The sequence below is a fragment of the Lolium perenne genome, chromosome 2, assembly GCF_019359855.2.
Source record: "Lolium perenne isolate Kyuss_39 chromosome 2, Kyuss_2.0, whole genome shotgun sequence".
NCBI lineage: Eukaryota > Viridiplantae > Streptophyta > Magnoliopsida > Poales > Poaceae > Lolium > Lolium perenne.
In genome coordinates this window covers 92,271,927-92,393,741 of record NC_067245.2, presented here as the reverse complement: position 1 = coordinate 92,393,741, position 121,815 = coordinate 92,271,927, and the positions used below count along the sequence as shown (strand labels likewise).

The following is a 121,815-nucleotide window of genomic DNA, read 5'->3' as shown; positions in this document are numbered from 1 at the left end:
GCCTCGCAGAGGAGTTGAGACCACGCGCATTCCAAATGGCAATACAAACATCGGGGAAATCCATTATTACAACTCAGAAGGAAACAAGGTGAAACTCCAAATGCGGGCTAGAAGTTTTACAAGGCATGAGACAGGACATCACGTCAGGCAGTCCACCGGTGCATCGACGAGGGGCTGTAGGTCTTCAGCAGACCATCCGAAGAGGCGCAGAACCACGTCCAGATGCTGCGGACGGAAAGGTCTAGTGAAGAGGTCGAGGTAGGCATTGAGGGCCTCATCTCCAATGATCTCCCCCTCTCGTGCAATACCCAGCTGGACCATCAGGGCACGCTGCTGCTGTCGGATAGGCGTCTTGTCAGTGTAGCGCCCCCGGATCCTCCTACTGCGCCTCACCGGCCCAGAGAAGACACGCTTCTTGCGACACCTCCTAGCTGGCCGACTGAGCACCGGGGAGACGGGCTTTCTGCATGCTCCTCGAAAGCGTGCGAGATCAGGTACCCCTCCATCGCAGCTGGGGTCCACGGCCTCAGGGCCCACAACGTTTGAAGGAGAGATAGTGACAGGGAAGAAATCCAACTTTGTTGCCGGGTATTCACCATGCTTGGGCAGGACTGAGTCTGGGGATGGCCAGGAAACACCGTCGCTGGTTGGGGAGGGGAGCAGCCCCGAACCGGACATCTGGCAGTTGCTGCGCCTGGCATGCGCGCCCTTCAGGCCTGGACCCACACCGGAGGCGGCAGCAGACAGAGCCTCGGTTGCGCGAAACTCGCCATCCTCCCAATCAGAAGCTTCCTCGCACGGCAGAGATAGGACCGACGCGCCGCGGACCAGCTTTTGACCGATGGAATCCTCCCCATTGGCCTGTCTTTCAGAGGTGGGGCCCATTGGAGGGGATCTCCCAGGAATATCCGGCCCAGATGCCCCACGCGGCACCCCAGGAGTGGCCCAAATCGAACTGGCATGCATACGCGTGCGAAGGAACGGCGCGACGTACGTCTCCACGCGATCAGGCGCACGCAGCCTTGGACTGCTTTCCGGCCTGCCAGCCGTCTCCCTGACAGGACTCTCCACGTCAGCTTCGTCTTCAACCTCCGGCCAAGGGGAGACCTCCCTCGCCGTGTTTGTCGCCACGCGGCGGCTTCCGCCCCAGCCGCCAGGAGGGCGGCGGCGCAGGGCATCTTCGCGTCGGCCGCGCGAGCGACGATCATCACCGTCACGCTCGCCATCACGACCGCGGCGGTCCCCTTCGTCTCGCGCTCCACGATGACTGCGGTCATCACGCCGCCCATGGTCATGGCCTCTGTCGTCGCCCCGGCGCCTATGGTCACGATCTCTGCCACGGTCCTCCTGGCCCTTGCTGGGGCCAAAGCCGCGGTCACGCCGCTGATCATCGCCGGCGCCGCCAGGGCCCCCTACGTCACCGTCGCTCTCATCTTCGGACGGCAACATGTCCTCAGCGTGCACAAGCCGAATGTTGATCAGATACCTGAGCATGTTCTTCTCCAGAGGAATTAGGGCCTCACCGGGGAGCACGAGGCCTTCATCCTCTTCCATACGATCGTCCGGCTCCTCAATGAGCAGATGCTTCTCCTTTGGGAAGACACGAACGTCGTTCGTCCACGCCACCACTTGGAACCGCCCCAAGTCCTCGCGGTTGGCAGTCGCCGCGCCCAAGCTCTCGACCCATGCATCCGAGGAGAGCACAGCCGTGGCAGTGGAGCGATTCCAGGCGTGGGCGGGCACCCCCGTGAGCTCGAAATGCGCGCGGAACCTCATGCGAGAGTGCATCGCTTGAAGCTGGCGGTTCCAAGGCATGAAGCGAAGCGAGAAGTCGCGTCCATGGGCGGCGTCCGCAGCCAGCACTTCGTCTCGCACACGCCGGCTGCCGCACACGAACAGGAAGTCCCCCGGCCCACCACGGTGAACGGTGAAGTTGTCCTCCGCCCGCGGCACCCTCTCCACCAACGCAGCGCCCGCCTCAGCAAGGGTGATGTACGCCCGCTTGCCGGAGGCGAAGACAACGACGGCGTACCGGAGGGCAGCTTCCGCCTTGTCGACCTCGGCCGTGCGTGGTACATGCACCGACTCAGGCACGCGCGCACGGGGCCACGCCTCCCTCACCGGGCTTGGGCTGGCGCGCTCCAGCCTCGGCACGTCCCTGCCCCTGGCACCTGGCGGCGCGCCGGATCTCGCCGCGGATGGAGAGCGCGCTGGACGACGACAGCTCCCCGCAGAAGGTGACCGCGCAGGCCGGCGGCCGCGCTCAGGGTCTGCAGACACCCGCCTTCCACCGTTCGCCTGCCAGGACGAAGAACCCGCCACCACCTCTTGCACCGGCGGAGGCGGCGGCCGCTCCTGGCCGTTCTCCCCAAGACGCTGACGCGCCGGGACGCGAGCCTCCACAGGCGGCGAAGGAAACCGCGCCCGCTGCGCATCCAGGCCGACCCTCTGGTGCGCCGGGATACGATATCTGTCTGGCTCCGGCGCCGGCGCCGGCGCCTGTGACGAGGAACCTGCCTCCACGCGCGGCACCCCTGCTGGAGCACCCGCACCTTCATCTGCACGTCCACGCAGCCCAAGCCGCTGATGCGCAGGAACCCCCGGGCCTGCTCCACGCCCATCTCGCCGGTCACCTCCGGCACGACGGTCCTGCGAGCACTCACGGGCGTGATGTCCCTCCTCACCGCAGCGCAAGCATACGGTTTCGTAGGTGCAATCAGCCGAAATGTGGCACGTCCGCGTGCAGTTAAAACACGCTCCGGCGAGGTTGGTGGGGATGCCGGAGCGGACCGTCCACGCCGGCAGCGCCGCCGGCTGGTTGCGCGCTCTTTTGCGGCCACGCGCAGCCGTCCACGGCCTCGCAGCGGGGCCCTCGCCACCGGAGCAGCTGCTCGCGCCGGAGCCATGACGAGCGACGCGAGGCGGCGCGTGCTGTCGTCCACAGCCCATCGGCCACCAGCGACGGCCGCACCCGCCGCACCATCCACGCCACAGGGGGCCGCCGCAGGCCTCTCTCCACTCGCCAACGAAGAAGGCGACGAAGCTCGAGCCACACCGGCTCCGGCGACCGGCGGCGTTCCACTTCGGAGGACCTCGCAGTAGGAGCGTTGGGAAACCTCCTCCTCCTCGTCATCAGTGTAGTCGGCCCACCTCCGGGACTGGGAGGAAGACGACGGGGTTCCCATGGCGAAGGAAGCCGCCGGAGAGGGGGGGGGAGGAGCTCGTCGGCGCCGGAGGCGGCGGGGTAGGGTGGTGGGGGTGGGCGCGCTAGGCTAGGGTTTCAGCATCGTTCCGCCCGGAACCATAAGAATGACATCATCTTTGAGGGGGAAGCCGAGGTACAATCTCATTAAAAATTGATATTATTCAGCAAAACAAGCTGCTGCTGAACCGTAGGCTATGATGATGTGTGGTAAGTGGATAAGAAAGAATCAACTGCCTTTTCTCAGATAGAACACCACATAACCACATCGTTGTTAGATTGAGATCATACCGAGCACCTAATGAAGAGTCCCGGAAGAGGTCACCAACATTGTTACCAATTGGTTATTACTCACATGGCACAATCACACCTGTCTGCATTGGGCGCAGTGGTAGCGCTCAGTTTGTGGACTAATTAATATCTGCAGCTTATCTACAGCGTTTCTGAATAATGCTCCCAATGCAAGACAGGGGTTTATCAGTGGCAAAATCATGGTCATCTCTTGCATTTGTTGGTCGTCTATGGCCAGACAGTTCACTTCACAAAACTATAAACCAGTTGTGTTGAAAGAGAATGGACAGTGACAACACATTTTACCCCAAGAACTCCAGAATTCAAGACTGTGTTTACCAATGCATGGAAAAATGGGAGTGCACGCTCCACCATTATAAAGAGTATATGCTCCTCAATCTCAAATCGACAAGGTTTTTTCATCTTCTCTGAACAACGTCGCTCTTTCTGATTGCATTAAACATGCTCCTTCTTGTCTTGATCTTACGTAGCCTCTAATAATCATGTAGAAGATCAGGGTGCTCGTTTTCAGATCACCTGATCATGCATTTGGACACGCAGGCCTGGAGAGATAACAATTATCCTTTTATATTTATTTTGACCAAGAAGAGCGTTCTTTCACATACATATATTGGCCTACTCTTGATCTATCGTTTTTTGTTTGTTCTGCAGTTAATAAACTGAATAAAAGATCATCACTACAAACTGCAGTCGAGTGTTGAAGAATGTGGCAGTGTATGAAAGTGTTCATGTCTGTTGCGAAATTCAATTATATAAATGGTTTTTTGTCCATCCCCACTCACCTGACCTATCAGGTATGTTGCTTAAAACAGTGGTTGTCATGGTATCTCAAGTTATTCATTTCATTTAAGAAAAATACGTCTTACATGTCGTCTTATACATTTTCAACCTTGAATTATCCCCGCAATGCGCAGGGTATCATCTATTTGTTATTAATTACCAAAACTATGCATGGGGTGCACTTTCACAATGTATGCATGTGGTGTTAATAATGAACACATGGAAATATAGATGAAGGGTTATGTACAATTGTACCACATGGAAATGTATGTGTACTCTCACTCTTCACACACTCCTGATAGGAATTTCTATACTCTTCTAATCACTTTGTAAGTTTGTATACTACTACATTAATACATGAATATCTAATGGTTCAATGATTCAGACTTATAGGGCATATAGATAAGAAGTGATAGGAAGAAGTCCAAACTCATAGGTATGCACTATTGCGGAAACTGTACATAATTTGCATAGATAGGATACAGTATGATGACAATACATAACTAACACATATGTTTACATATAAGTTGATAAGAAAAAAAATAGATATCTATTTTCATCCCCTTTTCACCAAACAAGAGGCTTGGAAATATGTCCCCGTATAACTTGTTATCTTTCTTACACTTAGAAGCCTTAACCCGGATGTTCAGAATCACACTTCCATGAACTAGAAGAAGTTCAGATGAACAGAACTCCTGAACCAGTTGCTCAAAATGAAACCCCTTTGGTCTTGATGGCCCTCGCTCGGCTAAAAAATAACCCATATCTATTCTTGGATGTTCTTCTCGAATTCTCTAGAAAAAGGCCGACCTTCGCAAAGATCCGAAAGTCTCTCCGCATGCGACACGTGGCGCGTGGTGTGGTCACTCTCCATCATCATGAGTGAGTAGTTCTCTGTAGGCCTAAGAGGTAGATGGGATTTGGATGAGATTGATCATGTAGTCATCCATATGTATCGAGATTTGAGGTGTTTGTCTTGACGATATTCATGTATGAGTGTTGATACACCTTTGCTATGTTTAATGCTTGTTACTAGGGCCAGAGTGACATGATTTTTTGAGGTTAAATAGTGGGTTTCCCCACTGTGTATTTTTTTTATATATATAAAGAGAGTACAAAAAAGTCTAGATTACAGATATAGAGGTGCTAGAGAAAAGCACCTCAAAACCCAGAAAAAAGCAGAAGAACTAACTGAGCCAAAATCCCACTGCAATCTTAGATGAACAGCTTCACCCAATCTGCAAGCCCTGCATAGGACTTCCTTTTTGCCTTGTAAACTAGGAGAGCCAACTCCTCCTTGAATAATTTCTTGCATCTGTATAAATTGGGGGTGATGTCCTTGAATAGGAAATCGTTTCGAATTTTCCAAATGGCCCAGCAACCAAGGACAACAATATCTAAAGAGAAAGGCCTCCCAATAACAGCCAAGAGTGAGTCAATGACTTCTACATGAAAAGCTTGCTGCCCCGAATCCATAGGAATTGACCAGCCTAGACAAATATATTGCCAACACATGAGGGCAAAAGGGCATGTGAAGAACAAGTGAGTTCTTGATTCCAGCTGCAAGGAGCCACACATAGCACAAGTATAGTCAGGCAGGAAAAAATTATTCCTCTGCAATAGCTGCCTTATATTCAATCTATCTTGCAGAAGTAGCCAGAAGAAAACTTTGTGCTTAGAGTGACAGCATGTTTTCCAGAGCTTCTTGATAACAGGGCCCAACAAAGTTCTTGTATGCCTTAGAGACTCTGAAGTTTGTATTGCTCCCAAAAACCTCCCATGAATCAGAATCAGCACTATCAGGAAGACTCAACAAGAGAGCTTGAAGATCTTGAAACTGAACAAAAGCTTCATTGGATAAAGGCAGATGGAACAAATCTGAAAGGTGCTCTAAGGATTTTGCTTGATGGAGAGAAACAACTTCATTAACTGTAAATGAATATAGATGTGGAGACTGCAAATTTAAAGGCACAGTACTCCAAGAATCTGTCCACAGTAGAACTGAAGAACCTGTTCCAATAGAACAATTAGCCAGACCTTTATAATCTGATAAACTCTTCAAGCAATCTCTCTCCACCAAAAGGAAGTATCTCTTGATCTAGACGGAGGCAGAGCATTGGCATAGTAGACCTCCCATAGCAACTTCACCCAAGGCAGATTGGCTTTATTGTAAAACTTGTGCAGATGCTTCATAATCAAACATTTATTTTGAATGTTTAAATTCAGCACACCTAGGCCTCCTTGATCCTTGGGCTTACATACCATCTCCCATGCAGCCGGGGGTGGCCATGCTCCTCCAAATCTTTCCTTCTCCAAAGACAATGTCTTCTGTATTTATCAAATTCCTTAATTACCCATTGGTATAATCTGAGAGTACTCATATAGAATGTTGGCAGAGAGGACAAGACAGAATTAACCAATCTTAGCTTATCTCCATAGCTGAGATACATTGAGCAGGCAGAAAGTCTCCTCTGAGCACTCTGAAGGATAGGCATGAAGAATTCCTTTGCAGGTTTTGTTGTACTTAAGGGCAGCCCAAGATATGTGAAAGGCAAAGAACCTTTTTGACACTGAAGGGTCTGCAAGAGCACCTGTAACCTCTCCTCGGTAATGTTGATTGGAATTAAATTTGATTTATCATAGTTGACCTTCAGCCCTGTGGCATTACCAAAATCAATCAACAGATTCTTCAGAAACAACAGCTGATCCTCATCAGCAGACAGGATAAGGAGAGTGTCATCAGCATACTGAATAATGGGGAAGTCTGCTGAAGAGGTCAAAGGCAGGGGCTGGTGAGAAACCCATCTCTCATAGCCTTATTAACAACTGTCTGAAGGAAATTAGCAGCTAACACAAAGAGCAGAGGAGAAAGGGGATCCCCTTGCCTAACCCCTCTTTTACAATGAAATACATAACCAGGAACTCCATTGAGAAGAACTGCAGAGGTAGTCGAATTAAGAATCAATCTGATGCACTAACACCATTTTCGCCCAAAACCCTTGTGCTCAAGAACCTTCATAATGAAATTGTGCTCCACCTTATCAAAAGCTTTCTCAAAATCCAACTTGAGAATAACCAACTCTTTCTTAGACTTGTGGCATTGATGCAAATATTCATAAGCCCAAGAAAGACAGTCTTGGATTGTTCTAGATTTAATAAATCCATACTGGTTTTCATGGATAAGTTGCATGATCACTCTCTGTAATCTATTTGCTAGAAGCTTGGTCAATAGCTTGAGAGTGCAATTAAGAAGAGAAATTGGTCTATAGTCATTGGTGGTGGCAGCATCTTGCTTTTTAGGCACAAGGGTGATAAAACAATTATTGATGCTCTCTAGGCAAAGATCACCCTGATAGAATTGATTGCAAAGGTCATAAAAGTCTTTTTTAATCACTGGCCAACATTTCCTTAAAAATTCAGCATTAAAGCCATCAGGACCACGAGACTTGTTACAAGGAAATTCTTTGACCACATCATCTATTTCCTGAGGTGAAAAAGGCTCTTCCAGGAAAGACAGATCCACAGAAGAAGCAAGCAAACTAGCCATATCAAAGGAATTTGAGGTTGGAGTAGTTTGGCCCAGTCTCTCTTTATAAGAATCCAACAGCAGCCTTGCTTTGCTCTCATGAGTAGAAGCAGGCGACGAGGAATATGATTCTTATGGCTTTCCATCAGAAAGAGAGAGAGTTGCAATATGATTCTTTCTCTTTTGAACAGTAGCTATAGAGTGGAAAAACTTAGAGTTTGAATCTCCCAAAGTGACCCATTTGATCTTTCCTCTCTGTTTCCAATATGCCAATTGCTGCTTTAGGAGCTTTGCAAGATGATCCTTAAGAGATATCCTAAGATTAACCTCTGAAGGAATCAAAGATCTGCAATTTTCTACTGAGTCCAAGAGAGCAATGACAAAATTACAATCCTCAATTTCAACCTTGAGAGAGGAGAGGGATTTAGCCCAGTGCTTCAAAACCTTCCTTAGAACCTTAAACTTGGATGTGATCCTTTTAGCAGCATCAGCATAATGAACTGAATGTGTCCAAGCCTTTTCAACAAGTGGCAGAAAGCCATCCAGCTGCAACCATCTGTTTTCAAATCTAAAAATCTGAGACTTTGGAATAGTGGTTTGGAAGGATATGACACAGGGAATGTGGTCAAAGGTTGTCATGGCAAGAGGCATAGCTATAGTATTTGGGTATGAAGTAGTCCAAGAAAGGGATGTAAAAAACCAATCCAGTCTCTGCAAAAGAGGGGCAGCCTGCATATTACTCCAAGTGAACTTTTTTCCCTTTAATGGAATTTCAATCAAACCCAAATTACTAATGGCTTCATTAAAAAGGAGCATCTCATTAATATTGCCACCAGGTTTATTTCTATCATTAGGTGACCTAATCAAATTAAAATCACCCACAATTAGCCAGTCAACATCATCAGCCACCTGGATATTGTGAAACCAGGAAAGAAAAGCCAATTGTTGTGCATCTTGACAGGGTGCATAAATATTGGTGAGAGTCCAAGCACCATCATCTTTTGCTGATTTAAAATCAAATGAAAAAGCATAAGAGTTCTGAAACACACAGTCACCAGAAAGTACAACACTTTCCCAAACAGTCAAGATACCACCAGACCTACCAACAGAGGGCTGAAAAGCAAAACCATCAAATCTCCTCGGGCAAAATTTTCGAACAAAGTCCAAATCAATGCTTTCTTTCTTTGTCTCTTGGAAGCAGATAATATGACAACCACTTTCCTGAATTTTATCATAAAGAATGGTCCATTTATCCTTATCATTCAAGCCTCTTATGTTCCAATTCAAAAATTTCCAACTTAACTTTGTATGATGTGTACTCATGGATACAATACAGGGGATAAACAGCCATGCATATTTCCAACAACATGCAAGATACTATAAAGGCAGCAGCCTGAGAAAGACCAGGCTGAACTCCACAAAGCAGTGTAAAAACCACCTGAGATGGACCAGGTGCAACAGAGACACATACACATGCAGTAACCTGAGAGGGACCAGGTCACCAAAAGCATCATACACATCCACATATCTTCAGACAACCATAACACATACCATAATATAAGAGGACCACACATAGGGTTCAGAGTTTGACAGCAACTAAGACAAGCATGGCTAAAAAACAAGATAGCCCAAAATAAAGGGACCAATCTTTCCCAAAAGCAGGTGATGTAAATCCTGAGTTTACTCATCACTATCATCAGAAGCAAAGTCTTCATCATCAGGGGTGGAGACACCAACATCTTCCCCAGTCACTTCATCTTTGTCCTTGTCTGTGAGACCAAACTTGCTGTAGAGATTATTCACAATTTTGCTTTTGAGGACAGGAATAGGAGGAGCACAAGCCAAACAATTTTTATCAAAGCAGGTTTTCTTCCTGTATCCTTTAGACTGAGCCTGAATTCTTCCACTCCTTCTAACTTCAGAGATAACCAGAGGACCTCTTTTTTTTTATTACAATGGATCTTAGAGGTAGAGGGAGGAGCACAGAGCTTGGAGGATTTCCTAGGAACCCGAGGTGTAGAGAAACCAGTCATGACTTCCTTGCAAGCTTCTTGAATGGCACAAACAGGTGGGGATCTAGCGGGACAAGATGATGGCAGCAAAAAATTCATAGTGTCATGATCAGAGTTTCTGGTAATGATATCCCACACCTTTGATTGCATAAGAGAAGAAGTCCACTTATAATCCTCTGGAGTCATAAGCTTACACATAAGAAATTCCACCCAATCAATTGGGACAGAAATAGTGCTATGGCAAGCAGAAACAGAGGATGGCTTAAAGAACTTCCTCCAGGCAGATGCTCCTTCTCTAGATAGAAACCCAGGATCACCTTGGATCTCTGGCACCATGGCCAAACCAATCTGAAGATTATTAGGTGGCCCAACAAAACCTCCATTGACTGAACCACCAGAGCCTTGTGAAGCAGAAGGATCAGAGCTGATAGTCAGGGTGAGTGAGCTATCCCCAGGAGCTGCATGATCAATATCCATCTGCTGTAATTCATCCTGATTTTGTGGGGCAGGATTAACCAGATCATTGAGCTCAATAAAAGCTTCACCAGGCACAACATTGAGATCAAAACCAGCAGGTGGCACATTAATGTTCAGAGCTGCATTGTCAGGAAACTGAAAATCTCTATTCTGCTGAATATTAACATTTTGCATCATATTGTTTTGTTGAACATTGATATTGTCTTGCAGATTAAGAGTGACATGATATCAGTACTGAACCTTATTGTTTTATCATATATATGAGGTTGGCATTTATTTGCAAGGTGTATTCCATATTATTATGTTGACTCTGCGAATCCCTAAGGTAACAGATAGGAAAAAACAAGAGAAATATGTGATAGATCAAGGATATTGTGTGCTCATGAAACTAAATGCTTTGTTCCGGGCTATTCGAAATGATAGACCTTAATTGCTTGTAGTTCCAAATTGGCCCCGGTAAAATAGGTAAGCATGATAAAAGATGTTATGCAAATTCTCTTTGTTAGTATGCATAGCTATATTTGGATCGTACACCTATACACAACTGAATTAGAGATGGACGCTATGTTAGTTGGATTACATTATATGATCAATATTATTCATACAACACGCCACTACTACCTCATGCCTACGCGTTTTAGCCACTGAAAGTTACTTAATACTACTTCTAATGAAAACTGGAAATTTGTTGATGGTGCTTACTATCAACTGCTATAAAATCACCACTTGTTTTGTGAGTTTATTGACATACATGTGTGGTTGAGAGTGACGTCTCAATTGCTAAAATCTTATTGGTATTCTTATATTCCCTTGAGTCAAACTATAAATTTAGGTAATACTTTTCATCGAAGATTTCAGCGATCCCCTATACTTGTGGGCATCACCCAGAAACCGGGAAGAGATATCCCCCGTATAATCAATTTGTTCATCCACATATTCGACCAATACAGGTCAGAAATGCAGGAGTTGGATAGTTAGCCTCCGGGCCGCCTGAACCTGAGTAAACTTCTTGAGTTTGTGCATGTTGTCTCAGATCCCGAACGCACTTGCCGCCTTCGCCGAATCTCCAAAAGGTTGTATCAAGACCTCTGGCATCCGTGTTCCCTCACACGATATATACAATTAGAAACTAGTTTTTTTTTCCTACAGCCCGAATCATTATGAGTTTTCCACTGACACTTCGCATGGATATACGAACAATGTATACATGTTTCGGAAAGATATTTATTTTTATAAAACTCAAAAGTACGAATTTCAAATTTTCTGAAAGAAGGGCACACGGGGTGCAACAAAATCCACGTCCAAAGTTGGAAAATTTAAAAATTTACGCAACCAAAAGTAATATAACTATTGGTACTAAATATTAGCAATAGTTATGTCGGTGGGATAAAGCCAACGATCTATAAATAGAAGGCCAACCATTGCGTCTCCTTGTCACGGCCACGATGACAACACGGCGCATTATTTTATTTGCCCACCTCCCTTGTGTTCTTCTCCGGCCGATCCATGGTGGAAGGGGGCGGGCCGTCGTTTGTGGTTGCAGCATGCAGACCATCTGACCATATTGGCGGCCATCGCTGATGCACCAGTCAGCAGCAACACCACCTTCCGGATACACGGCAAACACGTCAAGGCTGGCCACTATGTGGAGACAACCTTGACGTGTATCCGGAAGGTGGTGTTGCTGGCAACTACGTGGAGAACATCGGCGTGCCCAAGGAGAAGATGAACATCGCCGTATCCGGCGACGAGAAGGACTCCACATTCGTCCACGGCGACTAGTGGCGTAGCTATAAAGGATTCGGAGGGGGGGGGCACCGCCCCTCCAGCCCACATAAATTTCTTGAAGGATCCATGGGAATTTGGCCCGTTTGCCTCCCCAACTATGGCCCAAAATGTTGAATTTTTTTCCTATAGAGTACAACAACATGGGCAACAAGTGGCTGACTCAGAGAGGCATGCATCACCTAGGACTCAAAGAGGCATGTGTTACGCTCTCCTGCTTGTAAATAAGTGTGTTTAGGCCTAGGGAATGCGCGGTCAGGTTTTCTTCCCATGGATTAGCCCAAGGGTTTGTTGGCTTAGTGGTACATTCCCCTCTCTCTTTCTTTCTTCTTTTCATCTGTCTTCTCTTTGTGGTGTGTTTGTTTGCATGTCTGTGTGTCCCTAATCTTATGTGTTACATCAAAATCCTCGTCCAAAGTCGAAAAAGTTTAAAATTTACGCAACCAAAAGCAATATAACCATCGGTACTAAATATTAGCAACAATTATGTCGGTGGGAGAAAGCCAACGATGTATAAATAAGCCAACAGTTGCGACTCCTTGTTACCTACACTCGGTTAGTTCACAACACTACTTCACATTTCATGGTCACGATGACAACACGCCACATTATTTAATTTTCTCGCCTCCCTTGTGTGCTTTTGCAGCCGATCCATGATGGGAGGGGGCGGGCCTTCGTTTGCTAGCAGGAGATGCCACGTTTGTGGTTGCAGCATGCAGATGGCTCTGGCACACATCTGACCATATCGGCGGCCGTCGCTGCTGCACCAGTCGACAGCAACACCACCTTCCGGATACACGTCAAGGCTTTCTACACGTAGTGGCCAACCTTGACATGTATTCGGAAAGCCTTAATGTGTATCCGGAAGGTTGTGTTGCTCGCAACTACATGGAGAACATCGTAGTGCCCAAGGAGAAGATGAACATCGCTATGTTTGGCGATGGGAAGGACTCCACATTTGTCCACGGCGACCAGTGTAGTAGCTATGAAGGATTCGGGGGGGGGGGGGGGGGGGTGGGGGGGACCGCCCCCAGGCCACATACATTTCTTGAAGGATCCAAGGAAATTTGGCCCATTTGCCTCCCCAACTATAGCCCAAAATGTTGATTTTTTTCCTACAGAGTACAACAACGTGGGCAACAGGTGGTTGCCTCAGAGAGGCATGCCTCACCTACGATGGATAGAGTGTATTGTATGCTCTCCTGCTTGTAAATAAGTGTGTTTAGGCCTGAGGAATGCGCCATCAGATTTTCTTCCCAGGGATTAGCCCAAGGGTTTTCTGGCTCTTATTTTTTAGATTCTTATACAGAGAGAAAAACGCGAATTCGTGACAGCTAACAAATCTGTTTCTGCGCAGAAATCTAAATCTAGTATCAACCTTTTATTAGAGACTTTACTTGGCACAACAATGCATGAAAATAAAGATACAAAGGTAATGCTACAGTAGTAACAAGCACCTTGACTCAAATATAAAACAAAAATTGCAGAAATAAAACAATGGGTTGTCTCCCATAAGCGCTTTTCTTTAACGCCTTTCAGCTAGGCGCAGAAAGTGCAAATCAAGTAATATCAAGAGAAGAAGCATCAATAGAGGTGTTTGGAGTTTTCTCAACTATGCATTGTATCTTATCTATGTAAGAAACTCCTTTTTCATTACCTTTAGGCTTACTATCCTCCTCAAATAAATTTTCAGGAACAATCCAATCAAAATTCTTTTCTAATGCCTCATGCATTCCTATGAGTTTATAAGGTATTGGTATTTTAATCTCCCCCTCACAATTGGCTTTATTAGTGTATCTTAGCCTATCTTTTTCCCTCCTTTCAAGGATATTTGCAAAATTGGTACAAAAGCCTAGCATCTTATGTCGAATAAAGACTTTCCTAGCTTCTCTAGCTACATCACCAAATTCTCTAAGAAGGGTTTCTAAAACAAAATCTTTCTTTTCTCCTTCTTCCATATCACCGAGTGTAAGAAACATATGTTGCATTATTGGATTAAGATTAACAAATCTAGCTTCCAACATGTGCACTAAAGAGGCAGTAGCAATTTCATAATTAGGAGCAAGTTCTACCAAGGATTTATCTTCAAAATCTTTAACCCTACTAACATGAGTGAAAAATTCTTCTATATTATCTTTTCCAATGATAGACCCACTTCCTACCGGTATATCTCTCAAAGTAAACTTAGGGGGAGGCATGATGAAATAAACAAAAGTAAATTGATAAATAAAGTAAATGCAAGTAATTAATTTTTTTGTGTTTTTGATATAAAGCAAACAAGACAGAAAATAAAATAAAGCAAGACAATAAACAAAGTAAAGAGATTGGATGTGAGAGACTCCCCTTGCAGCGTGTCTTGATCTCCCCGGCAACGGCGCCAGAAAACGTCTTGATGGCGCGTGATGCACACGTCCGTTGGGAACCCCAAGAGGAAGGTATGATGAGCACAACAACAAGTTTTCCCTCAGTAAGAAACCAAGGTTTATCGAACCAGTAGGAGATGAAGGCCACGTGAAGGTTGTTGGTGGAGGAGTGTAGTGCGGCGCAACACCAATGATTCCGGCACCAACGTGGAACCTGCACAACACAATCAAACTACTTTGCCCCAACTTAACAGTGAGGTTGTCAATCTCACCGGCTTGCTGAAAACAAAGGATTAAACGTATGGTGTGGAGAATTATGTTTGCTTGCAGAAAACAACAGAGAACAATGATTGCAGTAGATTGTATTTCAGATGTAAAAGAATGGACCGGGGTCCACAGTTCACTAGTGGTGTCTCTCCAATAAGATAAATAGCATGTTGGGTGAACAAATTACAGTTGGGCAATTGACAGAATAGAGATTCATATACATATCATGATGACTACTATGAGATTTACTTAGGGCATTACGACAAAGAACATAGACCGCCATCCAACATGCATCTATGCCTAAAAAGTCCACCTTCAGGTTAGCATCCGCACCCCCTCCAGTATTAAGTTGCAAACAACAGATAATCGCATTAAGTATGGTGCGTAATGTAATCAACACAAATATCCTTAGACAAAGCATTGATGTTTTATCCCTAGTGGCAACATCACATCCACAACCTTAGGGGTTGCTGTCACTCCCCCAGATTCAATGGAGACATGAACCCACTATCTAGCATAAATACTCCCTGTTGGAGTCACACGTATCAACTTGGCCAGAGCCTCTACTAGCAACAGAGAGCATGCAAGAACATAAATAGCACATGTATGATAGATCAATAATCAACTTGACATAGTATTCAATATTCATCGGATCCCAACAAACACAACATGTAGCATTACAAATAGATGATCCTGATCATGATAGGCAGCTCACAAGATCTAAACATGATAGCACAAGAGGAGAAGACAACCATCTAGCTACTGCTATGGACCCGTAGTCCAAGGATGAAGTACTCACTCATCAGTCTGGAGGCGGGCATGGTGATGTAGAGCCCTCCGGTGATGATTCCCCTGTCCGGCAGGGTGCCGGAGGCGATCTTCTGAACCCCCCGAGATGGGGTTGACGGCGGCGGCGTCTCTGGAACTTTTTCCGTATCGTGGCTCTCTGTACTAGGGTTTTCGCGACGGAGGGAATAAATAGGCGAAGGGGCAGCGCAGGGGGCACCCGAGGGGCCCACACCATATGGCGGCGCGGCCAGAGGTGGGGCCACGCCGCCCTATGGGGTGGCCGCCTCGTGGCCGTTCTCCGTCTCCTCTTCCGTGTTCTGGAACCCTCCGTGGAAAATAAGACCGTGGGCTTTTGTTTCGTCCAATTCCTAGAATATTTGTAAACTAACTTTTCTGAAACCAAAAACAGCAGAAAATAGGAACTGGCACTGCGGCATCTTGTTAATAGATTAGTCTCGGAAAATGCATAAAAACATTATAAAGTATGACTAAAACATGTTGGTATTGTCATAAAACTAGCATGGAATATAAGAAATTATAGATACGTTGGAGACGTATCATGATGACATGATGCCACGGCATGGTGATCATTTGATCAAAATGGTACTTGGCACACTGGTGGAAAGGTCTTGGCTTGGTCCAGGGGGTTGAGGAGAGGATGTGTGCTGACTTAGGCATGATAGTTTAGGCTAAAACATGTTGGATAATAGAGTGTGTTGAGTTGGCAGGTTTGTGCACACCAGGTGCTCGACACAATGGCCGCATGAGATGAAATTTTAATTTTTTTCCAAACTTTTGCATGGGTGTGATTCACAATAATGTTTGGCACATAGTGGTGGTGTTGGTTTGCAAAATGGACAAGGTTTGGTGAAATCCAAAATGGGTATGATCTTATTTTTGTTTCAAAGTTGCAACTTTGCTTGATCAAAATAAGAATTTGAAAAAGAACCAGCAGGGTTGGTCAACACAAAAAGTGTTCACCTAGATGAGGTCTTGGATGAGGAGATAAGAGTTGGGAGAGTTTAGTTTAGAGATTGCTTAATACCAGGGCTCAAAGTAGGTAACATGTTAAAAGTGGCAGATTTGACCACTATCACATGTCACTTGGTTTTGCTATTTCTTTTGATTTGATTTGTGTTTCTTTGACTCAAAAGTGATTATTATGAGTTTGTTAATGTTTCCAAACCATTTACACAAAGTAAAGATGGCTTAGGCCAAGATTGCAAAATGGCTATTTGCTCTCATATGCCTTTTTCTTTTATTTTACTTTTCTTGTGCTTTGTTTCTTTTTGACTCTAAAGAGCAAGGTTTAGGGTTCATTTAGTGTTAGGTTGAGTTCAAACATTTTTCACATCCATTTTGGTAAAGTAGATAAGGCATAGACCTATATTTGCAACTATGGCCATATGCCCATATATGCTTCACCTTTTTATTTGTTTTCCTTTTCTTGGTTTCTCTTTGATTTTGAAAAGAGGTAGGGTTTAGGGTTTAGCACATGTTCAACCACTTTAAATAAACAATCATGGCAAAAATCACCATACATGCATGAGCACTATGCATTTAAGGTAATGTAAATTCAAAAATTTTGTTGGCTCCAAATTTTGGAAAAAGGAAATTTGCATTTCTTCTTTGTTTTTAAATTTGGGATGTTACAATGATCTAGCGGCATCAAGGTGGCTTCCGTCACTTTGTTTCCATCATCACTTTTGTCATTTGGCCAAGTACACGGATTGGTGTGCAGTAGACAAGGAAGATCAAAGGGGAAACATCGCGGGATTCGCGACGCAAGGCGTGTCAAGGAAATGTGCAAATCTGGGACGACATAGGACATACGGGACATGCACATTGGGCCGGATAGAGAATAGATTACCTCAAGAATGTGATCCATTATCTCCGACCAGTCGCGGACACGGTTGGCTCCCCCGTCGCCGTCCATGGTCGACCAGCCGCATATAATGGGGTTTGTGGCCCGGTCAGCTGAGGGAGGTGAGGCTTGCCTAGAGCCGGTAGCGCCGCTGCGAGCTCAAAGGCTGCGGAGATGTTGCGGGACGCGTACGAGCGGCGCCGCGAGTTTGAACCTTGGATAGATAGCTAGACCGATGAGGTGAAGACGGCGGAGCAGCGTGCGAGCGGAACACCAAACGGCGGGGGTAAGCCGGAGAGAGGCTACTGGGCGGTTAATGCAAAAAAAAGGGAAAATACTTAGAACATCTTAAGATTTTGTTCTCTATTCTCTCTATGCACGAGGCAGAAGCAAATAACTGACAGAGGGCGGCTTCTTTGTCGATCGGCAGCGGATGATACGACGGGCCAATCCACTGTTTACTAGGGCTTGACAGGCATTGACACGTCGAGTCAAGTCTATGCTCACTAGAGTACTCCATTGCGACCTGCGTTCTGTAGCGGACTACGAGGAAATTTAGTTTTACTTACCATTTTTATATGCCGTAGTACCATTGGTAAAAAAATCTCCTCCTTTTACATCTACCGTGCCGCGTGCAAATGGTCGCGCGCGGGTAAAAGAAATCTCCTCCTTTTACATCTGTCGTGTCGCGTGCAAATGGTCAAACACTCCGCAAATTGGTAGTAACTTTTGACGTTTTTTATGTTCGCACTTACCAGTTTTCGAAAAATTTAAAATAAAACCATGCATGGGCCTAGATACTGTTATACTCCTATATAATATCTTGTGTGCCTGTGAAGTTTCATCCGAAAATATGACAATAGACGACCTACACACAAAAAATGATTTTTTAATAGTATAGGACACTAAATATTCACTTATGTATTCTCTTTTGTTTGCATGTGCCAAAGTTCATGGAACCCTCATGTGTGGTTTTCGTAATATATTACTTAAAAGTAATTAATGTAAGCTTCCAAAAAAAATAGATATGAATATATTCCAAAAAAGTGAACCTCCAAAATAAGATAATCTCCAAAAATGAAGCAATCTTGCACATAAAATTAAGTGAACTTGGAAAAAATATAATGAAATTCCACAAAAGTGAACTTCCAAAAATTGATGTTTAACTTTTTTTTTTAAAGAACTTCCAAAAAAATAGTGAAGTTTAAAAAATGTAGTGAACTTCGAACAAATGAAGTTAACTTCCCAAAAAATTGAAGAACTTCCAAAAAATTGAAGTGAACTTCCAAAAATATTAAGTTAACTTCAAAAAAGAAAAAAAAGTGAACTTCCAAAAAAAAAAGTGAACTTCAAAAACATGGACAACACAATCAGAAAATGAAAAGTGAAATTCAGATAAAATGAAGTGAACTTCCAAAACAGTGAAGTGAACTTCCCAAAAATGAAGGGAAATTTCAAAAAAAAGTGAACTTCCTAAAACTGAATGAATTAACTTCCAGAAAGTTGGTGTGTCGGGTTGACGGAAGGTGGGGTGGAACAGAGAGAGTTGAGGTGGTGTGGGGTCTCCATGCATGGAATGTGTGGCATGGTATATGGGGTTGGTAGGTGAGGTGTGTGGTGGGATTTAATTTGTGTCGGTGGGTGGGGTCCAACTATACCGGAGTCTGCAAAACATGTATGTGTCCACGAAAGGCAAGTTGGGTGGGGTTAGCGGGAGATATATGGGATATGTGGTGGTCGGCGGGAGGTAGGGTACGTGGGGTTAACGGAAGGTGAGATGGTTGGGGTCGACGGGGTGGCCGAGGTAGGGTGTGTGGGGTCTATGGTAGGTGGGTGGTCTAGGGTCGTGGAAGGTTGAATGGTGTCACCGGGAGGTGGGCAGGTCGGTGTGCGAGGAAGGGTTTGTGGTGGGTTTAGCGAAATGTGGTGTTGGGGTTGGGTTAGCACAAGAGGTACGTACGTGGGCCAGGGTGGGGTCGTGGCGGGAGGTGTGGTAGGTTACCTGTGGGGTCAAAATGCAGTAGTGGGATGTGTGGGTCGGCGGAAAGTAGGGTGGGTGAGGTTGGCAGGAGGCAGACTGCGGTGGGTGTGGGGTATCGATGAGGATAGTTATTTATTACTAGCGGAGGTGGGTTTAATTAGCAGTTGAGTGGGTGAGTCGGGTTTAGAATTTCTTTAATTAGCGAGGGGTTTGTATAATTAATAGCTATTATACAACCTCTTAATTAAGGGGTTGTAGTATAGTCCCACCGTATATAGAGAGATAATTAATATCTATTATATAACCTCCTGGTTTATTATTAGGGTTTAGGGTTAGGGTTAACTAGGGTTTATGGTTTAGGGTTAGGGTTTAGGGTTTAGGGAGGATCATTTTTTGCATATCGCACCATCATACGCACACACGTGCGTGGATGTTATTCTTTTAGGAGGAAAGAAATATTTACTTTTAGCATCGTGTTGCTAATTAAGGATTTCAACCAGTGTTTGATTTTCTAGTTTGATACCATGTGGAATTTTTATTGCATGGCATGATCTAGATGGTATGTAAGATTCAACCAACATATCAATATGTGATTGGAAGAAATGAGGAAATTTTATATATTAATACAACGTAAATTTATAAAGTTAATAGGTCACACCGCTAGTCAAAATCTTGTATAAAACATGGGTACGTAGTCACGGGTCAGTGGAAGGTCGAATGCGTGTCAGCGGGAGGTGGGTTGGGTTGGTGGGAGGAAGGGTTTGTGGTGGGTTTATCGGAATGTGGTGTTGGGGTTGGGTTATCACAAGAGGTATGTGGGTCGAGGTAGGGTCGGCGGGAGGCGTGGTAGGGTACGTGTGGGGTCAGAATGTGGTGGGGGTTGTGCGGGTCGACGGAAAGCGGGGTGGGTGAGGTTGGCAGGAGGCAGGCTACGGTGGGTGTGGGGTATATGTAGGATGAGTGTAGTTTAGTATTGGCAGAGGTGGCTTTATCAGTTGATGAGCTGAGTGGGTGTGATTCGGGTTTAGAATGTCTTTAGCGAGGGGTTTGTAGAATTAATAGATGTTATACATCCTCTTAGGGGGTTGTAGTATATAGTCCCACTATATATAGAAACAGAATTAATATCTATTATATATAACCTCTTGGTTTATTATTAGGGTTTAGGGTTAGGGTTAACTAGGGTTTATGATTTAGGGTTAGGGTTTAGGGAGGATGATTTTTTACATATCGGAACGTCATACACACATGCGTGGATGATATTCTTTTAGGGAGGAAAGAAATATTTACTTTTAATTAGTATGGTGTTGCTAAGGATTTGAACTAGTGTTTGGCTTTCAAGTCTCATACCACGTGGAATTGTTATTGCATGCATGATCTAGATGGTATGTAAGATTCAACCAACATATCAATATGTGAGTGGAAGAAACAAGGAATTTTTTATATATTAATAATGCAACGTAAATTTACCAAATAGGACACACCGCTAGTCGGAATCTTGTATAAAATTTGGTAGTCTGGGGTCGGTGGAAGGTCGAATGGTGTCAGCGCGAGGTGGGCGGGGGCGGTGGGAGGAAGGGTTTGTGGTGGGTTTTGGCGGAATGTGGTGTTGGGGTTGGGGTTAGCACAGGAGGTACGTGTGTCGGGGTGGGGTCGGCAAGAGGCGTGTGGTAGGGTATGTGTGTGTGGCGGAAAGTGGAGTGGGTGAGGTTGGCAGGAGGGCAGGCTGCGGTGGGTGCGAGGAATGTAGGTTGAGGGTAGTTTAGTATTGGCGGAGGTGGGTTTATAGGTTGAGTGGATGAGTCGGGTTTAGAATGTATTTAAGGAGGGGTTTGTAGAATTAAAGCTATTATACAACCTCTTAGGGGCTGTAGTATAGTCCCACTATACATAGAGAGAGAGAGTGAATTAATATCTATTATATAGCCTCTTGGTTTATTATTAGGGTTTAGGGTTAGGGTTAACTAGGGTTTATGGTTATGGGTTAGGGTTTAGGGAGGATAATTTTTTACATATTGCAGCATCATACAAACGTGCGGGGATGATATTATTTTAGGGAGGAAATCAATATTTACTTTTACTATCGTGTTGGTAACGATTTGAACCAGTGTTTGATTTTCAAGTCTGATACCACGTGGAATTGTTATTGCATGCATGCTCTAGATGGTATGTAAGATTCAACCAACCGTGAGTGAAAGAAATAAGGAAATTTTATATATTAATGCAACATAAATTTACGAAACAGGACACACCGCTAGTCGAAAACCTGGGTTGTATGTGCATATCTCTATGCACAAGGCAGAAACAATAACATACATAGGGCAACTTCTTTGTCGGGCGGCAACGGGCCATTCAACTGTTCACTTGGGCATGACAGACATTAATCAGACAAGTCAAGTCTATGCTCACTAGAGTACTCCATTGCAGCATCCGTTCTGTGTAGGGGACTAGGAGGAAAATTTACTTACCATTTGTATATGCCGTACTACCATTGGTAAAAAAATCTCCTCCTTTGTACATTTGCCGTGCCGCGTGCAAATGGTCAAACACCCCGCTGTTCGAAAAAAATCTGACATCCTCCACTTATAACTTTCACTCGTACGCTACAGCTTGGGCTGCCCGGTTGATATTCAAAAAAAAATTAGGTCCAGCGGAGATGGGTGACGATAGCCCCGGCCGGAAATTCGCCATGGAGGACAAGGCTGACGCCATCCCGGACGAACTTCTTGGGCTCGAGTTCGTGCGCCTCATCAAGCCTGTGGACCTAGTCCGCGCCGCTGTGACCTGCAGACGCTGGCACCACATCATCGTGGCCGAGAGCTTCCGCGTCCTCTGCGCTCTCCACGGCGCGCCGTCCACCAAAGTCGTCGGTAGCTACCTCGTCGATGAGCGCTCACACGTCTTGCGTATGCCTGGCCGTCATCCCGTCTTCTTTCCCTCTGCCCGGCCACCTTGGACGGGGGCCGCCGCAAGGAATCTGGCGCTTGACTTCCTCCCTCGGACGAAATACGGCGAGCTCATATGGGAGCTCGCCGATGTTCGGGGCGGCAGCCTCACCGTGGTGGAGGCGTGGGCGTTATACCGCGCAGGATATCCCGTCCCGCCGGGCATGCGCCTGCCAAGCAACGGCGGGTGGAGGATGGCCGTCAACGGCGTTGGCGTCCAGCCGCCGCTGTCGCCGGGCACACCGTGCTGGAGGGACGCGATCAGGGCCAGGCGGGCTTGCCTCACCGCCGAGGAGGACGTACTCGTCCTCCTCCAACTCTTCCTCGCCAGGGCTGGCGCGATCGGCGCCTTCCTCGTCGCATCGCGCCGCGCCCTACACCATGCCCAAGCATGAGGTGAAGGAGGAGCCGGAGTTCGTGACGCCGCCCGTCAATCCTAGGCGCGGCGGCAACAACGTTAGCTGGCAGCAGCATAGGCGTGCCGGCGGCGCCCTCCTCATCCCGAAGCCGGATGTGAAGGAGGAGCAGGACGACGAAGCAGCCGGGAAGGCGGCGCTGCTGGCGGAGTACGAGCAGCAACAACGACGGCCGCGAGGACTGCCTAGGGCTGCACGCGGCGTTCGCGGCGTCGCTGAATGACAAGGACGCCTGGAGGGGCGACCTTGATAGGGCGATCGCCATGTTCATCTGCGACACCGGGAAGCCACTCGTCGACCTCACCGACAACGGCGAGGCTTGACCAAGTTTGTTGGAAAAACCAATCAAATTTTTTTTTTTTTTTTTTTGAAGCGTGAAAATTTATTTCACTAACCTTGGTGCGTAGCCAAATCGCTAGCAACCAAACCAATTACAAAGTCTGGCTCATCATCCAGCCAAAGCAAGTTTTGCACGCCTAAAGTTTTGCCATGCTGAGCTATTGCATGAGCAACCTTATTACAAGATCTGCGGCAAAACCTGAACTCAAAAGCATCAAAAGCTAAGACACAAAGGCTTCTAGCTTCACGGAAAAGCACACCTATGTCAGACAGATCAGCATCTCCAGTCTTCAGGGCATTCACCAGGCTCAGTGAGTCGGATTCAAAGATCACCCGAAAAGAGCCTAAGTTGCTCATACTCTCGATAGCTGCCACGAAAGCCGAGGCCTCCGCGTGAAGGGCACTGGACAAATGGTTCATGGTCCCCGTTCCAGCCGCTATGAAGCTTCCATCATTACCACGAGCAATGAAGCCCCAGGCACCCAGGCGTGATTCCTGACAGAATGCAGCATCGACATTCACTTTGATGAAGTTTGCGTCAGGCAATTCCCATTTATCCTCCACAGCTTGCGCCTCCTGGACATGCTCCTCCTTAGGACAGAACTCCGCAAGGTGCTTCCGAACTTTCGAACAGACCTCATCTGCCGAGAGGAGTTTCTCCCCAGCGTTCGCTTTATTTCTCGCCGTCCACCAATTCCATAGGAGGATGATCACTGTCGATCTTTTTTCCAAAGGCAGCGACAGAATCAGATCCGTCACTTGTCGTGCATTAGCACATTCGCACAGCGATAGACGTAGGTCCTCGCAGTCCAGGGCGCGCCAGACTTGCTTGACAGCTTTGCACCGGAGGAAAATATGGCCACCGTCCTCATCAAGTCGCCAGCACACCGGGCACCGTGTGTCGAGCTCCACTTTTTTCCTCTTTATATTGAGTTTGGTTGGGAGACTGTTGTGAGTGAATCTCCACAAAAAAATGAGAACCCTCCCCGGCAACTTCTGATTCCAAATGCTCTTCCATGTCTGGCTCTGACTCGGGGTGCTCGACGATGAACTTGCATTACGGCTGAGCCCCTCATCGCGTAAACTGACCCCCAGTTGATACGCAGATTTTACTGACAAGACCCCTTTTTTCTCATAGTGCCAGGCGATCTCATCCTGCATCTCCGGCCTGATAGGGATCATAAGGATATCTTGCACGTCCTCCACGCTAAAATGATCACGGAGGAGGTCTTCGTCCCATTGTTCCGTCACTGGATTTATCAAATCACTAACTGTTGTGAGAATTGACTGGCCTCGTGGAGTGCTAGGCCTCCTTGTTGTGCCCCTCGGAATCCAGGGGTCATTCCAAATGGCGATGGATTCCCCATTCCCCACTCTCCATACGAGTCCCTCCTTCATCAACTGACAGCCTTTCAAGATGCTTCGCCACGTATACGACATCCCTTGTTTCGGTGTCGCCTCCAAGATGGAGCACTGCGGGAAATACTTTGCTTTTAGGATAGTTGCACACAGCGAGTCCGGGCATTTGAGCAGGCGCCAACTCTGTCTCGCCAACATAGCGAGGTTAAAAATGTGTAGGTCACGGAATCCGAGTCCCCCGGTACTCTTGTTGCTCGACAGCTTCTCCCAACTCAGCCAATGACACTTGTTCTGTCCCTCCTGCTGATCCCACCAGTAGCGGCAGATCATTGTGCTGATCTCCTCACATAGCGCCTTGGTCAAGTCGAAACATGACATTGCATAGGTGGGAATGGCATGTGCGACCGCCTTGATGAGTATCTCTTTTCCTGCTCTGGAGAGCAGCTTCTCCTTCCAGCCTTGGATGCGTCTCCATATTTTCTCTTTTATGTACTCAAATTCCTTCTTCTTCGATGCTCCAAGGTGTACAGGTAGGCCAAGGTATCTTTGGTTTTGTGATTCCCGTGATATGCCCAGTACATTCAAGACTGCCCTCTTCGTGCGATGTCTAGTGCCCTTACTGAAAAACGCTGAGCTCTTTTCCTTGTTTATCATCTGCCCCGATTGTGCCTCATAAAGTGCTAGAATCTGCTGCAATTTCTGCGCACATGCCGTGGTGGCCTTCATGACAATGAGCGAGTCATCCGCAAAGAAAAGGTGGTTTACCCTCGGCGCCGCTGGACAGAGTTGAATACCTTCCAAAGTGCCATTCACCTCCGCATGTTGGAGCATAGCGGAGAACGCCTCGGCACAGAGGATGAACAGATACGGCGACAGAGGGTCCCCTTGACGAAGACCTCGCTCAGGTTTGAAAGCATCAGTCAGTTTCCCATTGATCTTGACCCGATAGGAGACAGATTGCACACACTTCATGATTAATTTCACCCAATCAATTATATTCTAAAAGAAATATATAACTGAAAAACATAGTGCGGGCTAGAAATTACAACAAGAAGACAAACATTGAGCGGTTGTGGACCATCTCATAAATATTAGATACTCTGATGCATTCTACTTCTCGCTAATATGAATGTATCTAGAAGGCTGATCATAGTGCATAGTACCATATACTAGCATCATGCATATGATGTTTGTTTATGATACTCTATAGTGAGTGGTATTATAGAGTAGTATTATAAGCTTCTAAATTTATTGTTTTGTAGAATCCCAATGTAAATCTATGTATAAGATCTATTTGGCATTTACTTTTCTCGTAACGTGCGCTATGATACAGTACTCTAATCCTATCCTTCCTCCTTAATTAGATGCCACATAATCATTTTGTGGACCTATAATGCACGATACTACCTATGATACTAGCACTATGATCAGCCGAATAGAGGGAGTATTTTTTCAGACTGGGAGAAAGCTCCGGCCTTCATTAACGTATTGATCATAGTATTTATTACAGCTCACATATCACCCAATGTTGCTGCATGGATCAGCCACTTACGATAATATAGCCATAGACTCAAACATAATCAAAAATCAATTAGACTAACGGCCCACCACCCAAAATGGTTGCACAAATCCTGAGCTACCATTTCCAAAAGGTTGTACCCAGTATTCTTCCTTTGCTCCTCCTGTTGGAGACAAGACCACGTACGGATTCCAGTGCATAGCCATAGGGATAGCATGTAAGAAATAAGAAGCATTTAGCTTGTTAAAAAATGTGATTATTCCTCTTGTTCCACATTTCCATAATAAAGCACGAGCTCCCACTCGAATATGACCTTTATATTTCTCATTCACCCCATGCAACCAATGCCCCAACAAATTTGGTATAGTCAATATTAAAAATCATATGAACAATACGCCAAACAATTTGTATGAGAGGACAACCAATGAATAAATGTTGTATTGCTTCATCTTTATCGCGAAAACAACATCTCATATTACCCTGTCAATTTCTTATTACAAAATTTTCTTTTGGTAAAATGACATTACAATGCAAAACACCACATGAAATCTTAATTTTCAAAGGGACTTTCATCTTCCAAATGTTGTTATATTGATATAACCATGCCTCAACACATCCTTTTATTTAGGTCTTATAAACACCAACTATTCGTGATCAAACCAAACCATCTTTACATTAGTGTTCGATCTCCCTCTGTTTCATCACTCTTCGATTGTACTGCACGCTCGCTTCTTCTCGCCTATAGGTATATAATTTTCCCATTTTTTCTTCATCTTGCCTCGCTAGTATCCTTTCGTTCATTCTATATTGAGCCTAAGTTGCTATACTAATTTCACCGAAAATAAACACAGATCAATGCATGTATATTCTGGTGTCTTATTTCATGCTCTCAGAGCGCTTGCTCCGTTTATTTCACAAAATTTAAAAACTGAGTTAAAAAACATCCAGAATTTTGTGTGTGTAGGTATTAGAATTATTCTCGTGCTAGAAAGTTTTCGGGGAACAACTTATTGATCTGTGGTCTAGTTAAAAGTTCACTAATCAAAATGCATTTCTCATACGAATATGTGCATCAGATATTTGGCCACTCCGTTCAGAGAACATGGCTAGCACCCCTGGCCACCATACTCAACAGCTGCTCGACACTACTGTCCATGTAATCTCGTATGAATGGATAGAGGTCAACGGCAATTTCGCCTGCATCCTTCTCTTTGGCTGGAGAACTCATGTTTGCATGCATGGCCATGGTGATCTAGGCAGTGAGTTGTTCTATCTTGTGGAGGGTAGTTTGGTCTAGTGTGCAATTGAATATATCTACTGTCTTGTGGTAGGTTGATGTGTCTAGCAAGCCATTGTTGGGATTTATAGCAACTCCAACATGTAATTTAATTTACCCCAACATGGCCATGTGTGGAGCTGGAGCAGAACTACTGAATAACGACTAAGTTCAGCCACTGCAGTCATGCAAAACATGTCAAGAAAGATCCAAAATAACTTGAAATAAATAAAGAACCATCTACTCACAGTTGTCCATTTAAATATTCGTATAAACATAGCCTTAATCACTCCAAGCTCATCCTATATCCTATATAACTAAATAGTTCATCCCCACTAACTTATTTCTCTTAACATGCAGCCTATCCACATCAGCAAACATCTCATTGGTCCATGTCATGTAACCATCAACGTTTAGTGATGCCACGTCGTCCTTTTTTTTTAGCCAGGCGTCCAGTCCGTGCGAAGCTTTCTGTTCGTCTCATCTTCCCCGCATAGTCGGATTTTTCTTTAACTACCCCAATTACTCCCCCAATTATCGATTTCCATTGGGCTGTGCTCCGGTGTCCCCCCCTGGCGAACGACGTTCAGGTGGTAAACGTGTGTTTGGTTCGTGACCATAAAATATGGATGATCCCATCCCAAAAGCCGAATATTTCTGAGAAAGACTGGACCATATGATCCGTGAATTTCATGATTAATCTCACTAGCCGCCTGAGAATCCATGGCCGTCGACGCGACTCCGACACCTGCCACCGTCGTATGTGTGGCTCCCCAGCTCAGCGGCGGCCACCATGTCACGGCGAGCGGTGGGCTTGCTTTTCCGCGTGGCTCCCCAGCTCGACATCGGCGGCCTCCAGGGCGCGGTAAGCGGCGGGCTTGATTTTCAACGTGGATCCCTAGCTCGGCGGCGGCGGCCTCCATGGCGTGGCGAGCAACGAGCTTGCTACGTCTGCGCCACACCCAGTCGACAGAAACGGCCTCGCTAAATATGTGCGGGTAGTGACCTTGCTAGGCACGGGTAGGCGGCCGCCCGCTAGGTCCGGCCTCCACCACAAAGGGAAAAGGACCCGTTAATTACATATTAACCGGTGCGTTAATGGCATATTTATCCTTTTCTATTAATCGTTAATTAAACATATTTTATCTCATCCCATCCCGTACATGTTTGCCCATGAACCAAACACACATGTTAAGTCAACCCACGAAGGGGTATCAGCAGATCCTAGCCGTCTAAATAGAACGTCGTTCGTCAGGGGGGGACACCGGAGCAATAGCCATTTCCATTTCCCTTTTCGGCTTCTACACCACGAAATCCTCTGGTGCGCACTATTACAAAAGAAACTGAGAGGTCGTTTGGAAGTCAGACTTTCATTTCGTTTGTAGCATTTTAAAATGAATACATGTATTCATTTCATTTACATTGTAATTTCAGAAATATACACTTGTTTGGTTGTCACAGGAATTGCAAATGACAGCAGAATTCAATATTGAATCTGTAGAGGCTTCCACAGAGAATTGCAAATGACAGGTTTCAGCTTGGAATCATGTTTACCCATGGAGTCATTTTGCTAGAATTCCTAAATGAAATGACGACAAAGATTTCGCTCAAGAACCAAAACAGACCTATGGAATTCCAAAATGAATTCCAGGATTCCAGGTCCAAATGATGGATACCAAACGACCTCTGATGGATTTCCCATCTCCTTCGTCTTCCCCATCGGAGAACTGCAGCAGTAATTAGTGAAGAGTCTCTCTTGAAATACTGTTGCGGATCCGTTCCCATCCTCCCCACAACCCATGCTCGCTCCATGTTCAAGAGCTGCTCCTTTTTTGTCCTCCGCTGGTCGAGATTTCACTGCCCGCGCTTATTCAGATCCAGTAGATTTGGCCTCGGGACACCACCATTCTTGATTGGATGAATTTGAAGTCCCGCCATTGCTCATCGCCTGCTGGTACAGACTTGCTGGGCAGGAAGCATCTGCAGCGTTGCTGTCCCCTGCGACCAGTTTCAGTCCACTACTAGGTTCTTACTGATTCCGCATTTCCGTTCTATTTGTATGGCATTTTGTGCACTTAAGAATGCAATCTGAATCGTAATGTTTTGCCTATGTGTGTGCTTTCTGCAGCTGCACACTCAGTACGTGTCAGGCTAATCGAGCTTATCATGGAGCACCGCCCAACCTATTTTGCCGATATCTACAAGGTTTGTCTATCTTCCCAGAGATTGATGCCCATATTATGTCCAATAATCCAATTTACCATTAAAAAACTCCAATTTAGAGATGGCATCACAATATGCATGCCATTTTTTTATACTGGCTCATATGCAATAATGTTGGAATTACTCCTTCAGATAGTGCAGAAGATGATAAATCCTTTCAAAAAGCAGAAACAAGACATGGTGGGCATGCTCACTCACTACCTGCACATGTGCGAATCCTCGGTTGGGTCATTGTTTTCTATCGTTATTGACTCATCATGGCCCATACATAAAGGTGATTATTTGGCAATATTTGTAACAACTGTAATTTCCTTTTGGTTACATATTCTTTTCTGGCCATCTGAAGTTCTTCATGTGTTTTCTTCAGGGTTTTTTAATGCAGGGTTGACTGATTGGAAGTGTACTGCCATGTATTTGTATTCTCTCAACCGATATCGACGTCCTGTACTAACCCCAAGCCCTCTCAGAATTTTTCATCTGTGGAATTGCTTCAAAATTCTTAATTTGTGAATTGCTTGATGGATCTTTTATATGCATGGCAGTGTGATTCCTCTTTCTCCTTTGATTTTTGTCCTACTTTTGGTGTTGTTTCCAGGTTATTGTTGCACGCAACATCTTTTAAGTGATATCACAGAGATTTTTGATCTTTATTGGTGATTAGAAAGGAATCAACAACCTAGATCTTTATAAGATCTGCCCTTTTGCATAAGATATAGATGCATTTTACCTTGCCTTCAAACTTAGTAACAACAATTGTTTGGGGTCTATACAGATCTTCAATATGTTCCTTTGCCTAATATGTATTATCTTTTTTCCTTTCATCTTACTGTGGATGGGACAAATATTGTTTTGGACTAAAGTTTTTTAAATGCCATGGTTGTTCAGTCAGACTAGGTATGCTCTATTCACTTGCTCTCTGTATGTTTTTTTATTTTCTCTTGCAATTATGAAAGAATAAGACCAGATTAGAAAAGAAATATATTCTATGTGCATTTGCATCTAAGTGAAGACGGTTAATGTGTTGAGCTTCAACTTTATTCTAGCACGGTCTCTGTCAATAGTCTGAAAGAGTATTTCTGTACAAGAGGATTCATTAATGTAATATAAAGGTTGTTTACTGCATTTTCGAACTACCAACCATCAAAGTGAATCTAAAATAAACCGTTGCAGTTGTGATGCTCCCTGCTCTGTAGGCCTCTAGGAGTGCTCACGACCATTTAAGATCACCGAAGCTACTGCAAATGTCTCATAAGCTCAGGAGCAAATGAAACAGAACGCAGACACAGGCCACCATTCTGCAGCAGCACAAGCACATGTCTTCAAATCTAGCACTACCTACATGTCTAGCACAGCTCCAACTCGACCTGGTCCTGGAGCGAAAGATCAATTTTCAGTTTAAGTTTTGCACTTATCTCTTTCGGAGAGTTAAGTTGTGTCTGTATATACACAAACTTGCTGACTTGATGTCAATGCGTCTTGGTGCATGTGTGGTAGACTGGTAGCTCCAATCTATACTCATAGCTTACAAGTGTTATCTCACAAAATTTATTATTATTGGCTGCAAAGACATGTTTGGGTCTATATCTGAGGAAAGGAGTGCTGTATGTAAATGATACACAATGGTTTATATATATTACCAATTCTCAACTCCTCTTTGTTGGTATATTTTCTTAATTTTATTCATGATTTTTTTAGAGTCATTTCTACTTCCGCTGTGTTATCTTTTCACCAGCAATGTCCAAATTACTCTATATTAGCAGCACATTTATCGTTGATGGACTAAATCAATTTTATTAGGAACCATATTTTTTCCGCAGCAACGCGCGGGAAATTATCTAGTTAGGCAAGCTTGACCGACCATGTGTTATTTCATACTATTGTTCCATGTGCTTTAATAACTAAGCACATACTTGAAAAAATGCGGGTAACAATTTTCTGTATTACCCCTGAAATAGTTTGTCTGTTAATAATTTCTTCTTTACCAATACTTCCTCTTAAGTTTGCCTAGAGTTAATGTTTCACAAAAACAAGTTTCTCAACAGATGTCTCAAACAAATTTGTCCAGAGATGTCAATCAACGCAAAAGTTTGTCTGTGCATGCATGTGGATTGTGGAATACAGGCATGCACAGACAAACTTTTGCGTGGCTTCCGGCGGTCGTCAAATAAAAACGAGCAGTAGTTGCACCTGCTTCAGTGGTGGACATTCTTTTTTTGCTGGTTCATTGTATTTTTCTTGCATTTTCTTATCTCATTCGCACTATGACTGATGACCCATCAATGATGGTCTTTAATCACATAGGTATTTCTTGATGATTACCTATTTGGAAGTTTGTTGAAGAAAACCAATCAATTATTTTCTCAAATAAATAAATGAGTGTGGATTTTGTACACCCACACATGGGTGTGGGTGTATTCTGTACCGTTGGTTGCATCCTCGAGATTCGTGCTTGGTCATGTCAGTTGAACATTTTGCTCCACGTCCGGCAATTTATCCATCACGTCAGTCTCTCCTTTTCCCGTGGTTTTACTCCGCACGACCCGGGGATGAGCTTAGGCTCTGTCGATGTCGGGACCTAGCCTCTAGGTAGAGATGTTGCCGCTGACTCTGTCCAAAAAAGAATAGGGTCCGGTGCTCCATTTTCCCCTCCCTATCGGGCTTTCGCCACTGGAAAAGATTCGAGCTTTTCCCCCCCGCTGGCTATCTTCCCCGGGCGTGGCGACTGCTTCGTCGTGCTGCCTCGCCGTAGTACCTCCGGTCTTCTCCACCGGGCCGCCGGGAGGCCTTGCTTTGAGTCATCTCCACCGTGCCGCCGATGCTCAGGCCTAGGTAGAGTACGCCTGCGCCATCTGAGGAATCCAATCTGTTCTCTCTCCCCTGTCTTTGTCTTTGCTTATGTACTGACGGGCGACTTGCCGACTTGTGCTGTGTGCAGGCAATGGCCGCCGGTCAAGTCCAGAACAGATATTTTCCCAGAGTTTGGAAGGGGCGCGAATCGGCGATTTGTTCTCCCATGTCCCCGAGTACCTCGCTGATCCCTCCTCCCGGCGCTTCGCAAGGGGGCCAATCCAGCGCCTGCGGTACCAGCGACGTCGACGAAGTTCACATGGCGCGTGCCAGCTCGGCCTCAAGCTGTTTCTGTGGCGATGGAGCTCCACCAACGACGCCATGCCTACCTCGGTTCAACTCGTGCTGTATCCATGACCTGAACCCGTTGTGAGAAAGATGCCAGACCTGAACCCGTGGTGAGAAAGATGACAGGTCATCTCGCTCGATCCTGTATCCCAAAAAGTCAGGAACTACATCCATGGAGGTCCTATAGTTGCGTCATTTGCGAGAGTCGACGGATCTAGCATCTCCCACCAACACAGCGTCCGGCGACGAACCAGAGCCAGCTCAGATGCCACCGTCGTGGACCGGCGTTGTGTCATGTGAGAAACAAATTTGCGTCGAGCAGTTTTGGTCATATGTAACCTGCGCCAATGTCTTTCTAATTGTGAATTACTAGTAATACTCTACGAACCAAGGGATAAATAGTCCCACTTACGAACACACGGTACAGCAGGGCTTGCATTGGTACAGAATCAAACATATCTATCGCCATTTGGCTTTGCGTTTTATCCCGCTGTGATACAGGAAGATTGCTCTGAATTCTGAAACAAACAAAGTCCATTACGGCTAATACATCTAACAAAATTAAGTTCCCTTAAGCAGGGCAGTCCTCGTTGTTCTGGTCCTTGTGGCATGAGTAAACAACAATTCTGAGCGGGACGCTGGCATCAACGAAGACGTGAGCACCTCGTCAAAGGCGCGACGGGCTTGGAGGTGCCCTTCACCGCCATGGCTATGCTCTCGCGCGACGGTCATGGCCTCCCTGACCAGAGCGTGGAGGCCGAACGGCACGCGGCTCATCATCACTATCTAGCGTCCACGTCGTTCACCATCGCTAGCGAGAGCGCGCTCGTCCAGGCGATGGCGTCGACGGCGAGCACTGCTCGGCGCGCATGCTATGCTTGGCGGCGGCATGCCGCAGCCTAGCGACGGAGTGCATCTTCCTCTGCATGGCGCTGCACATGGCACAGTAGACGGAGTGGGTGGCCTTGTTCGCCGTCGCCGCCCCATGCTTCGCATACAGAAGGTCGTCGTGCTGCTCGAAGAGCCTATCGCGGAGTGACTGCGACCCCTCCGGGTGGCTCCATGCTATATGGAGACCACGGATCCGGGTGGCTCCATGCCCCCGTTGCTCGCCGTCGCGAGAGCCGAGCTCATCCCGAGCACCTTGGCGGCCTCGCTGGACATTACGTCGAGCACGTCGGGGTCATCAGCGGGTATAGAGACCTGCGAGCCAAGGACAACAACGGGCTTGTCTCTCAGGCTCAGCTAGTGCCCCAGCCGGAGGGCATCACTGTCGGCGTCGGCGTCGGCGTCGGGGTCGGGCACCAGTCGGCACAGCTGTGGAGAGAGAGAGAGAGCGCGCCCGCGAGGTGGATCATGGACCATGGTGGTGTGGAGCATAACGTGTATGGAGCGGGGAGGCGTGGATGTGGTGCGTGAGCATGTGCAGAACACGGGAGCAGCTGGCGTCGACGCGGCTGCGGATGAGGCCGAGCTCGCGCGCGCCTTGGCGCAGAGGAGAAGAGAAGATGAGAGTAACGAATGGGTTGGTGTTCCAGAGGTGAGAGCCGATTTGCGTGTCAGGAGAGAGGAAGAAAAGGAGGAGCACTGGCACGCTATGTCTCTTCGCTCCGGGATTCCTGCGTGGCAAAGCCGTGTCGGCTGGCTTTAACACTATTTTGCTAGGACCCACATGCTTTGCATAAATGGAGAAAATGGCTTAAAAGTATTCTCCCTCGTCTGCTATGTTTTCGAATCTCAAAGAAATGAATGGCTATGACAACACCCACACCCATGCTTGTAAGCACAAATGTATTCCTATAAATATAAAACTGAAAAACATAGGGGTGTGTTAGAAATTACAAGAAAAAGACAAATATTGAGTGGTTGTGGACCATCTCGTAAAATATTATACCCTAGTACTCCCTCTGATCCATTCTACTTGTCTCTAATATAGATGTATCGAGAACCGAGGGAGTAATTTTTCAGAATGGGGAAAAGCTCTCCAGCATCAATTGATGCATATGACCTTCATTAACGTATTGATCATAGCACCCAATGATTGCTGCATGGATCAACCACTTAAACACTGATAACATAGCCATAGACTCAAACAGAATAAAAACTCAATTATACTAATAGCCCGCCATCCAAACCAACTGCACAAATCTCGAGCTACCATTTCCAACATGTTTCACCCAGAATCCATGTTATTCCTTAATTTGCTCCTCGTGCTAGAGACAATACCACATACGGATCCAGTGCGCAGCCACCGAAATAACATGTAAGAAAGAAGAAGCATCTAACTTGTTACGAATGTGATCATTCCTATTGTTCCATATTTCCCACAATAAAGCATGGGCTCCCACTCGAATATGAGCTTTATCCTTCTTATTCACCCATGCAACAAATGCCCGATCTAATTTGGTATAGTCAATATAAAAAGTCATATGAACAATACGCCAAACAATTTGTACAAGAGGACAACCAATGAATAAATGTCGTATTTTTTCATCTTTATCACGAAAACAACATCTCATATTACCCTTCCAATTTCTTATTACAAGGTTGTCTTTTGTTAAAATGACCTTACAGTGCAAAAAACCACATGAAAATCTTATTTTTTAAAGGGACTTTCATCTTCCAAATGTTGTTATATTGATATAACCGTGCCTCAACATATCTTATATTTAGATCTTATAAATACTAACTCTTTGTGACCAAAACAAACAATCTTTAGATCAGTTTTCTCCCTTTGTCTATCACTCTTCGATTTGTACTGCACGCTCGCTTGTTCTCGCCTATAGGTATATAAAATTATATATTGAGCCTAAGTTGTTATATTATTCTTACCGAAAATAGACACAGATCCTTACTCAACCCTCTTAATGCATGTATATTCTGGTGTCTTATTTCATGCTCTCGAAGCGCCTGCTCCCTTTATTTCAAAAAACTCAAAAACTGAGTTAAGAAAACATCAAGGAACAAAGTCTATGTAGGTATTAGAATTATTCTCGTGCTAACAAGTTTTTGTGGAAAAAATTATTGGTTTGTGGTCTAGGTAAAAGTTCATTAATTAAAATGCATTTCTCATCCGAATATGTTCAACAGCTATTTGGCCACTCCGTTGAGAGAACGTGGGAAGTACCCCTGGCCACCATATATACTCAGCAGCTGCTCGACACAACCGTCCCTGTAATATTGTATGAATGGATAGAGGTCGACGACAATGTTGCTTGTATCCTTCTCTTTGGCTGGAGAACACATGTTTGCATGCATGGCCATGGTGATCTAGGCAGCAAGCTATACTATCTTCTGGAGGGTGGTTTGGTTTACTATACATGAGTATGTGTTATCACCAGAATTTGACCAAGTCAGAGGTGGGCCGCGATCAAGAGGAACTTGAAGATATACATATAGAGGAGATATGTGAATCGGCCTTGTTTACCAAGTTTGGGCTAGTTAGCCCGTGTATCTTTATAGTAGGTTACGTAGAAGTTAGAGTTTATCTCGTGCACGGTTTGGTGCACGCCCACGTTAGAAAGTCCGCTGGACTATAAATATGTATCTAGGGTTTATGGAATAAACAACAACCAACGTTCACCACAAACCAATCTCGGCGCATCGCCAACCCCTTCGTCTCGAGGGTTTCTCCGGTAAGCACCATGCTGCCTAGATCGCATCTTGCGATCTAGGCAGCACGAGCCTGCCTACGTTGTTCATGCGTTGCTCGTACTGAACCCTTTTTTATGGCGAGCAACGTAGTTATCATAGATGTGTTAGGGTTAGCATTGTTCTTAGTATCATATGCTGTCGTAGTGCAACCCTTGCGCATCTAGCCGTCCTTGTACCTCATCATGGGTGCAGGGGCGGCACCCCGCTTGATCGTTATTTAGTAGATCTGATCCGTTACGGTTGCTCCTTGATTCATCAAGGATTAGTTTCATATCTGCAATAGTTAGGCCTTACAAAGGGTTGGAGGATCCAGCGGCGCGTGGGGTGTAGTTTGCTGGTCCTAGACAGGATGTTCCGAGGATCAACCTCGTGTTGGTTTTTAGGCCTTGTCTAGGTTTGGCTTACGATCACCGTACGCGAGCGCGAGGCCCAATCGTGAGTAGGATGATCCGATTATGCGGTGAAAACCCCAAATCGTCGTGGATCTCATATGCTTTATCTTGATCAAGCAGGACCACCATATATTCGGCCACCTTGGACGAATCATGGGTGGATCGGCTCCATGAGCCGATTCACAGGATAACCTGAGAGCCGATCGAGGCTCGTATTTAACGTGTACGTGTGTGCCCTGCAGGAAACTAAGCGAGGCATCATCCACACCTTCCTGACCAGGTATAGGTCAGGTGGCACGCCCTTGCAATTTGCATCGGCGCGCGGCCAGGAGGCTTTGCGGGCCATCGCTCTGAGGGACTGGGGCCAGCCGCAGCCCTAGTTGTTCCCGGCTCTACGGTGTTGACCAGTCACTGCCCGCCGGTGGGTTTCTGACGTCAACAGTATGCAGTTCAATCTGTCTGGTGTCTTGTGGTGGGCTGGTGTGTCTAGCAAGCCATTGCTGGGTTTTATATATAGCAACTCACACATGTAATTTATTTTAATTCAACATGGCCATGTGTGGAGCTGGAGCAGAGCTACTTAATAACGACTGAGTTCAGCCACTCCAGTCAGGTCAAACGTGTGAAGAAAGATCCAAAATAACTTGAAATAAATAAAGAACCATCTACTCACTGTTGTTCATTTAAACATTCGTATAAACATAGCCTTAATCACTCAAACTGATCATCTGGCAAGCTTGACCGACCATGTGTTATTTCATACTATTGTTCCATGTGCTTTAATAATTAAGCATACAATTGAAAAAAAATGCGGGTAACAATTTTCTTTATTACCCCCTCAAATAGTTTATATGGTACCATTTCTTCTTTGCCAATAGTTCCTTTCACAAACATAAGTTCATCAACAGATGTCTCAAACAAATTTGTCCAAAGATGTCAATCAACACAAAAGTTTGTCTCTTCATATTTATGGATTGTGGAATACGGTCACGTTGACGTGGCTGCCTGCAGCGGTCAAATAAAAATGAGCAGTAGTTGCACCTGCTTCAGTGGTGAACATTCTTTTTTTTTCTTGGTAATTCTATTTTTCCTGCATTTTCTTATCTCGTTCACACTATGACCGATAACCCATCAATGATGGTCTTTAATCACATAGGTATTTCTTGATGATTACTTATGTTAGTCTTTTATTTTATTTCTTTTTTGCTCCACTTGTTGTGGTTGTGTGTATTTGAGTTATGTAGAGACCGGATGTAAGGTTAAACCTTTTAAGTAATAAAATATCCTTTATAGAAAAGCCAGATGCCATGTACCATGCCTAGCCACACCTAGACCCAGTGGCGGAGCGTGAACAAAATGCAAGAGGGGGCGAATTTCACAGAAAACTACAAATAAGCAAAAAAAAAAAGGGGCAAGTGACAGATCATAAGTAACATATTATCAGATGGCAATGGCATGATGATATATATGACTATATGAGTATTTTGTTCACACAAATACTACAGACATGACTATTTAGAATATAACCTGGACATTGTGGCAAGAATTTTTGATGATCCAAAAGTAAAGACCGTGTATACTGAGCAAAAGACAACTAAACATGGCTGCATATACTAACCAAAAGGACACATATACTGACCGAAAGACAACTAGCTAGAGAAATGCTCTTCGGTTCTTCTTGGCTTTGAAATCAGCAATTATATCTTCATATGGAATTTTTGAAGCAATTTCCCGTTCTATTTGTAGCAGCATGCTATCTGCAAGAAAATCGTCTTCCATTCGGTTGCGCAGCCTTGATTTGATAATCTTCAAGCTAGAGAAAGCGCGCTCAGCGCTTGCTGTAGAAACCGGGAGAGTAACAAGCAATCGAAGCAACCGGTCAAGCCAATTATAGATTCTATCCCGTCCCGTCTCAACAAGGCATCGACATAAAGATGTAATGGTTGCAGGCTTCCTCAATTCTTCACTGTTTTTAGCATCCACAACAAATCGGTTCAATTGAAGCTCTAAACCATACCTCTCTTGTTGTGTAAAGTCAGCGGGATAATATTTCTCCACCATTTTACATAATTCTTTAGCACTGAAAGATGTAAATCCATGTCTAGGTATGAGTGTGACACTAATGGATAAAAGATCCATCACTTTCTCATTGAACCTGAGATTCAATTCAGTGAGTTGGCTGTCAATTGTTGCTCGATATATCTCGACTCGGAAATACCTTTCAGTAGTAAAATGATCAGGTTGACGACGGGCACGCCCACCACGCAAAATGTATGTTGCCTCCATGTCTGGAATATCCATGTCATGCTCCGCACAGAACTCAATAACCTTCAGAATAAAAACTTCCCATCCTTCATCTGATCTCATATCTTCTAGAAGAACTTTTGTGGAATGAACTAGACGAACTGCATTTACTATGTCTTGTGTTTTCTTCTGTAAAGCCTTTCCAAGATCTTCACTGGTTTCCAGTATTTCTCTCATCATGTATAGGATAAATACAAACTCAAAGGAGGTTAAGTAGGTGAAAGCGGTGTCTCCATCAGCCCGGTTTGCTCCTGCCGTTGAATCTGCAGCTAGTTTTTCTAAAACAAGTTTGACTGGATTAAACAAGTGCATAAGACTAGAAACAGAACCTAAATGGGAACCCCATCTAGTCTCTCCTGGTCGCTTCAATGAGCGAATCTGATTAGCTCCTTGACCTGTCTCAATCTGATCAATAGCTAGCAAACGTGCAATCTCATCCACTTGGGCATCATGCAACTCGTCATGTCGCTTTGAAGAGGAGTCAACTGTGTTTATAATAAAGAGAAGCTTCTGGAAAAACTGAGTGACAGGAACCACATCCTTTGCTGCACCAACAAGGGCAAGTTGTAATCGATGCGCATAGCAATGAACATAATATGCATAGGGGCAATCTTTAATAAAAAGAGCCTGCAACCCATTCAACTCCCCCTTCATATTGCTGGCCCCGTCGTACCCTTGGCCTCGCATATTCTGTACATCAAATCCATGCTTGGATAGTACTGAAGACAACTCCCTTTTTAGTGTATGTGATTTTGTGTTGGCCACATGTATGACATGAAAGAACCTTTCCTGTGAATAACCATCTTTATCAACAAACCTGAAAACTAGTGCCATCTGCTCTCTTTTGGAGACGTCACATGTTTCATCCACAAGAATAGAGTACTTGGAGTCTCCAATTTCTGCTCTAATATGCTCCCTGACTTTCATAGCATAAATTCCCAAGATCTCATTTTGTATTTCATGAGAATTGTACTTGCAAACTTGTGGAGCATTCCCATCGATTACAGCTGCAATATCAGGACAAAATTCTGCAAGAAGTTTCTGCATTTCAAGAAAGTTTCCTCTATTTCTTGACTCCGGTCTCTCATCATGGCCTCTTAAAGCACAAGACTGAAATGTGAGCCACTTAACACAAGCAATCGTCGTTTTCAGTCTTAAACGGTCCTTTTGTTTCCCCTCTTTGCTCTTCACCTCTAAAATATTTGCTAAATGATTTGGTTGATTCAATAAAGCTTGGCAATCTCTCACTGCATTGTTGTGTTGTGAGCAAGGATTTGATCCCATGTGAGTTAAAAATGCACACTTCTTTCCATCATGAACTTTCTTCCACCTATCAAAACCTTGTGTTGTGAAGACATCAAAGCCACCTCTCTTCTTTATATTTTTGCTGAAAATGAAGCAAAACAGACAATATGCACAGCCACTACTCTCTGAATACTCTAGCCATGATGGGAAATGACTGAAATAGCTGTACTGAAAACGCCTTTTTTGCCCTTGTATTCCGGTAGCTTTATATTTCTTGAGTTTAGGCTGCATAGGACCCAACCTCAAGTATGCTCTCCGCACATCATCTCTCTGGTTCGGAGGGTATTGCCAGATTTGTGGACGCAATGCGGGATCTCTCTCCAGAAAATCAATTCCGCGAAATATCACTTGTCCGGTTGCTTGTTGCTCTTCTTCTTCTTGACTACTAGGATTTTCTTGCTCTTCTTCATCTTGCATCGCTTCTTCATCTTGCATCTGATTTTGTTGTCCATCTTCACCTTGTGTTTGATTTACAAACACCACCAATGCCAGATCATTAGGAGCTGCTGTATGTTCTTCAACTTCTTCATCTCGTTTTCTTTTAAAAAACGATTGCATTTTCTGTTGCTTCCCCATTGCTACATAAATAAGAAATTTCATTGAATCAATTTTTCCATCAAGTAGTCAAACAAGTTCAGTGTAATGGACATCTAAATTTACCAGTCATAATAGTACTGAAAGATCAGAATACTCAAAATTCAGAAATCGCAAACACTTATATCAATTGCCTACAGGGCTACAGATTACAGAAATAATTGTAATTTAGAAACATTAGAACGGGATGATCTTAACCTGGGCGTGGGAGGCAGGGTGCTGGCCGAGTGGCCGGTGGAGAAGAGACTGGACGGCCGCCGGCCGCCGGTTGCCGATCGGAGTGGGGCGCCGTCCCGCCGGGCGGAGCAGCAGCCGCATCAGGGTCGTGGAGAAGGCCAGAAGGAGAAGGGCACGGACGGATTGAAGAGGAGTGTCGTCGGGCGAAAATTGAGGCAATCGAATCAAACCGTGAGACCTATCGATCTGCTGCCAAGGTCGCCATGAAGACTGCACGATCGCAGGAGACCAGAGGCGTACGCGAGAGAGACGGAGGTTCCTGGGACTTGCGACTGGGGGAGAAAAGGAAGGCTGCGACTTGGGCTGATCTGTTCTTGGGCTGGGCCAAAGTGCTAACTAATACATAGTAAAAAAAATTGCAGTTCGTAAAGGGGGGGTCGTAGCCCAGTTTCATCTCTACGATGCTCCGCCCGTGCCTAGACCGGCGGTTGTTACTATTCTAGGATACCTAGACTAGTTTCGTGGGTCAACGCTATTGTATATACAACACACTTTATCCTCACTATGCACCTCCGGGGCCAACTTTCCGATTGGTCACCCACCCTCAAATTACATTAGGCCAAACAAGCTTAGTATACAGGTTCTTTGGAGATGAGCTCCCTGCAAGAAGATACATCTTATTGAAACGAGTATTCTATCAATCTTATTAAATTCTAAGTTAGGATATCACATACCGGAACGAGGGAAGACCTAGTATGGCACTGGATCGATGCGTTGTCATGGCACAATAGATAGTGCCTCCTTATCCCACGTCACCTAGTTGGGTACTAGCGAATGGACCCCGGCCAACCATTGGTTCCTCGGTTTTTTCCACACTACTGACATGCTTTGTCATCTCATTGATATTACGTAAATCCTTTGTCAATAAAATACATATTGTAGCAAAGGATTTCATATGAGATGCACGATGTTTGTCATGACTCCTCCAGCCTCGGCCATGTGTGTCACATGCTCCGTTTCCGAGATTCTGCAGAATTAGTATTAGGAGTTAGATTACGCCAGTAACGTGATTGATGTGTGCTTTGTGTGAGAGATAGTTGACTTCATTAGGGAGTAGATCGGAGGGCAAGTCCTGGCGGTGTGTACGCGTTCTTCCGTCGGTATGTCTGCGCCCATCTGCTAGTCTACTCCGCTCGGCATCTCCGTCCTTATAAATACTAACTCTTGGTGTCTCCCAAACAATCCATCTTACACCATTCTTCTCCTTCTATTCCATCGCTCTTCCATTGTACCGCGCTCGCTTCTTCTCGCCTATAGGTATATATTTTTCCATTTTGTCTTCGTCTTGCCTCGCTAGTATCCTTTCTTTGATTCTATATTGAGACTAATGCATGTATACTCTGGTCCATTAATTTCACTGAAAATTGATACAGATTCTTACTGGACCCTCTTAATGCATGTATACTTTGGTCTCTTATTCCGTGCTCCTTTATTTCAGAAAATTCAAAAACTGAGTTAAAAAACATTCAAATTTCCGTTAAAAATGTTAGGTGCAGATTAAAATCTGAAAACAAACTTGAGCCATTTGTGTGAGAGGTCGTTTTGGATTCTTTTAGTCTAAATACGGGACTCGCATGCTTTTGTATGTGTTTAGTGGTGCAAATGAGCTGATTGCTATTTGCATTATGTTTGTTCTATCTCTACTACATTTCTCATCCGTCTATGTTGAGCAGCTATTCCGTCACTCCGTTCAGAGACCATGGCAAGCACCCTGGCCACCATGGGCGAGATCAGGCGTCTGCAGCGCGCAGACGGGCCTGCGGCCGTGCTAGCCATCGGCACAGCGAATCCGCCGAACTGCGTGTCCCAGGACGAGTACCCGGACTTCTACTTCCGAGTCACCAAGAGCGAACACCTCACGGACCTCAAACACAAACTTAAGACAATGTGTAAGCACAGAGCTCGCAAACATGCTAATTTCAATACCCAATTGCCTATATGATGATGTGATCTAATATACTCGATCGGGATGTGTGTGTGTATCCTCATCAGGCCAAAATACCAGCACGGAGAAGCGTTTCTTTCATCACACCGAGGAGCTGCTCAACGCCCATCCCCACTTCCTCGATCGCGGACAGCCGTCCCTCGACGATCGGTTGGAGATTGCAGCTGCCGCTGCTCCAGAGCTCGCCGCATCAGCTGCGGCGAAGGCCATAGCAGAGTGGGGCCGCCCGGCCACCGACATCACCCACCTCATCGTCAGCACCAACTCTGGCGCGCACGCCCCGGGCGCCGACCTCCGCCTAGCTTCTCTCCTCGGTCTCCGCGCGTCCGTCCAGCGCACGATGCTCCACCTCAACGGCTGCTCCGCCGGCTCGGCTTCGCTGCGCCTCGCCAAGGACCTCGCGGAGAACAACCGTGGCGCGCGCGTCCTGGTGGCCTGCGTCGAGCTCACCATCGTCGCCTTCCGTGGCCCGGAGGACGCCTGCCCCCACACCCTTATCGGCCAGGCGACGTTTGGCGACGGCGCAGGCGCGGTCGTCGTCGGCGCTGATGCCGTGGAACCCGTCGAACGTCCGCTCTTCGAGATGGTATCCGCTTCGCAGACTGTGGTTCCAGGCACCGACCATGTCCTCACCATGCGGCTCACGGAAGGGGGCCTCGACGGGCACCTCCTCACCAGGGAGCTGATACCCATAGCGGCTGAAAACATCGAGCTGTGCCTGTCGGGCGCGTTCGGGCAGATTGGAGTTGGCGTTGAATGGAACGACCTCTTCTGGGCGGTCCACCCCGGCATGCGTGCAATCCTGGACCACATCGACAGGGCTCTTGCGTTGGAACCGGGGAAGCTGGCAGCGAGCAGGACTGTGCTAAGAGAGTACGGCAACATGCTTGGCGCCACGCTGATCTTCGTGCTCGATGAGCAACGGCGCCGAATGGAGGAGGACGGAGAAGGGGGCGAGTGGGGTGTCATGATGGGATTTGGACTGGGGTTCACTATTGAGACCATGGTGCTGCATGCTACTAGCAACCTCAAGAAAAATTAACGCTTGTTTCAGATATACAAAGCTACTCCTTTCAAACTTAATTTGAAAAATATGTAATAAGGTATAGTTAATCACGAGCCTGTGTCCGCCTTAGGTCTCTTCAGTCCATTTGCAGTGGTGTTTCAGAACAACTGAGATGCCAAACTCGGATACGAATACTTTGTTCCGTTGAAGATTTTACATTGTCATCCAAAGTTCTCTTCTTTTTGGATAAGAGGTCATGCGCCTCGATGTTAAATTAATAATGTATGCAACGGCGAAGAAGATACAAGGAGCTAAACATAGCTTACAAAATAGAACTACACCGAACAGGTATAACGTACAAAGAGTTACAATAGAAAGTGCGAAGCCGATAAAAACTACTCAGAAAAAAGAGCAAACGCTCCCGAGAGCACAGGAGAACCGACGAACACTGCGTGCAAATCGAGACGACTCCACCGGTGCGGACAACGCCGCCACTAGAGGCCGACCACCACCAAGAACCGATCACCGCCATCCACTTCTTCGCAGTCATATGCTCATGGGCTATGTGATGGCTCCATCATCTGCCCTGATCCCCACATCGCCGTCACCCCTGCTGGCGGGATGCAACATCAGCCAAATCCGACGCATCAGCACTGGACACAACATGACCAGGCCATCCTATCCGGCTTCGTTTCCACGATGACTGAAAGTTTCCTTGGCATGAACATGGTTGCCGGTACTTCACGCGAAGCTTGGGAGACCCTGAATGGAGATTTTGCCTCCACATCTATTGCTTGGTCCTCTTCTAGTCGAAGCAAATGACAGAGCTAAAAAAGAAGACCAAGACTATTAACACCCTACTTCCATTTTATGAAGGCGCTCTCCGACTCGTTAACTAGCATCGGGATGCCTCTCCGTGACGAGGACCTTATATTGTACATCCTCGCCAGTCTTGACGACGACTATCATTCTCTCTTTGAGGTGATCACTTCTCACACCACCCCCATGCTGATATGCAACATCTTCTCGTAACTCAGCACAAGCCCTCTCAGCGCCGCACCAGTGGCATCCATAACTACGTTGTAGCGCATGCCGCTTCTCACACCACACTAGTGGAAAACAGGCCTAATGTCGCGGGCCGTAAGACCCTTTTATCGCGGGCGGCCAGCCGCGACAACAGGGGCGCGATAAAAGGCCCAACCTTTTGTCGCGGGTCGCTTACCACCTGCGACATAAGGTCCACCACGTGGCAGCCGCGGGGCACGCAGGGGACACCCCCTTTTGTCGCGGGTGGTAATACACAAGCAATATAATAATAATGAAACTTCATTATGTGTAAGATAAGAAATCACATGGTCGTCACGTCCTATTTTACATATGATGCAACACGTCTCTCTTATACTTCTCTTGGAAAACTCCATGCAATCTAGAATTAAGAATAAACAGAGTATAGTCTTTGATACTTTTATATGATGTTTGAATAACAAATATGCTACCTTGATCAAACAAGATTATCTTAAATGTCATTACATTATTATAACATATGCATTCACTTCCAAAAGGAAGCGGTAGTACCATCAGCAAGGTTCCAACGGACGTGTACCTGGTGCTGGTAGCGGTTGCGGTACTACCGCAACCAGCACCGGTACTACTTGTTAAGCATAGAAACCATGTTTCCCATTGTCTTTTCAAGACCTCTTCAACCATGTTGACTCGCGACACACACACAAAATCAGAAATCCTATCAACTACTGCGGGCACGTCGCGGTGAGCACGTTCTTTCCACCTCACCAACTCTTTTCATCGTCGACGTGCACAACTAACTTCATTGTCCCTTCATATCGTAGGATGACCCAAAGGACACGGTGTATCGGAATGTGCCCATTACAAACTACGACGAGATGTATGACATCTTCTCCTTCGGCCTCGCCACTGGCAAGGATGCCGTGGGATCAAAGTGCTTCAAGCGGTTCAACCACAACTTTCTAGGCGTTGGCAATGATGGGAGCAACACTGAAGCCTCAGATTGCCATGAAAACTTGTCAATAATCGGTGTAAGGCCTTGAAAACAAGATAATACAGCGTTACACTAGTCTTTTTTTTGGTTCGGCTTTGATTTGTATTGCTTGTAGTTAAACCGAAACATAATCTGCTCCTGTTGATTTAATTTGAATGGTTTGAGTTTACCGGAGTCAAGAACAAATAGTGTATTTATCTTATCACTTGTTCACCCCTTATATTAATTAGGCATGTACTTCCCTTTTGAAGGATGTTTTCTTTATTAACTATACTTGCTTTTCTCCCCAGTTAATTTGGTACTAAATGCGTTGGTGCGTCCATGGTTTGAGAGCAAGAACAATAAGGTAGCCGATTGTTGGCTATAGTACTATACCATGTCACCTAAAGACTTCTATATGTACAATAAACTGGCTATTAGATTAGCTTTAGTGAATACTTAAATGTTTTATTGCTTGTAATGTGTGCTTACATGCAAGACTTACTTAGATTTGTATTTAATGCTTGTAGCCGGCTGTAGCATTTTTTGTAAGCTGCAAGTGGGCTATAGCTTCTTGATTCTTGTCTAGCAGCCGGCTACACATGAAGAGCCCGCTCCACTCTCTTTCCTCTCTTTCTCTCACTTTCACCTAGGATTTTGATGACATGGACTTGCTTATAGCCTGCTGAGTAGTGTTAAGATTCATGCACTAGCCACTTGAACCAAAAGTCCGAACTGATGGAAAGGGCTAGGCAATCTACTTATACACTTCACAACACCCCCACTCGCGTGTGACGGGAGAAGAGAAAGTCAACACGTGAAAGAAGAAGAGCACACTGAAGGACATCAGCGGTGGCTAAAGAGGGGGGCAACAACAATTTTTAGGCTTAATTGCGAAAACCGGGGCAACAACAATTTTTAGGCTTAATTGCGAAAACCATGTGAAAGCCAGGATTTGAACTCGAGACCTGGGGCTCTGATAACATGTTAAGATTCATGCACTAGCCACTTGAACCAAAAGTCCGAACTAATGAAAAGGGCTAGGCAATCTACTTATACACTTCACAACAAGTAGGAACTATTGTACATGCTCTCAAAGGCGACGCTTAGGCCTCAAGGCGCCGGCCCTCTTCTTCGGAAAACCGACTGCTTTAGGCAGCTAGGCATCGCTTAGGCGTCATCTAAGATGCTTTAATGCCTTCAAAACCATGGGCGCGTCTGCTAGTTACTCCCAAAATTTCTCCTCCAAGTCGGATTGTCATGTTGCTGGTAGAGTTGGAAGATACATATCATTTTGATCCCAATTATTTCTTGCCGCCATGTACTTGTTTTGATGCCCCAGTATGTGAGTTTGTAATTGGAGGCGGAAGGTGGATATCAGAGTTGAGTACAGTAAGGATGTTGTATAATTGGACATGTCACGTAGATGCTGTTTTTCCTTACTCCTAGTTGATTCCAGCGAAGAAACTCCCAGTATTCATCGGTTTAGTACATGAGCATGCAGTTGGGCAGAGAGAAATTAAGAAAGAAATTGATGGAGTAGCCCCGTGGTGTATGTAGGTAATGCGTCGTGATATAGTACAGTACTACAGTAGTAGCTGGCTGGTTTTGTGTAATTAAGGTGAATCTCGCTCTAACTATCAATTGGATTGGATGGGTCGTTCATGAAAATGAAGGGAGCAAGTCTAGAAAAGAGTAAAGTTTAACGTAATTTCTCTCTCAGTTTATTTGGCGAGCACAGTGTACCTAAGTCATCAATTTGATCTATATAATATATATTATATAACATAAAAACTATACCATTAGGAAGTATAAAACCTAATGTTTTTAATGATATATTTTTGTAATATATATCTTATGTTAAGTTGGTCAAATTGACGACCTAGGGTACGCGTAGGACTAGTAAACTAAAACGGAGGGAGTACTACTAGTAGCTGAGCTCCGTTGGTGGAGCGAGGCGTGGGATTTAATCAACGCTCACACATTCTTTAAAGAAGTCGATGGATTAATGAAGGCATGGCACCGGTGAATGAGCTGGCAATGGGCGGTGGATTTCCCGAAGGAGGCACGGACGCGTGGATGCGGAATGCTAGTCGGTCGAAACGAGCCTCGATCGGCTGTAACATGAATAACAAAGAGTTACAATAGAAAGCGCGAAGCCGCAGGAACAACCATTATAAAAACTACTCCGGAGAAGAGCCTCCGCGCGTCTGTCCAGCGCACGATGCTCCACCTCAATGGCTGCTCCGCCGGTTCGGCTTCGCTGCACCTCGCCAAGGACCTCGCGGAGAATAACCGTGGTGCGCGCATGCTGGTGGCCTGCATCGAGCTCACCATCGTCGCCTTCGTGGCCCGAAGGACGCCTACCCCCACACCCTTATCGGCCAGGCGATGTTTGGCGACAGCGCAGGCGCGGTCGTCGTCGGCGCTGACGCCATGGTACCCGTCGAACGTCCGCTCTTCGAGCTGGTATCCGCGTCGCAGACCGTGGTTCCGGGCACCGACCATGTCCTCACCATGCGGCTCACAGAAGGGGGCCTCGACGGGCACCTCCTCACCAGGGAGCTGATACCCATAGCGGCTGAAAACATCGAGTTGTGCCTGTCCGGCGCGTTCGGGCAGCTTGGGGTTGGCGTTGAATGGAACGACCTCTTCCGGGCAGTTCACATGGGCATGCGTGCAATCCTGGACCACATCGACATGGCTCTTGCGTTGGAACCATGGAAGTTGGCAGCGAGCAGGACTGTGCTAAGAGAGTACGGCAACATGCTTGGTGCCATGGTGATCTTCGTGCTCGATGAGCAATAACGCCGAATCGAGGAGGACGGAGAAGGGGGCGAGTGGGGTGTCATGATGGGATTTGGACCGGGGTTCACTATTGAGATCATGGTGTTCCATGCTACCAGCAACCTCAAGAAAAATTAAAGCTTGTTTCAGATATACAAAGCTACTCCTTTCAAACTTCTCTTGGAAAACTCCATGCAATCTAGAATTAAGAATAAACAGAGTATAGTTTTTGGTACTTTGATATGATGTTTGAATAACAAATATGCTACCTTGATCAAACAAAATTATCTTAGATGTCACTACATAATTATAACATATGCATTCACTTCCAAAAGGGAGCGGTAGTACCGTCAGCAAGGTTCCAGCGGACGTGTACCTAGTGCTGTTTGACAAGGGATTAACTTGTCAATGCCTATGGATTGTAGGCTAGGGTTTAGTTAGAAGTAGAGGGCAAGTAGATCTCGAAGGTTTCAGCCGAAAAGTACTCGACGATTATGAAAACTAGGGTTTGCAGACAATGATTCGATTGATTCTTCGTCCCTCGACTCCCCCTTTATATAGGAGGTGGAGTCGAAGGATTCGTGTTGTACAAGTTTACAGAGTTCGGGACGGTTTCTAACTCATCCCGCCAGATTACAAGTAACACTTCCTATTACAACTCTATTTCTTCCTTAAACGCATCTTGGGCTCCCGAATCTTCTTATTCTTCGGGTAGTGGGCCTTCAATAAACCCCGGGTACTATATTCGGCAGGCCCATTTGGGATGCCTATGTCAGTAGCCCCCGAGATTTTGCTTGAATTGTAAAGTCAGGGAAAATCTCCACTGTTTATTTTTACCCGAAAGCCTTAACTTTCTATATTTCTTCTCATAAAATTCTATATTGTACAGGGATATTGGTAATTGGGGCTAGTTCATCTGACGGATCAGGTACTAGTTAACTGCTCTAGTGGCAATCCGCAAAAACCTACTTCAAAATCACGTCCCTGGACATGATCTCGGGATACTGGTGTAAACTTCGACAGGTGCCGCTTAAGGTCTTACCATTCTGTCGAGTCCCAGTCAAATTTATCGGGTACCTAACGCGTCCGTTAGGATTTTTCTTCGTATCTGTTGATACGGATAAAAGTAGCAGAGCGCAGTCTTTGGCGATGCCACGCCCAGCAGAATGGATTCTGGGGTCTTACCTTCGCAAATTTGCGGCATTCAGAAATTGATCGCAACTTTGGCGTTCTGAGAATATATTGTCGAGTGCTTTTCCGGCTGTTGGAATGGCACATTTTATTGAGTCAAATATGACTTATATTGTTCTCCCGATGGGAGTATATGTAGAGTTAATTATAACTCGAAATATACTCTCTTGCTCTTCTATTTTTCCTTTGTTAATTTCATCGGGCACGCGAACAGCGTTCCCGATGGGAGTAGCCCCCGAGGCTACAGCCAAGAACTTGTGCTTGGTTGTAGGCTCAACATTTTATTCCACCTTGTCGCTATTTTGTCATTATTTCGCAATATGAACTCTTTCCTCTTCTTCTTCTTCTCTCTCTTTATTTTTATATTTCTCGGGTGCGCGAACAGCGCTCCCGATGGGAGTAGCCCCCGAGGCTACAGCCAAGAACTTGTGCTTGGTTGTAGGCTCAACATTTTCTATATTGTCATACTCGAAATTTTACTTTTTGTCGGAGTAGCCCTCGAGCATTTGGGCAAAAACTTGTATTTGATCAAAGGCTCCCGAAGTATTGAATATTTCATCCTGTCGCCAATCTCTGAATACTTCCTTGTCGACATTCTTCACTTAATCAAATTTACTTCATCCTTGACAAGTAGTCGTGAATTTTCTGTCCTGTGGGTCCATTGCTTCCACCACGTTGACACGTCGTGCAAGTGGGGGACACACGTCCTCCGCTTTTTCTGGCGCACGTACGGTAACGCCTATCTCAGTAAAAATACTTTTTTGCCCTTGTATCTAGAAGATCTATTCTCACCCCACGATTTTTTCATCCAACGGTGCACTTTGCTTCACCCGATTCTTATATAAACCCTTCTTCAACCTCCGTTCATCCCCTTGCTTGCGCCGCTCGTACATTCCTCTTCGCAAAACTTCTCCTGCGCCCAAATCTCTCCGAGCTTCCGCATTCACGAACATTGCTTTGCCCATTGCCGTTGATGCCACCGCGCACGCGACTCACTCGCCACAGCACTCCCGAATCCAAGATGGCCACCGAAGATCTTGAGTGGGAGAGATCCAAAATCTCCAACCAGGACATCAACACGCTGAAAAGGCTTGGCCTCATGAAGAAGGAGGACGCCATCCGCTTCCCCAGCGAAGAAAGCTACCCCAACCCTCCAATGGAGTATCGGGTTAGTTTTGTTGATCATCTCATCCGTGGCCTCTCTACCCCAATTCATGATTTTCTCCGCGGTCTTCTCTTTGTTTATGGGATTCAGCTGCACCAACTGACTCCCAATTCCATCCTCCACATTTCTATTTTTATCACCCTTTGCGAATGCTTCCTCGGAGTCCCTCCTAATTGGGCTCTGTGGAAGCGTATTTTCTGCCTCCGCCGCAATGGCTCTCACAACGTCACCTATAACATAGGTGGCGTTGTTATCTGTGTCCGCACTGATGTCGATTACTTCGACGTCAAGTTTCCTGACTCTGTCCAAGGATGGCGCAAGAGATGGCTCTACATTCACGAAGAAAGCGCCAACTCCGTTGAACACAACATAGTTCCTTTCGACGGAAACGCAAAAATCCAACGCCGCTACTCCTGGGACGCTGAACCTTCCGAAGAAGAGAAGAAGGCGACAGAAGCTCTTATGTCTCGTATTCATCAGCTCCAAAATACTCGAGGCAAAGAGTTATCTGGTGTCCAAATCACTGCCTATTTTCTTAGGATTAGAGTGCAGCCTCTGCAGGCTCGCAAAAATCCCCTTTGGACATATTCTGGTGCCAATGACGCCAATAGGCTCTCCAATGATCTTCCTGTGAAGGACTTGGAGAAGCTTATTCGAAAAATTACCTCGCTGAGCAAGAGGGATCCTATTCCTTCTTCTTGTCGCGTGGAACCCTACAGTTCCACCAATCCTCTCCCCGAGGTATGTTGTCTTCTCGAATTTTTACCTTGTTCCGAATTTTGGCTGCATCTCATTACATTGATATTTCTTTATTTTTCCCTTTATCGCTATTTTCTTGCAGAATCACCCTACTATGACTTCCCTTCCTCCTCTTCCTGAGGATGGAGAAGTCGAAGAAATGGGCATTATTACTGACGATAATCAAGAAGCTCCATCCTTTGTGAATGACCCCGTGGATTCTCGAAAATCTGCGGGATCTTCCGAGGACACGACGTCAGTCCAATCTCCTCCTCCCGCTGTTTCCCCAAAAAGGAAAAGGAGCAGGAATGATATCGAAGATTCCGGCACATCCAAAGCCGAAGAAGTTGCTCCTTCCCATCCGAAGGCGGCTTATGATCCTTATTTTGCATCCCTCGTCAGCTCGTAAGTTACCTTGATTCTCTTTTTCTTGTAGTCGAAGTTTTTCCTTGTCTTGCTTTTTATGTTATTGATCCTTACTCGCAGTGATGACGAGGAAGAAGTACCTCCTCGTGACGTAGCTCCTCGGACGAGCACGTCACATACTTTAGTTATTTCGGAGAAGCCCGTTGAAGGAGAAGAAACCTCGCCTCCTCAACGAAACGTCGTCACCACTACTCCACCATCAAGCCCCCTTGCCCCTTCACCAAAAAGGGCAAGGGTTGAAAAGATTGTTGAACCTGCCGCGCAATTGAGCAGTTCGTCGACTCTGCTCTTAGATGATGTAAGCTTTATCGACATCTATATTTTCTTTATTTTATCTTTTCGCATCTTCACTATGTTTCTCCCGCCAATGTTTTGACTCTACTCTTTTGTTATTGATCAGCCAATGATCAAAGAGCTTCTTCGCATCGGGTCCCAATTTATTGGGTACCGTGAATATGCCGCCAGAGCTGAAGGTAACCACTTTTGTGCTTACTATTTTTCCTTGACTTTTTTTTTTTTGTTGCTTGTCGCCATTTTTGATCTTTCTTCTCTTTCTTTTTCATACTTCGACAGAGAAACTTGCAGAGGCCAACGAACGTGCCAACGCACTTGCTAAAAAACTCGAGCAAAGTGAGGCGGCTCGCGAGAAAGTTGAACTTGCTGCTAGTGAAGCCAAGGCCGAGGCTGATGAAGCCAAGGTGAAAGCTGCTAGTGTTGAAGCGTTGCAGAAAAGTCTCACAGATGCTGAATCTGCCTTGAATGAGCAGAAAACTGCACAAGCTGCACGTGAGCAAGATATCATCAAGCGCTTGAAGTCGCAAAGTCGACGTACGCTAAGTAATATCATCCATCCCTTCTGTTTTATTGTACGTCCTGTTTCTTGGTTTTCGACTAATGTTCGGTCTCATGTGGCAGCCCAAACAGACCAAGATTTTGACTTGGAAAATCCCGTCAAGGACCCTCTTCTTGACGCACTTTCTCTTCTGGAATTTCATGGGCGTGAAATTCGCGAAGGCGTGGCCAATGCCAGTGCAAGTTTATCGGCATTGTTCCCATATTTCTTCCCGAAGAAAGAGGAGCCTGCGACTTTCCTCAGCCTCGCCAAGATGTTTAATACCTCGGAGGACCTTGGACTCAAGGTGCGCCAAGAAAATATGAAGGTTGCTGTTGAGAGCACTGTCGCGTTGGTTGCTGACAGTGGACAGGCCATTGACTGGATGAAAGTTGGCGACACCGAGCAGATTGAGCAATCAAGATGGCGGTCGCTGATGAAGGCAGCTAAGCCCAACACGAAGAAAATCCTGGCCTATCTTGGGATAAAACCAACGTCGACTCCTAGTTCGTCAAGGCCAGAGGTCTAGTTGCATGCCTCTGTTTTTCTTTCTGTGTCTTTTGCTCTTGTCGCCAAAGTAGTCTTTTGGCGACATGCATTTCCTTAGCTCCACTGTATTGCCCTTGTAATTATTCTCAAGAGATTAATGAAGAACTCTATCTTTGCCTGTCATTTGATGTTGTCCTGTTGAAATTTCAGTTGATATTTGATAACTATACTCCGACCTCCACTCCTTCCAACGTTTCGCCTATTTCCCATGCGAAGAGGACTGTTACTGATAGTGCACCTGTCGACGATACCTTGTCGCAAGAATTGGGTGAACTTCAGCAACAACTTCAGTATGCGAAGAAGCAAACACTTGTGATGATGGAGCAATCCCGTAAATCATCTGAGGCCGAAAAAGTTGCCATTCAACAAGCTCGCGAGGCTGTGGCTGCTACAGAGATTGCTGCTTCCGAGGCTGAAAAGGCGACTACTCGAGAAAATTTCATGCTCGAATTAATGAATGAAGCCAGTGCAGATATGTCGGGTATGTTTGTTTCATCCTCTGATATCTTTCATCTTCATGCTATTGTCTCTTAAAGGTTTCCACTTCGTTGTTTTGATAGGTGCCTTTATTGATGCTGCTGCCGAGGAAGAGAGGGTCAATGCTAGGACGACCCTCCTTGTTAATCTTTCCCTGGACCATGGTTCTTTGTTTTGGGCTACCCCAGAGAGGACCCGCCAAATTGTCATATTTCAAGATCGCACCTCTCAAACTCGCGATTTCCTTGACTTCTGTACCAAGACCTTGTCCATGGTTTACAATTCCATGTTCCCTCGGAACGTCCAACCAAAAACTCTCCCTGAATTGATGGAAAGATTCAAGGATGCTCGCAGTATCCATGATTTTGTCAAAGCTCAACTGGTAGCTGGCGCCAGATTTGCTCTTATCATGCTCCAGATCTGCCACTCGAAGCTGGACCTTTCCCAGGTTGTCGAGAAGGTTCACCAAAAGGTAAAACGTCGGAGAGTTGGTGTTGACAGGATTAACACTAAGGTTACGCCTATAGCCGAAGAAATGATTGAGGACCTGCTTCGGATGGATGCCGACTTTTTTGCCGATGGCCATTATGCCGATTTTCTTGGTGCTGCTCCTGAGGAGAACAGAGTTACTCTTGATGACATACTGAATCAAGACTAGTTTCTTCTTGTAGATATTTTTTCTTTGTAATCCGTGACTATATTGTAAAGCAACCATTGTATTTCTATGTTTGTCTAGCCCCCGAGTGTTTCAGTGACTCTTTACTATATTTGTATGCTTGCGAGGTTGTGAACCAAGGCATTTATATGTTTAAGGCGAATATGAGCCCCCGAGCTTTTTTATTGAGTACTATTTTGTATTTTTATTGTCTCACGAGGTATTTGAATACCAAGGCAAGGTTTTTCTTTTGTCGATGAACTATATTGAAATTCGTCAGAGCAAAGACTTTAGTCATGTCGATGAAGGAGAAAAATGATATAGCCACTATCTTTATTATATTGCAGCACCGCGAGCCCGCCTCATTAAAAACCTTCTCCGGCCCCACTCGGTGCCCCGAAAAAGGAAAAGAGTGCGTCTGAAAACTCGCGGGCGTTTCAGTACATTGAAGTTTACAAGGACTATATTTTGACTCTAGGCGTAGAACCGCCTAAGTTGCGCCACGTTCCAGGGGTTTGGCTCCTCCACCCCTGTCTTCTTGTCCTTTATCCTGTATGCTCCTCCTCCGATTACTTCCGTGACAATGTAAGGGCCAAGCCATGGTGACTCGAGTTTTTCATGACTTTTTTGTGTGAGCCGAAGAACTAGGTCGCCCACCTGAAAAGATCTTGGCCGCAAACGTCGACTGTGGTAATTCTTTAAGTCCTGCTGATATTTGGTTACCCGAGACAGTACTTCATCTCGAGCTTCATCAAGTGCGTCGACATCATCTTCTAGCGCTTTTCTCGACGTCTCTTCGTCGTACTCCGCGACACGTGGAGAGTTGTGCTCTATCTCGATTGGCAATACTGCTTCTGCTCCATGAACCAAGAAAAACGGAGTTTCCTGTGTCGCTGTATTTGGTGTTGTTCGGATGCTCCACAGCACACTTGGTAGTTCTTCAGGCCAGGTGTGTCGAGCTTTTTCTAGTGGTCCTAACAAGCGCTTCTTGATGCCATTGCAGATGATGCCATTGGCTTTTTCGACTTGCCCGTTGGTTTGGGGATGTGCAACTGACGCAAAGTTCAGCTTGATACCCACCTCTTCGCAATAGTCTTTGAATTCATTGGATGTGAAGTTACTACCGTTGTCTGTGACGATGCTGTGGGGCACTCCGAACCTGAAGACGAGGCCTTTCACGAACTTTACTGCGGATGCTCCATCTGGTGAGTTTATCGGCTTCGCTTCTATCCACTTTGTGAACTTGTCGACAGCTACTAGCATATACTCTTTTCCTCCTGGCCAGGATTTGTGTAACTTGCCTACCATATCAAGGCCCCATTGAGCAAAGGGCCATGACAATGGTATTGGTGCTAGCTCTGCTGCTGGAGAGTGAGGTTTTGCGGCAAACCTTTGACACGCGTCGCAAGTTCTTACTATGTCCTTGGCGTCCTCAATTGCTGTCAACCAGTAAAATCCTGCCCGAAAAACCTTGGCTGCGATAGCTCTACTACTTGCGTGGTGGCCACATATTCCTTCGTGTACGTCCTTTAGAATTATTCTTCCTTCTTCGGGTGTGACGCATCTTTGCAAGACGCCTGAAATACTTCGCTTATACAATTCTCCCTTGACCACCGTAAAAGCTTTGGAGCGTCGAATTACTCGCCTTGCCTCGACTGGATCGTCAGGTATTTCTTTCCTCAGGATGTATGATATGTACGGCTGCATCCATGGTATCTGTATCACCATGACCAAGTCCTGATCTTCTTCTTCGTCCTCTTGCTTTTCCTTGGCAGCCCCCGAGGGTTTCTTCTCCTTCTTTTTTGATTTTCTCGACTCAGTGGACCTCTCTGTTATTTCCTCCCAGAATACACCTGGTGGGACTGCAAGGCACTGCGACCCGATGTTTGCAAGAACGTCGGCTTCGTCGTTGCTCAATCTACTAATATGATTTACTTCGCATCCATCGAACAACTTCTCGAGCTCATTGTACACCTCCTTGTATGCCATCATGCTATCATTGACTGCATCACATTGGTTCATAACTTGCTGAGCTACCAACTGTGAGTCGCCAAAGATTTTTAATCGAGTTGCTCCGCAGGCTTTCGCCATCTTCATCCCATGTATGAGAGCCTCATATTCTGCTTCATTGTTAGATGCGTTAGGAAACGTCATCCGAAGGATGTACTTCAACTTGTCGCCTTCAGGTGATATGAGTACTACTCCTGCGCCAGCCCCTTCTAGTCTTTTGGACCCGTCGAAGTTCATGGTCCAAGTTCTCGACAAATCTGGAGGTCCTGTATTTTGTAACTCCATCCACTCCGCGATGAAGTCTGGCAGTATTTGCGACTTTATTGCTTTTCTTTTTTCATACGTGATGTCCCGAGGGGAAAGTTCTATTCCCCAAAGGGAGACACGACCCGTAGCTTCTGGGTTGTTCAGTATATTTGATAAGGGAGCTTCATTGACCACTATGATCGGGTGTGCCGAAAAATAGTGGCGCAATTTTCGTGCTGTCGTGAATACTCCATATGCTAGCTTTTGATACTGAGGGTACCTTTGTTTTGAGGGCGACAAGACTTCGCTCACGAAATATACTGGCCGCTGCACTCCATGGATCTTCCCCTCTTCTTCTCTTTCGACAACTAACACCGTGCTAACCACTTGGGGTGTGGCTGCAATATACAACAGGAGAGGTTCCTTTTCCTTTGGAGCCACCAGGATTGGTGGTGTCGAGATTTTTCGCTTCAAATCCTCGAAAGCTCTGTCGGCCTCTTCGTTCCACTGGAATTTATCTCCTTGTTTTATCAGCGCATAAAATGGTAATGCTTTTTCTCCTAACCTGGCGACGAACCTGCTCAAGGCTGCGACTCGCCCAGTTAGCTGCTGTATTTCTTTCAACTTTGTTGGCTTTCTCATTGTTACTATGGCTTGTATTTTATCGGGATTTGCTTCAATCCCTCTTGCTGAAACTAGAAACCCCAGAAGTTCTCCTGCTGGGACGCCAAAAGAACACTTCATCGGGTTCAGTTTGAGGCAGAATTTGTCGAGGTTGTCAAAAGTTTCTTTGAGATCCTCGATCAGCGTTGCCCCCTTTTTTGATGTGATGACGACATCATCGATATATACTTGCACGTTTTTCCCGATCTGTGTTGCCAAACACTTCTGCATCATCCTCTGATATGTTGCTCCCGCATTTTTTAGACCGAAGGGCATTGTCTTGTAGCAAAACACGCCGTAAGGTGTGATAAACGCTGTCTTGGCTTCATCATCTTCTTTTAATCTGATCTGGTTATAACCAGAGTATGCATCCAAGAAGGAAAGACGTTCACAACCTGTCGTGGAGTCGATGATTTGATCGATCCTTGGGAGGGGAAAGTGATCCTTAGGACAATGTTTATTGAGACACGTAAAGTCGACGCACATGCGAAGGACTGTCGTGTTTTTCTTCGGCACCATCACTGGGTTAGCTACCCATGTGGCTTCTGTAGATATCTCCCTGATAAAGCCAGCCTCTTCTAGTCGATTTATTTCTGAAAGCATGGCTTTGCGGTTTGGTTCCGAAAAACGCCGCAAAGGTTGTCTGATTGGTTTTGCTGTTGGATCCAAATTTAGGTGGTGCTCGGCAAGTTCCCTGGGTACTCCTGGCATGTCAGCTGGACACCATGCGAAGATTTTCCAGTTCTCACGGAGGAACTTGACGAGCGCGCTTTCCTATGCGATATCCATATCATTTGCGATAGATGTCGTCTTTTTTGGATCTGTCGGGTGAATTTGCACCTCCTTAGAATTTTTCTCTGTGTTGAAAGTTGACTCTTTATTTGGCCTTCCAACGTCTGGCAGTACGTCGTAGTCAGTCATGCTTTTTGACGCCAAGTACTCAGCTTGCATCCCGAAAGTTTCTGCCAACCTGTGAAAGTCCTTGTCGCACTTATCGGCTAAGGCGAAGCTTCCCTTGACTGTGATTGGTCCCTTTGGTCCGGGCAACCTCCACAACAAGTATGTATAGTGTGGTACTGCCATAAATCTAGCATATGCTGGTCGTCCCAACAGGGCGTGGTATTGTGATGGAAAATCCACGACTTCAAACTCCAGTTTCTCGATTCTATAATTTTCTCGGGTTCCGAACTGAACGTCGAGGTTGATTTTTCCCAATGGGTAACTTGGTTTCTCCGGTGTGATGCCGTGGAACCTTGTGTCCGTTGGCTTCAAATTTGCTAAGGATATGTTCATTTTCCTCAATGTATCTGCATACATGAGGTTCAAGCTGCTGCCGCCGTCTATGAATACTCGAGAGACATCGAATCCTGCGATAACTGCTGGTAGAATAAGTGTTGACTGCCCTGGTCGAGGAACTTGCTGCGGATGATCTGCTATTGTGAAACCGATGTCTTGCCCTGACCAATTGAGGTACTCAACTGTTGGTGGAGGCATCTTTTCTGCCATAAACACCTGTCGTGAGATTACTTTTTGAGCTCTATTGGACGGCCTTCCCTTCTGAATCATCGACACTGCTCCGTTGGAGTTAGGATCAACATAGGGTGGTGGTGCAGGTGCTGCCGCTATTCTGAGCTGGTGTCGATTGTCCTCTGTAATCGCGGGAGGTGGCGGTAGATGAACTTCGCTTCTAGGCTCCCGAGGGTTTCTCTGTGCTGCTCGAGCGTGAGCATTTTCTGCGTATCTGAACATTGCCTGAAAATTTCGACAGTCTTTCTGCAGGTGCCCTGACTGCCTTTTCCCGTTGCTGTCGAGGAAAAAGTGCATCTGGCATGGTCCGTTCAGCATTTCTTCGGGGGACACGAAAGGTCTTGGAAACCTCTGCCCACTATTTTGTCTGTTGCGGGAGTCATCCCTATTATCGCTTCGCTGCTCATTGCTTCTCTGATAATCATCTCTATTATTCCCTCCTGTGTTTGTTCGAAATCCTGCCGAAATTTGCCCTGGGGCATCATAGTTTGGATACTGCCGAGGAAATCGTCGCCTCGATTGATAACTTCGACCACGGTCCTCCTCTGGCGACCTGTGTCGTTTGTTGTGGACAGCATCTTCTCCATCCGCCCATTTATTTGCTATCTCCATTAACGCGGATACTGTCCTTGGATTGGTCCTTCCCAAGTCCTCGACAAAATCTCCCCGCCTGACTCCTGCGACAAACGCATCTATTGCTCTCTCGTCAGATATATTTTCTGCCGAGTTTTTGATGATATTGCACCTTTGGATGTACTTTCTCATTGACTCATCTGGCTTTTGTCGACATGCTCTCAATTCCTCTAACGACGCAGGTTTTTTGCACGTGGACCTGAAGTTCTTGACGAACACGTCCTCAAAACTTTCCCAGCTGTCGATAGATCCTGGAGCGAGTTTCTTTATCCAAGATCGTGCGGCTCCACTCAAGTGCACCTGGATGCTTTGCATAGCCGTCGCCCTGGTTCCTCCTGTGAGCTTCACTGTCTCCAAATAATCAACTAGCCAATCCTCTGGATCTTGAAGGCCATCGAATTTCTTGAAATGATCGGGTAACTTGAATCCTGAGGGGACTCGAGTTTTTCGAACTCTCCTCGTGAAGCATGGTAAGCCGCACATATCCTCGTCATTAAGTTCTGGAGATTGCCGATGATCCCTTCTGCTTTGCCGCGCTCTGTCGACCCTTGCTTGTGCTGCTGTATCCCTTGCTCCACTTGGTCCTTCAGGTGCTGCCGCTGTTGCTGCTGCAGGTCGTGGACTATTTTGCCTTGCTGTTCCTTCGGGAGGCGTTGATACAAATGCTGTCCCCATAGCTCCAACTCCTGCTATCGCCATATTGTACAGTGTTTCCCTTGGGTCACCTGGAGGTGGTTTAGATGCAAGGATAAAAGCATGTGTCGCCATATACCCAGCTTCTGGTGTCTTAGGGATGATGTTTCCTCTTGTATCTATCGACATGAAGGACATGTCGAGGTTTTGGACCAAGTGCTCTCTTTCTGCTTCGGGTATATGTTGCAACCTTGATCTTGCTCTGTTCCGCGCCTCCCTGTGGCTATCACCCGAAGTTCCAGATTGTCTACTTAGGTCTGCCCTTCTCCTGCTGGATGCGGAAGCTGCTTCCTTTCTCCTGTTCAACTCAGCTGTCTGTTTTTCTATTTCTCGGGCAGTTCGTGCGAGCCTATATTGATAAGCTTGCAGTTCTTGAGCTGTAGCTGTTGTCGTCATTGGTTCCGACCCATCTAGGGCTTTTGCCGCTCTATCCCAAGCTGCTTGTGGAAGTTGAACTCTGACTCGTGGTGTGGGCCCGACGTATTTAGTGCCCAGACCTCTCCTTAAATCTGAGGGATCGACAAAAGGATTACCCAAATCGTCGAAAGCCTCTGATGTTTCCTCTTGATCTTCAATGGCGTAAATCTGATGATACTTCGTACTCAGATCTACGTTGGGTTTGGTGACATCATCGTTTAGATTGATGAAGACCTTGCCTACTGTGAGAGATTTGTCGATGAAGTCGTAACTGTCGACATCGCTTGAGCCATCGCTTATATATGAGTCCGCGGATGACTCAAACGATGTGTCGTTGAAGATCTTGGTGAGTTTCTCTCTTGCTCTGATGCTGACGTAACGTGTTGCCGAAGTTTCTTCTTCTCCTGACTCAGTTGACGACGCATAACTTGAAAAATCAGAATCGTCCGCCGATGATCCCGACGAAATCGGAATTTCGACACGATACGATCCTTCTTTCTCGACGCGAAAGTGGAACCTTCCGAACGTCATCTCCATGGGCTCCGCCAGATTTGCATATGCATCCAAACGGGAGGGTGGGTGAGGAACAAAATCGACAGGACCAGTAGCGATCTGTTTACCTCGATCCATTGTGTTGCTTGCAGTTGACGATGTCGAAGATCTTGAACGTGCCATCGAGATCAGATCCTTACGCCTCTAATTCCCACAGACGGCGCCAATTGACAAGGGATTAACTTGTCAATGCCTATGGATTGTAGGCTAGGGTTTAGTTAGAAGTAGAGGGCAAGTAGATCTCGAAGGTTTCAGCCGAAAAGTACTCGACGATTATGAAAACTAGGGTTTGCAGACAATGATTCGATTGATTCTTCGTCCCTCGACTCCCCCTTTATATAGGAGGTGGAGTCGAAGGATTCGTGTTGTACAAGTTTACAGAGTTCGGGACGGTTTCTAACTCATCCCGCCAGATTACAAGTAACACTTCCTATTACAACTCTATTTCTTCCTTAAACGCATCTTGGGCTCCCGAATCTTCTTATTCTTCGGGTAGTGGGCCTTCAATAAACCCCGGGTACTATATTCGGCAGGCCCATTTGGGATGCCTATGTCACTGGTACCGGTACTACCGCAACCAGCACTAGTACTACTGGTTAAGCAGAGAAACCATGTTTCCCATTGTCTTTTCAAGACCTCTCCAACCATGTTGACTCGCGATACACACACACAAAACCAGAAGTCCTATCAACTACTGCAAAACTAACATCATTATCCACCTCACTAAATCTTTTTATCACCGACGTGCACAACTAACATCATTGTTCCTTCATATCGTAGGATCACCCAAAGGGCGCGGTGTACCTGAATGTGCCCATTACGAACTACGACGAGATGCATTACATCTTCTCCTTCAGCCTCGCCACTGGCAAGTATGCCATGGGATCAAAGTGCTTCAAGCGGTTCAACCACAACTTTCTAGGCGTTAGCAATGATGGGAGCAACACTGAAGCCTCAGATTGCCATGGAAACTTGTCAATAAGCGGTGTAGGGCCTTGAAAACAAGATAATACAACGTTGCCCTGGTCTTTTTTTTTTTGGTTCGGCTTTGATTTGTATTGCTTGTAGTTAAACCGAAACATAATCTGTTCTTGTTGAATTAATTTGAATGGTTTGAGTTCACCGGAGTCAAGAACAAATTGTGTATTATCTTATCACCTGTTCACCCCTTATATTAATTAGGCATGATGATTGAAAGTGTCCTTGGCATGAACATGTTTGTCGGTACTTCACGCGAGGTTGGGAGACGCTAAATGGAGCTTTTGCCTCCACATCTATTGCACGGTCCTCGGCGAGTCGACAACAGATGGAAGAGCTGAAAAAGGAGACCAAGACTATTAACGTCTACTTTCATCTGATGAAGGCGCTCGCCGACTCGTTGACTAGCATTTGGATGCCTCTCCGGGACGAGGATTTTATTTTGTACATCCTCGCTAGTCTTGTTGACAACTATCATTCTCTCTTTGAGGTGATCACTTCTTACACCACCCCCATGCTGATATGTGACCTGTTCTCGTAACTCCAGTCTACCGGAGAGCCAGGCATCACTGGCTCAAAATAACAAAGAAAATAGGCCATGACCGGTAGCATGTACCTTCATATATAAAAAATTAAATGCAGGGAAACCGGTTGACCAGTCGCATGGAAGAAAAAAAGGAAAGAAGAAGAAGCCAAACATAAGAAGTTAAAAAACTTCAGCCAACCGGCTGAAGACACGTAGAGCCATGGTATGTACGTGTCACCAGATAAGAGGTCAAAAGAGGCAAAAGATTGAGAGAATTGGAAACCTTCCAACTTTATTACTGTAGAAAATGTCGATAAGCTGAACAGAAAGTGGCAGCTCAAGACTACTAACCTTGCCTGAAAAATTAAGTATAATTTATAAAGAAACTAATTTGCACGCAGGAAGAAAAAGAAAACAGACTAAGCATAAGAAACAAAACAAGGTCAAGTAACACTAACCTATCTTTACAGATTTAAGGTAAGCATTGACCATTCTGTCGGTTGATCCTAGCGCGCGCAACAGAAACAGTAGGCAAATCGTCAACTGCAAAACACAGAAAACAAAGCAAATTAGCAAGCAGCAATAACAAAACACATAAATTACGAATCAACGTAAAAAAAGAGAGATACACACCTAATAATCGAGTAGGTCGAACCAGAGGGATACACACCTAATAATCGAGTAGGTCGAACCACATGTGCTGCCGCGGCAGGAAATCCCTCAGCTTGCGCTGCCTCTGCCACATTCGCTTCCTGCACTGTCGCACTGGAAGAGTCCGTTGCCTGCAACACCACAAAGCACAACGAATGGCACCCCATATAATGAAAACCAAACCTCCGCAGTGAGGGAAAAGAAGAACCCACGGTTGACAATGACGCATCACAATAAAGCTCTGGCGTATCGCTGAGCAAACAATCATAGACGGAGGAAGAAGAATCGCACGCCGGCATTGTTGGAAATCGGCTGTATGGTACCAAACAATCTAGCCATTAGCATCATTCTAACGTAAATGTAAGATGCAAAAAACCAAAATAAATAAAAATAAGAACAAACCTGGGTCGGCAACAGGTCGCTTGCCAAGACGAACCTCAAGACGCCGGCCATGAGTAGAAGCATTAGGAAGAGTGAAAGAAGAATTTGGGTCAGCCATCCTAAATAGTAAACGGGAAAAATAAAAGACCACATATATATAGGAAACGGAAACTTGGCATCCTACTGCTTATTTTCTGGTGAGTCGTCCGGATCAAACCCATCCGCATCTTCAAATCTCCATCTCGCCTGTATCACATCCATCAGCATCTCTGGTTCTCCAAGATGTAGAGGAGCTTCTTCGCCCACCCAGCCATGAAACTCGCTCTCCTCTCCTCTCCTCGACAAAGTCAAAGTCTAAGTCACACGCGCCCCGCACGCGGTTGGCAAAGGCGGCCTTCTACTTATAGAGGAGGCCAGGTTTGAGTTTTGGTAGGTGAAAAAAGGAGCAAGAGCGGGAAGGAGATGAGGAGGATTGGCTGATGCAAATGATGGAGGGAGGAGATTACTGTTGACACGGATCGGTGACATGTACCGGTGGTCCCATGAAACCTAAATGACCTCTTTAACCTAGTTACGTGATTGCGGGTCAGTGCGTGGGTGTCTCCTCGGTTTTGTGGTCAATAATCATTGATGGTTCCTTACTTTCTTGATCACCGCGTTCTGATCGTCTATCCAAGTAAACGCTCTTGCTATACTGTTTGTGAATGGCTACTAAGTTCCACGTGAGTTCTCTTTGTACTTTGTGGAGAAGGGAAGAGAGCTAGAAAATAAAAATTTAGAGCCTAAGCTAAATAATCAAACAAAACATGCTCTTGATTCGTGTCGGCAACATCAGTATGTGCCATGGCAGGCGACCAGAAAATTGCCCTAAACAGCGGCAGCCAACCAGAAAACTGCGCAAAACAGCTGTGAGCCTCTACTAGATGCCGTGTTTTGGTCGAGGTAGCAAGTTGCCAGGAGCAGATTGAGCTAGCTGGTACATACGAGCAAGCAGATCGATCATATATACCCACATCGGAGCAACACCCGGTAATCCAGGGCATATTTGCGTATACAGAAAAACATAAGCAGCAACAATGGTAAGCAAAAAATTTATGCAAGTATCGTTGGCATTTCTAGCATTGTCCATTATAAAATATAATTCTCAAATGAAACTGATTCCACATGAAGACCACCGTACAAACTCAATTCCAAGCAAACATAAAATTGAGGGGAATGACATTCATTCATTCATAGTAGCATCACAAATATTGTCTTGCTTACAAAGGTCAAGAATAAAACTAGGGACAGGGTACACCCAGGAATTACAAACTCGTGAACTCCTACTAATAGCAGCAAGGTCATGGGCGACCCCATTACCTTTCCTACCAATCTGTATAACGAAACAGATAGACATTTTCTCTCTAAGCTGAGCGATGCTTTCATAAACATATGCCAGTGATCAGACAGGTTTGGTGTTACACACAAAAATAAAAGACAAATCGTATAAGAAAATGGACACTCATGGTAGTAGCCAATGAATCAATCTATCTACCCAACATCTTCAACATCACTATGATCACTCACAGTAGTATCCAATGAATCAATCTATACACCCTGAAGCCTACTATCCTATTACGCACATACATCAGCAACTTCATTTCATTTAAGAATGAATAGCCTGTAGCTTGTCCACTCCATGGGCAGTTGGGCACCACTTCATGGCTGATGTGCCGTGCATGCCTGTCTTGCTGCAAGCAGGCTCGTCACTCTTCTAGCTAGATGTTTGCTAGTTCAAGTGTTCAACAACAGCAGCAAGCACTTGTCGCTTCTGCTCGGCTCAACAACCTGCATGCACACAACAAGAAAAGTGGAAACAACCATCAACTTGATAGCATCCAGTATCAAAGTCTTGTTTAATAGTGGAGTATATGGAAAACATCAAGAGTAGATCCTGATTTTTGTTGCTCTTCTAGTTGCATAAACCATTTAGACAAGATATTTCTCAACATTTCTAGTTTAATGATTAAAAATTTCAGCAAGGTGCAAAACAAAACCCACTTTCTTATTTCCAAAAGGGAAATAAAGAATAAACCATCAAGACAAAGAGCAAGGCTGATAATGGCCTTTTCATTTGTTGCACATGTCAGCATATAAAGTAAAAGAACAAAGTCCTTCACCAACCAGAGGTGACATAGCCAAATACATTCGTACTTTCAATCACTTGAATATCAACAAGTTTATTAGCAATAACTCCCACAAAGTATTGAAGAAATATCAGTTTATCTTATAATAAGAGAGAGAAAAAAGCATATTGTCGAACGCATAACAAGAGTTAATTATATCAGTTACCATGAGAACAGAGCGTCGCTCTGGTGGCTTGAGGTGCGGGAGCGCACGCAGCCCACCCCGGTTCGAATCCTGGATTTGATGGGGTGCTCACGGAGGTTTTCTTCTATAAATAAAAAAAGGCAACGGGTGCTAGTGCCTGGGTTGGTCTCATTTTTTTTATATCAGTTACCATACAACAAACATGGTTAGAGGAGCGATCCATTCAACTCTGCTAGAAGTCTAGAAATCATACTTCTGAGCATAGATAATTAGCATCCAATGGCCTGATGCTTTTTGGCCACTATGTGTTCATTAATTAAACAAATGTATGTCTGATGATAATTGTTCATGTTTCAAAGTGACTAGAGAAAGGCTCTAGATGCTAATAACAAAATTGACCATGAATACTCGTTGACAATTACAACATGGCATGGAACAAGCATCAGGAAGGGACCAAGAATCCATGGTCAAGAGAAACAAAAGGAGAATATCAAAACTTCCATGTCACGACATATCATGTTTCATAGTTCAATAACTCGACATGATTAATGGATGTTCTAGGACATTTAAAAGAAATATACACAGGCTACATATAGTCTCATCATTGATAGCTTATTGTTGCGTGAGTTCACTACATCGAGCATTGCACTAGTTAAGTGGAAGTCATTTGATAGGAGAGGATTCCCGATGATCAAACAACTAGAGCCCATTTATACTCGGAGAGTTAAATCTTCAACCAAATACCTTCCCAGATGCTGCAATAATCACATAAGCAAGCTCCTCACTCTTCTAGCTAGATGTTTGCTAGTTCAAGTGTTCAACAACAGCAGCAAGCACTTGTCGCTTCCGCTCGGCTCAACAACCTGCATGCACACAACAACAAAAAGTGGAAACAGCCATCAACTTGGCAGCATCCAGTATCAAAGTCATGTTTAATTAATAGTGGAGCATATGGAAAACATTAAGAGTAGATCCTGATTTTCGTTGCTCTTCTAGTTGCATAGACCAGTTAGACAAGATATTTCTCAACATTTCTAGTTTCCTGATCAAAAATTTTAGCGAGGTGCAAAACAAAACCCACTTTCTTATTTCCAAAAGGGAAATAAAGAATAAACCATTAAGACAAAGAGCAAAGCTGATAATGGCCTTTTCATTCGTTGCACATGTCATCATACAAAGTAAAAAAAACAAAGTCCTTAACCAACCAACGGTGACATAGCCAAATACATTCGTACTTTCCATCACTTAAATGTCAACAAGTTTATTAGAAATATACTCACAAAGTATTGAAGAATTATCAGTTCATCTTATAATAAGAGAGAGAAAAAAGCATATTGTCGAACGCATAACAAGAGCTAATTATATCAGTTACCATACAACAAACAGGGTTAGAGGAGCGATCCATTCCACTCTACTAGAAGTCTAGAAATCATACTTCTGAGCATAGATAATTAGCATCCAATGGCCTGATGCTTTTTTGCCACTATGTGTTCATTAATTAAACAAATGTATGACTGATGATAATTGGTCATGTTTCAAAGTGACTAGACAAAGGCTCTAAATCCTAATAACCACAAAATTGACCATGAATACTCAGTTGGCAATTACAACATGGCATGGAACAAGCATCAGGAAGGGGTCAAGAATCCATGGTCAAGAGAAACAAAAGGAGAATATCAAAACTTCTATGTCACGACATATCATGTTTCATAGTTAAATAACTCAACATGATTAATGGATGTTCTAGGACATTTAAAAGAAATATACACATGCTACATATAGTCTCATCATTGATAGCTTATTGTTGCATGAGTTCACTACATCGAGCATTGTACTAGTTAAGTGGAAATCATTTGATAGGAGAGGATTGCCGATGATCAAACAACTAGAGTCCATTTATACTCGGAAAGTTAAATCTTCAACCAAATACCTTCCCAGATGCTGCAATAATCACATGGATATATGTGAACACATAAAAATTTATCTCCTCAAGAGCGAGCATGAACAGTCGGGTCATGCCAGATCCGGCAGTCATGGCTCCCTATTATCTAGGACCAACTCCACTCCTACCCTGCAAAGTCAAAACTGAAGGGCGTAAGCAACAAAATAAGAAAAATCTTTCAGAACATGAAAGTCGTGAATGTTAATTGCATCATATAGTGACAGAGAAGAACATATAAATACTAAGTAGTTGTCAAAACTTGGGAGATTTCATATGTGCTAACACATTTATAAAAAATACTACCCTTTTGGTCATTGCATAATCAGAGTTTTTAAACCACTAAGGCAGCATGCATGGATACCGGCAAGTGAAAGTGGAGGCACACATATATCCCGGGAACATACCGAGACCTAATTGCAACACTAAACTAAACACCGAACCGAAAGAACCTGGACTGAACCAAATTAGACCAAAACCGAAAATTGCATTACCCGTTTCAGTCATCAATTTTATAAAATTAAATCTTGTGTAACCGAACAGACCAAACAATCTGAAAAATTATAAAAGTGGGCCAAGTCGATGAACATAGTCCACAGTAGAAAAAAAAGTCCCTCAAGTCTCCCAATCTCACGCATGATGCAACCATCTCCAATCTTCCAGTCCCTCATCTCCTAGCCAGCTGCATGCCTGACATCGTGCGCCACCAAGCCACCCCCTCCAACAACCAACGGCGGCAGATCCCTTCTCTCCATTGCTCCTCAGTTGCCATAGCCACCATATAGTCCCTCTTTAACTCTTCCTCGCTGGGCCTCTCTAATCCTAACCACCCCTATGTAGTGGGCCGCCGGCCAGCTCTCCTCCCCAGTGAGTGGCGGCAGCGTTCTCCCCGTCTTCTTTTGCCCCATCCCTGCCTTTATTCGATGCTCTACGGTCATCGATCTCTGATGCTGACCTGGGTACTCCACTAGATGGGAGCCTGCTTCTGAAATTTGATAAGTTTCTCCTTTTTATTTGCTATGTGATGAACATCCAACATTTGTGGTTTGTGATTCTGTATTTTATTGTTACGATTCAAGAAATGCTATGATAAATGTAGAATAAAAAATGCATTGGTTTCTGTTATTGCAGATCGATTCCTTCGGTCTTAACCGAAAACTAGAACGATTGTTTGGGGACCACAACTCTCGGTTAGTGATTTGGTTAGAACTCGGATGAACAATAAGCAAATTTGCATTCAGTTCCATCGTTTCAAATGCACCACCGAAAAAAAGCCCAACTTTTTCAGGGAAATCACGTGCAAGATAAAATATGGTTTGCAATGGTCAGGATGCTTACATCAAAGGTACCACCGCCCTCTTGTCCAAACCCCAGGCAATAGCAGCAACAGTTGGCTCATTGATGATCCTAGAAACATTCATGTCAGCAATCACACCAGCATCCTTGGCCGCCTGCCTCTCGGCACCATTACCTGAAAGTCATAACACACAAGGTACAAAATTATGTTAGGGGGAAAATTAAGTTTAACTGGATAGTATGCTGAACAGAGTGAGCACACTTCATATGAGTGATATGAAGAAGATTTTGAAGGACAACTATGAAACTGCAAATAAGTAACTCGACGAAGTAATAACCAAGTTGGAGGAGCAAATGGATTCCGACAAGTATGAATTTTTTTTGCACATGTCAAAATTTTCGAGAAAAAATTACAGTTTCTGAGCTAAAATACATGGAGGTATATTGCTATTTATATCCTTGAAATGGCAGGCACCTATGTGGAATTACTATATCACATTTTTGTAGCTATCGGTGTAGAATAAAAATGGATGAACCAAATTCTCCTTTGCGGAATAAATATTATTAAGTAGCTAGCAGAAACAAGAAATACATGTACATATCATTTGTGTATGTGCATCATTACAACTGCATAGACACAAACGAAACCAAGTGAATTGAAAATACTAGCCACACATCTTCGATATTGGAACAAATAGAGAACATTTCAATAGAATTGCAAAATAACAACACAAACATGGACCGATGGTGTCACAAATCGACATGTCAAAAACAATAAACAAGGCAAAAACATGTCCTATACCATAGATCGGGAGCAGCAAACTTTTGGCTACAAAAATAGTAGGCTTGGAGATGCTATTTCCAATTCTGACATTGCAGGAGTTTAAGCGATCACATAAGGAGAGTTCCTTGGCTACATGACATTATGGCCAAACGACACATATTTGAGCATGGATAAGCAACAAAACATGAAAAGGGCTTCAGAACATTAAAGTCATGAATGTAGCTTGCATCATATAGTGACATAGAAGAATAGATAAATACTAAGCTATCCAAACTTGGGAGGTTTCATAATGCTAACACATTTATAAATAATACTACCCCTTTGGTCAATAAATATTCAGAGTTTTGAAACCACAAAGGCATCATGCATGGATACCAGCCAAGTGCAAGTGGAGGCACACATATATCCCGGGAAGATACTTAAAGATAATTTCAACATGAATACACTAAAACTAAACCTAAAATAGTATCTTATTAGAGGCACATTGTGTTGAATAAAAAAAGGGCATAAAGCTTCAAATTAGTTGCAACAAAGTGCAACCAGCCACAAGATAGCAAATGCAAAAACCATCTTGAATAAGACCTAAATATCTAAATCAAGCCACATTTAATTCAATTCTTGTTTAAGGTTGACATTGATTAAGTCAACCTAAACTTCTTGATGATCTATCCTCGCTGAGAAATATACAAAATGTAGCTTAAGTCCATGTTGACCAAAATGTAGATATAGGCTACATATTCAGTTCCGGTAATTTTTATCAAGTGCAAGAATCAACCATGAACCAACTAACAAAAACATCATAGCAATTATCTCAGGCATATTGGAAAAATACGCATCAATCAGATGAACAATAAGAAAATCTTCATCCATGGTTTCAAGCCCACTATAGAACAAGTACATAAAAAGGACCGCCTTTTTTAGGGAAAGTGCAAGACAAATATTTTTGTCAATGGTCAGGCTGCTTACATAAAAGATATCACTATCCAGGTACAAAAAAAAGGATGTTCTTCTCACTTGCCTTCTTGTCCAAATTACAGACAATAGCAGCATCAGTTGGCTCTTTGATAATCGTAGCAACATTTAGGCCAGCAATCACACCAGGCATCCGTGGTCGCCTGCCTCTCGGCACCATTACCTGAAATTACCTGAAAGTCGCAACACGGAAGATATGAAATTAGGTTATGGTCAAAATTAAGTTTAACTGGATATTATGTTGAACACAGCAGGCACATAGCATACACCAAGTGATTCATATGAGTGATGTGAAGAATATTTTATATGACAACTATGAAACTGCAAAGAAGGAACTTGACAAAGCAATAGCTAAGTTGGAGGAGAAAATGAATTCATATAAGTCTATTTTTTTGCGTATTTCAAAATTTTCGAGAAAATATTACAGTTTCTGAGCTAAAATACATGGAGGAGGTATCTTGTTATTTATATACTCGAAATGGCAGGCACCTATGTGGAATCACTACATCACAATTTTCTAGCTATCATAAAGAAAAAAATATGGATCAACAAAACTCTCCACTCCAGAATAAATGTTGTTAAGTAGTTAGTAGAAACAGGACATACATTTACATATCATATTGTCTCTGCATCATTGCAACTGCGAGACACAAACGAAACCAAGTGAATTGAAAAGACTAACCACATGTCTTGCATATTGGGACAGATAGAAAACATGTCAATAGGATTGCAAAACAATAACACAAAACATGGCCTCATGGAGTCACAAATCAGCATGTCAAAAACAATAAACAAGGCAAAAAAAGTCCTATATCATGCATATCAGGAGCTACAAAATTTTGGCTACAAAAATATTAGACTTGGAGATGCTAATTCCAACTCTGACATTGCAGGAGTTTAAGAGATCACATAAAGGAGCTCCTTGGCTAACCTAGCAACATAACCAAATTATTTCTAGTGGCACACTACAACTAAATTTAATGGTTGTTGTCATGGCCTCTTAATTTAGCAAAAAAAAACAGCATAGTTTTGACCAATAGCCACCTAATTTACTGCATATCACACATCCCTAGTATATATATTCAACCATATAAATTCAATAAGTTAACAGAATAGGGAAAGAAGTAGGAGGCCACCTACATGGAGACAGTTGCAGCGAGGTGAACTCATCACCATCGCACGTCTGCTAGCGTAGACGCTAAGCGGAAAGTAGTCACAAACCAGTCAAATGTACTAACTTATACTCCAAGAAATCAAATTTTGGTGAGACGTCGCAAAGTTATTTATCTCTTCCCTTGAATGAAACACAAAGAGAAGAATCCCTCCCTTGTCCCTAAAAGAAAACGCACAAAATAAATCCCAAGAACAATATTGTCCAAAAGCGACACGAGCAGACAATTATGACTGGAAAATTGTGAACACGCTCCAGGAAGCAAAGCACTACAAACATAGAAGAGAAAGAACATAAAATAGAGGGAGAGAAAGGGAAAATAAATACTCCTTCCGTCCATAAAAGGATGTCAGAGATTTTTCTAAATTCGGATGTATCTAGACACTATTTATCTTTACACTAAATAATGTCTAGATACATCTAAATTTAGACAAACTTGTGACATTATTTTATGGACAGAGGTGGTACTAATAAAACATAATATTCCGTCATCCAACTAACTGCCTAGTAACGATTCAGTTCCTCACTTCCCTACATACGCATCTTATATATCAAAACCCTATAATGAAAGGGTGCTTACGCATCTTTCTAGCTCCATGATATCCCTGCAGATTTGTGGCCTAGTACAAGTAATCATCAAGCCATACAAAGCATGAGGAGTGAATCCTATCCCTAGAACACCATGGGTCTGAGGACATAGCTCAGAGCAGAGCACAAGAGTTTGAGCTCACCTGAGATGGATTTGTAGCAAATGCCGATCTCAGTGCATCGAAAGGCGGTGTTCCCACCAGCAAGCAAGACCACTGAAGCTCAACAACAGCGCTGACCAGTAGAGGGTTCTAGGTGCACATCCAAGGACAGGGAAGCTGTGCCGGCAGAAGCAGCTCCAGGTGGACGCCATTATGCAGCAACAGAAGCATCTCGGAGGCGATATGGACAGATCCGACATGGCCTTCCTCTAAATTCTCCACTGGACATCCGGATCGCACCACAGCAAAATAGAATAGAAAAATTAAATAAGACCCGTCTCATTCGACTTACACAAATCCAGAAACTCCGCTGAACATACAGGCTAAGAGACAACACCACAATTTATGATTGAGTGGATCGGATTGTTCAATCTTACACATGCATGATTTTTTATCTAACGCCTACACGTTCAATTAATTAACATGAAAAACGAGACAATCTTTAGAAGAAAAAAGTGTAGGAGGAGAAGAGATGGCTCACCGGGAGTAGCAGGTTGGGGAGGTTGGAGGCAACAGCTTCCGCTGACAGAGCCTGGCAGCAACACCTTGCCAAGATGACCAACAGTGCGTCCACCTTGCCTCCCTGCTGCCATGCCTGCATTTCCCGATGGAGGCCGGCCGCTGACATCGCCGAACGCGGCCTAGGTCTTGGCCGCCCAGACAGGAAAACAGAGCTCCTCTGCTCTTGGCTCGCTCATCGTGGCTCTGCCGGCCACAGGGAAGAGCGCCGGCATGGCCGCCTGCTGGCGTGGATGCTCCCGTATGTCCCTCCTCGGTTGGTGTTGCGCGATCGCCGGGAGGAGGGGAGGAACCGGGGTATCGTCCCTTCCGGCGGCAAGCTGGTCCGACGGCACTGGATGGATCGACATGGATCACGGGAGGGGAACAGAACCGGGCGTCTCTACAACAACGCTGACCAGTAGAGGGTTCTAGGTGCACATCCAAGGCCATGGAAGCAACAACAGCGCATGTCGGAGGCGCTATGGACAGATCCGACATGGCCTTCCTCTAAATTCTCCATTGGACATCCAGATGGCACCGTAGCAAAATAGAATAGAAAAATTAAATAAGACCATATCATTCGACTTACACAAATCCAACTTACACAAATCCAGAAATTCCGCTGAACATACAGGCTAACAGACAACACCACAATGTATGATTGAGTGGATCGGATTTTTTGAACTTGCACATGCATGATTTTTTCTCTAACGCCCCTACACGTTCAATTAACATGAAAACGAGACAATGTTTAGAAGAAAAAGTACTCCTACATGTAGGAGGAGCTCACCCGGAGCAGCAGGTTGGGGAGGTTGGAGGCAATAGCTTCCGCTGACAGAGCCTGACAGCAACACCCGATGGAGGCCGGCCGCTGACATCGCTGAACGCGATGCCTAGGTCTTGGCCGCCCGGCACAGGAAAACAGAGCTCCTCTGCTCTTGGCTCGCTCGCCGTGGCTCTACCGGCCACAGGGAAGAGCGCCGGCATGGCGGCCTGCTGGCGCGGATGCTCCCGTACGTCCCTCGTCGGTTGGTGTTGCGCGGTCGCCAGGAGGAGCGGGCGAGGAGGTGAGGAACCGGCCGGGGTATTGTGCCTTCCGTCGGCAAGCTGGTCCGATGGCACTGGATGGATCGACGAGAATCACGGGAGGGGAACAGCACCGGGCGGCGGCGGCGGCGTTAGGCTGGCCATAGTGGGTAGTATCATATCATGTATATGATACTTTTGTATGATATACTAGATCCATAATGCATGGTATCATGGACTAGTATCATAGTTTTACTATATTAATTGATTTGTAGAATCCCAATATAAATTTGTGTACAAGATTTATTTGATACTAATTTTTCTCGTGATGTGCGCTATGATACAGTATCTACCTATGATACTCTAATCTCCTCTCTCATCCATAATTATCTGCCACATCAGTATTTTTGGTGGGGCTAGGTGCATAATACTAGCTATGATACTAGCACTATGGCTAGCCTTATGGCAAGACAGAGGATGAAGGGGGGATATGCGTGAGTTGGGGTCTTGGGGAATTATCGTGTTTTTGCTCAGAATTCAATTCTGGCCTCCCGCGTGTTTCCAAGGTGCGTCGGGAAATCAAGACGTGCATCCTTGTGGTTTCATTGGCTCTAACCCCTCGTTTCTTAGGCCTAATAAATTTCTTTGTCTGCCCATTAGGTAGCATTCCTTTGTATGCACGCATTCGAGTAACAAATTCATTGTGTAAAGGTCTAGAGTATTGGAGTAGTAGTATGTACGTGGTACAAATGTGCATGCTTATAATTAATTTCATTGTTTAAATTTTATGCAGCTACTACCATGCCATGGTGCTGATGACATGTTGGTGCTTCGGTTTTCTGATTAATCAAACCGTCGGACCAAAATGTTGAGCTTTTTTTTGTCTATATTAATTTTTCGTGGTGATTTCGTCACCATTTTAGAGAAACCGAAATTCTATAAACCCCCAAATAAACCCCGATCCAACCGTACAAACCGTGCCTCTCCTTGCCTCGGGCATCCTCTAGGGCCGGCTCCTATTTTCTTACTAAGTACTTTGCCGCCGAATAGGACTAAGATGACGAAGGAGTTGCCAGAGACCTCCAAAACATAACACTCTCACCTTCTGATAGAGAGGACATCGAGACCTGGCAAGAATCTTCTCCCAGTAGAAAGAGGTTGGCGTTGAGAATTCGATATCTTCACATAACCCTTTGAGGTTCCCGTCATGGTATTTCTTCTTCTACCCCATGATCGGCGACTATCGCCGTCGTCATCATCCTGACTCTAACCATCGCCCGCCACATGCATTGTTGGGAAGGAATATTTATTAGTTATTTTACATATGGAATGCAAGATTAAATCAAGTTATGATGCATGCAAACATTAAATCATAACCCCAAAATGACAAGGAGGTAGGGGTGGCCTGACAGGGGCTAGGAGAGGACTATTCGCGAATAAAGTCTACTCGAGTTAGGCGGGGGGGGGGGGGGGGGGTTCATTTTTTTCATCTCCTCTATCAGATGCGGTGTGGGGAGGCATTGTCACGAGTATGGTGAATATATAGGAGAGGACGAAGAGGCATCCATACAAACCGACCTAGGGAGACAAGGAAGGGCGATAGATGGGTCTGAGAGTGTGATAGAATATGAGTGGATGGGACGGTGGGAGTGCTCGGCGAGAAGGAGGCAACGACACATGGTGAGAGGGTGAGTAATAAAGTAACACACATGGAGTATCTACTACTTTCTTAGCATGCATGAAATATGAAATTTACATAAATACCAATGAATACAACCCACACGAAATCATGGGCATTAACCATGGTATACCACACATTTATCGGTGCGAGAATAAAGATTAACAAAGGAACATAACATGAAATAACCGAGGTGGCGATGCAGAAAGGCATTGTCATTAGCATGAAGATGTTTGAATAGACCAAGGTTGGAAGGCCATGGCGGCGGTTCTAATACCTCTAGGGAAGACGGGCATTGTTCGTGTGAGGAAAGTTGCGGGGTCACCAGTGTTTTCTCCATGGCATGTTGCTTTGCATAGTAATTATCAAAATTGGACGATGGGGGACTTCCTCCTAGATGGACCAACACTTAGCTACTTGCATTTGTGGCGCCAAGGGTATGAAGATGTATGATAACCGAGATTTGAACACAAAAAATCAGTTTATACATGTATTAGTTGGCCCATACAGAATACAACATAGTTGTTGCTATTTTGTCTTATTAATTATTCTACATATAATCATTGTTATATATTTCAAATTTATATACAGAAAAATATATTCAAATGATTTAATATATGTCCCCAACTTGCTTTTACATCCATGAACATGGACATGCTCTAACAACTAAGTACATATTTAATGTATTTATTATCCGAATAGCTAGTACTACGAGTTTAGGGTTTAGGAAACATATGTGGATGGATGTCCTCACGTGTGATATACATGTGCCATCGGACCTAGGATTTCCACTGTCTACAGATATAGTCAATAATTAGTCAAATAATGCATGCTTCTTTTTTTAATAATGTCAACACAATATCTATGAAATGGTGATTGATGCATGCCCTCCATGCACGTGAAATAGAGATTGTCATTGGTGGCTTCTTGATTAAGGTTGATCTGGAAAAACATTATTGCATGTGCCTTTTTCTATCTAAAAAACAACCCACCCGGAAAATCTAGCTTTGCTTCATATCATTAGCCATCTCGCCGGAAAATCCTTACCATGTATTTAGCAATTAGCTCCCTCCCAATTCTACTTTCCATGTTCACGTGAAAACCAATCAGAAGATGGCTACTCGGTCGGGGGACGGGGTTGTTGCCTATCCACCCGAGTTCGCATGCATATAGTTAGTTGATCGACCTAATCAAACCAAAGAAGTAATATTGAATGCAATGTCGCACTAGCATCGAGCCAAGTAATTGACGACATTTTATTTAATAATAATAAAAAACATGACAAAATGCATACCGAACACAGACTCAACTAGCTAGCCTAGCTATCAAAGATCAACTTGATGCATGCATGTTATTGACTTAACTATCTCTGCCTTGCATCTATGCTCTCTCGCTTAAGATGTCGCCTGAATCTTCCGCTCCTAGCTCAAAAAAAGAAATGTGGTGGGTCCCCTCGTCATCCTCTATGTATGTGCGCGCCTCTCCATCGGCCGGAGGGGACGGAGACCATGTTTCTACTCTGCGAACTTTGCAGTCAGATCTCTTAGGCCTACGTTTCGGTTAACCGGAAGCGACGCAAGAGGTCACACTACTGCGGGGCAACCCTTTCTATGAACGAAGTGCCACATCATTGTAGCCATAATGTCCACCTTAAAAATCCAATATTATCATGTACATATATTAGGACCACATGCGATGACCGTGAACAAATTAGAGGTTTGGCTCCTCAAGGCGCATATCAAGTAAGAACCGTAGTTTTATTAGCGTCGGACAGTATGACCGCGGGTGCACGACCATGACGCCACTCGTCTCGTGGCATGGATCGTACTAGTTAGGTTGTTTGTTGTCGTTGTTATGTAGTTATTTGACGATCTCACCGTCAAATCAATCCCCGGGATTCTATCATTGTCATGTGCTCATATTCCTACGATATGTGTGTGTGACATGAGCGAGAGTTCATCCATGCATGCACTACAATTATATGACGTGTTTGTCAAAACACGCCGGGAGCTGACCGGTGATCATGTGCATCTCAACAAACCGGTACATCTATACACACTTACAATACACATATATATGTGCCTACATGTCTGGTGGATTTATTTAGCATTTTATTTTCGAGATAGGATCCCTTTATTTAGTCCTAAAGTTCGGAGCATGCAAGGTTCGTTTTTGGTAGCCGGAACTTAGAGTAGGCGCCAAAGTTTTCGAATTCGGATAGAGCTGGATTTTCAGCCCAAAACACGCGAGACTAAAATGATGGCCCAGAGGCCTTTAGGTGGTATTGATCCTGGATTGAACACAAGTACAAGCAGAACTCTTGCCGCATTTCCCCTCCTTCCCCGTTCTGCACCTACCGGCGAGACAGACGACGGCACCCGGACCGAACCAATTAGGCGGCGCGGCTGGCTTTGCTCGCCGGCACCGGCGTGCGTCTGTAGCTCGTTGCGCGCGGCTCCGTCGAGCTCGCCCGACCGCGTCGCGAGCGTGGCCGAGGTTGTTGGGTGCGTCGCTCAACGACGGTGACGGTTTGCCGGCCACCACTACGCGCCGGTAGTGGAGGGCCGTCGTCGGCCACGCGCAGCTCCTCGCCACCCATCTTCCTCGTTCACAAGCCGAAGCATGGACAGCTGACCAGCAGAGGAGATGGCGGCCGGCGCAGCGCGTGTGCTCCGTCCTGGGCGTCTCCTCCGACGTGCTCGCCACGGCGATCCCGACGCAGGTACTTCCCCACTTCTCCTCGTCCTCCTGTTGTACGTTTCCCGTTGAAAACCCCCAACTTTGACTTCGTTTTCCGGTGCACAGGGTCTCGGATCTCGGTGAGGACGAGGCCTGTGTTCGTGGGGAACCGCCACGGCTGTCAGATTATGCTCTCAGAGCCGCTACCTTCCTTGGCTCTTGTAGGCAGTCAAACTAAGTAAAGAGATGGATTCATTGAGTTAAGTAATTTAGCCAGCCAGCCAGCCCGAAATTGAACAATTCTTGGTACTGAACTGAATCAAATAAATCTGCGGGATGGCAGCATAACCAACTCAATTGTGCAACTCTATTTTTATACCTGCTTAGTGTTATATCGTTCTGTCCTGAATAATCGACTCCATTTTCTTCTTCTTTTGCATAGCTTTGCAATGTATTTTAGTTTAGACACTCCAAGAAGACGTAATTACTTTAGTTATCTCAAATGCTCTTCGCTGTGCTGAAGCTACTGTTGTTGATATATCAGCAGATATAGAAAAGCAATTTAAAACCTCAAAATTGATCATACTACCATGTATAATTAATTATTCATAACTTGATGGAAGCCAGCTGTGCATTTTCTTTTTCCTATGTGGGTTCAGCTCCTCCTTGTCAATATTTGGTGTATGCTCTTGAAAACAAGATAATAAAGCGATGCATTGGTCATTTTGTTTCGGCTTTGATATGTGTCTACTGTCTTGCCTGTAGTTAACTGAAACATAATCTGCTCATGTTGATTTATTTTGCATGGTTTGAGTTTACCGACGTCAAGAACTAATTCTGTATTTATCTTATCACGGGTTCACCCCTTACATAAGGCATATACTTTCCTTTTGAAGGTTGTTTCCTTTATTAATTATGCTTCCTTTTTTCCCCAGTTTGGTTCTGTTGGTGCATATGCTCATTACACATCATTTCTCCTCCAAGTTGCATGGTCATGTTGCTGGTAGAGTTGGGAGGTATATAGCATTTTGATCTCAAATCTTTCTGTCCATGTACTTGTTTTGACAAGCCAGCACGTGAGTTTGTAACTTCTTTCTCTTCTCTCTTGAACTGCTTGTTTGCAGCATGGCCATTGATTTTGAAATTGGAGACGGGACGGCAGATATCAGAGTTCAGTACAGTAAGGATGCTGAAGCTCTTCGTTGTGCTCTGAAGATACCTATTGCTGGCATAGCAGCAGGTATAGAAAAGCAATTAAAAACCTCAAAATTGATCACATTACCATGTACTACCTCTGTTCCAAGATAAGTGTCTTAACTTTGTCTAAATGTGGATGTATCTAGATGCATTTTATAATATATAGATACATCCATATCGAGAGAAGATGCGACACTTATTTTTTAACCGGAAGTACTTATGGAAGTAACCAGCAGACGCATAGGCTGAGTCGTACACGAATCGTGCATAACTTTTGTAACAGAGTGAGTAATTACTTATTCAGAAAGTTGCAGCAAGCCTATGCGTTTTGTTTGTACGTGGGTTCACTCCTTATTCAGAAACTTGTCAATAATCGGTGTAGGGCCTTGAAAACAAGATAATACAGCGTTGCACTGGTCTTTTTTTTGGTTCGGCTTTGATTTGTCTTGCTTGTAGTTAAACCGAAACATAATCTGCTCCTGTTGATTTAATTTGAATGGTTTGAGTTTACCGGAGTCAAGAACTAATTGTGTATTTAACTTTTCACTTGTTCACCCCTTACATTAATTAGGCATGTACTTCACTTTTGAATGTTGTTTTCTTTATTAACTATACTACTACTTGCTTTTCTCCCTAGTTAATTTGGTACTAAATGCGTTGGTGCGTCCATGGTTCCTAGGCGACGCTTAGGCCTCGAGGCGCCCGCCCTCTGTCTTGGAAAATCGACTGCTTTAGGCGGCTAGGAATCGCTTAGGTGTCATCTAGGATGCCTTAACGCCTTTAAAACCATCTGCTGCTTACTCCCATACCTCCAAGTCAGATTGTCATGTTGCTGGTAGAGTTGGAAGATACATATCATTTTGATCTCAATTATTTCTTTCTTGCATGTACTTGTTTTGATGCCCCAGTATGTGAGTTTGTAATTGGAGGCAGAAGGTGATATCAGAGTTGAGTACAGTAAGGATGTTGTATAATTGGACATGCCACGTAGATGCTGTTTTTCCTTACTCCTAGTTGATTCCAGCGGATTCAACTCATGTAGTACTAACATTCCAACCTCTGAAAAACATTCTAAAGGGTTGGGATACATGTTGCCAATGATATACATAAATGGTTTGATTGCTACATGAGTAATTGTACATGCAGGTTATCATCCAATTTGACGGCAAGGCGTCAAGCGGTCGATGTTAGCCGCGTCCCCAAAGAGATTTGGGGCGCGCCGGACAAAAAATCATTCCCAGCCGCATGCCCCAAATGCCCTTTTCGTCCGGCGCGGTCCAATACGGTGTCTGGCGCCACGAGCCCGTCCCCGCTACACAGGGGATGCTCTGGGCACGCCAGACACAACGAAATGCGAGGCATGGAGTGGCGGGACAGACGCATCAGAGATTCACGAACGAAGCATCGCAGCTTTGCCTTAATAGCGATGGAGGGGCAGACGAGACGTCTCGTCGGTGCTGCGTAGCCTCCACGCGTCGTCGGCGTACGCACGACACCGTGCGTTCCCATCGCTTCTAGCCTCTTCCCGCGCTATCTTCCCGCCTCTTCTGGCGACGCCGACGTCTATAAAAAGTCTCCCCCCCACTCAATGGTAGCCACCACAGCCACCGGCACCCTTTCTCCGTCGCAAGCACAACTCTCATCGCATAAACACCACCGGCGCTGACTAGTTCCCTCCACTGCCGTCTCCACCACCACCTCCAGCACCGCAGTTTGACATCGACCCGGAAGCTGCGGAGAACGAGGCGTGGGAGGAGGCGGCACTGGCGGACACCATAGCGGCGTTCGACGAGGCAAAAGATTAGCAACGAGCGCAGGACGAGTCTTTCGAGTCGGAGAAGAAGCTCCAGGACGACGTCCGTGCCCGCGAAGACGCGCAGATTCATCGCGCCGTCAAGCTCTCCCTCCAGGCGGCGCAGCAGGGGAGGGCAGGCACGACGTGCTGCTGGAGCAGCGGCGTCTGGCCTCTACCCTACGCAGGGAGAGGCGCCGCGCGGAGCAGGAACTGCGGCGGAGGGAGGCGACGACGGGGTGGGGCCGTCTAACGCAGCGTTGGGCGGTCAGTAGGCTAGGGTTAGATAAAATCTAGCCGTTTTCATTCAAACTTGTAATCTCTATCTCTACTACTTACTAGTTGAATGCCCGTGCGTTGCTACGGCGACTCAAATTTATTCCCTTGTAACACCTAAGTTGCAATAGGAGTGCTGGTTCGCTTCCTTTCAATGTTCAGTTTGTAAATAGCATGAAATTCACATCTATCTGATTAGAGCAAAGAAAAGCATTTAGTTCATGTCCCATTATTATTGTAAGCTGGCACCACTAAAAACACATTGGCCGCAAAAATATGAATAAATAAAATAATCAATGCTTGAACGGATATCTTCAAGCTTCCGCCTTTATAAACACACACAATACACAATAACACCAATGAGGAAAAAATACAGTAAATAGAAGTGCATGTCCGAGAGTGGTAGTTTGGTTGAAAGAGGAGGTACCAGTACCACCACCCAAAAAAATGACCACCGCAAGATCTCAATTAAATCTTGTAGAATTTGATCTTAAAAAAGATCATTATACTTCTCCCTCCAGCCCCATTTACTTGCCGCAGACTATGAAGTTAATTTGCCTTGCTTTGCCTCTACTCTGCATCAAGTAATTCGGGCCATAGGTAGTATTAAAAACATTCTTTACCAAGCAAAACTTCACACTTCTAAGTTCTAATAACAAGGGGTGCAATTGCAAAATATATATACCTCAGAAATTGAGTGCCTACAGCCCAGTACACAATTTGGCTAACTAAGCTTCAAAAATTTGCTAGCTAAGTACCAGGGGTTTCTACAAAACAACGAACACATAGGTAATCAACAATATTGGTAAAAGAGTAACAAAGTATACTTCAATGAATTCAAACGAGACATGACCAGGGTTTTCATGTAATTTTGCTTCCTATAATGGGATAGTCCATAGTTCATATGCTTAATTCACGAAAAGAACATGGAGGCAAGCCACACATAGTATCATTAATACAACTACATCAATCAGCCGAACTGAAAACTAATCTACTTAATTCATACACATTAATTTCCCCCAAAAAAAGTCCGGAAATACAGGATATGAAATATAGCTTATAAGATGGTGAAAGTGTAAGAGAATTTCGCCTCTCATTATGATTTCCTCGACAGCCGTGTTGCCTCCAAGTTATGCATTTCCATTATGATCTTAGTTCCGCCGAGAATGTACATAGGATTGGCACTGTTCTGTCGAATAGGGTGGGCATCAGATAGTTGGGTTGGATTGGATTTGATTACCGCGGATTGTTTCATCGGGGACTTGTGCTCAATATCCTAGAATCTCACTGTGATACATTTTGGAAATTTTGTTTCTATTTTGACTATCACATGCCATTCTTAAGACAAATATCTTGACATTTTTTCTTCTAAAATACATGCTTAATCATAAATGAGCCACTTGAATCCCATAAATCAGCAAAATTTGATGCCGGCTAATCAAAGAAGTTGAGAACTACATAAAGAATTCCTATTATTAACAAGTTTAAAATACATGTCAGAATACACTGTAACATATTATAAGAAAAAGGCTATAAAAATAAAAATCTCAAAACCAGTACAGTTCATGCTATAAAAGGTTCAAACAGGATGTTACATATTTCTTTACAACTCTGAAAATATCGAATTGATAATCCAGGATCACCCTTTCTATAAGTATGTACATAAATCTTTTTCAACGGGAAAACATATGAGACATTTATTCAAAATCGAGAAAATATTGGGGGAATGATTGCAATTGTCAGTTTATCATTTGCGTAATCTAAATCATTATGTCGGTGTACCAACATTGGTGTTCCACAAACCCATAGCAAGATAAATTGACACAAATATCTAGAAGAGCATAACTCAGGAATACTCCATGCATCTGAGCCTATTCTTTAAAGCAAACAAATCAATTCCTAAGAGATCATTGACACGTAGCCCTGATTATGATCATAGTTCTATAAAAAAAAAGCGGGGGATAAACAAACGTAGTTGCACGTATGGTAACATAAATTTGCATATTATATTCTCACCTTGTGGAAAATCTGCTGTATGTATGCTGTAGGTTGCAAAAGGGGACCAGATTCATCCCCAATGTTGGGCTTGTCGTGCATCAGCTATAGCATCCTGCACAAGATGCACATAAGCTTTGTTCCTCATATTCATATATGTCGATATTCAACTAAGACACATTACATTCCGTGACACTACTTAGCTAATGTGATGGCAGCCTAAAAAAATGGATCCGAAGTTACAGAGGCATGCACCTGGATACGAACACACAAATAAAAAGTTCCACTGATATATAACCTACATCCACGGAAGTGTGTGGCGCCATATCACAGATCACGAACACGATTACATGACCGTAACACGTGATATTGTACGAATTACTAATATCATATAGAGCACATCAGCGGGGGGTGGGGAAGGCGTCGCTCGCCCTCCATCCCATGCGCCAGCTCCACGAATGCCTTCACGAGCACCATTAGCGGCGTCTCCATCCATGATGTGCCACCACCACGGCCGCCGCCGCGTTGCGTGTCTGGTCTGCGTGCGCCTCCATCGTGGACCACGGCATCTCCTCGAGCGTGTGGTGCAGCTCATCAACCTCTAGGGAGGAGATGACCTTGGCGACCGTCGTGGCTGATGATGATGTGAATCGTGTTGGTGCAGGGGGATGGGTGGATGCAGTTCGGGAATGTCATCCAATTAATAAGAAAAAGGAAACTACTGATTTAATAAGGAAAGTACTGATAGGAAAGAAAATTGCTGATTTGATTGCAGTCGTTTTTATTCTGAGAATAACAAGGCAATAAGGAAACTGTTGATTTGATTGCAGGCAATAAGGAAATTATTGGTTTGATTGCATTCGTTTTTATTCCGAGAGAATAACAAGGCAATAAGGAAACTGATGTGATTTGATTGTCAGCCATTTAATAGGAAAGAAAAATTGATTTTATTAGACTTAACGCTAACAACCAGGAGGGGGATGAATTACTCAGAAATCCATCGGACAGATCCAACATGCTTAAGGTTGAGGGGGTGTGGTTGTACGGTCCAGATGCTCCAGATCTTTGACATCAAACATTTTTGATGACGTACCAACTCGAATATAATCTCTACTACTTAAAAAGACTAAAGTAGTTCCATATTCTGCCATCACAATACGTTTTGTCGTCGCACTCCTTCGTCGCGCGTCCGTCGCGCCCAAATGGGCCAGGCCCAACAAGTACATTTCCTTGGCTCTTTCACGAATCAGCGCTGCCGCTTCCTAGGGTTTGGCTCCGCCGCTGCTGGCTGCTGCCTTCCAAGCCGCCTCCTGACAGTACGCCAAAGCACCACGACGGACGGGAGTGACCGCGTCGGGGCTCTAGGATGCAGACGGAGAAGGGAGAAGAGCCCCGATGGACGCCAGGCTCCGCCTCGCCGCGACCACCGCCGAGCTTGGAGCTCACAATACTACCCTCTTCACCTCCCCTAGCCTACGCTCGACTCTGTTCTCCAATCTGCGAGGCCGAGTTGCCGGGGAGCGAGATGGGGATTGGGACAGAGGCGATCGAAATTCGCATCGATGGGGGCTTCTTTCCAGCAGGCGGCGGGTCAGCCTGCAGGTGGTGTACCAGTGTATTCCCCGATGGAGGCGACGGCCGGGGAGTGGGGGGAGGCGGCGATGGAGGCACACGGGGTGGCGCTGCTGGCGCTGGCACACGTGCACCGCCTGCCGTGGCTGAAGTGGCGTGCGGAGGAGGCCGTGGCGGCGCGCCTCACCGCGGATCGCGCCGTGGACGCGCTGAAGCTGGCCCGGCTCTGCGACGCGCCGCGGCTGTACCTGGGGTGCGTGCGTCTCGCCGGCAAGGACCTGGCTGCCGTCGAGCTGTCCGAGGGCTGGCGCTTCACGGGCCGCCACGACGCCGCGCTCCAGGCTGACCTGCTCCGCCTCCTCCACGACGCCGACCAGGTGCGCGTGCCGTTTCTTTTTTCTGGCTGTCAATCTCACGCACTATTTCTCTCGAAATAAAAAAAATACTAGGAGTACGAAGAAAGTCGCTTTAGTTGACGTAGCCTAGCCAGCACGTAGCATTCCGTTGCTTGAAAGGTTGATTGCCCTTTGATAATGGCGTTGGTGCATGGATCCATGCGGTTCTTCTGCATTAGGCAACACATTAGCGCCTCTCCCCACAGATGGAGATGGTTACTGCCTGCCAAAAACACATCTCCGAATCTCAATCCCTACATACGGTACGCACTGCCGACGCCGCCACGACCAATCGAGCAGGCAAGTTCAACACTCAGGAGGAGGAACTAGCTACAAGGTCGGTACTCTATTCTTAATTTTTCTATCTCTACTGATCTGTTCCCAAACTGCTTCCGCTGCGTGTATGAGTGTGACAATGTGTTATTCAGATGTGCAACAACGACGATGATGCTACTATGCAGTGCCTCAGCGCCTGATTCTAATTCTGTACTCATAGTTTATGGATTGGCTCTGTCTTGGTGCTTGGTGAAACACTGAAATTGCTATAGTGCAGTTATTAGAAATTGTAATTTTTTCTGTTAGTGTATTATTTGCAGTGCCTAGAACCGATGCAAATTAGACTATGTCGTGTAGAGCCTGCTTGGCTAGCTGCTGTGTTGTGGCACTGCCTGAGTGCTGCCTTATGTATGACTGGCTAGGCACCATGGGCTAATTGTTGTTTGAAGCAGTGCATTTGCCTATAGTATAGTGTCATTAAATTGAATTATTGGTTAGTGCGGTGTGTATAATTTGAAATGATATTTATGTAGTTACCTGCTATAAATTTGAGCAATCTACGACAATAATATTTTAGTCTAAAGTTTATCTTTTTTCATAGGAAAAGATTGATTGTTTTGTACACAACCTTATGGCAGAGTTTTAACTGTCATCATTAGTAAATTTTCTTTTACATGATAGGACCAGTCTTTAGAAATCATCACCCAGAAGTAGACATATATACTTGTTGTGCTCAAAGCTGTAAAATCACTCAAATTTGTATATGGCATACAGAAATCTTAAGACAATGCTATTTTAGGTCCAACTCACCTTTGAACTATCTATAAAATGTAATCTAAAGAAGTTATTATCTCTTTATCCAAATATAAATAATTGGCAAGGAATAATGTTACATATTTAAAAAATACACTGAAGATCATTAAGGGTGAGTATTTCATCCATGTGCAAATGTCATCATGAAACAATGTGTGTACAATTTTATTCATAAAAGTCAATTGGGAGTGTTCGGTCCTGATTGTTAAATTTATTCTTACGGTGAGCAACGTGCAATCATTTATTTATCTACAACAGTTGAGGGAAGATATTACCAAACATTCTGTTGTTACCATTTACCCATGAGTTTTTGATTATTTTTTGCAACTTTCAAAGACCAATTTACTATTTGTTTATCTGAATTTAAATTTGTTCTTGTTACCGTTCACCCCCGACTTTTGATTATTTTTTGCAACTTTAAAAGACCAATTTACAATTTGTTTATCTGAATTTATCTTTGTTCAGCCGTAGCAACCCCTGCTACTCATTTAATTAATTTATGTTGTTTTGATTTCATGATTTTTTTGATTTTGCAAAGTTTCACTGATTCTTTTGGTATCAAACACGTGCTTAGAAATATTGCCTCCCTACAGGTGTAAACAAGAAGACCCTAAATATTTTTAGTCAATTTTCTGATTTATGTGGAGTACTGATATGATTCAGTAAATGCTGCCAAATTGGTATGTTCTTATTTCTCGAGGAATATGAAAAATTGTTGTGCATGGTGATCGTTATATGAAGAAGCACGGCATGGGCAGCGACCTGCCTCTTGAGAAGCCCAGCATGTCAGTCTTTTTATTCGGGCAGCACTTAAGGCATGATTCAGATAAGAAATTCCACGCGTCCCACTAATAATGTATGTTCTCTGTTTCGGCCTCTTGATTGCTATGCACTTGGTCCCACTCAGCGGATCACGTACTGTACTAGAGCAGCAGCAAGTGCCAATTCTTTTACCTGTTCTCGTTGTGGGAGCTCTATTAATTATCCTCTGGTGCTATTTTGCTTGCTTGTGTTTGTTGCATGAAAGAGCATAGAGGATTCAGATATTTTAACTTGTGTTACTACTTGTTGGGAAGCAGAACGGGTTGAGAGAATATAGATTTATTTTTTCTCATGGTTTTGTAGGATCTTCACTACAACCAGATGAGCCGTCGACCTACTGGAGCTATTGAATGCTAAAAAATGTCAATGCGGTTATGTTCCTGGAATGGAATCATATTATTTATCTCGGCATAGAAGTCAGATATTAGGCAAAAGCTCCTCCTAGAACTTGTAATTTTTTGTGTTAGTGTATTATTTGCAATGCCTAGAACTGATGCAAATTAGACTGTCGTGTAGAGCCTGCTTTGCTAGCTGCTGTATTGCGGCACTGCCTGAGTGCTGCCTGATGTATGACCGGCTGGGCACCATGGGCTAGCGGACCGCCCGTTGTGTCCCATATAGGGTGTACCACACAGCTTGTTCTAATTGCTGTTTGAAGCAGTTATAGTATAGTGTCATTGAATTGAATTATTGGTTAGTGCGGTGTGTATAATTTGAAATGATATTTATGTAGTTACCTGCTATAAATTTGAGCAATCTACGACAATAATATTTTACCTGCTATTTTTTGTCATGGTTTTGCAGGATCTTCACTACAACCAGATGAGCCGTCGACCTACTGGAGCTATTGAATGCTAAAAAATGTCAATGCGGTTATGTTCCTGGAATGGAATCATATTATTTATCTCGGTATAGAAGTCGGATATTAGGCAAATTTCTCATCAAGGTTGTCGTTGCTTCTTGAAGGAGTTTCAAGAAACCATATCTTCTAATTGCAGCTATGAAATGATACTTCTCAAATGATACTCCTCAAATGCCCGTGCAAAGAATATACGGAGTGGACTACATCTGAGTATTTAGGATTTGAGTGCATATGACATGTTAAATGTGTAGCATGGTAATTGTTTTAGGAGAAGGAGAGTTCACTGAATATTTATTATTTGCACGCCAAATTATGAGAGTACAAATACATTTAGGACATGTTAAATGAGTAGCAGGGTAACTGTTTTAGGAGAAGGGAGTTCACTGAATGTTTATGATCTGCACTCCAAATTATAAGAGTTCAAATACATTTAGGGTTAGCTTAAAATCTGAGACAGTGAACAAGGGCTATTAGCCTTGGTCTGGCACAACTTTTTGATTTTAGGATTAGTTCAAATTTTGAAACAATTGAAGATGGATTCAAATCGGTATTGTCCAGGAGAGTGAGAAGGATGCACTTATACTGACAATAGTGTCCAGGAGAATGAACTGCTTTATCTGAACATACATGAGAAGTTTGAAAAGAGAGTTTTAGACTTTAGTGCGGTGAGCAAGGCAATTTCCCAAATGCGCGGTGTTGTCCTTTTCAGTAAGCCACTGTAGGACTCTGCTCATGGCATTGTGTGATAATGCAGCCCAGCAAACCTTGTCTTCGTGCAGCCTAAATTCGTGAGCATGAGCATCATTCACAAGAACCTAGAACAACTGGATTCAGAAGTGGCACACCACATACAAAAATGGTAAGAAAACATCCACATTATTCGTACAAGCCAGTTTAGATTATTGAACTACTCTTCCTTCTTATAGTATATAAATGCACATGAATTAGCTTTTGTTCAGTATGTGGATATCAAATAGTTCTTGCATATGTTCAGTTATTTTTAGTTCAATTGCCATCCAGTAGAAAACAAGTCTCATTTTCTTCACCTGATACTGCAGTTTTTTCAGTTCAATTCCCACAATAGCTTATGTTCTTAACATGATGATGCAGAAGGTACAAGTCTCACTTCTGTCATAAACTCTGAATCTTGATACTCTGGAATAGTTTCTCTGTGTTTCTGGAAAAGTTGATGCACTCTCTGAATCCTTAGCATTGTGGGAGCAACAGCAACGAGCTAGACTAGCGCGGGGGAGAAGCAAGATGAAATTGAGCGTAGGAGACACTTCAGTGGCGGTGCCGCTTGTTTTTGGTCACCGGAGATGACCTCCAGCTGCGGCTAGCGGAGGACCATGACGGCCGAGTAAAGCAGAAGCCAATTGCGAGGGGAAAAGGCTCGTGGATGACCAGAATTTCTCCCTGATGATGTTGATGGCTCGGGGAATCATGAGGAGGCATGACAGCGGCGAGCTCGAGCGGGGCCAGAGTTGGAGGAGACAGTGGATTCGGTCGATTCACTGCTTCGGGGCAAGCGTGCATTAAGTGTGGAGGTCCTGGTATGCTGTAGTTGATGGAGATCTTGCGCGTGGCCGCCGTGGAGCTCCAGCTCATCTCCTCCGTCGAACTCGTGTGCGTGGCCTTTGTTGAGCTCAATCTCAAGGGAGACCTTCAAGAGGAAGACGGAGGATGCGGAGGACACTGACCCAGAAGAGGAGCGCGTGTAGGCAGGGTGATCCTCGACGAGGTCGAGACGAGCTCCTTCCTCGACCTCGTCGATAGCGGACGGTGGGGAGGACGAGTGGAAGACGAGTCTTTGAAATTCTAAATTAAGGCCAAGTTTGAAACATTTTAGATGTATTAGGGATTTAATTGCAAAAAACAAGAATGAACTTCTGGTACAAAGTCTAAATATGGACGGAGGAAGTATATTATTTATGTTTCTTTCATATACGATGATAAATCTGGCAAGCTTGTCATTATCTCAGCCCTAAATAAGTTCTAGGGGCTATATTTCTGAGCCACTTCTTGCAATACTTTGCTGATCTCCTTCTTGAAACATGAATTCAGTAAGCGGCAGTAAAGAGGTATCATGATTTCGTAGGTTCGCCCATTATCTAGAAAGGAAGAAAGGAAACCGGTTGCAGCAACCAGTGCCAACTACCTACCAGTTAGACATCCCTACAATGAGCACCAGTGTAATGCAAATTATGAACCATCTGGTATTTTAGGTTTTCCAGTTAGTGGCAACACACTGGTAAAATAAAGTTATTAATAACACACGATTAGATTAATGTGACTCGCAAAAAAATAGATTGGTGTGACAGTTTCCTAAAAAATCTTGTTCCGCTTCCTATTCTTGTGCTAATGTAAAGCCAAGAAAACCTCATGTTCAATAAATGCATTTTATATAGAATGCAGCAGATGCGTATGTGGTCATGTTGTTGATTTTTGTTATTGCTTGCCTGACAAATTGTTGATGGATATAAAAAGGGAAAATATTCTTTGTATGAGGGAGGCCGGATAAGCAAAGTGTTTACACCCAAATCATTTTGATCAAAGCAAAGAGTGTTTACACTTAAATCAATTTGATGAAATGCCACCTAGAATTTTTTGCCGTATGTCCCTACGCATGCTCTTTCCCTGGGTGTGATGCATGCTATTTCCCTTGGCTTGATGCATTGTTAACCCGTGGCAACGCACGGGCATTTTACTAGTATATAGTAAAGAAAAAGACTCAATTGGTTCCTTATTCTGCCAATACGTTTGGTCGTTTTGTCGTCGTTGTCTGTTCCGCGCCCGGCTTCGTCGCACCTCCCGAACAAATCCTCGGGCTGACAAGTAGGTCCGTTACTGAAGGAGGAGAACCCTCCCGCAATCGACGCTCCGCTCGCCTCCCCACCCCACCCCGCTCCCCCCCCGCGCCGCTGATGCCGCCCTCCAACCGCCCCTCGCCGCACGCCGTGACGGAGGACGACGGCGCCGACAGCCCGGCGGCCTCCGGCCTGCGCGCCACCCCGCCTCGCCCCAACAATCGCTCCTCCCGCGCCAAGTCCAGCAGCCGCCGCCGCCGCCGCTCGCCCAACCCTAACCCTAGGCCGCGCCCGGACTACTACGGCACGGAGCCGTCCCGCAAGAGCGAGCGCAAGCGCAAGCCGCGCTCCTTCCCGGACGCCGCCCTGCTCTCGCGCGCCCTCCTCCCGCGCGCCTCCCCGTCCCGCGCCGCCGGCGCCGGCGGGGGCGGCAACGTCCAGCTCTGGACCGACGCCGACGAGCTCGCGCTGCTCTCGGGCGCGGTCGCCTTCCGGGCGGGCAGCGGCCGGGCGCCGCGCCTCCCGGACACTCCCCACGGGCGACCTGGGTGCCACTGTGCCAGCCCTAGCCGTTGGGAGCAGCTCCACCTCCACCCTCCTCCCTCGCCGCCGCCGCCGGGCAAAGCCCGCGCCGTGGGCGGCGGCGGGATCTCCTTCCCCGCTCGTGAGGCGGGCTGCGCTAGGCACTTCATCGAACGGAGGCAGGGGCCGGCGCCTGACTTTGGCGCAGGACGGCGCTGCTTTGGCGAGGAGGTGCAGGGCGTGGCTGAGGCGCGGGGATCGCTGCGGTGGGGCCTGATCTGGGCTTCGGCGGGTCTGCGTCCGGGGCGACGTCGTCGCGGCCTGGGCTCCAGCCGGAGTGGCAGTTGGCGGCCGGATTTGCTGCCTCCTGCAGCGGTCTGGCCGGGACGAGCAACTCCGGCGAGTGGTGGGCGTTTGGTGGTCGGCAAGGAGGTCCCCTGCTCGGCTGGTCGCGCCTTCTGCTGCGAGAAGGTAAGCATGATCTATACATGGATGCGGTGTAGGTTTCCTTCATGCTCTTGGTGTCTGTCTTCATCGTCGTTGCTGATGCTTGTATCAAGTGAGCACAATAACCCTCGACTTGTCAGGAAACAGATGGTAGATTAGATCGATTTCAGAAAACTTGTACACTAGGTACTGCTGCACTGGTTCTGGACAATTTAAAACGGACTTAGACGTAAAACTGGCTCTAAACTGAGCATAATTCTAAGGTGGCACGAAAGGAAAAACTGCAGAGGTTTTCTATTGCTTTCTAACAACATCGAGTTTGCTCAAAATCATAGTTATATCCAATGCTTTGCTACTGCTATACTTCAACAAAAGAGATCTGTAGAGTATCATATGCTTAATTCGGATATATATTTGAAGATGCATAAATAACAGTGAAACACCAGGAAAGAGAGAAATTAAATTTGTCCGAGAAGCTCTGCTTGTTGGTTTTACTTATGGTTTAATTTTCTGTGCCAACCGTGGCCTCGAATTTGCATTGGATTGTTGAAGCCAGAGGAAAACACCTATGCTGCCTGCCCTGCATCCAGACACAGATCACAACTTTGCAACCTCCCGTGTTTGTAGAGTTCCTATGCATTTGAGGACAGAACAAGTCATACACTCTGGATGCAAGGGTTGCACCGGTGGTACTAATGATAATATTTGTACCCAGTGACTTGACGGTTGATAAGTATAAAGAGCTGCGATTAATTACTGATACTGCTAATGTAGTTTGGGTGAAATGCGTAGCAGATTTTGTGTCCTTTTGGTTTGATAAACTGTATGCTCCTGGAAGATGCTGCATTTGATAACAACAAAGAACTTATGCTGCATTTGATAACAACGAAGAACTTGAGTTTGGTAACCTATGGGTACCTCAAAAGATCAGTTGCAATAAACAAATTGCACTATTATTATTTCAAACACCGCCAATTTTAGGCTATGTATGCAATTGAAGAGCCTTTTGATAAGCATCTTTCTACTATATTGTTGGGTACCAGTCAACTTGCAGAGGTGGAGGAGCTAAGAAAAGTTTTAATTGGACAATGACTCCAAGCCGTCTATTGTTCTGGCTTTGATTCAATTGAGTAATTTGTCAAGCGGAAGAGAGAAGTTCTTTGTTTTGACAATAACTTTCTAATTTTTTTTTGTTTAACATGATATTTTTTCTTACAAAAATACAATTTTCATGTTGTTTCTATTATATGCAGGTGGTGTATCAAGTTATAAAAGTCAGGTTCCCCTGGTTAGGTATATATTGTTCATGCTATTAATTTTTCTTTAAAGGATTAGAAGATTTCTCTTGATTATGATTTTTTTCTCTAAGCTTAACTGGTTTCACAAGAGCATACAAAGAGGGACTAATAAAGTACATATGATCAGAATCGCGGATATGATATAATGGAAACTTGCTCTCCTGTTTATTCTACAGCTATGTTTGTTGTGACTTAACATCTGTGAAATACGCGCATCTAATTTACTTGCAATATCACAGTTTTTGCGGGGACTGCTCTTCTTTCTGCAACCGGTAATACACGATTAGTAGAGATAATTTACAAGGTATGCAAATATAGGTGGATTTCCTAGACTGATTTTTTTTGCTATTGCCTAATTGAGTTATGATCTCTAATTATTAGATTTTTGTTTCAGCTAGGGCTTATGGATCAACAATGTAGCTACATGAATAAACAATCCCGGATTACTCTTTTAGAAAATTTCAGAATCTAATTGTGCCTGTATTCTAAGAGGCATACTAAAGTGTTACCAAAAACTAGCAAGGTGCATTCTCTATTCCGTTTTTTATTCACAGCTTGATGTCTGATATGATATCCAACAACTTTACGTTCATGCTCTCTGAATTCTTGATCTGTTTAAGCAAAAGGTACATTGGAATTATATTGGGAAATCTGAAAATCGTTCATCTATCTATTTTTCATTGCGATAATAGCACTCATGATTTCTCCATTAGGTTGGTAGTTTTAGATATGTTGTACAATGTTAAGGACCATCAGCTAATATTTTATCATACTCTCCTGTGAATGGGATTACTGGACCCTGTTTCGAATTGCAACAAATTTACCATTTCATCACTTCATGTCTCTGTTTTCAGAATAGGTAAGATCATACTATCATGTATCCACCTAAATAAAATAGGTTCTCTATATAGTTGCACGTTTTGCTGGTAGGACAAAAGATCATCCGATTCCGCTTATAGTAAAGACTGATCCATAGCCATACAATTTTTAAAATTCTCATTTTTCTACACTACTTAAAAAGGAGGAACATGTTCCCTATTTTGCCACTATAACCCTTTCGTCGTCGTCGTCCTGCACGGGCCTGCCTGGGCCGCGTCGCCTCTTCACGCCTCCAAATGGGCCAACCCAAATTCGTGCTTCTTCGCTGCTCCTTCCACGGCCCCTCGGCTCCTAAGCGCGAAGATCCGCCGCCAACCCGTCCGCTGCGCCGCCGTCAGGCGAGCTCGCGGTTTGACCCACGCACGCAGCGCACAGGAGCGGGATTTCAGCACGGCTGCAGCACCTCATCTGCCGAGGGATGCTCCCACCGAGATCGCCAGCGCCTCCATGGATCTCTGCGGCGCCACAGCCCTTCCGCGTTTCAGGCCCCGATCTGACGAGCCGCCGGCATCCTGCCCAACCGTGAGCTCCGCCGTCCGCGACCGAGCTTCTCTGTCGTTCCAGTGCCGGCCTCCTACCTGGATACAACCCTCTCGACTCGAGCACTTATGCCGCCTGCCTGTCCGGTCCAGTTTAGTCCCGGCGCTGCGCTGCTTCCTTCCCAAAGATGCGACTGTTGCACGATGCAGCAAGATGCTCCTCCACACCCCTCTCTGCTTTCCCAAAGGTAATTGGTCGTTCTTTTATGCAATAGATCAGCTCTTGTACATGCATCTGCTGAACAACCGTAACTATGTGGACATCGCTGTCTCATGTACTAATGAAAATACTCACAGCAAACTAAATTGAAGGATGATACTTTTGGTAGTGGCATGTGAATCAACGTCTGTACAGCTGACATGGAAATAATGCTAGCTTTAATTCTAAGCATTCAGCGCTTATATTTTCGAATTGGAAGAAATTATCCAGGAGAAGATGTAATTTGTTGTGTCATTTTCTTGTCAGATTTTGCAAGGACTCGGCAAGTTGTCGTATTTGGAAGAATTTAAGCTCATGTTCAGTGAATCAGAGACCATATTGATACTTGTTTATTCCCACAATTATTTTTTCTAAAGACCATCCCTGCAGCCATGGTGTAATGGAACATCTGGTTCGCAGTTTCTCTCACCCTATGGAAAATTCCAGGATGGCGGCAAGGATTTTAACACCATGCTATTGTTTCCTGTTATTCATGTAAATTGATTGATTGGAAAAGTATCTTAATGCCATGCAGGATTTTTTATTCGTTTGGATAAGGATATTGAAATTTTTGTGAGTATGGTGGAAGTTTGCCTACCTTAAAACTTACCTCATTTTTCAGTTCTACTTTCCTACCTAAGGGATTTTATAATTAGAGATGTATTGGAATCATGTGATGGAAAAGGTCACTAGACTTAGAATAAAGGGTAGTAGATTGGCAGATTATAATTAAGCTCGGTGTTCTGTTAAACAAAAACTTGTTTGGAAATTCTGATATGCCTTTGGTCTGTAAAGTAGATGTTTTGTCTAGGCTTCCTTACATGTTCAATATGAGGAGACAAAAGACTATGAACACAATATCGGTGTCAGTAAAAACGTTTTGCCCAATTTCAATCTTTTGGCTCATTGTTTTGAGTTTTTATATCTATTATTAAATATAGGCCTGGATAGATTTTATTTTTCTTACAACAAAGAGCACATTATGGGTATCCAACTTTTTTATTTCTTAGTAGATATAAAATCTCATGCATGATATATATGCAGCAAATGCTTATTTTGTACTTAGTTGAGAAGCAACGCGTGGCAGCGATCTCCTACAGCGGCATGATGCGTGGCCGCGGGGAGATGGGGAGGGAGGGGATGGCACGGCCGGCCGGAGATGGGGGGAGGGGATTGTACAGCCAATGGGAGATGGGGAGGGAGGGCATGGCTTCCGGCTTCGGCTCGCTGGTGGTCCATGGAAGAGTGGCAGTTCGCTGCCACGCGCGACGAAGCAGAGGGAGGCGACCTTCCCACGGTCCTGGACAAGTTTGGCGTCCTCCTGGCGCTTATGGATGAGTGTGGAGGCCTACCCGTCCTCCCTGACATGGATATCTTGGAGATACGAGGCAACACCGTGGGGAGCGATCCCTGCATCATTTTCATGGAGGTCGTGCAACGAGCTGGCGTGGATGATTGAGGACACGCCTGACCTCCTGTTCATGGAGGTGGACGGCTCGGCTCACCATAATAGAGAGGACATGGATGAGCATAAGAGGCCTCCGTGGCATGGTGGTTCTGGATGAACGTGCCGCGTACGTGACAAAGAGAGCACGATGGGGAACGAGAAATTTTCTCACATGTTGTATAACATCTTCTTGGAAAATGCACAACTACTACAGTGATTCCGATGCAATGGTAACAAAATTTAGTTCCTGGTTCTGTTGTTCGAGTATCACTATCTGTTGTAAGTTTTAAATAGCTGGCAAGCTAGACCACCAAGGAACTGCCAGCGGTGGCAAGGTCATATTCTTCCTGGGATGTCACAGACTGGTATCATTTTAACTCATGTTGCCCTCTTCTGTATGAAGTATAAACACTTACAAGATGTCTGACAAAATGCCTCTACATGTTGTAGTTAAGAGTAGATATAGGAACATGCTGTTGGAATAGGTAAGAGAAAGGTCATGTTTGAATTATTTCAATGGACTTAAGAAACTGGTTGCACATATTTGCCCCATTTTCTTGCTTGGTGGCATTAATTTTCTCTAAACTATGATATAATGGGGTTTCCTATTGAATCTGATGCCGTATGGGACAACACAGTTATAGAAGCCGCTGGTATTAGATGGACACCGCAATGTTATTTCGAAAAAACATTATTCATATTTGTGTACCCTACCTAAGAATACATATCTAGAAAACTATAGGCTTTGACAATTGAAGTGGTATAATGTTTATCATGATGGCAGGGAAAATTAGGCGGTGGTGGAGGCCGTTAGGTGTCGCTGGCGGTAGGAGAAGATGATTTGGAGGCGCTCCATCGGCGTGAGGATTGAGCGTTGAGGCAAAGAGAGCCAGTGAATCTTGTCGACCCTTTCTTTATCTCTCTACAGTACAAGATTTTTCTACATCTGCCAGCGCTGAGGCAAAGATTTTGTAAGGCCATCACATCGCTTGCGGGGTGAGGCTTTATTATCTATATCTTTTTTTAAATCTAATACATGTTTATTGATTTACTTCTACAAATTGTAGTGAAAAGTGTATAACTCTTTGCCTATTAAATGGAGACTCTAATATATATTGATTTAACTACTAACAGATTAAATATGCACCATGCCAACATATGTATTATTAAAGTTTTGGCATGATTTACTAAAATATAGTTCTGCGGTAAAATCTGTATCAATATGGGCTTTGTTGGGCCATCAAATTATTTCTTGCCAAGAAGTGTTATTGGCATGTTGAATATACATGCTCACATAACATTTTCTACCTGGTAGCTGTCAAATGGTTAAAGATTATAAGATTTCAGTGTTTACCCATTTGAAAAACAAAGCTGCCAAATATTGTTGTATACATGGTAATAGTAAAAGTAGTCGATAGATAGTGAAGAGTATATTTAGACCACAACCGCTCTCATGCACCCGTTACACTTCAATCTTAGAAATCATCTCATGTTTGCTGGATATAAAGACCCGTTAGCAGGCCGGGTTAATCTAAGCCTCATCATTGCAGAAGTCGTGGTACCTCAATGCACAACAATGTTATCTTCTAATTGCGTTCGGTATTATCATGATGTGGTACATTATGATATCTTTAATTTATTTTGAATTTTTATAGTGAGATGTGAATTATATATCTTCATTGAGAAATGAAATTTAAGGACCCGTGGCAACGCACGGGCATTATTACTAGTATATAATGAAATTTGAATGAAAACCTTTGTTTCCGTGCACTTTTATTTATGGGTGTGTTTTTTGGGGCGTGTCCCCCCAAAGGCTTAATCCGGCGTCCTTTGAGAGGCGATTTGAAGGATGAAGATAATCTTAGACAGGGATTCGACGTCGCCCGGTAGCCTACATGGTGTTCCCCGAGTCGCAGCTCCAACCCGGCCAGCGCCTCAAGGGAGCCGGCAAGGACAGCGCCTCAAGGGAGAAAGAAGAAAGAAGAGGATGGAGTTTTGATGAAGCTGGTATATGTATTTTTTTTTCTTGAATGATGAGCAGAGTTTTGATGGAGCTGGTATATTGATTATTTGATGAGTGACGTGAATATTTTCGACAATTTTAGTAGTGGATGAAGTGACTGTTAGCAGTAAATGATATTTCTTGGAAAAATCCCAGTATTCATAGGTTTTGTACATGAGCATGCAGTTGGGCAGAGAGAAATTAAGAAAGGAATTGATGGAGTTGGTAATGCGTCGTGATATTGTAGAGTAGTAGTACTACAGTAGTAGCTGGCTGGTTATGTTGTGTAATTAAAGAGAATCTCGCTCTAGCTAATTAGCTGAATTGAATTGGATGGGTCGCTCATGAAAACCAGGGGAGGCAAGTCTAAAATGGAGTAAAAATTAACGCGCCCCTAGTAGCTGAGCTGCGTTGGTGGAGCGAGTGCGAGGCGTGGGATCGGCGCCCTCACATTAAAAAGTGAGGCGATGGACTAATCAATGCCTGGCACCGGTGAATGAGCTGGCAATCTCTGCTGAGGGCCCGAGAGATTCGGTTGCTATTCTGGGCGGCGGCGCGTGCACGGAACACGACCGAACGAGTGGACGCGGAATGCTAGTCGAGGCGCGGCGGAGTCGAAAGGACCATTCCATCAGCTACCAATCGCCCCCGCGTGGAATGGTCAACGGATTTTCTTCGCGCGGCGGTGGATTTCCTGAAAGAGGCGTGCACGGAACGAAGCAGGCTCGTGTACGCGTGGACGCGGAATACTCGAGGCGCGCGGGCGGAACCCAAACCATCCGCACACAAGGAGCTGCTCAACGCCTACCCCCACTTTCACTTCCTCCATCGCGGACAGCCGTCCTGGACGACCGGCTGTAGATTGCAGCCGCCGCTGCTCCAGAAATTGCCTACCCGCACACCCTTGTCGGCCAGGCGTCGTTCGGCGACGGCGCAGGCGTGGTCATCGTCGGCGCTGACGCCGTGGAACCCGTCGAACGCCCGCTCTTCGAGATGGTATCCGCTTCGCAGACCGTGGTTCCAGGCACCGACCATGTCCTCACCATGCGGCTCACGGAAGGCGGCCTCGACGGGCACCTCCTCACCAGGGAGCTGATACCCATAGCGGCTGAAAACATCGAGCTGTGTCTATCGGGCGCGTTCGGGCAGCTTGGGGTTGGCGTTGAATGGAACGACCTCTTCTGGGCGGTTCACCCCGGCATGCGTGCAATCCTGGACCACATCGATAGTGCTCTGGCGTTGGAACCAGGGAAGTTGGCAGCGAGCAGGACTGTGCTAAGAGAGTACGGCAACATGCTTGGCGCCACGGTGATCTTTGTGCTCAATGAGCAACGGCGCCGAATGGAGGAGGACGGAGAAGGGGGCGAGTGGGGTGTCATGATGGGATTTGGACCGGGGTTCACTATTGAGACCATGGTGCTGCATGCTACCAGGAACCTCAAGGAAAATTAACGCTTGTTTCAAATATACAAAGCTACTCCTTTCAAACTTAGTTTGAAAATTAAGAAATAAGGTACTACAGTTAATCACGGTCCCATGATCACCTTAGATCTCTTCAGTCCATTTGCAGTGGTGTTTCAGAAAAACTGAGATGCCAAACTCGGATACGAATACTTTGTTCCATTGAAGATTTTACATTGTCATCCAAAGTTCTCTTCTTTTTAGATAAGAGGTCATGCGCTCGATGTTAAATTAATAATGTATGCAACGGCGAAGAAGATACAAGGAGCTAAACCTAGCTTACAAAATAGAACTACACCCAACATGTATAACGTACAAAGAGTTACAATAGAAAGTGTGAAGCTGCATCTCGACCATTATAAAAACTACTCCGAAGAAGAGCAAAGGCTCCCGAGAGCATAGGAGAACCGATGAACACTGCGTGCAAATCGAGACGACTTCATCGGTCCAGACAACGCCGCCACCAGAGGCCGACCACCACCAAGAACCGATCACCGCCATCCACTTCTTCGCACTCATACGCTCATGGGCTATGTGTTGGCTCCATCATCTGCCCTGATCCCCACATCGTCGTCACCCCTGCTGGCGGGATGCAACATCAGCCAAATCCGACGCATCAGCACTGGACACAACATGACCAGGCCATCCTATCCAGCTTCGTTTCCACGATGATTGAAAGTGTCCTTGGCATGAACATGTTTGCCGGTGCTTCACGCGAAGCTTGGGAGACGCTAAATGGAGCTTTTGCCTCCACATCTATTGCATGGTCCTCGGCTAGTCGAAGCAAATGGCAGAGCTAAAAAAGGAGACCAAGACTATTAACATCTACTTCCATCTGATGAAGGCGCTCTCCGACTCGTTGACTAGCATCGGGATGCCTCTCCATGACGAGGATTTTATTTTGTACATCCTCGCCAGTCTTGACGACGACTATCATTCTCTGTTTGAGGTGATCACTTCTCACACCACCCCCATGTTGATGTGCGACATGTTCTCGTAACTCCATTCTACCGAGCAGCGCAATCCCTCTCAACGGTTGCACTAATGGCATCCATCACTACCCTGCAGCACATGCCACTTCTCACACTAGCCCTCCTGTCACAGACTTTGGCGCTACACAAGGAGGACCTTGACCGGCGTCATCCTACACCGCACCCAAGACGACCCCTCCTTCGACCGCACCCAAGCCAAACAATGGGCGTGGCAGCTGATGGTGTCAACAACTCTGTGTGTACGAACACGTTGGGTCTTGAAGTGCAGAGTGTTGCAGCAATCCTTTCCCCATAAAGGTGACTCGAGGGTTTATATTGAACTCACTGGAAATTGGTGGAGAGATATCTTTTGCTTCTCCTCTTCAAGTAACCTACAGAAAAAAAAAGTCTTTGTTTTATGTCCCCAACTCCACCGCGTGGTTGTCAAACACAAGGTTTTGTATTAGTAAATATGAAAAAAAAAGTTGTAAATAAATAAAGTAAATAAATCTATGAGAAGGAAAGTAAAAATTATAAGATAAATGTATTTATGGATTTTTGTTTGTGTTTACTAATATTGAAAGTGTTTTTTTTATTTTTGGATTTAATTAATGCCAAAATTTTAAAATTTGATAAATGTTTGAAAGTTGTTTCTTATAATAAAAATTGGACCGGGATTTATGGGTTCACTTGATTATTCTCTTATAAGGTATAATGGACATATTGCAATTCACAAGTAATATAATATTAATGAAACTTCATTATGTGTATGATAAGAAATCATATGAGCGTCACGTCCCATTTTAAAGATGATGCAACAAGTCTCTCTTATACCCCTCTTGGAAAACTTCATGAAATCTAAAATTAAGAATAAACAGAGTATAGTCTCTGGTACTTTGATATGATGTTTGAATAGCAAATATGCTACCTTCACCAAACAAGATTATCTTAGATGTCACTACATAATTATAACATATGCATTCACTTAATCCCTTGTGAGGTAATAAAAGAAAGGTAAAATCATAGTGGATCTCGAAATTGTTATCATTACACAATCAGCACCACCATGCTTCTCTAACTAATACACATGTTTTCCCACACACACTCTCTCATACATGTTGGCTCAAAACAAGTACTTAAGAACTGTGTACCTAATATGCATCTACTAATACATCTTACACATAATAGAATTCAAATCTTATCTCATAGAATAAAGATCCACCATGTAGTAATTACATAAATGACCATGATCGTGTTGGGCAGCTTATATGGTACTAAATCAATGATAGCACAAGAGAGAAATAGATGCTACTGCCACAAATACATAGTCCTGAGGTGGACTACTCCCTCTTCATCATGGTGATTATGGTGGAGATGTTGGATAAGGAAGAAATCCAACCAGTGGAGACTTCCGCGGCGTTTCCCCCTCCAATCTTTGCTGGATCCGGCTCTGTTTCGGTGTTCCTATGTTTTCGTGGCCGCGCCCCTTGAGAACCGCTTGGGGTCGTTTTATATGTGTTTTTAGGTAAAGACTTCGTGTCTAAGATGAATACGGATGGTTGGCGATGCTCGAGGAGGAAAAGAGCATGGGTGGCGCGGCCCAAGGTGGGGCCCGCACCACCTATGCTCTTTTGGGAATCCGAGCTCCCCTCCTAAGGTCCAAGTGCTCTAGATCATTGTATTCGCGTAAAATAATCCTCGAAAAACCCCTGGTCCATTTGTCTCCGTTTAGGTCCGTGAAAGATAAAATACACAAAACAGAGAATTCCTGCTCTCTAGAATTATAACCAAAATAAAGGGAATCACTGGTAAATCCGCAAAAATCAATATAAATGGATATAACATATATAAGTTGTTAATATGTGGGAGTATGCATCAATAAATTAAAAAATTCATGTATGCATTTTACATATATTAGCAGCATGGTTTGTTAGTCGTGTGGGATTCCGCGCCACACCGCGTCAAACTACTTCAAGCGGTTCAACCGCAACTTTATAGGCGTTGGCAATGATGGGAGCAACACTGAGCCTCAGATTTCATGGAAATGGAGGCCTCTCATTGTCACCATTGTGTGACACCTTATTCTGTAGGCTCGGCGTGGTATATGGACTCCGGCTCTATGCACTACACCACCCACGAGTTAGACAAGCTCACTACTCGAAAGGCCCACTGGATACGTGCATTTTACATCATCAATATATATACTTATATGGTTAGTTTTGAATGATATTTTCCATAATCAATCTTTATTTATGTATTTTTAGTTGATTTATGAGACTTTCCTACATAGTTTTTTTCATTGGTATTTAATTTCTACGAGGCAGAAAACCTCCTTTTTCGTATTTTGTTGTTTCAGGGACCTTCTGGATGCCTAAAAAGCGAATGAAAAAAATACATGATCAGTTTTTTCATCCAGGAGAAGACAGTGGGCCAAAGCAGTACGAGATGGGAGCCACGAGGGCCAAAAGAGGCCAGGTGGCGCCCCCTGCTAGGCGCACCACACAGGCCCATTTGGGTCTCGGGCACCATCTTGACCTCTCCTTTTGACAGAACCACCGTCACGCCAGAACTATGCCATAATTTTCCCGAGATTTACAGAGGCGGCGGTGGAGGCAGAAGTCCTCTCCTACTTCGGGAGAGGGAAGATCCTGCAGCATCGGAGCCTCTGGTGAGGAGGAAATCGACGCCATCGTCATCACCACTCCTCCTTGGCGTAGGGAGACGCCTCTCCATAAACATATCCGTCAATGCCATCGTCATCACCATCTTTTCCCTATTATATAGTTCAAAAATTTCATGCCTATCATCAAAATCATACTCAGGAACTTTGGCTTTTTCAAGACTTCTTATAATTTTTACTTCTATGAGGAAACCATCTAGCATAACAAAAGCATTTGGGCTGTTAAATTCATAAAGCTACCCCCACTTTGATTATCAAGATATGTTTTGCAGGTATTTCCCAACCACTATAGAACAAATTTATTAGCATTCAATCCTTAAAACCACTCTGTGTTCCATATGCAAGCCCTCTAAATCTTTTCCAAGCACTTACTAACAGTTCATTTTTATTCTGCTTAAAGTAAGAAATGATTTATCTAATATGTCTTACAATTGCAGGTGATCCAAATCTTTCTACGAAGGCAACTTTAAAATTAAAACAAGAACTAAAGTTTCGAGGTGGCCATTTTAAAATCCAATCTAAAGCTTTACCACCAAGGGAGTAAGGGAAAAGTTTCACTTCGATAATATTATTGTTTGTATTCCTCGCATTAAGAGTTTTGCACTTATCATTAAATCTTTTCAAATGTTCTATAGGGAAATCATCAGGTCTTCCATAAAATCGATGTTCATAAATAAATTTGACTACCTTAGGATCAATTTCAAAAGACTCAATAGGTATATCATTATCTTGAGGAAAAAATTTCACACTAAAGGGCCAATGTGTCCTTCTTTCCATGCTTTTCAGAAGATAGTTGTTACTACTTTTTATGTGTTTTTTCAATTTTTAAGAAATAGAACTAACAAGAAAAAACTAAAAACAAGAAAACAAAGACTAAAAAGACAAATAAAATACGATGCAAAATATAAAAGAGATAGGAGAGCTCACGGTGATTTAACCTCCCCAAGCATGGGTGAGAGACGGCGCAAGAAAATCTCTTACGGTGCTTAGAGCTTCTTGCGCAGCAACCACTTCCCGGGCAACAACGCCAAAAAATACTTTTGATGATGGCTACTAGCAACACCAAAAAGATCTTGATACGTTGGGACTCCAAGTTCAGAGTGTCGTATCAAGGAAGTATCTTCCCCACAAGGGTGACTCGAGGGTTTATATTGAACTCCCGGGAACTGAATGGAAAAGTATTTAATTCTCTTCTCTCTTCTTCAAGCAATCCTGCAAATAAGTAAATGCCTTGTGTCCCCAACTCCATCGTGTGGTTATCAAGCACAAGGTTTCGCGTAAGTAAATAACAAAACTAGTAATAAAACAAGTAAAAACTAATCTAAATAAAATAAATAAGTAAATAAGTAAAGAGATTGATTATTTTTGGTGTTTTGGATGCAAATGTGAAAAGTAAAATAGTGCAGCTAATAGAAAACAATGTAAATGCAAGATAATGGTGTTTCTTATGATAAAAAGTGGAATGGGGTTCATGGGTTCACTTGACTATTCTCTCGTAAAGTTGTGGTGGATAAAAAGCAATTCATCAATAAGATATGAAGGTACACATAATATTATATGTAAGATCAGACTTAATAAGGGCATCTCGCCCTAACATAGAGATGATGCAACACACCTCTCTCTTATGCCCCACAAGAATGAAACTTCATCAATCTTGTATTAAGAATTAACAGAGGATAGCAATAAGTACTTTGACATGAAGTTTGAATATCAGACATGCTAACTTGAACAAACAAGATCGGCATTACATTCACATGATGAACATAGCACATGCATTCACTTTATCCTTAGTGAGGTAGCAAAAGAAAGGCAAAGCCATAATAGCTTTTGAGCATATTGTCACTATCCAATCACGAAAATCCTGCTACTCCATCTAACACACACACATCACCTCACACACGCTCTTGCATAGATGTTGGATCAGAACATAAAATTAAGAACGTGGTACATAATATGCATCTATCAACACATCTCACAAATATAATATGATCAGATCTCATATAACAATGTCATAGAACAAGGATCCACCACATAGGTATTACAAATATGACCATAATCATGATAGCTATATGCAGCTCATATGGCACTAAGTACTATGAAGAACATGAGAGAAATAGATCAAGCTACTGCCACAAACCTGTAGTCCAGAGGTGGAATACTCCTCTTGGTCATGGTGATGATGATGAATACGATGGAGAAGGTGGAGATCCCTCCGGCGGTGATCCTGGCGACGTTTCCCCCTCCAATCTTCTCTGCAGCTGCCTCCGTTTTGTGTTTCAGTCTTTCTGTGGCGCCACTACAAACAACTCGCAAGTCCATAACGATTTTAGTTCGTCAGCGAATGTCAAAAATGTGTCACGTACACGTGATGCTGATGGTATGGAATACCGTGGAGAACTTTGCGTCACAGATGGACCGGTTGACGGTTAGGAAAGTGCGTCATGGATCCATGACGGCTAGGTCCAAGCCCAAAGCCCAGCTGGCCCAGTGCGTTGTGACGGGAATAACCGTACGCGGCAGGAGGTCAAACATGTCAGAGAACATGTGGCCCTGTCGGCTCTGCCGTGTTGCGTGACGTGATCATCTGCCATCTAGTGTGACATCATCCGACAACGTATGCTTCCGACAAAGTTCTTGTACAGTACATGTAGCGCATCCTGATCGGCATGGCTTGCTCCAAAGTTTGGACACGTGCCAAACTCGTAGATAAACAAAAATCTTCCACCAACCAATTGTGAGTGGACACGTGGCATGACATGTGGACCCAGCTGCCCACGTGGCGCTCGCACAGCTCGTGAGAATGGCATTTCTGGGCCAACTACTAGGTGACACTTGTCGATGTACGAACATCCCATTACGATGTACAGAAAGTAGCCCAAAAAATAGCCCACAAGGTACTAGAGCCAACTATGATCAGGAGGAGACGACCCAACTATGACTGGGCCACTTTATGGTGCAGCCCATATATAACCCTTCCAGCCCATTGACTGGTAAATATTGGGCTAGTTATACGCAAGCCCAACAGTGACAGCTCAGAAAACAAAGGAGGCCTATTGAGCCCATCTGACTAATAATGGTAAAACCAAAAGGAACAACGACGTGTTACTGGAACGGTTGTACGCGCAACCTAAAAATGAAAGCCCACAAAGTTGAGGGTCTTTGGCCCACTAAAGCGCGGCTCAACACCGGCCGAGTGAAGGGAGACACACTGCCAACAAAAATAACGCAAATATTACATGATTAATAAAATGGTTACATGCATAAAAATACATCATCTAGACAGCTACAATTTGTGCAATCTCAAAAGGGCACAAATGAACCATCGCACGAGGAGCGAAGACAATTACAAGTGGAATGTTCACCATCACAACCAGGAGCGCATAACAGAAACGGTCCAAATCGCACCATTCCCATGTTAAAGATTGGTTGTTTGAAAGGATACCTTTGCTGATCAAACAATCTGGTCAAAGCCTACAACTTTTGCTCCAACTCACAATGTTTCTCTTCACTTTCCTCAATCTGGCTGGTCAGTTCTCCCACTTCATGTCGCTAGGTGTTGAGAACGTCCCGCAGGTCTATGCTCCTCGTCTTCTCTCTGTCAAGTTGTGTAGATAGAGTTCCCATACAGGATGTATAAGGCTTATGCTCGACCCCCACATTCTGAAGAAACATAGGTTTCTTAGTTTTCTTAGCAAGGACCTCGGATATAAGCTGGGCCTCAATCTTCCTTTCTCCATCTTCATTAGGTACAGAGATCTATGTATCCATCGCTGTCTTGTTTTGCAATGAATATGCATGGCTATCAGATGCAGCAAAAAATAAGCAAACATACTTTGCATGCTGACTTACAAGTGTATCTTCTACTGCATGGGATAACCTCTTCACCTTGTTGTAGTGTGTCTCCCTGAACAGATCCAGAGGAGTCGGTTCTTTATCATCGTATTTAGGTCCCTGGAAAGAAACACATACATGCAGCCAACTTATATGTTCAATGGGTCTCTGTGAAGAGAGAGTTCACATGATTGCCATCTGTTTGTTGTAGAGAAGTTTGATGCAGAACATATAACTAATTAGGCAAGTCATGTTGTGTAGAAAGGATCAGCTACTACCGAAACAAGAACTTAGCATTCAAACAACTACTATCAAAACAATAATTTAGCTTAATGTGCCTGCAGCTTTTGATCACAGAATTAATTCATTCCCCAATATGGAAGAGTCGGCATCATGAATTTTGATACAAGGCATTGGATACACTAAGGTGATATTGTGAGATACAAACGAATGTTACAAAAACAGAAACATACAGCACATGGATCAAGCAAAAAATAACCGAATAGCTCCAGACAACAAACACCCATTGCATTATTCTGTTGAGCTAGGGACATGTCTTGACTTACTAGATTTTCCAAGTGTGATGAGTACCTGTGTGATCCATTTGTTTGCTGGAACTGAACCACTGAACTGTTCAAAATGTTAATTTGACAGATCTTCTGCATGAATGGTGAAATTAGAAATATGTGCATACTCATATACAACACAACAAATCTGATTTCAGGGAAAACTAACCATGCTCTTCGGCTCCATCCAATATGTCACAAGTCTGGTCCAATCAGCGTTAGTCATCGATGTGATGGGGCTTTCTTTCGGTACATCATTGAGAGCATGGATATCAAAGTAAACTTTTTCAGGAGGTGTCGTTGTTGGCGAACTCCTTTCTGCAGATGCTTTTTACAAGAAGCTTTTACTGGTGAAATTTTTGTGTCCATATCAAAGTTTTTCTAGTGACATGAAAGAACATACATAAGAATCACAATCTCTAAAAATTAAAGGCTTGACAAACAACACGGAAAGGAATGCAGCATGTACTAACATCAACTTTGTCAATGAAATCACAAAGGAGCCCAGTGTCTTCCCTATAGTCCTTTCAATGCGTGCGCACATGCACGTGGTTCCTGATTGCAATGTTGCATTCAGTTGCAAACTTGGCAGCAATAAGAGCTGACTCCGGCCTTGTCCCCCCTCTTGGAATGACGATTGGCAGTTTGCCACCTCGAGATCGGGACAACCTGCTGAGTCTTTTTCCTTTGTTAGCAGGAGGGAATAGGTCTTGGTTTGTAACATCAATATATTAAAAAATATAACAGTCTAAGTGCAGTAAGCACCATGTACTAAACCTAAATGAATGCTAGCACTTTACAGTACAACAGTCTAAGTGCACTAAGCACCATGTACTACAACTTACCTTTAGTAAGGGGACGATTCTGATGACATGATATGTTTGGCTCAGGGCTAGGTTTTTTTTATACAACACTTCCTTGCAGGCGTAGCTCTTCTAGGTGCTTCATCTACATCATCGAGTGATTCCCGCAACAATCTGTAGCTTGTCCTGTTAGGTCTAGAAGTTCAGAGGTCTGGAATGTTTTTTTTGTGCCCGGGAAGTTTATGGCTCCATCCAAAGGTCCCTGGTTAAGCTTCTTAGTTTTACCCTGGTAAAAGTGAAACATGGTCATTCAGGAAAGCATGTCGCGAGCAGCTCACTGGCATTGCCTCCACGGACAACGCATACAGTGCCAGCCCTACCAGTAAACGTGCTCCCACTGTCTCATGAAATAAGTCGCAAAATATGTCCAGATAAATACAAATTTTGACAAAATTAAGATATCATTTAAGGAACAAAGAGAATACAAAAATTAAGGTGCAAAAATTTGAACAATATATTCGTAAAGTGAAAAACATGTGAAGTTGACTCGTATATATGATAAGACGCAACGACATGGAGGAACTAGGACCTTAGATGTCAATATATCTGGTGAGGGCTAAAGATTCTCGTCATATGAGGGATCCAGAATATCATCTTTGTCAAGGGGCACATGTTCCGATATCCTTTTGTGGCCGAGCGGAATGTTGGTGCCACCTGTTGGTGTGCTTTCAAGCCTCGAACCCTTCAAAGAAACACACCAATGTATTGGTCAAACAAGCTAGCATTATAATAATTAAATTGCAATCGGAATCAAACAAAAAAAATTTAAGGCACGTAAATATGGAGTACTCCACTAGTACATTTCTTGGAATGCATGTTGTAATGTTTAGTACTGCTGGGCTGGTAAGAAGTATTGTGAAGTGTATAAGTGGATTGTATTAGACCTTTCCATCAGTTCGGACTTCTGGTTGCATTGGATAGTACATGAAGCTTGAAATGGTATTCTGCTATGTCACACGTGCGAGGGGTTGTTATGAAGTGTATAAGTGGATTGTACTAGCATGTTTCATCAGTTTGAAATTTTGGTTGCCTTTGCTAGTACTATCAGTAGATACATCCATGTTTTGTCAAATCTCAGACAACTATAGAGTAGATGTGACAACAATTGCACTGTAAATCAAATAACTCATATATAATTAGTAACGACAAGATGGAGGAACTTTGACCTAAGCTACTCTGCTAGCAACCAACTCCGGTGGATGAGAATGTACAAATTCGCTAGGATTGCTACAACTTAGGGTGTTCTTTAATATGTCGAGATCTAAGATAATAACCACAAAGGCGACAGTGTATAGGATGTGTGTGAGTGTGTGATTAACAAAATGAAGGAAATAATGAAACGCAGGTAATGAACCAATGTAGTGAGATCCATCAAATAGTTTAGCAACCAACTAGCTAATTCATAGCAGTCGACCAATCAAATGCGACATCAATACATAATCGAATAGAATTTGTGCGAAAGGGGCAACTATACCAATGGTGGACCACTGGGCGTCAGCATCGCCAGCTAAAATGATAACGTGTGTGAAGGCAGAAGGGATTGTAGTAGGCCGGCATGCGGAGGCGCCGAGGGAGACGATGTTTCCGGTAAACGGGAGCGAGAAGTAGCATGCGAGCGCTGGTGGATGTCCGGATCTAGGGTTCATAGAATTAGGGAAACTGGCCGGGTCTAAGCCTCAGGGTTATAAGTCACTAGAGTACCCTCGACCCGGGAAGAAGGGGCATTTCGATATTCGAAATTTTGACCAGGCGGCAAATTGGGCTACTCAAACAAGACTAGCAGGCAGAAGGGGCATTTCGATATTCGAAATTTGGACCAGGCGGCAATTTGGGCTACCCAAATTTTGGAAAATTTCGGATAGGTGGGTACGTGGGTCTGCAATCAGTGGGGCCTGGGCCTGAGATAACTGGGCCCGCAGTAAGCTGGGCCTCGCCTCTGAAAGCACCTCCACCCCTTTTATTTTTTGACCTCTGCAGAGACCCTGAAGGGCGATTATTCCTGATTCCACATGACATCCTCGACAGTGCTAGTGATGAAGCCACTTGGAACCGAGAGGAAGGACAGCGCCGCCGCAAGCTTGTCTAAAGTTTGCTTCTGCAAGTTAGAGGATCTGGTTCCACCAGTGTAACGTACAAGCTGCCATAGTTTTGTCCAGCCAAATACATAAATGGAATATAGACATGAATATATACAGTTCAGGAAAATATACAATTCTAATTTGAGCCAATATTCAACATTAGCAACATCAAGACCTGACAAATTTGACATTTTTTGCAACAAAGATTATATACTAATGCATTAACAACACTATAACTCGACTGAATCTACCAAACATGCTTTTAGAAGTACCTGGGGATTTGGGATTTATTGTAGATTATCCCCACTGATCAAAAAGCATATGTAGCCATACTATATATTATTTGATTTTGGATAAATTGTAAATTATTAAATGGATAATACGAGGATCCCACCTGATTCTCTCGGGGTTTGCCCGATCTTTCATAGCGAGACAACCTATAGATATAATATCTCAATAACGGAGTTGTTAGCATAGAACCACCACAATTCGGGTTAAATTTCCATTTTGGTATCACTATATGTTTCGGGAGAAAAAAAACTACCACATTTTGCTGAGATTTTTGCAAAATGCACTAAACAGGTTTTAAACATGAATTGACAGCGAACCTGGTGGCAGGGGGGACCCACCAACGGGGCTGACGTGGCATAACTCAAATGGACATAGGTGCACATATTAGAAAGGTTGTAGTTTTGGAGGCCTTTTGTAAAAAAGACTCTTGGGCCCACTAGTCAAGATGAGGTGGCACAACAAATAGACAAATAGACATGGAAAAATTAAATAAAAAATCTTATGAGGCCCCTCCTCACCCGTTGACCTCATCCGGCTGGTGTGCACACAGCCGCCATCAAACTCCATCGAGGTCGACCGTCAGTCCTCCTCCCCTCGCCATCCCACCTACCTGTTGCCTTGCCATGGATGCTGGTCATCCTCCCCGCGGCTGCGCCACATCGGAACTTGTCAGTCTTTGTTGCAAGAACTTGGTGTGACTCAAGTCCAAACTCCGTAGTTATGGTGTTATAATATTGGTGCAACATATCTGTCGTTGAACCTAGTCTTTCATGCAAGTAAAAATCATATTGAAGTTGACTTTCACTTTGTTCGTGAGCGTGTTTCTCAAAAGCAATTGCAGAACCGATTCATCTCCTCAAAGGATCAAGTTACTTACATTTTTACTAAACCTCCTCCTTTACCATTATGTGAGCATTGTAAGCACAATCCCAATCTTTCCCTAGTTAAGATTGAGAAAGGGTGTTAGAGTATACTTTATAGGAGTCTATTTGTAATGTATACCCTATATAAAGAAAGCAGAACCCTACCCAACGAGGCATGTCAGGAGGGCATACGCATCCACTTTCGATTTATATTAACCTTCTCTATCTATCTTGTCATAGAGGTGATCTTAAGCATCGTATTGGTTGTCTTTGTTTTCGTTGCCTCGCCGCGGGTGGCAGAGATCACCGAGAGGACCGTTGCATGGGTCGCTTGATAAGTATGTAAAAGTTTCAATATAAAATTAATTGCATCCAATAAAAAAGAACAAGACTATGTGCTTGATTATTGCAATGTCCCAAGTTTAGAGACGATCGAGGGGTAGATTTTAGAAAGGGATGTGCACTACATCGTAAATTCTGGGGAAATTTCGCGCTTTTAAAACAAAATTGCATCGAAGGGGGACAAGTTTCTCTCTCGACACCTTACAGGGTTAGGGTTTCGGGAGTGCGACAAACTTGCTTCTCATTCAACTAAGTTAGGGTTTTGAGAAGAGAGGAGAGGTATTGCATTACAACTTAAGTGGATGATTGAATTCAAACTTAAGTTGAATTTGAATTTCAAATTCAAACATCAAATGAATATCTCATAATTCAATATTGAGGTAATTCTTTAAACAAATTATAAATAATAAAGAATATAAATAATACAATTATTAAGTAAAGCTCATTAGAGAAAATTAGAGCTTTATTGATAAACATACAAGATACATTGTCTTTACAATATTCAGATTGAAATATAGAATATTACAACACATTACAAGAATTGGCAAAAAAGGAAAAAGAAAAAGAAAGAACATTACAATTCAATGGAATTCCTAAACTACAACTTGATCTTCAAGAATCCCTTGATCATGATGATCTTGAACTTCATTTTGATCATCACTTTGATCCCTGCACACAAACAAAGCAAAATACAAGTTATGCCAAGTGGCATTGCCACTTGGCAGGTTAGCAAGAAAATGGTTATTGGAGAGGATATGATCACAAGCTGCCGAGATGATCCTCTCACAGCCCAAGTCCCAAGCCCAGGACACACACACACCCTAGCTGCTCACCAGGCTATGTGCATGCACAACAGCACACAGAAGCCAGGGGAGTCACCAAGTGTTGCCAGGCTCAGCTATCGACTAGGAGAGCAAAGAAAGGTTCATATAAAACCTTTTCCACCGCCAGAACCCAGCAGTTCATCCGTAGAGACTCACCAGGGTAAGTTCACCAAGAACACAAGAACAGGAAGAACAGCCACTGCTGTTCATCCTGCTCAAACAGCCACTGAATTGAATCAAGCACCACCAGCTTGCAAGGAGGAGCAGGGCAAGCAAATCAAATAGCACAGAAGGAATCCTCTACACCAACAAATAATCTAGGAGCTGGAGTGAGGTATAAACAAGATCATCCTGAGCAAAACCATGTTTTCCTCATAAATAAGCATACTATGCATTACAGGAGCACAGAAGGGTAGAATACCCTGTTTGTGTCATCATCTGGCTACATAGCCATTTGGTGCAAGCAAATATGGGTGAGGCCAATAGGTAATCATCCTAGGGGAACATTAGTTATGTAAACTCAGTGGCACAACTAAGGAAATCCAGCAAAGAATGAATTCACAGCTAGCCTAGCCCAACACTTAGCACCTATAGCTAGCTATACCATCAGACAAATAGACAAATCTTTGTCTATATAAATTCTCAACATCAAAAGCCACTGGAAGTCCAGTGTTGGATCAACCAGTGAGCAATTATCCAATTCCAGCAAGCAATCACCAACCATAGCAAGCCACAGAGAGGGGGAGCTACCCTTGACAGCATCAAAGAGCTGCCAGGGCCACCTCAACCCACAGCCAACACTTTGAACCACCACATCATCACCCAGTAGGGTTCAGTAGTGGGCTAGGGTACCTAACCAGAGGTTGGCATCCAGCTAGCCCTAACAAATTCACTGAAATGATCATCACTGAATCCCAGTTCACATCATTCATCCATTTAATAAAGCAAGATAAACAGATAAATGAATTATACAAGCAATTGTTGCACCAGAGCCTTGCAGATGATCCAATGGATCATTGCAAGCATCAACTGATGCTTGAGCAAGCACCATCACACATACGCCAAGCCTGTGTGATGCACACACAGCACAGGGTGAGCACCAGATAGGCACAGACAGAAGCACAACAATTAATCATCAAGCAACTGATGATCATATGATCACCAGAGCTTGCTAGCACTTGTTACAGATGGCTATAGCCAAGCATAGCATCAGAAATGAGCCAGCTACTGAAGAATTACACCTAAGCCATAACTGAATAAACAGATACTGAATTAATGACTTTATAATTGTATCCATAAGCACATCAAAGGCATGATGTACCATTGGATCAAGATACACAAGTAAAGCACACAACACTCATCATTGGATAATACTGTTAAGCCAACAACAATGCTCAATTGAGCATGCTCATGAATTTAAGCACAAGATATAACACATCAGAGCACTGGCACTTGCAAATTGCAAGGAATACACACAGTAATTGATACGTCTCCGACGTATCGATAATTTCTTATGTTCCATGCCACATTATTGATGATATCTACATGTTTTATGCACACTTTATATCATATTCGTGCATTTTCTGGAACTAACCTATTAACAAGATGCCGAAGTGCCAGTTGTTGTTTTCTGCTGTTTTTGGTTTCAGAAATCCTAGTAAGGAAATATTCTCGGAATTGGACGAAATCAACGCCCAGGGTCCTATTTTGCCACGAAGCTTCCAGAAGACCGAAGAGTCAACGAAGTGGGTCCACGAGGTGGCCAGGAGGGCAGGCGGCGCGGCCCCACCATTGGCCGCGCCAGCTGTCTCCTGGGCCCCTCGCGTCGCCCCCTGACCTACCCTTCCGCCTACAAATAGCCTTCGTTGCGAAACCCCCAGTACCGAGAGCCACGATACGGAAAACCTTCCAGAGACGCCGCCGCCGCCAATCCCATCTCGGGGGATTCAGGAGATCGCCTCCGGCACCCTGCCGGAGAGGGGAATCATCTCCCGGAGGACTCTACGCCGCCATGGTCGCCTCCGGAGTGATGTGTGAGTAATCTACCCCTGGACTATGGGTCCATAGCAGTAGCTAGATGGTTGTCTTCTCCTCATTGTGCTTAATTGTCGGGTCTTGTGAGCTGCCGAACATGATCAAGATCATCTATCTGTAATTCTATATGTTGTGTTTGTTGGGATCCGATGAATAGAGAATACCATGTTATGTTGATTATCAATTTATATCTATGTGTTGTTTATGATCTTGCATGCTCTCCGTTATTAGTAGAGGCTCTGGCCAAGTTTTTGCTATTAACTCCAAGAGGGGGTATTTATGCTCAATAGTGGGTTCATGTCTCCGTGAATCTGGGGAAGTGACAGAAATCTCTAAGATTATGGATGTGCTGTTGCCACTAGGGATAAAACATTGGTGCTATGTTCGAGGATGTAGTTACTGATTACATTACGCGCAATACTTAATGCAATTGTCTGTTGTTAGCAACTTAATACTGGAAGGGGTTCGGATGATAACCTGAAGGTGGACTTTTTAGGCATAGATGCATGCTGGATAGCGGTCTATGTACTTTGTCGTAATGCCCAATTAAATCTCACTATACTCACAATAATATGTATGTGCATGGTCATGCCCTCTTTATTTGTCAATTGCCCAACTGTAATTTGTTCACCCAACATGCTGTTTATCTTATGGGAGAGACACCTCTAGTGAACTGTGGACCCCGGTCCAATTCTCTATACTGAAATACAATCTACTGCAATACTTGTTCTACTGTTTTCTGCAAACAATCATCATCCACACTATACATCTAATCCTTTGTTACAGCAAGCCAGTGAGATTGACAACCTCGCTGTTTCGTTGGGGCAAAGTACTTGGTTTGTGTTGTGCAGGTTCCACGTTGGCGCCGGAATCCCTGGTGTTGCGCCGCGCTACATCTCGCCGCCATCAACCTTCAACGTGCTTCTTGACTCCTACTGGTTCGATAAACCTTGGTTTCTACTGAGGGAAACTGGCCGCTGTGCGCATCACACCTTCCTCTTGGGGTTCCCAACGGACGCGTGTCGAACGAAAAGACAATATGTCAACCACGCGCATCAAGCAAATTTCTGGCGCCGTTGCCGGGGAGATCAAGACACGCTGCAAGGGGAGTCTCCACATCGCAATCTCTTTACTTTGTTTTTGTCTTGCTTAGTTTTATTTACTACTTTGTTTGCTGCACTAAATCAAAATACAAAAAAATTAGTTGCTAGTTTTACTTCATTTACTGTCTTGTTTGCTATATCAAAAACACAAAAAAAATTAGTTACTTGCATTTATTTTATCTAGTTTGTTTTATTTACTACTGCTAAAATGGGTACTCCTGAAAATACTAAGTTGTGTGACTTCACAACCACAAATAATAATGATTTCTTATGCACACCTATTGCTCCACCTGCTACTACAGCAGAATTCTTTGAAATTAAACCTGCTTTACTGAATCTTGTTATGCGAGAGCAATTTTCTGGTGTTAGTTCTGATGATGCTGCTGCCCATCTTAATAATTTTGTTGAACTTTGTGAAATGCAAAAGTATAAAGATGTAGATGGTGACATTATAAAATTAAAATTGTTCCCTTTCTCATTAAGAGGAAGAGCTAAAGATTGGTTGCTATCTCTACCTAAGAATAGTATCGATTCATGGACTAAATGCAAGGATGCTTTTATTGGTAGATATTATCCCCCTGCAAAAATTATATCTTTGAGGTGTAGCATAATGAATTTTAAACAATTGGATACTGAGCATGTTGCACAAGCATGGGAAAGAATGAAATCTCTGGTTAAAAATTGCCCAACCCATGGACTGACTACTTGGATGATCATCCAAACCTTTTATGCAGGATTAAATTTTTCTTTGTGGAACCTATTGGATTTAGCTGCTGGAGGTACCTTTATGTCCATCACTCTTGGTGAAGCAACAAAGCTTCTTGATAATATGATGATCAATTACTCTGAATGGCACACGGAAAGAGCTCCACAAGGTAAGAAGGTAAATTCTGTCGAAGAAACCTCTTCCTTGAGTGATAAGATTGATGCTATTATGTCTATGCTTGTGAATGATAGGAATAATGTTGATCCTAATAATGTTCCGTTAGCTTTATTGGTTGCTCAAGAAGAACATGTTGATGTAAACTTCATTAAAAATAATAATTTCAACAACAATGCTTACCGGAACAATTCTAGTAACAACTATAGGCCATATCCTTATAATAATGGCAACGGCTATGGTAATTCTTATGGGAATTCTTACAACAATAATAGGAATTCACCCCCTGGACTTGAAGCCATGCTTAAAGAATTTATTAGTACACAAACTGCTTTTAACAAATCTGTTGAAGAAAAGCTTGGGAAAATTGATATACTTGCTTCTAAAGTCGATAGTCTTGTTGCTGATGTTGATCTTTTGAAATCGAAAGTTATGCCTAATGAAAATCATCATAATAAAATTACTACTACAGCAAATGCCATCCAAGTTAGAATTAATGAGAATATAAGATTGATGGCCGAATTTGCGTGCTAGGTGGGAAAGAGAAGAAAATGAAAAAGAAGATAATATAGCTAAAGTTTGGACTATAACCACCACTAGTAATGCTAATGCTACACAAGTTGCTGCACCTCCTACTAATAATAATAAAAGAATTGGTGTTAGCAATGTTTCCACTTGTAATGCAAAGCGCGAAAAACTGCCTGAAACTGCTAAAATCATTAAACCGCTGCTGTGATAAAACTGCTGAATTTTTTTCCAACATTGGGGATGATGATCCCATTGATTTAGATTATAATGGTTTGAATTTTGATGATTGCCACATCTCTGAAGTTATAAAGTTCTTACAAAAACTTGCTAAAAGTCCTAATGCTAGTGCTATAAATTTGGCTTTCACGAAACATATTACAAATGCTCTCATAAAAGCTAGAGAAGAGAAATTAGAACGCGAAGCTTCTATTCCTAGGAAGCTAGAGGATGGTTGGGAGCCCATCATTAAGATGAAGGTCAATGACTTTGATTGTAATGCTTTATGTGATCTTGGTGCAAGTATTTCTGTTATGCCTAAGAAAATTTATAATATGCTTGACTTGCCACCGCTGAAAAAATTGTTATTTGGATGTTAATCTTGCTGATCATTCTACAAAGAAACCTTTGGGGAAAGTTGATAATGTTTGCATTACCGTTAACAATAACCTTGTCCCCGTTGATTTTGTTGTCTTGGATATTGAATGCAATGCATCTTGCCCCATTATATTGGGAAGACCTTTTCTTCGAACTGTTGGTGCTATCATTGATATGAAGGAAGGTAATATTAAATATCAATTTCCTCTCAAGAAAGGTATGGAACACTTCCCTAGAAAGAGAATGAAGTTACCTTTTGATTCTATTATTAGAACAAATTATGATGTTGACACTTCGTCTCTTGATAATACTTGATACACACTTTCTGCATCTAGCTGAAAGGCGTTAAAGAAAAGCGCTTATGGGAGACAACCCATGTTTTTACTACAGTACTTTGTTTTTATTTTGTGTCTTGGAAGTTGTTTACTACTGTATCAACCTCTCCTTATCTTAGTTTAGTGTTTTATTGTGCCAAGTAAAGTCGTTGATAGTAAAGTTCATACTAGATTTGGATTACTGCACAGAAACAGATTTCTTTGCTGTCACGAATCTGGGCAAAATTCTCTGTAGGTAACTCAGAAAATTAAGCCAATTTACGTGAGTGATCCTCAGATATGTACTCAACTTTCATTCAATTTGAGAATTTTCATTTGAGCAAGTCTGGTGCCTCAATAAAATTCGTCATTACGAACTGTTCTGTTTTTGACAGATTCTGCCTTTTATTTTGCATTGCCTGTTTTGATATGTTCGATGGATATTTTGATTCCATTGACTTTCAGTAGCTTTGTGCAATGTCCAGAAGTGTTAAGAATGATTATGTCACCTCTGAACATGTATATTTTGATTGTGCACTAACTCTCTAATGAGTTGTTTTGAGTTTGGTGTGGAGGAAGTTTTCAAGGATCAAGAGAGGGAGATGATACAACATGATCAAGGAGAGTGAAAGCTCTAAGCTTGGGGATGCCCCGGTGGTTCACCCCTGCATATATCAAGAAGACTCAAGTGTCTAAGTTTTCAAGGCATCCCCTTCTTCAAGGCATCCCCTTCTTCATCGACAATATTATCAGGTTCCTCCTCTGAAACTATATTTTTATTCCGTCACATCTTATGTGCTTTGCTTGGAGCATCGGTTTGTTTTTGTTTTTGTTTTGTTTGAATAAAATGGATCCTAGCATTCTTTGTGTGGGAGAGAGACACGCTCCGCTGTTGCATATGGACAAGTATGTCCTTAGGCTTTACTCATAATATTCATGGCGAAGTTTCTTCTTCGTTAAATTGTTATATGGTTAGAATTGGAAAATGATACATGTAGTAATTGCTAAAATGTCTTGGATAATGTGATACTTGGCAATTGTTGTGCTCATGTTTAAGCTCTTGCATCATATACTTTGCACCCATTAATGAAGAAATACATAGAGCATGCTAAAATTTGGTTTGCATATTTGGTATCTCTAAAAGTCTAGATAATTTCTAGTATTGAGTTTGAACAACAAGGAAGACGGTGTAGAGTCTTATAATGTTTTCAATATGTCTTTTATGTGAGTTTTGCTGCACCGCTTCATCCTTGTGTTTGTTTCAAATAGCCTTGCTAGCCTAAACCTTGTATTGAGAGGGAATACTTCTCATGCATCCAAAATACTTGAGCCAACCACTATGCCATTTGTGTCCACCATACCTACCTACTACATGGTATTTCTCCGCCATTCCAAAGTAAATTGCTTGAGTGCTACCTTTAAACAATTCAAAATATTTCTCAATTTGTGTCAATGTTTTATAGCTCATGAGGAAGTATGTGGTGTTTATCTTTCAATCTTGTTGGGCAACTTTCACCAATGGACTAGTGGCTTCATCCGCTTATCCAATAATTTTGCAAAAAGAGCTGGCAATGGGATTCCCAATCCCAAATTAATTAACAAAAATAGACACTCCTCCATGGTATGTGATTGTTGGATGGCACCCGAAGGATTCGGTTAGCCATGGCTTGTGTAAGCAAAGGTTGGGAGGAGTGTCATCATAATAAAACTAAAATAAAAAGGCACTCCTTCATGGTATGAGATTGTTGGCAGGCACCCGAGGATTCGGTTAGCCATGGTTTGTGAAAGAAAGGTTGGAAGGAGTGCCACCCAAAAATAAAATAAAATGGGAGCCGCTCTTTGAAGGTTTGTCAAGCGAGGGGGTTAGAGTGCCCACTACCATTCGTTGACAACAACAAACACCTCTCAAAACTTTACTTTTATGCTCTCTCTATGTTGTCAAAATAAAAGCTCTAGCACAAATATAGCAATTGATGCTTCCCTCGTAGAAGGGCCATTCTTTTACTTTTATGTTGAGTCAGTTACCTAATTCCTCCCACTTTAGAAGCAAACACTTGTGTCAACTGTGCATTGATTCTTACATACTTGCATATTTGCATTCATCATATTACTCTATGTTGACGATATCCATGAGATATACATGTTGAAAGTTGAAAGCAACCGCTGAAACTTAAATGTTCCTTTGTGTTGCTTCGATGCCTTTACTTTGAATCTATTGCTTTATGAGTTAACTCTTGTGCAAGACCC

The 121,815-nt window shown here is 44.2% G+C and overlaps 6 protein-coding genes, 4 long non-coding RNA genes and 1 pseudogene across 19 annotated transcripts; 8 read left to right on the top strand and 3 right to left on the bottom strand.

Moving 5' to 3' along the window:
• Positions 1-23,109: 23,109 nt before the first annotated feature.
• Positions 23,110-25,389, bottom strand: LOC139835542 (uncharacterized). Its single transcript, XM_071825399.1, has one exon. It carries the CDS (start codon positions 25,387-25,389, stop codon positions 23,110-23,112), a length of 2,280 nt encoding a protein of 759 aa, XP_071681500.1.
• Positions 25,390-28,887: 3,498 nt separating this feature from the next.
• LOC127333265 (uncharacterized) lies at positions 28,888-31,082 on the top strand. The gene is made up of 4 exons (XR_007871042.2): positions 28,888-29,237; positions 29,341-29,417; positions 29,568-29,709; positions 29,803-31,082. It is a non-coding gene; the product is annotated as an uncharacterized lncRNA (long non-coding RNA).
• An 832-nt stretch (positions 31,083-31,914) lies between these two features.
• On the top strand, positions 31,915-32,987 carry LOC127333264 (uncharacterized). Its single transcript, XR_007871041.1, has 2 exons — positions 31,915-32,264; positions 32,371-32,987. It is a non-coding gene; the product is annotated as an uncharacterized lncRNA (long non-coding RNA).
• A 5,050-nt stretch (positions 32,988-38,037) lies between these two features.
• On the bottom strand, positions 38,038-41,311 carry LOC127333263 (uncharacterized). The gene is made up of 2 exons (XM_051359636.2): positions 41,018-41,311; positions 38,038-40,803 (listed from the first exon to the last, which is right to left on the bottom strand). The coding sequence occupies exon 2, from the start codon at positions 40,799-40,801 to the stop codon at positions 38,270-38,272; it is 2,532 nt and encodes an 843-aa protein (XP_051215596.1). The 5' UTR covers positions 40,802-40,803; positions 41,018-41,311; the 3' UTR covers positions 38,038-38,269.
• A 944-nt stretch (positions 41,312-42,255) lies between these two features.
• On the top strand, positions 42,256-44,143 carry LOC127330127 (bisdemethoxycurcumin synthase). The gene is made up of 3 exons (XM_051356452.2): positions 42,256-42,313; positions 42,730-42,945; positions 43,049-44,143. The coding sequence occupies exons 2-3, from the start codon at positions 42,756-42,758 to the stop codon at positions 44,041-44,043; spliced, it is 1,185 nt and encodes a 394-aa protein (XP_051212412.1). The 5' UTR covers positions 42,256-42,313; positions 42,730-42,755; the 3' UTR covers positions 44,044-44,143.
• Positions 44,144-45,908: 1,765 nt separating this feature from the next.
• Positions 45,909-48,928, top strand: LOC127328722 (chalcone synthase-like; annotated as a pseudogene).
• Positions 48,929-50,881: 1,953 nt separating this feature from the next.
• Positions 50,882-53,780, top strand: LOC127333258 (uncharacterized). The gene is made up of 6 exons (XM_051359624.2): positions 50,882-51,887; positions 51,988-52,289; positions 52,371-52,608; positions 52,711-52,783; positions 52,884-53,147; positions 53,226-53,780. Exons 1-6 carry the CDS (start codon positions 50,955-50,957, stop codon positions 53,669-53,671), a joined length of 2,256 nt encoding a protein of 751 aa, XP_051215584.1. The 5' UTR covers positions 50,882-50,954; the 3' UTR covers positions 53,672-53,780.
• An 11,658-nt stretch (positions 53,781-65,438) lies between these two features.
• Positions 65,439-69,813, bottom strand: LOC127333262 (uncharacterized). Its single transcript, XR_007871040.2, has 4 exons — positions 69,688-69,813; positions 68,341-68,481; positions 67,155-67,273; positions 65,439-65,927 (listed from the first exon to the last, which is right to left on the bottom strand). It is a non-coding gene; the product is annotated as an uncharacterized lncRNA (long non-coding RNA).
• An 8,949-nt stretch (positions 69,814-78,762) lies between these two features.
• Positions 78,763-80,833, top strand: LOC139836027 (uncharacterized). Its single transcript, XR_011751770.1, has 3 exons — positions 78,763-79,248; positions 79,332-80,221; positions 80,330-80,833. It is a non-coding gene; the product is annotated as an uncharacterized lncRNA (long non-coding RNA).
• Positions 80,834-92,061: 11,228 nt separating this feature from the next.
• Positions 92,062-99,554, top strand: LOC127333259 (uncharacterized). Of its 10 annotated transcripts, none has more exons than XM_051359631.2 (6): positions 92,068-93,005; positions 94,235-94,274; positions 94,519-94,583; positions 94,678-94,802; positions 95,301-95,885; positions 96,164-96,446. In XM_051359631.2, the coding sequence occupies exons 1-4, from the start codon at positions 92,130-92,132 to the stop codon at positions 94,705-94,707; spliced, it is 1,011 nt and encodes a 336-aa protein (XP_051215591.1). In that variant the 5' UTR covers positions 92,068-92,129; the 3' UTR covers positions 94,708-94,802; positions 95,301-95,885; positions 96,164-96,446. The 10 variants fall into 10 exon arrangements, with proteins under 10 accessions (XP_051215594.1, XP_051215591.1, XP_051215593.1 ...); XM_051359626.2 differs by having other exon boundaries at positions 92,073-93,005; positions 94,674-94,802; XM_051359633.2 differs by lacking the exons at positions 95,301-95,885; positions 96,164-96,446 and adding an exon at positions 98,128-99,554.
• LOC127333260 (chalcone synthase-like) lies at positions 99,239-100,797 on the top strand. The gene is made up of 3 exons (XM_051359635.2): positions 99,239-99,350; positions 99,502-99,570; positions 100,214-100,797. Exons 1-3 carry the CDS (start codon positions 99,239-99,241, stop codon positions 100,795-100,797), a joined length of 765 nt encoding a protein of 254 aa, XP_051215595.2.
• The last annotated feature ends 21,018 nt before the right edge of the window (positions 100,798-121,815 follow it).

Bases quoted from the DNA above. Each gene is read 5' to 3' on its own strand.
- LOC127330127 (XM_051356452.2), top strand. From the start codon at position 42,756: ATGGCAAGCACCCTGGCCACCATGGGCGAGATCAGGCGTCTGCAGCGC. The intron at 42,946-43,048 runs GTAAGCACAGAG...TATCCTCATCAG, and splicing joins ACACAAACTTAAGACAATGT to GCCAAAATACCAGCACGGAG.
- LOC127333258 (XM_051359624.2), top strand. From the start codon at position 50,955: ATGCCACCGCGCACGCGACTCACTCGCCACAGCACTCCCGAATCCAAG. The intron at 52,784-52,883 runs GTAACCACTTTT...ATACTTCGACAG, and splicing joins ATATGCCGCCAGAGCTGAAG to AGAAACTTGCAGAGGCCAAC. The intron at 53,148-53,225 runs GTAATATCATCC...CTCATGTGGCAG, and splicing joins GCAAAGTCGACGTACGCTAA to CCCAAACAGACCAAGATTTT.
- LOC127333259 (XM_051359629.2), top strand. From the start codon at position 92,130: ATGCCGCCCTCCAACCGCCCCTCGCCGCACGCCGTGACGGAGGACGAC. The intron at 94,275-94,518 runs GTATATATTGTT...GCAATATCACAG, and splicing joins AGTCAGGTTCCCCTGGTTAG to TTTTTGCGGGGACTGCTCTT. The intron at 94,584-94,673 runs GTATGCAAATAT...TTTTTGTTTCAG, and splicing joins TAGTAGAGATAATTTACAAG to CTAGGGCTTATGGATCAACA.
- LOC139835542 (XM_071825399.1), bottom strand. From the start codon at position 25,389: ATGAAGTGTGTGCAATCTGTCTCCTATCGGGTCAAGATCAATGGGAAA.
- LOC127333260 (XM_051359635.2), top strand. From the start codon at position 99,239: ATGGTGTTCCCCGAGTCGCAGCTCCAACCCGGCCAGCGCCTCAAGGGA. The intron at 99,351-99,501 runs GTATATGTATTT...GAAAAATCCCAG, and splicing joins ATGGAGTTTTGATGAAGCTG to TATTCATAGGTTTTGTACAT. The intron at 99,571-100,213 runs GTAATGCGTCGT...TGTAGATTGCAG, and splicing joins GAAAGGAATTGATGGAGTTG to CCGCCGCTGCTCCAGAAATT.
- LOC127333263 (XM_051359636.2), bottom strand. From the start codon at position 40,801: ATGGGGAAGCAACAGAAAATGCAATCGTTTTTTAAAAGAAAACGAGAT.